The sequence below is a fragment of the Salvelinus fontinalis genome, chromosome 35, assembly GCF_029448725.1.
Source record: "Salvelinus fontinalis isolate EN_2023a chromosome 35, ASM2944872v1, whole genome shotgun sequence".
Classification (NCBI taxonomy): domain Eukaryota; kingdom Metazoa; phylum Chordata; class Actinopteri; order Salmoniformes; family Salmonidae; genus Salvelinus; species Salvelinus fontinalis.
The window spans coordinates 23,313,738-23,451,468 of record NC_074699.1 but is presented as its reverse complement, the minus strand read 5'-3'; the positions used below and the strand labels follow the sequence as shown (position 1 = coordinate 23,451,468).

The 137,731-nt window shown below is 42.8% G+C and overlaps 2 protein-coding genes and 1 non-coding gene across 5 annotated transcripts in view; 2 read left to right on the top strand and 1 right to left on the bottom strand.

Annotated features, from left to right (window-relative positions):
• Nucleotides 1–18,052: 18,052 nt before the first annotated feature.
• On the bottom strand, nt 18,053–90,837 carry LOC129834587 (sodium-dependent noradrenaline transporter-like). 2 transcript variants are annotated; one of them, XM_055899708.1, is made up of 15 exons: nt 90,746–90,837; nt 89,762–90,256; nt 87,476–87,607; nt 82,796–83,033; nt 54,367–54,505; nt 43,053–43,187; nt 42,167–42,270; nt 34,542–34,666; nt 32,955–33,067; nt 31,315–31,443; nt 30,901–31,000; nt 29,173–29,273; nt 23,730–23,897; nt 20,990–21,064; nt 18,053–20,564 (listed from the first exon to the last, which is right to left on the bottom strand). In XM_055899708.1, the coding sequence occupies exons 2-15, from the start codon at nt 90,057–90,059 to the stop codon at nt 20,541–20,543; spliced, it is 1,881 nt and encodes a 626-aa protein (XP_055755683.1). In that variant the 5' UTR covers nt 90,060–90,256; nt 90,746–90,837; the 3' UTR covers nt 18,053–20,540. The 2 variants fall into 2 exon arrangements, with proteins under 2 accessions (XP_055755683.1, XP_055755682.1); XM_055899707.1 differs by having other exon boundaries at nt 89,762–90,180.
• Nucleotides 90,838–98,222: 7,385 nt separating this feature from the next.
• Nucleotides 98,223–98,277, top strand: LOC129834994 (U7 small nuclear RNA). Its single transcript, XR_008756348.1, has one exon. It is a non-coding gene; the product is annotated as a U7 small nuclear RNA (small nuclear RNA).
• Nucleotides 98,278–114,712: 16,435 nt separating this feature from the next.
• LOC129834583 (solute carrier family 12 member 4-like) overlaps nt 114,713–137,731 on the top strand; it is a 60,174-nt gene continuing 37,155 nt past the window's right edge. Inside the window, exons 1-8 of one of the 2 annotated variants that reach the window (XM_055899700.1) lie at nt 114,713–115,139; nt 133,339–133,433; nt 133,950–134,081; nt 134,704–134,850; nt 135,246–135,300; nt 135,501–135,631; nt 136,071–136,312; nt 136,664–136,878. In XM_055899700.1, the coding sequence (XP_055755675.1) occupies nt 115,001–115,139; nt 133,339–133,433; nt 133,950–134,081; nt 134,704–134,850; nt 135,246–135,300; nt 135,501–135,631; nt 136,071–136,312; nt 136,664–136,878 (1,156 nt within the window). In that variant the 5' untranslated portion in view covers nt 114,713–115,000. Of the gene's footprint in view, nt 115,140–131,457; nt 131,591–133,338; nt 133,434–133,949; nt 134,082–134,703; nt 134,851–135,245; nt 135,301–135,500; nt 135,632–136,070; nt 136,313–136,663; nt 136,879–137,731 lie in introns of those variants that run through there. The other variant, XM_055899701.1, reaches the window with a different exon arrangement.

Below are 137,731 nucleotides of genomic sequence, written 5' to 3'. Positions count from 1 at the left end.
TCTTGAAGTTCCAAAATATACAAGAGCCACACCCTAAGACTATGTACTTTTATGTGCAAAATGAGCATTACTATGCCGTAACTAACATCACAGCATTTTTAGGCGCCCCATATGTCTGTCCAGCCTGTCATACCGGCTACACCCGCCAGGGGGGGCACTCGTGCCGTTATAACTGTTCAGTATGTCTGGATAAACATTGCCCTATGCAACCGCTAAACTTGACACCCTGTGAGGATTGTCACCGCACATGTCGTTCAGCCTACTGTTACGAAAAACACAAAACTGAAACATGGCACCCCAAGGCCTGTAAATCTGTAAGCATTTGTGACATTAACAAGAAATGTCCAAAATGTCATTGCAATTACAACCTTAAAATAGACAGCCCTAAACCCCATGTTTGTGGTAATCATACATTGCCCAATCTGTAAAGGGCCCTTGAAAAGCAGAGACGCAGAAGTTGTTCAAGAAGTAACACATGAGTGTTACATTCAGCCCTTGGCTGAAGATGAACATACAGAGAAATATGTTTTTTATGATTTTGAGACAAATCAGCAATCAGGGGTTCACTTGCCTATTTTTGTATCTACCATGACTTTCACCGGTGAAAAGTGGTCGGCCGAGGGGCCCGATTGCGCCCGACTCTTTCTAAAACATTTTAGAAAGGCCCAGTACAGAAACTTCACGTTTATAGCTCACAATGCGCGCGCCTATGACTCCTATCTGCTTCTGAACCCTTTGATACAGCAAGGCGTGGCGCCCAGTGTCATTGCTCAAGGGAGTAAAATCTTATGTTTTGTTGACCACGCCTTCAAACAGAGATACATTGACAGTTTAAGCTTCTTACCCATGAGATTGGCTCAAATGCCAGAGGCCTTGGGTTTTGAAAACTCGGTCAAAGGCTATTTCCCCCACTTCTTCACATCTGAGGAGAATCTACATTATATAGGAGCTTATCCAGCCCCCGAAATGTACGGTTGTGATCAAATGTCTACCAAAGAGCGTGAGAAATTCATGACTTGGTACGAGACAGTAAGACATGGAACTTTTGATTTTCATAAAGAGATGGAATCATACTGTGACAATGACGTGGTTATACTACGTGAAGGATGCCTCAGATTCAGAGAAGAGGTAATCAAAGATGCAGGCATTGACCCCTGGAGCTGTACAACTATTGCATCCGCGTGCATGAAAACCTATCGTACACACTATCTAACTCCAGCATCTATAGCGATCCCATCGCCAGACAACTACCGACGACAATTCAAGGCCTACTCTAGTGGCTCCATTCAATGGTTGGAGTACCTAGCCCAGGATAAAAATGTTTTTATCCAACATGCTTTGAATCGGGGGGAGAAGGCTTTTGGGCCTTACCATGTAGATGGATACACACAGATTGACGGTGTTGAGACAGTGTATGAGTACAACGGTTGTTTCTTCCACGGTTGTAAATTATGCTTTGTCCCCCAGGCCATGTGTGTCCTAACCCAAAAGACTTTTGGGGAAATGTACCAAGAGTTTCAAGACAAACTGAATTCTTTAAAGGCTACATACGGGTTAAAAGTTGTGGTTTTGTGGGAACACGAATGGACAGCCCTGAAAAAGGCGGATCCTCATGTTCAGGCCTTCCTTACCCAATATGACCCTCCAGAGCCCCTGGAACCGAGACAGGCCTTGTTTGGAGGCAGGACCAATGCTTTGACATTGCGTTATGTAGCTCAACCCGACGAGACAATAGGCTATGTAGATTTTACATCCCTATATCCTCATGTAATGAGTTCCTCATGCTATCCTATAGGGCATCCTGAAATTATTCACAGCGACTTTGACGAACCCCAAAATTATTTTGGTTTAATCAAAGCGACTGTCTACCCTCCTAGGGGTCTGTTTATACCTGTGCTGCCTTACAAGGGGTCTAAAGGAAAACTTTTCTTTCCCCTTTGTCGCACATGCTGTGAAAACAACAACCAGGAAAACCCATGTGATCACTCAGATCAAGAAAGAGCCCTGACAGGTGTCTGGGTCACCGTTGAATTCTCTAAGGCTTTGGAGAAGGGGTATCGTGTGGCCAAAATCTTTGAAGTGTGGAACTTTTCCAGGAAATCAGACACACTTTTTAAAGAGTACATCAAGACCTTCTTGAGATGCAAGCAGATGGCTTCAGGCTATCCAGCATCGGTCACAGATCAAGAAAGTAAAGAGAAGTACATTCAAGACTACCATGACAGAGAAGGCATACTTCTTGACCCTGACAGAATACAGGTCAACAAAACCAAAAGAAATGTTTCGAAATTGTACTTGAACTCCCTTTGGGGGAAGTTAGCGCAGAGAAGCAATATGCTAACAACTTCGATCATTAAAGACCCGGAAGAATTTTTGGAATTTGTTTTTTCGGACCAATACGAAATTTCACATTTTTCATTCTTGAGTCAAGACATTGCCTTGGTGCAATGGCGGCGCAACCCAAAGTGGGTTCTACCCCCAGGTAATGTAAATGTGTTTCTTGCAGCATTTACCACAGCCTATGCCCGACTTGAACTGTACACCCTCATGGAACAGCTTCAGCGGCGGGTTCTTTACCACGACACAGACTCTGTGGTCTATGTAAGCAAGCCGGGGGATTGGAACCCCCCACTTAGCAACTATCTTGGGGGTTTAACTAGTGAACTCGCCGAGGGTGACCATATCACAGAATGGTCCTCATGTGGGCCCAAAAGCTATGCTTTTAGGACTAAAGACAATCACGTGGTGTTGAAAGCCAAAGGCGTGACTCAAAACTACGAAAATGCCCCGCGTGTAAACTTGGAATCAATCACGCGCTTGGTCGACGGGTTCGTAAATGACAAGAATAGTGACTTGGAGATTTTGACCTCCTACAACAAAATAGTGAGGGATAAAAAGGGGTTCCATCTAAGAAACGCCCCACTCACTAAAAGATTCAGGGTAGTCTATGACAAGAGACGGCTATTGCCTGACGGTACCACATTGCCCTTTGGCTACTGACTTAGGCTACAAGCCCCAGTGTGTCTTAAAGCTTAAGATATAATGACGGCTGTCGAGGATTTTGACCCCCGTTTAAAACTGCCCTTTTCGGCCTTAATTGCAGGCCCATCAAACAGTGGTAAAACTTTTTTTGTAAAAAGTATTTTAGAGAATTCTGAACATGTGTTATCTCAAAAGCCTGACAATATTGTATGGTGTTATTCCTGTTACCAACCTCTGTATGATGAATTATTGAAGACAATAAAAATCAAGTTTGTTGAAGGAATACCCGATTCTCTGTCTGATGATCAACTTCTCCCCCCACATATACACAATCTGCTTGTTTTGGACGATATGCTATTTGCTGGTAGCGAACATCCAGAAATTGCAAGAGCTTTTACCCAATATACTCATCATAGAAACCTGTCCGTGCTTTACTTGGTCCAGAATGTGTTTCACCAAGGTAAAAATAGCCGTACCATTAGCTTGAATGCCAACTACATGGTATTGTTTAAAAATCCTAGAGACAAACTGCAAATTAGCACTCTAGCTCAGCAGATGTACCCTGGAAGGAAATCATACTTTATGGAGAGCTATGAGGACGCTACCAAAGAGCCATTTTCGTATTTAATCGTGGATTTAAAAGCAAATACTCCAGAACACCTTAGGCTACGTACAGGTCTGTTTCCGTGGGAGCGGCCTGCTGCATACCTTCCTAAAAAGTAAACGCTATGTCTCTGCGTTTAAAAAGAAACCTGCCCCTCTTGACAAGGCTAGTTGGGTCTACAGCTAAAGGACGGAAGGCCATCTTGGGTAGTTGTTCTTCAGATCTCATATTAGCCTTATGTGAGATTGCTTTGAATCTTCTCAAAGGACGCATTCCACTCACCCTGAACCAATTGAAAAAATTAAAGAGACAAAAGACCGCGATCAAACTCTTTGCCAATAAAAGGGCCAGTCTTCAAAAGAAAAGACATAGTATACAACAGTCTGGAGGTTTTCTTATACCTTTACTCAGCATAGCTGTGCCCTTCATCACCAGCCTTATTGCGGCCAGACGTGGGGGTTGAACACGCGGTGTGATGGCCACTAAAATGTACTTGGTGCCACAACAAGAGTTGGATAGACTTAAAAATCAAATGCAGGGTCCTGAAAATATCAGACAAACAGCTGAAAATGATTTGGATACGGCCATGAAGGATGTTTTGAACCGAAAAGGATTGAACCCTTATGATAAGATCCAAAAATACACAAACCTAATGCAAAGATATTTGACTCTGGTAAAGCAAGGGGAGAGAGAGACCAACCATTTAACACTTTCCCTACCGGACCCTTTAACAGATGTCGAACCTAACGATAGCCAGGCCCCGGTAAGGCCTGTACCGGCGATCTTACCTAGTGAAGATCCTATGTCTGGTGAAGCTCAAATGCCTTTTGAAGATAAAGTTATGCATGACCTACTGACACATGTGCCTTTACGTAACCGGAAGAATGTTAAATACATTATGAACAAGATAAAAGACTCAAAGGGATTAGCTGCTTGGAACGATTCTGGAGAGTTTATACTTCAGGGCGCTGTTGTTAGGGGTTCCCATATGGTGGACTTACTTAAAAGTACCACGGCTGCCCACAAGGTTGCTGATGACCGAAGGCCTCCCGGCTGGCGTCAGTTTCTTAAGGCCCTGGCAATCCTGAACATTCCCCTCTCGGGTGTACCCAACCATAAGCTTCGTCAACAGATTCAAGCTTTAAAACAAAAGCCTTCAACGAGATACAGCACCCCTAAAGATGCCCCAACGACACCGCCCCCCTATGAAAGCGATGATGCTAACTCATTTACTCCCATGAACGTCTCAGGACCTTTTCCTAATCCCGATCTCTCGGCGTGGTTAGACTTTTGAAAATGACTTTTGAATGACTATGATTAAATTCAATAAAATGTTTTATTTGAAAAATAAGCAATTTAACATTTGTGGCATTCTTGAAACATATGACGTGAGCATACGCCTTGATTACGCGTTCTTAAACGACACACATTTGAACACTTTTGATATTTTCTAACAAAACAAGATACAAAGTTATCATTACTTCTTAAATCATCCTTATAAAGAAACATAACATCTTCAAAAGAAACTCCCCGGGCTCTTTGGCACAGGTAAAATACACAGTGGTGACCGCATGTAGTGGAAAGGTTATCTTGCACTTGTTTGATGCTGTAGTAGATCTTTGAACCGTTTAGGGTCAAAAAATCTTTAATAGATTTAGGGAAATGTGAAAAACCGGGGGGAAAGCCATAGGAATCAAAAAAAGTTGAGATTTTTCTTCCACCTTCCTGTTCTAATGTCATAGCTAGCCAATGTTCACCAGGCATGTGTTTAGGATGGGTATTGACAATAAACATTGCAGGCCTCTCAGGCCATATCTCAATAGGTAATTCATCACAAGCCATCACTCCACAAAATTGTTTTCCAATCAAGCGGCTCATGAGCCCTTCCAACTCTTGGGTATTCATGTCTTTGCTCAAAGGTCCTTAATAATAATCCACTAAGACCTGTCTTCGGGCATTCACTTCCAAGATTGAATCAGAGCATGCGTAAACAATCATGCTAACTGTACAGGTTAAAGGTGTACGGAAACGCATTTCCAGCCTGAGGTTACCTTGGGACATCACAGACAGATTTCCTGAGGTGTCATCATCAGGTGATAAATTGAAAGCATACAAAGTGTAACCCTCTGCAAAATCATTTCTGTCAATAGGCAAAGAGAGATCTTTTAGATGCCTCCCTGTGGCCAGGAATAGATTGTAAAATTCTCGCACAGATATGTTGTTGTTAAATTGGGGTTGGAAAGCCTTAGCAGGAACCTGACGTCCGTCCTGACAGAGAGCTACATACTCTGCATTGAAGTGTTGAAAATTAAAGGGTTTTTTATCTAAACTCCCCGTATTAGAGGCGTGATCAACCAGACCTATAACCACATATCTAGGTAAAGGGCCTAGAAATAGGTTTTCTTGACTGCAGATTCTACTGCCCACAGGTATGCTAAAGGTTTTCATGGTAATTCTTTGGAGAGGGTAAAGGGCATTTCCTTTCATCAAAGCATGTGAGTGACCCAGGCGTACTGCCGGAGATACAGACACTTTTTTAATAAAAAGGGTGGCCCCCAACACTTTCAAACTAAAATCCCCGTCTTGGGGAGACATCAGGCAAAACTCATCCTTGGCCCTGGTTAATTTTAATCTTAAATCAACAGAATTTAAGAGCAACCGTTCTTGAAAGAAAATGTCAGAGTGTATAGGGCCTAGCAAATGAAACTCTCGAGATTCGGCGCAGTAGCGAGCGCGTGCCGCCAGGCCTTTGTTCGCCCCGGTGGAAGGGTCTGTCGATTCCATAGAGACTCCTGCAGTATCCTTGCTAAACAACCCGGCGCTAAATTGTGTTTTGAGAGTGTCTTCGGAGTAGTTTAGCAAACACTCCATGATGGCTCTATATGGGTATGTGGCGCTGCTTTGACTGATTAGGCGTTCACCCAAAGTCACATCCACTTGGGAGAAGATGGTGGCCAAGGGGTAATTAATGAGACTCACTTTGGCATCGCCTGCAATATTAGACCCATCTCTTTTGGTCACTTTTAGACGTAAATGCACCAAGGTGTTGTTGAGGTCCAGATAGTTGTCACCGTGGCCTGGTATGAAAAATTCGATAGGCCCGTTATCTGTAATAGCCGAGAGGGGGGCTATCTCCACATAACTGGACCTGTCTATTGAATGCTGCGTTAACGGTGCCGTGAAAAGATCGAGTTCTGTCTTTATAGCTTCAGAGGACATTCGGTGTAAAAGAGCCATGTCACTTATTCTTTTAGAAAATACTTCCTAGTATTCTTTTTGGTCCAGACCTCCTCACTTTACCACGTCTTTGACTTACTGAGGTTCTTTTAACAGTTAACCTCCGCTTTTTAGGTGCAGGCCTGCGTCTTAAACCTGGGGGTCTCTTTTTTGGCCTTCGAGACAATATCATAAGACCAGAGCCTTCTTGATGCTCCACCTCTGGTGACGCTCTGCGGGTCATAGCATTTGCTACAACCTCACTTACTATATTTTTAGCCGCGGATTTTAAGTGTGGTTTGGCTATGCTGAAGCCTCTCTTCATAAACGGTAAAACCATCCTAAAGAGGTTACGAAATATACCCCCTATCCCCGCACCATACATTGTCGGTGCTCCATGATATCCTGGTAGTCCATTACCAACTTGATCCACATAGTATGAAACATAACGGTTGGGGTCGAGCTGAGGGTGCTCCATAACCCTTTTATTTGGTATTATGTTTATAAATATAATACCAAATATTATATATGTAGAGAGGTTTTGGTGGGTCTAAAGTGTAGTTTTACAATCGTTTTACCATAAGTAAATTCAATGTTTTCGTTCTGATCCGTTTTAAGCTCAACCAGAATGTTTTCAATATATTTCTTGCTGACGGGTACGTAGTGCGGCTTGTCATAATTGACAGTGACGATGTCCCCATCCTTTCCGTCTATATGAACTGTTCTCAGGAGGGGCACACATGTGTCTCCGACCCTTTGATAGGTTATGATGTCGGTATACACAAATATGTTGTAAAAGCCTGCATGGATATCCGCAGGGAATGGGAATAATTTATCTTTCACATACGTCCATTTATTGGGACCCATCCCCAACATGTAGGATAAATTACCGCTGGTCTTTATACCCCCGTTAGCAGGCCCTGAGATTTGTATCCTTTTATGGATTGGATTGTAGAATAGGAATATTTCCATCTTGTTTAGGGTTAGGTGTTCATTCAACTCTGAGACGATCCTGTCGACGGTTCTATAGAAACCTTTTTTAAGCTTAATAAGTTTCGCAGGTTCCGATAACTTTTTGCAATAAAAATCACGGTCCTTATCTTTGATATTATACCAACTATGGGGGTATGTAATCTCGCTGAGACCTACTTCCCAAGCCTCTGATAACTCTATAGGCTTTGGAAAATTGGTTGTATAATTCGAACTCTGATTATTACGATATATATGTGCAGACGCATTACTGGGGAGAGTCAGGTAGAAGCCGGTGTGTTCCATGATGCACTCGTGTGTACACGAGAATGAGGAGCTAGTTATCAGGACTGTGGGTTTAAGTTAATCCCCGTTGCCTCCACCACATCATGCTCCAATACCCAACTGTTGAACTTTTGGGGCCAGTTTTTCCAGCGGACCAGCAACCATTTTTTACCCTTTTCTCTCTTCTGATCTAGAATCTCCTCCACGTGAAAGACTTTGTCTTTACCCAACTGGACCTTCTGTAATTCCTTTTCATAAAAAGATCCCTCTATAAACTCCCCGTCATAATCTTGTAATTTGTAGACAGAGGGTATGCGTGGCAGACATTCTGTAACGGTGAACAACTCAGAGCTAAAGCCTTGTTCGTATTTTTTGTCGAAAACACCCCTCAATTTAGATATACGCACCAAGTCACCCACGTTGAATTTAAAGTTAATTTTTTTCTTACGGCGAACGGGGAACAAACCATACAGATTTTTAAAGACTTGAAAAGAGTTTTCAGAAGACACCTCCGACGGCTTCATCCTTATACTCTTATGATAATTGTTATTGTAACCCGTTACTAAATCCTGAACTATATCGAGATATCGGTGTGTGTTGTGAGCTGTAAAATATCTCCACATCCGCTCCTTCAAAGTCCTATTAAAGCGTTCCACAACCGAAGCTTTCAAATCCGAGCCTGTAGCAAAATGTATTATTTTATACTTATTCATCAGCTTCTAAAATGTTTTATTGAAGAATTCTTTTCCGCCATCAGTCTGCACTTTATTGGGTGCTCCTCCTGCCTTCAAGATCGAGTCAAAGGCCCTGGTTACCTCGGCCCCGCTCTTATTTTTTAAAACCCTTACAAAGGCTACTTTAGAGAAAATATCTATAACCGTTAGCATGTAGCGATTTCCATCATTTTTATCGGCAAGGGCCTGCATGTCGCATAGATCCGCCTGAAATTGGGATAAGGGATGCGTAGAAAAAACTCTATTTCTTGGAAAATGTTTTCTTACAGATTTATGGAGAGTATAGGCATCCTGCTCTGATAACCACTCACTCACTTTAGCATCGCTTAACAGGCTACCTGTTTCTTCGGCTATTGCTCTCTGTAAACGCTCTTTACCACCATAAGACCCGGGGTTAGCGGGATTATAATAAATGTTTTTCAACAGCTGTTCAGCCATCCTTCTTGCCTCTCTGAGGGACAATAACGTTAATGAGCCACTTTCAAATAACGACAACATTTCAGTTTGAGAATTTTTATTTTTTTTAACACCAAGTATTACGTATACAACCAATTCAGGATTTGTTGCAAGATACAAGTCCCAGTTTTCTCAACAATCACATCATGCAACACCTTGTATATATGGTTTAGATTTACAGGTTTGTGTCGCTGAATTTTTAAAACACACACGTCGGATATATAAGTATATAAACAACAAATATGATACACGTTCACATTAAATGGGGGTTCAAACAAATAATGCAAAATCTTAGCCAAAGTTACTTCTAGCTCTTCAGACTCATCAACAATTCTTGATACCATTTGTGTCCATTGCAAACTCCCACCCGTATGTCGTACATGATTCATGATTTGTTCCATTTTCAACAAACGCTCGACATTAGCCCAGGTATTGTGTGTCGTGTAGAACGATACATTATTCACTTTATTTTCAATAATCTGATGCATAACATTTGTAAGGTCTCTCAAAAGAAAAAATGTATTTATTCGCTCCAACATCGTAGACACATAGTTACCCATAGCTCTAAATAACAAAATGTCACTCGGTCTCTTGGGATTTATTGAGCCAGAAAAGCACCACATCAGCCACCACAGCTTCCCGGTATTTGTTGTCGGTCACCAGGGTGTGTCGGATTTCTTTGAGTTTCTCGTGGATGAAAATTGCCTCCTTCAGTTCATGTAGGAAGGCCTCGGTTACCCCGTAAACTCTAGGGATAGACGGCACAAGACCCATAGACTCCAGGGCGCTGACCAGCGATGGTATAAACCTGCGGGACCACAGTCTTTTCACCAGCTCCTCAAAATGATTGAAAAAGTAGTATCTCGGAGGGTCGTATAGGCAAGGATGACGACGCTGGCTGGGATGATTGATCTCACAGCCGATGCATTTTTCTCTTATATAGTCGCCAATCACCAAGTCTAAAAGTGTAGCTACAGAGGCCTTGATGGTATCCACAAAAATAGTACTGACCACCCCATCAAACACATCCTCAGGCTGGGTACATGTAGGGGGTGTCGAGGGTCTTGCCAGGGGTGAGTAGAGTGTAGGGCTGCGAGGCATTGAGTCCTTAGTTTCGGGGCCCCATGACGTAGCGGAGTCCTCGTAGAAGGTAGGGATATCCATGGTCTATGATGAAATGAAGAACCGGCTGCTTTTGCTTTTATTGTAGAACCCCGCCTTTGGGTATCTGGGCGTGGTTAAAGACTCCCCGTACTTAGTTTTCTTCTGAAGTTGTATCTTCTTGAGGCTCTTTTGAAACATAATCTTCAAGATTCGTATATATTATGCACTTCTTTAAATGCACAAGGCTCTGCCTCTGTTGGCTCTGTACAAAGAGATCATCCAACGCCTTCAACATGTTCAATTCCAGTACATCCCAACTTTTAAAAGGAATAAGCAGACGCAGTCGGGTATCCCCAGTATGGCCCCCCTCGCGAAGGTTTTGGTTTCGGATTTCCTGGGTGCCGATATAGAACTCCAAGCCGCAGGGACGTCCATTCTGTCTTTGTATTTTCACCCTGTGAAATATTCGTCCTGAGGAGTCAGGGGTACCTTCCCAACGGGTCTCGTGGCCCGTGAACACACTATACCCCTTGGTGATAAGGCGCAGTTCAGGACACACAACCTTGCGAAAAACCGACCAGTCTTCAACACCATAGTCCAAGCCTACAGTCTGGTCTGTATATTCTTCTCCTTCAGCGACCGTATAGAGGGTCACTCTACAGGCCACGTAATCAAACCGATACCCCCACAGCTGTCCATTAGACATCAACACTTGATCTTTCAGCGTATTTGATGGAGGTATTTGGCTTCTATACACATTTAAAAAACGTTTTTTTGGAGCATCATATATTGCGGGTTGATACTTGGCCCGTGCTCTATGTACCAACCGAGGACCCGCTTCAGTTGTTACAGTCATCACCGCTTTGCCACCGATCCCAAATTCCATGGTTATTCTTAAGATCTTGTACAGTCTTAAACAGGAATTGTTCTGGGGCTTTATAAGGCTTCTGCAAAGCCAGCCTCTTTGAAATGTTCATTAACAACCCCCAACACTAGACATCCAGGAACAGTTTGACATGACACCTGGTCACTTACTTACCCCAAAAAGCCCCCCCCCCCTAACCATCAGGATGTCCTGACCGGAAGCCCAAATATGGGCATGCCCCCTTTCTACAAACCATTGGGGCATCAATCACTACATAGGATCATAAATCATGATCTTTTTCTGATTTACGACATTGACAGCTTGACACTTACCCCAAAGACCCCCACCCCGGCCAGGATGTCCTGACCGGAAGCCCAAATATGGGCATGCCTGCTACAACAGGACATAGGGTCATAAATCATTACATAGGGTCATAAATCAGGCTTGGGTCATAAATCATTACAGGTTGACCTGACAACTGGACCCTTACCCAAAGACCCCCACCTAACCATCAGGGGGGTCATAAATCATTACATAGGGTCATAAATCAGGCTGGGGTCATAAACCATTACCGGTTGACCTGACAACTGGACCCTTACCCAACCAGCCCCCACCCCTGCCAGGATGTCCTGACAGGCAGCCCCTTAGGTTCACATAGCGGTCACATAGGCTCACATAGGGTCATCCATCAAATCTTGACGTGTGACATCTACTTTAATCTCTCTAACTACTTAACTGTGTTAGATATAACTACTGTACTGTGTTAGATATAACTACTGTACTGTGTTAGACATAACTACTGTACTGTGTTAGACATAACTACTGTACTGTGTTAGATATAACTACTGTACTGTGTTAGATATAACTACTGTACTGTGTTAGACATAACTACTGTACTGTGTTAGATATAACTACTGTACTGTGCCAGATATAACTACTGTACTGTGTTAGATATAACTACTGTACTGTGTCAGATATAACTACTGTACTGTGTTAGATATAACTACTGTACTGTGTCAGATATAACTACTGTACTGTGTTAGATATAACTACTGTACTGTGTTAGATATAACTACTGTACTGTGTTAGATATAACTACTGTACTGTGTTAGACATAACTACTGTACTGTGTCAGATGTAACTACTGTACTGTGTCAGTCATAACTACTGTACTGTGTCAGATATAACTACTGTACTGTGTTAGATATAACTACTGTACTGTGTTAGATATAACTACTGTACTGTGTCAGATATAACTACTGTACTGTGTTAGATATAACTACTGTACTGTGTTAGATATAACTACTGTACTGTGTCAGATATAACTACTGTACTGTGTTAGATATAACTACAGTATTTTTTTAGATATAACTACTGTACTGTGTTAGATATTACTACTGTACTGTGTCAGATTTAACTACTGTACTGTGTTAGATATTACTCGATACTGTGTTGGATATTACTACTGTACTGTGTTAGATATAACTACTGTACTGTGTTAGATATAACTACTGTACTGTGTTAGATATAACTACTGTACTGTGTCAGATATAACTACTGTACTGTGTTAGATATAACTACTGTACTGTGCCAGATATAACTACTGTACTGTGTTAGATATAACTACTGTACTGTGTCAGATATAACTACTGTACTGTGTTAGATATAACTTCTGTACTGTGTTAGATATAACTACTGTACTGTGTTGGACATAACTACTGTACTGTGTTAGATATAACTACTGTACTGTGCCAGTCATAACTAGTGTACTGTGTTAGATATAACTACTGTACTGTGCCAGTCATTACTACTGTACTGTGTCCGATATAACTACTGTACTGTGTTAGATATAACTACTGTACTGTGTCAGATATAACTACTGTACTGTGCCAGTCATAACTACTGTACTGTGTTAGATATAACTACTGTACTGTGTCAGTCATAACTACTGTACTGTGTTAGATATAACTACTTTACTGTGTTAGATATAACTACTGTACTGTGTTAGATATAACTACTGTACTGTGTTAGATATAACTACTGTACTGTGTCAGATATAACTACTGTACTGTGTTAGATATAACTACTGTACTATGTCAGTCATAACTACTGTACTGTGTTAGATATAACTACTGTACTGTGTCAGATATAACTACTGTACTGTGTTGGATATAACTACTGTACTGTGTTAGATATAACTACTGTACTGTGTAGGATATAACTACTGTACTGTGTTAGATATAACTACTGTACTGTGTCAGATATAACTACTGTACTGTGTTAGATATAACTACTGTACTGTGTCAGATATAACTACTGTACTGTGTTAGATATAACTACTGTACTGTGCCAGATATAACTACTGTACTGTGTTAGATATAACTACTGTACTGTGTTAGATATAACTACTGTACTGTGTTAGATATAACTACTGTACTGTGCCAGATATAACTACTGTACTGTGTTAGATATAACTACTGTACTGTGTTAGATATAACTACTGTACTGTGTTAGATATAACTACTGTACTGTGTTGGAAATAACTACTGTACTGTGTCAGATATAACTACTGTACTGTGTTAGATATAACTACTGTACTGTGTTAGATATAACTACTGTACTGTGTCAGATATAACTACTGTACTATGTCAGTCATAATTACTGTACTGTGTCAGATATAACTACTGTACTGTGTTAGACATAACTACTGTACTGTGTTAGATATAACTACTGTACTGTGTCAGATATAACTACTGTACTGTGTCGGAAATAACTACTGTACTGTGTCAGATATAACTACTGTACTGTGTTAGATATAACTACTGTACTGTGTTAGATATAACTACTGTACTATGTCAGTCATAATTACTGTACTGTGTCAGATATAACTACTGTACTGTGTTAGACACAACTACTGTACTGTGTTAGACATAACTACTGTACTGTGTCAGTCATAACTACTGTACTGTGTTAGATATAACTACTGTACTGTGTCAGATATAACTACTGTACTGTGTCAGATATAACTACTGTACTGTGTTAGACATAACTACTGTACTGTGTTAGATATAACTACTGTACTGTGTCAGTCATAACTACTGTACTGTGTTAGATATAACTACTGTACTGTGCCAGATATAACTACTTAACTGTGTTAGATATAACTACTGTACTGTGTTAGATATAACTACTGTACTGTGTTAGACATAACTACTGTACTGTGTTAGACATAACTACTGTACTGTGTTAGATATAACTACTGTACTGTGTTAGATATAACTACTGTACTGTGTTAGACATAACTACTGTACTGTGTTAGATATAACTACTGTACTGTGCCAGATATAACTACTGTACTGTGTTAGATATAACTACTGTACTGTGTCAGATATAACTACTGTACTGTGTTAGATATAACTACTGTACTGTGTCAGATATAACTACTGTACTGTGTTAGATATAACTACTGTACTGTGTTAGATATAACTACTGTACTGTGTTAGATATAACTACTGTACTGTGTTAGACATAACTACTGTACTGTGTCAGATGTAACTACTGTACTGTGTCAGTCATAACTACTGTACTGTGTCAGATATAACTACTGTACTGTGTTAGATATAACTACTGTACTGTGTTAGATATAACTACTGTACTGTGTCAGATATAACTACTGTACTGTGTTAGATATAACTACTGTACTGTGTTAGATATAACTACTGTACTGTGTCAGATATAACTACTGTACTGTGTTAGATATAACTACAGTATTTTTTTAGATATAACTACTGTACTGTGTTAGATATTACTACTGTACTGTGTCAGATTTAACTACTGTACTGTGTTAGATATTACTCGATACTGTGTTGGATATTACTACTGTACTGTGTTAGATATAACTACTGTACTGTGTTAGATATAACTACTGTACTGTGTTAGATATAACTACTGTACTGTGTCAGATATAACTACTGTACTGTGTTAGATATAACTACTGTACTGTGCCAGATATAACTACTGTACTGTGTTAGATATAACTACTGTACTGTGTCAGATGTAACTACTGTACTGTGTTAGATATAACTACTGTACTGTGTTAGATATAACTACTGTACTGTGTTGGACATAACTACTGTACTGTGTTAGATATAACTACTGTACTGTGCCAGTCATAACTACTGTACTGTGTTAGATATAACTACTGTACTGTGCCAGTCATTACTACTGTACTGTGTCCGATATAACTACTGTACTGTGTTAGATATAACTACTGTACTGTGTCAGATATAACTACTGTACTGTGCCAGTCATAACTACTGTACTGTGTTAGATATAACTACTGTACTGTGTCAGTCATAACTACTGTACTGTGTTAGATATAACTACTTTACTGTGTTAGATATAACTACTGTACTGTGTCAGATATAACTACTGTACTGTGTTGGATATAACTACTGTACTGTGTTAGATATAACTACTGTACTGTGTTGGATATAACTACTGTACTGTGTTAGATATAACTACTGTACTGTGTCAGATATAACTACTGTACTGTGTTAGATATAACTACTGTACTGTGTCAGATATAACTACTGTACTGTGTTAGATATAACTACTGTACTGTGTCAGATATAACTACTGTACTGTGTTAGATATAACTACTGTACTGTGCCAGATATAACTACTATACTGTGTTAGATATAACTACTGTACTGTGTCAGATATAACTACTCTACTGTGTTAGATATAACTACTGTACTGTGTCAGATATAACTACTGTACTGTGTTAGATATAACTGCTGTACTGTGTTAGATATAACTACTGTACTGTGTCAGATATAACTACTGTACTGTGTTAGATATAACTACTGTACTGTGTCAGATATAACTACTGTACTGTGTTAGATATAACTACTGTACTGTGTCAGATATAACTACTGTACTGTGTTAGATATTACTACTGTACTGTGTCAGATTTAACTACTGTACTGTGTTAGATATTACTCGATACTGTGTTGGATATTACTACTGTACTGTGTTAGATATAACTACTGTACTGTGTTAGATATAACTGCTGTACAGTGTTAGATATTACTCGATACTGTGTTGGATATTACTACTGTACTGTGTTAGATATAACTACTGTACTGTGTTAGATATTACTACTGTACTGTGTCAGATATAACTACTCTGCTGGCAGGCAGATATACATTGAGCTTTGACGCAGAGGGAGACCCCCTAGTCTAAGACTCTAGATGGGGATCTCTATGTAGCTACATATGGAATGATTTTTACTTGGTCATAAGATTGACCATTTAGCTATTTAATTCGTAATTGTTGGACCCCTTTAGGTATACAAAAAAATATTACAAAATGATTTGATGAAATATGGCTTTACTGCTATTAGCACATGGAAACGCATTTATTCATGAAAAAATACATTTCAAAACGAATCAGGGACAGGAAAAAAATACATGATATTAGTAACCCTGGTTCCATGTGCAAAAATAACTATTCACTTCCATACATTTTTATGGCAGAGTCAGAAAATGACCTTCTAATGAGTACTGTGAAGCTTATAGGCACCGTAGAGCAAAACAGACAACATGTCCCAACTGGCTCCAAATAGAGAAGACCTGTTTTCGGCATGGTTCTTGGTCTCACAAACATCGCTGTAGCTCAGCCGCCTTCCACCGCAGAGGTTGAAAGCCTCTGCTTTGAACTACTTATTTTGGTTAAGTTGTGCAAGTCATAACTACTGTCCTGGCAGGCTGTCCTGGCAGGCAGTACATCAGTGTGTTATGGGTGTTACCAGGTGGAGAGGGGTTACATATACTGGCTAGAAAACCAAAAATACATGAACAAAGACCTGTGGCTCTCTAAGTCACGGCTCTATGAGGTGTCTGGAGGGGAGACTACTTCAAGGGTCTCCTGTCATGAAGAAAGGCTGTAGTTCTGTAGAGCAATTTAAAACCCTGCTCTGTCAGATATAACAACTGTCTATTTATTTCTCTGTTTTATCTCTCTCTCTTGCTCTCTCTCCATATACTGAGCCCCTCTATCTTACTCTTGCTCTAGCTCCACCTCCCTCTCTATCTAAACTGACCACGTCTCCATCTCTTTGACTTCCTCATTCCTAAGAGTCACAGCTAAAAAACGCCAGTAACCCTTGGCCCACAGATTGACAAGCCCCTAAATATCACAGGGTTTCAACTCTCCCTACCTCGGTAGGATGCGTGTAAATGTGTATGAGGAAGAGGAGAAACAGCAGAATGGACAGCATGGAACATTCTCCATACCATGAGTCCCTATGACCAGTTTTCAAACACATTAACACAGTTCCAATAATGACCTCTTTACATGATGGAAGATGTGGTCGTACAGTATCATAAGTAGAATATCTTTGTGTAACTCTACATGTGGGTATTCCATTATTCTAGTAATTGTTCAGTTTGGTTCTCAGGCTAAACTAGAACCTTGGATGTTGTTAATTGAATAGGATCTTAGGATAGGATAGGATTAGTCACTCTGTAGGTGTAAGCTCTTCACAGAGAGTGCGAGAGAGAGTGCGAGAGAGAGAGAGAGAGAGAGAGAGAGAGAGAGAGAGAGAGATGTGTAGATGCTCCCTTCCAGACGAAGAATCCTCTTTCCCTCATCAGAGAACTCCAAACATCCCCCTTTCTGGTTCCTCTATTATCTAAGCTCCATGCTTTCATCCTTTGGCTACTGTACAGTCTACCCTCTCTAACACAACACAATGGACTGGGAATTCAATTCCATTCACAGAAGCTTATAATCCCATTCTTCCAACAATAAATCAATGCTTATACCCCCATCTGTGTGTGTAGAAGAACTCTTTATTATAATAGTGTGCATATTTTGACTTCTTCATAGATAGTTGTCACTCACGTTCAACAGGACTTTGTATTGTACACAGTGTTCTGTAAACTTAGCTCAGGTAATGCCAGGGCTCTACATTCGCGTTGCAAAGTTACCCCGGTTACACTGGAGAATACATCTGTAAATAGATTCATCTGACCTACATCAAACACAATGATATAACAGTAACAGTGGACAGTTACGTTTAAAAGACTTTACATTCACGTTTAGTTTATAAACAATTTGATAAATACAAGATTAGATATATAACAAAAGAATATATTTATATATTTTTCCATATCTTATACTCCACATACAATATAATTGTTGTGTGTGGCTTTGCTTCCTGCCATTAATGTTATTTCACAATTTAAAAAAATGCAATTACATTTCAACTCCATTTCAATAAATAAAGAAACAGAAAAGAGAAACAGAACAAAACAAAAACGAAAGACAAAAACAGCAGATATCTCAAAAAAAAAGGGGTGAACATTTTGGCACTTCCTTGGTGGTGAATTTTCTTTAAGTCAAGTTTGACAAAAAATAGGCTTCAACAGATGACAATGTAACATATAAAGACACCATAAACAATTTAACATAACAATCCTTGTACAATGAATGAGGCATTTCAAACTTAAAATACACTAGCTATCCTTCCACACACACACACAAACACACACACACACACACACACACACACACACACACACACACACACACACACACACACACACACACACACACACACACACACACACACACACACACACACACACACACACACACACACACACACACACACACCACTCTTTGAAGAAGAAGCTCCTGATTTCCCTCACCCATATGGACCACAAAACAATGCATTGGAAAGATGCAACATAAAAAAGAGAACATTGTATAAAAAGTAAAGAAACGTCACTTGTTTTGTTGAGTCTACCTGTGTTAGTGCTGTAATTCAGTTAAGCTTTTGATAAAACAGGGCATTTCTTGCATGCCTGAAAACGTTCCCTAAAACACTAAGAGTGCTTACCTATCCATAGAAAACTGAAACAAGTATTTCTGTTAAAGACTTCTTTCAAGTGCTGGATTCAACTTCATTTAATCAAAGCCTCCCTTAGTGTCTTCACCACTCTTCAATTACTACTGTTTATCCACAAGCACGGTGAAGGCAAAATCATTGGATCAAGGGCACAAGCCTCTCTGAAGAGGAAAATATGTTAAATATGCAACACATTAAAGTTGGTACACACAGTACCATTAGTAACCATAGCAGGACAATGTAGACCTCTACTCTGTGTAAAGGCCACGTGTAAAGCATAAGGACGACCACTTGCAAGACAAAACACTTCTGAATCTCAACATAAATTGTTCCCTTTTCTGTGAGACAGGTGACAAAAGCTTCAGATCTGTTTCAGGTAGGTTTCAAAAGATGGAGAAGGCAACTGGGAAAAACCTCTACTGCTGTAAGATGAATATCTAAAGGACATTGTCATTCAAACTGAATTAATAACGTATGTTGGTAACCATAAAGTGTATCTATCATCCACGAGCTCTGATCTGCAGGAGGATTCCTGAGTCGTCGGGCAAAACCTTTCTTTATGGACCAATGAAAACATTTACCTTTCTGTATGGACCAATGAAAACATTTACCTTTCTGTATGGACCAATGAAAACATTGACAGGTTCTGAAGTGTCTAGCTCGATAAGGCACTGCCACAGTTGAGCTGCTGTTATCTAGAGTAGTGACTGGGGACCTACTCAGTCAGACATACAAAGAGGGCAATGAAACTAGATTTCTTCCCTTTCTCGTTCACCTAAAAGCTTGAGGGTCCTCTTTGAAAAGAATCAAGAAGATAAAAAGCAATGTGAGTCATGTTTGTCTCCCCCTGCCTAGAGTATACATGATGACAGAACTGGTCATTTGGTACATTTTGACTTGGTTTAAGTGTCTAACTCATGTATAACTAATGAACACAGAACAACAGTCATCGTAAAAAAAACATGTAAAAAAACAAATGATATGAAAAACAATAACTGTGTCCATGAACCCAGAAAACACCTGTAGATGCTCTGCATGGAATGTCTCCATCTTATGAGTTGTATACGTTTAAAAAATGACGATGATGATGATGTCACATGGTAAAAAATTTTAAATAAAAAGATACTTCAAAAGCAAAAACATGGAGGATACTGAATTGACTCTGTAGGCAGAGGTTGATGAGAGAATCTGTAGTCACTCGACAGAGAGAGAGGGAAAGAGGGGATGGCAGGTCGCAGGTTGGCTCAGAACCAACAGAACACAGAGAGGCAGAAAGGAGCATGGCGTTTTCCCTGTCCATCCTCCAGTAGCAGGAGGCTCAGCAGCAGGAACATCTGCTGTCGAAACACAATGACTGCAACACCCCGGAATTGTGAGTAGTGGGGAAGGTTGGGTGACATCAGGTTGTCAGATAGCCAACCAGTGCTTGAGCTGAAATAGAAAAGGATGAATTTGATAAAGCCTCATTGTCAATGCAGTATGGAGCATCATTAGAGGTCACATTCATTCATAGTTTTCCATTCTGGTCATCACTCTGTCTACCTCACTATGCCTCTCTGTTTTCCAGCCCTTACAGATGTAGAACCTTAAACACACTACAAGTTTGCATTTCCTGCTGTGAAAGAAAATTCTCAGCAACAAAAGAGTGATCAAATTGAGTTTAAAAAAGGCTTCTAAGATTTGTCATTTTCACTTTAAAATGTCAGACTTAATTTGCCATAATGAAAAATATATCAACCCCTACAAAAATGTCCATTCATTATAATACACATAATAATTCAAATGTCCTGTTGCTGCAGGATTATTTTCCTGCTCTAGCACAGTGGCTCAAATTAAGATCCAACATCTGTACTCACCGTGAACTGTCTGATGGTAGCTCCCTCCGCCACCAGATGATGTTCGTGTTCTGGTGTGATGCAGTAGGCTATCCTCTGAAAAATAAACCATTACAGTACATAACTCATACCTTACAATAAACATATAGTTTTACACTGAAAAAATCTGAATCCAAAGAGATTAGATGCACATTGTCCAAGCACAAGAGATATGATCTTGAAGCTTGTAATAAACTAGCGCTTCAATCTATGGTCACAGTTTATTCTATAGAGCCACCATTTCTTCTATAGATAAGGAACTTCGAGATAGCTCAAATATGTCGTACAGCGTTGTGATTCTGATGTGATCAGGCTGGACTGGATGTACACTGTACTGTAGAGTGTACTGCATGACCTCTGATGTCACTTCCAGATTGCCCCCATCCTCATATCTGACTGAGTGCACTTGGTGTGATAACAGTGTGATAGACTGTGATCTCAGCTGGAGGAAAAGCATGGGAGATAGTCATGGAAGGAGTCTAAACACTGCCAGGATATCAGAAGGAAATGCCACGAGGAGTGAGTAGGAAAACACAAGGTAACACTATTTACTGCTCAGGAAGATCATCAAAGCTGTGGAATGTTGTTTTTATGATTGTACTGTACACTGTTCAGGCTTTGAACCCTCAAGATCTCTAACCAGCGTCCCAAAAGTACTGACATCATCAACCATCAACCATTGAAAAGGAAAAAGTCAGTTTATGAGTCAGTTCAATGTCAAGCCGTGAAGACTCCAAGCTAAATGCTTGCCATTGATCTAAGATTATCTTTGCATAAAATAAACACATACTAACCCAGGGGGCCAACCCTGGTTGAAATGACATCATAATCTGGTTATAAGGATGGCATTTCAACCAGTTTTGACCGCTGGGATACAGATAAGAGGTTGCTATTTACCACCTCTATTTACCAGCTTTAAAGCTACATGACTTCAAGCTACAGTACATACTGTACCTGCCAACATTAACACTACATGTTAAAAAAGGATTGGACCCTTTTTCACCTAAAATGACATACCCAAATCTAACTGCCTGTAGCTCAGAACCTGAAGCAAGGATATGCATATTCTTGATACCATTTAAAAAATATATATATTTTACCTTTATTTAACTGGGCAAGTCAGTTAAGAACAAATTCTTATTTACAATGATGGCCTACCCCGGACAATGCTGGGCCAATTGTGCACCGCCCTATGGGACTCCCAATCACGGCTGGTTGTGATATAGCCTGGAATCAAACCAGCGTCTGTAGTGACGCTTCTAGCACTGAGATGCAGTGCTTTATACCGCTGCGCCACTCGGGAGCCATTTGAAATGAAACACTTTGAAGTTTGTGGAAATGTGAAATTAATGTAGGAGAATATAACACATTAGATCTGGTAAAAGATAATACAAACATAAAACATGCGTTTTCTATTTATTTTTTTGTTCCCTAATCTTTGAAATGCAAGAGAAAGGCCATACATTAAGATAGCAGCCTATGTGTAATTTAGATTGTTTCCACAAGATGGCAGCAGTGTGTGTGTAAAGTTTCACAGATCAACCCTTAAAGAGATTGGTGGGGCTAAGGCTTAAGAGGGTGTGAACAATGTTGATTGCGTGTAGACAACGAAGGGCTCTCCAATAGTAGTACCAAAACATTGAAAGACGGTTTTCTCAAAAGTGAGTTTACAAGTTGATCAACTTTTAAAGCACAATTACTTTCCCGTTGTTTCCTCAAATGCAGTGTATGATATACCATTTTGTAGCTCTAAGTCTCTACTTTTATCCCATGTAAAAAAACAGAAATGCAAATGTTGCTACATAAGACCGAATCTAGATGGTGAGTCACGTTTTATCTCTGGGACATGACAAATCAGAGCAAGATTACTAAATGTAAGTACATTATTTACCTTCAGAGGTGAATGTCTCACACCAGTGTTGTTGTTGTTGTGCACTATCCAAATCAAATCAAATTGTATTTGTCACATACACATGGTTAGCAGATGTTAATGCGAGTGTAGCAAAATGCTTGTGCTTCTAGTTCCGACAATGCAGTAATAACCAACGAGTAATCTAACCTAACAATTCCACGACTACTACCTTATACACACAAGTGTAAAGGGATAAAGAATATGTACATAAAGATGGTACAGAATGGCATAGGCAAGATGCAGTAGATGGTATCGAGTACAGTATATACATATGAGATGAGTAATGTAGGGTATGTAAACATAAAAGTGCATAGTTTAAAGTGGCTAGTGATACATGTATTACATAAAGATGGCAAGATGCAGTAGATGATAGAGTACAGTATATACATATGCAATATATTAAGTGGCATTGTTTAAAGTGGCTAGTGATACATTTTTGATCAATTTCCATCAATAGAATGGTATTTGTTTCTGTAATAGCTACTGTAAATTGGACACTGCAGTTCGATTAACAAGAATTTAAGCTTTCTCCTCATATAAGATATGTCTATGGACTGGAAAGTTGTCTGTTGCATACAACGTTTTCTAGTCAAATTATCGCATATGAGAAACAAAGTTTTTAAATGTAGGTAAATTGTACAGTCGTTTGTCTGTCATGCCTTTTACGTTATATGTCGGACCCCAGTAAGACTAGCTGTCGCCATTGGCATTGGCTAATGGGCATCCTAATAAATCAAATCGATCTAAGGTTATCTTTACATTATATAAACAACAACTATGCAGATGAGAGGGATTTGTTTTTCCACTGACCTGTTTGAATGTCCCTGGCATACTGAGGAACTTGTAGATGGCGTAGATGGGCACAAACATCATGGAGGACAGAGCTACGCCCCAGCCAATCACATTGGACCATGAAGGAAAGACATAGTCATCATAACTCAGGCCCGTGGACGTCACGATGCTGGCTATCACCACGACCTGGGGAGAGGAGAGAAACAACAGAACAGATAGCTAGGTCATCATACAAACTGAGGACAGGAGAAACAACAGAACAGATAGCTAGGTCATCATACAAACTGAGGACAGGAGAAACAACAGAACAGTTAACTAGGTCATCATACAAACTGAGGACAGGAGAAACAACAGAACGGTTAGCTAGGTCACCGTATAAACTGAGGACATGAGAATCAACAGAACTGTTAGCTAGGTCACCGTATAAACTGGGGACAGGAGAATCAACAGAACTGTTAGCTAGGTCATCATACAAACTGAGGACAGGAGAAACAACAGAACTGTTAGCTAGGTCACCGTATAAACTGGGGACAGGAGAATCAACAGAACTGTTAGCTAGGTCACCGTATAAACTGGGGACAGGAGAATCAACAGAACTGTTAGCTAGGTCACCGTATAAACTGGGGACAGGAGAATCAACAGAACTGTTAGCTAGGTCACCATATAAACTGGGGACAGGAGAATCAACAGAACTGTTAGCTAGGTCACCGTATAAACTGGGGAAAGGAGAAACAACAGAACGGATAGCTAGGTCATCATACAAACTGAGGACAGGAGAAACAACAGAACAGATAGCTAGGTCATCATACAAACTGAGGACAGGAGAAACAACAGAACAGTTAGCTAGGTCATCATACAAACTGAGGACAGGAGAAACAACAGAACGGTTAGCTAGGTCACCGTATAAACTGAGGACATGAGAATCAACAGAACTGTTAGCTAGGTCACAGTATAAACTGGGGACAGGAGAATCAACAGAACTGTTAGCTAGGTCATCATACAAACTGAGGACAGGAGAAACAACAGAACTGTTAGCTAGGTCACCGTATAAACTGGGGACAGGAGAATCAACAGAACTGTTAGCTAGGTCACCGTATAAACTGGGGACAGGAGAATCAACAGAACTGTTAGCTAGGTCACCGTCTAAACTGGGGACAGGAGAATCAACAGAACTGTTAGCTAGGTCACCATATAAACTGGGGACAGGAGAATCAACAGAACTGTTAGCTAGGTCACCGTATAAACTGGGGAAAGGAGAAACAACAGAACGGATAGCTAGGTCACCGTATAAACTGGGGAAAGGAGAAACAACAGAACGGTTAGCTAGGTCACCATATAAACTGGGGACAGGAGAAACAACAGAACTGTTAGCTAGGTCACCATATAAACTGGGGACAGGAGAAACAACAGAATGGTTAGCTAGGTCACCATATAAACTGAGGACAGGAGAAACAACAGAACTGTTAGCTAGGTCACCATATAAACTGGGGACAGGAGAAACAACAGAATGGTTAGCTAGGTCACCATATAAACTGGGGACAGGAGAAACAACAGAACTGTTAGCTAGGTCACCATATAAACTGGGGACAGGAGAAACAACAGAATGGTTAGCTAGGTCACCATATAAACTGAGGACAGGAGAAACAACAGAACGGTTAGCTAGGTCACCATATAAACTGGGGACAGAAGAAACAACAGAACTGTTAGCTAGGTCACCATATAAACTGGGGACAGGAGAAACAACAGAATGGTTAGCTAGGTCACCATATAAACTGAGGACAGGAGAAACAACAGAACTGTTAGCTAGGTCACCATATAAACTGGGGACAGGAGAAACAACAGAATGGTTAGCTAGGTCACCATATAAACTGAGGACAGGAGAAACAACAGAACGGTTAGCTAGGTCACCATATAAACTGGGGACAGGAGAAACAACAGAACTGTTAGCTAGGTCACCATATAAACTGGGGACAGGAGAAACAACAGAACTGTTAGCTAGGTCACCATATAAACTGGGGACAGGAGAATCAACAGAACTGTTAGCTAGGTCACCATATAAACTGGGGACAGGAGAAACAACAGAATGGTTAGCTAGGTCACCATATAAACTGGGGACAGGAGAAACAACAGAACCATTAGCTAGGTCACCATATAAACTGGGGACAGGAGAAACAACAGAATGGTTAGCTAGGTCACCATATAAACTGAGGACAGGAGAAACAACAGAACCGTTAGCTAGGTCACCATATAAAGTGAGGACAGGAGAAACAACAGAATGGTTAGCTAGGTCACCATATAAACTGAGGACAGGAGAAACAACATAACTGTTAGCTAGGTCACCATATAAACTGAGGACAGGAGAAACAACAGATCTGCTAAGTCTTGATGCTGGATATCACCACAAAGTAAGGAGAGGAGAAAAAACAACAGAGTTATAATATTCCCAACGAGACATTATACAGAGCTTCTGTAGAAATAACGAATACTCCTCCTCCACTCCGCCACTGTTCATTTTGACAAAAAAATGTAAGCATTGCAGAGATGAAATTGAGTTGAATAGAACAGACTAGGGCATGGTCGCTCCCTCTAGGGTTTGAACATACTGTAGTAGACTTTCACTGTAAGTACTCTGGTTCACCAGACTGCTGTAGACTAGAGACTGGAGGCCCATCACCACTGAACTGTAGCTCTGTAGCTTTGTAGCTGTTGCCCCAGAGAGCAGCAAACATCACTACTAGTTATAATACAACACTGGAAGGTCAGGGAAGTGTCTCTTCCTCGTCTCCAACTGAATATCAAAGGCCAACAACATTCTTCTATTTCCTTCTTCTACAAATGCAATCTATGCAACAGCCGAAGTTGCATGCTATCTTCCTGATATTAGCTGTTTCTGCCTTGCTTCTGGAGGTAAGGCTAGCAGAACTATGGTAGCATACACTACACATTAAAACTAAACAATGATAGCTCTCCTCAGACATAAGGTTTAAAGATCATGGTGATATATTGGCTTACAATCTAATCTACCTCTTTCCTGGCTTTCAATCTTCCTCTGCTCTTTTTATTTCCTGTTTGCCATATAAAACATATAAACTTCCCATATGGAAGGAAGAATATTGATTTATGACTGATCATAATCAATGTAAAAGCATTAAGGGAATAACAACATTTCCCACCAAGACAGATAATGTGCTTTTGGTATTCCTTATCTATTCAAACCCATACAGTATCTGTGCTTCATTGACATAGCATATTTCTAATATTATAAAATATAGAGACCTACACATTGTCATGACGTGGCCCTCTTTGGATATAGCAAGCACCAACTCTCTCTCTCACCACCTCTCTCTTCCCCCTACACCCAGGCTCTGTTATCTCAGGTCGTAAATTGCTGGAGGAGACTCTTTCCCTCATGCAGTATAGAGAGAGAGAGTTTCACAGTAGAACAAAGGAACTTCTTCTACATCACAGAACTTGAGAACTGAACAATATCCATGTTTTGGAGAATGTGTAAATGGTCGGTGGAGAAGCCAGCTACGACCTGGTCCGTTTTGTTTAAAGTTTGTGACCTCATTGAGAGACAATACAGCCACATTACCATAACTCTGTTTATACAAGAGTCTCTGTTATGAGATTTGCATCTAATTATTGTATAAAATGAATGAGTAAATATTAAACTATTTGTGAAATTATGTAATGCGATTTTAAACCGTTTAATGAAAGAGAATCCAATTCCCTTTAAAGTTAACTAAGTCATTGGCCCGCCCCATGAGCACAGACATTGATCTGGCATCATTGGACAGCCTTTTCTGCTGTTCCGAATAAAACCTCCACCTAGAGAAGCCCACTTTCGACCAAGCGTACCTCGATTACCGAGAGGGCTAAGGTTTGAGTAGAGACCATACATTCCTCGGTTGCTGAATTCTTAACCATACCACGTGGTTACACTCTGAGACTATCGATACCGACAGAATAAGAGCAAATCTTCGATACTAATTACTAGTCTGCAGCTAGGAATTATGTACCATTATATGCGAAGACTGACAACCACTGAAACATCTATCTATAAGAACATTTCTGAATGTTACTCTGAAGTATCCATTCTAACCAGACTCCAGCGACGCAGAGAGAATCTCGGATGAACTTTCCAACAGAAAAGGACGATTCCAACAGAGATCACGATGACACACTGAGCGTAAATATATATATTGATTGCAATTATTCCCGAATGAGTGAGCGTTCATGTGCAAAGGATTAGCATTTCAATTATTATAATTATCAACTGTGTAGTGTCTTTTGTCTTTCGTGCCCTTCTCAGTCCCTTTGTCTACCAAGCCGCCATACCGGTTAAGCCCACTAGGGCACATCCCCTGTCATTTCCTTGTAACTATATCTACTGTTTGTTTGTTTGTTATGCATTTCTGTGATTATTTAGTTAGTTAGTAAATAAATTATTAAGACAATTGATGTATGGATGATTCATAGCAAAAACTGGGTTCGTTTGGAATGAGACTAACGTGAGGTAAAGAATAATTCATAGAAGACTAATTGATCAGATATTAAAATATCTGAAAAGTTATATTAGGAAAATTATAACTTTGTAATCTGAAGATTTTCCTTGGTGCCCTGACTTCCTAGGTAATTACATTTACATGATTAGTTTAATCATGTAATTATAATTACAGAGAATTGATTTGATAAAATAAGTCTTCACTTTAATGATGCCAAAGACACGACAACATCCTTAACTAATTCCTAGTGCACTGAACATTCTGTAAATCAATATGTTCAGTAAATTGTAGTTCAAACAATCAATCAAATGTATTTATAAAGCCCTTTTTACATCATCCGATATCTCAAAGTGCTGTACAGAAACCCAGCCTAAAACCCCAAACAGCAAGCAAAGCAGATGTAGAAGCACGGTGGCTAGGAAAAACTCCCTAGAAAGGCAGGAACCTAGGAAGAAACCTACAGAGGAACCAGGCTCTGGGGGGGGGGGGGGGGGGCAGTCCTCTTCTGGCTGTGCTGGGTTGAGATTATAACAGTATGACCAAGATGTTCAAACACAGTTATATTGTAGTTTATTCAGTTTTCATGGTGAGTTCATGTGATGCTAATCTATTCTTGGAGATACAGTACTTCTAACATGGAGGGGAACAAATATAACAGGAAAACATATTTCCTGTGGCAAATTATGAATTGCTGGCACATAATAGGAGTTTAAAAAGACTATAGTACAGTATATGGCAGCCAGTAACAATTAAGAAACCTCTGTTGTGAATTTCCTAATTTCCTCCTTCAAGCACAATGACATACCATAGATCATGATTCCTACAGTATGTTTAATACCTTAGGCTTGTGTCAGGTACTTTGTCCTCCCATCCCCACCCCCAGCACCATGCCAAAGGCTTCCACCCCACCCCTGTCCCCCAACCAGCCCTGTCTTGCCCCCCGGGGGTCTTACCAGTAGGAAGGTGGGGCTGACAAACTTCCAGCACAGCCTCCAGTAGAGACCTGGCTTGAAGCCCATCATGCTCTCGATATCCTCACTGAAGCGGTCCACGCCTGGAGAGGAAACACAGGGCAGAAGACCAGGGCATGAACTCACGCACACAGAACCAGACCCATGAACCCACTGCAGACCTGGGTTCAAATAGTACTTGTTTCCTTACAAACACTGAAGCTGAGATTGATTGAGCTTGCCCGGTGCAATACAACCAATAGTCCCGAAAGTAGAAACCCTGCCCATCTGGCACTACGGGAAGGTTGAATCAAATGCTCAACGTACTTTAAAGAAAACAAATACTATTTGCACCCAGGTCAGACCTACACTCCGCTTTGCTTCTGATGTCTCAAGTTCACAGGGGAACTAACGCTCCTCTCATCAATTTCCATACATAACAGGTGGAGCATTGGCTGAGAAAGAGCTTCATGGCACACAACTCCAATTTCTTGTATAATTATGAGTTCACACAGCAGTAAAAATGCAGCTCAATGATATCTGTTTCATAAAAGTCTCTGAGCCTTCCAATTATGTTATATTATAATTTCACACAGGGTTAAGTCTGCCTATCAGGAGATGGACTGTGTCCCAAACGGCACTATATAGTACACTACTTTTGACCAAAAGTAGTACACTATATAGGGAATATGGTGCCATTCGGTACACATCCATGGTGTTTCTATAGCTTGGGCATAATGTTTCTTTATCAGGGCAGCCCAGGCCTGTTAACATCTACAAGAAGACCCTCTCCGTTTATCTCCTCCCTAGAACAGCTCAGCATCTGAGGTGCTCTGTCTGTCTCACCTCCTCATGAGGTTCAGTTTCAACAGTTAATGCTGATTATAAATCATTGTGTAAATTGATGGGCTGTAGTTTAAAGATAAAGCACAAGTCATCTTGTCGACGTACAGTATTATCTCTGTCAGTAGTTAGCCTCCCCTCCCTCTCACTCCTCTGACCTCCACCATGCGAGACAGTCAGTAGTTACCCTCCCCTCCCTCTCACTCCTCTGACCCCCACCAAGGGAGACAGTCAGTAGTTAGCCTCCCATCAGTGGTCTGTGTGTGGTTCTGGCTGTGGCCTACTTTATGACGGCTGCAATCTACTGTCTGACAATGGGAGTGTATGGAGGGATGGAGAGGAGTGGAATGGAGCAGGGAGGAAGGGAGAAGGCAGGAGGTGTAGGGAAGGAGGGGAGTGTATGGAAAGCTGAAGACATGGAGAGGGAGCAGAGGAGAGGAGTATTGGGAGAGATGGAGATCTATTAGTGAAGAGAGGCAGTCTAGAAGATAAGAGGAGGGAGGGAGTGTATGGAGAAATGGAAAGAGGAGTATTGGGAGAGATGGAGAAAGGGGGTTAACAGTGGAGGTCTAAGGAAGGGAAGCACGGTGTCTCTACACTGCCAGTAAAGGTCAGGTGTAGCTGCAGGGCCTGGGTAGTGAAGATGCCATGGAGTTAGGGAGGTTGAGAGAGCCCAGCGGAGGAGAGGGCAGGCCAGGAGAGGGCAACTGTGGGCAGGGGGTGATGGAGGGTGGGGTGATGGAGGGATGGACAGAACAAAGGGCTGGGCTCTAATGAACAACAGAAGAGGATGAGGAAAGGTACAGTAGATAAGCAGGTTCACCACAGTAAGAAGTCAGCATTAGTATGTGCCTCTGTACTAGGCTAAGGGGGACCGATTATACATACCGTAGAACCAGGACACCCCAATGGCCTCAATCAGCACCCCAAACAAGATGGAGGTCCCCGCCGCGTAGTTATCCAACAAAGTCAGCACATATATACCTCCCTGACAGACAGAGAGAGAGAGACAGATACAGAGACACAATGACAAAAGGTTGTTGCAGATGTTACTGAGGGCAACCTGGCTGCAGTTAACTACTGTGAGCTGACAAGGATAAGCATGAAACAAAGCTTATTCAGTCAGTCAATAACAATACTTCACATGGTTGGACAGGGCTTTCCCTTTTCTGTCTTTGCTGTGACTGATCCACCTAAATCACAGAGGCACACTCTATCTTCTGTCTCTTTGGTTTGATTTATGCAATCATATGACAACTATGGAAATCATATGTGACTCAGAGGAACAGGAAGTGACCTCACATTAGTGACGCAGAAGAGCGCGACAAGGAAGGTTCCGAATGCCGTGGCGAAGGTGAACAGCTTCCTGTTCCTCTTCAGGATCTTGAAGTCGTCTGACAGTCCTGTGATGACTGCCTCCATACCGCCCATCTAGAAAACAGACAGACAGACAGACAGACAGACAGACAGACAGACAGACAGACAGACAGACAGACAGACAGACAGACAGACAGACAGACATTAGGATGATTCAGTGGCACAAACACATTAACCATAGTGCCTACAGCAGCAATGTAACAGAATCACACAAAGTCTTCGCACCCAAACAGAATACCTTTGGCCTAGAATATAAATGATCAGACCTAGCTTTCTTAGTGCAGTGCTACATTGGGCATGACTACTACTGCAAAATAAAATGTTCCCCTGCTGTGGAATTTCCTTTCTCTCTTCATTTACAGTAAATTATCACCTTGTGTAACTGAGATATTGAATGAGGTAAAATGTAAATCTCTGTGAACAAAGTTTTCCTGTGTTTCAGGTTGCGGTACATGTGATTTTCCACCTCATGCTTCATGGTTATTGGGTAACAGTCAAAACAACTGCCTTCCCACACTGCTGCTAGTCTAGACAATACCTAGAGCACTCACTGCAATCATGGGAAAGTAGAATAATGCAGAGAGAGAGACAGAGCGAGGGAGAGCGAGAGGGACAGAGAGAGAGACAGAGAAAGAGAGACAGAGACAGAGACAGAGAGAGAGAGAGAGAGAGAGAGAGAGAGAGAGAGAGAGAGAGAGAGAGAGAGATAGAGAGAGAAAGGGAGAGAGAGAGAGACAGAGAGAGAGAGAGAGAGAGAGAGAGAGAGAGAGAGAGATAGATAGAGAGAGAAAGAGAGAGAGCCTGACTGCCATTAGGTACCGAGATGAGATCCTCAGACCACTTGTGAGACCATATGCTGACACATGCACATTTGTGGCCTGCTGGAGGTCATTTTGCAGGGCTCTGGCAGTGCACCTCCTGGCACAAAGGTGGAGGTAGCGGTCCTGCTGCTGGGTTGTTGCCCTCCTACGGCCTCCTCCACGTCTCCTGATGTACTGTCCTGTCTCCTGGTAGCGCCTCCATGCTCTGGACACTACGCTGACAGACACAGCAAACCTTTTTGCCACAGCTCGCATTGATGTGCCATCCTGGATGAACTGCACTACCTGAGCCACTTGTGTGGGTTGTAGACTCCGTCTCATGCTACCACTAGAGTGAGAGCACCGCCAGCATTCAAAAGTGACCAAAACATCAGCCAGGAAGCATAGGAACTGAGAAGTGGTCTGTGGTCACCACCTGCAGAATCACTCCTTTTTTGGGGGTGTCTTGCTAATTGCCTATAATTTCCACCTTTTGTCTATTCCATTTGCACAACAGCATGTGAAATGTATTGTCAATCAGTGTTGCTTCCTAATTGGACAGTTTGATTTCACAGAAGTGTGATTGACTTGGAGTTACATTGTGTTGTTTAAGTGTTCCCTTTATTTTTTTGAGCAGTGTATAAATCCACTAGATAGATCAGATAAACCCACCATAAGATAGAAACAAATGGTCAGTAGCCATATGTGCCCTGTGGTGGGACATAGCATGTAGTCATTCAACCCTGAGGAGGGCCAGTAACTCACAGAGCTGTCGATGCCCAGAGTCAGCAGCATGATGAAGAATACTATGGCCCAGAAGGTAGATCCAGGCAGGGTGGAGATGGCCTCAGGATAGATGATGAACACCAGTCCTGCACCTGCACTCACACAAAGATACACAGATAGAGACACTTGTGATAGGACATACCAGAGCCAACTGACTACCATCAGTCCATAAAACGGTGCCTTGTTTGGTGGGATGATGAAATAAAACAGTAAATTGTTGGGTGGGATGTTGATGTATAACTTCTTTGTCCTGAGCTTGACCCTGTCCACAAGGTCGTTTTAGAGGAAATAAGAGATGATTTAACAATGGAAAGGAAAGTGAAAGAAGGAGGAGCGGATGGAGGAAGACAGAAGTGAGGACATAAGATGACAACGAAATGACAGACACCTAGAGACAGTGGCAAGTAGAAGACAGAAGAACTAGAAAGCAAAGCAGATTTTTAACAGATCCCATTATTTTTGTATGTCTTCCAACCCCTCTCCACAGCAGGCCAGTATTTATGTGACTTCTTGGAAACGGTTTGCCTTAAAAAAACAGTTTGAAATGTTCTCTGGTATTTCAATTCCATCTGAACCCTAGAGCCTCTCAGCTACTGTTGCAATCAATTATATTAAAAGCGTTTCACGTTGCTGCTCATTCTTAAAGGGATGATTCACCCATTTTGAATGTTATATCATTTTTGTGCATCACTGAGCAATGTTCAATCGATTCCTGGGATCATTTCATGTTTTCATGTGTATCTGAGCTATTGCCGTACAAGCAGGCAGAAATACAGCCGGTATGACGAGTTTTGCATCACTTGTCATGCTGGACATATTTCTGCCTGCTTGAATGGCAGTAGCTCAGATATACATGAAAACATGAAATTGCTTATAGATGAACAAAAACGGTATAACATTCAAAATGGGTGAATCTTTCCTTTAAGTTGTTTGATTCAGTGAGCAGTAACAGTAAGCTTGAGGAATGTTTAGTTCCATGATGAATTTATAGATGTTTTGACTGGGTTTGAAACTCTCTAAATGGTCTGTAGATGACTGACTGCTGGGTGTTGTCAGAATCCTGTCCTCCCTTAGAGCAGGTGACTCCCCTTGCTCTTCTCAGGGTCAGACAGGGACTGTTCATGTGTTGAGTCTGTCCTAGCTGAGTCATAGCCTGGGTGGATCCACCATACAAACACAGCACTCTGGGGGCTAACCAGGGAAAAGAGAATACTGTGGGTAGCCTGCGATATAGCCTTATACTGTATGTTTCCTAATAAGGCATGTCTATCTTCCTATCTTTTTCTTTGTGTTTTATGAGGTATCTATGCTGTGGACAGTTTGGTCATAAATCTGGGTCTAAATGAAGTTGGGTGTGTTGTTGGAGTGTGTGGGGTCTGGGTGTGTTATGCATGTCATCCTCCACACCACTTACTGTATGTGTGTGTGTGTGTGTGTGTGTGTGTGTGTGTGTGTGTGTGTGTGTGTGTGTGTGTGTGTGTGTGTGTGTGTGTGTGTGTGTGTGTGTGTGTGTGTGTGTGTGTGTGTGTGTGTGTGTGCATGCATATCTAGTAGGGTTCCTTTCACCTTCGGTGGCCACGTCCTCTATCCTGACTCCGTGTTTGTAGGCCATGTAGCCGAGCACAGAGAAGATGGCAAACCCTGAAAAGAAGCTGGTGACACAGTTCACTGTGCTGGTCAGGATAGCATCCCTGTTGGGAAGAGAACACACACATAAAACATGTTTAGAAAAATAAAGCTACCATGATAGTACCAGGACAGGTTTAAGAACAATAATAAACCCACCATATTAACACTTCGACTTCCTGTTGCTTCCTTGAACCATAGTCAATCTAAACCAACATTTTTATTGGAACCATATCTTGGGTCGTGTCTTGAGGGTCTTGTCTTGAGGGTGTTGTCTTGCCTTAACCCCCCACCCCACCACCAAGCCCTGGGTCCAACCTCACCACATCACAGCAAGCTTCTGCCACAACATGGACCCAGCAGAGATCTCCCAGATCCGGAATGTGGTAGCCCACCAAGGAGCACTGTTACGACGGCAGCAAGAACAGCTCTCCCAAATCTCCGGGAGCCTTCTGGCACTTGCTGAGTCCTCCAACCATGGCACGCCCCCAACCCAGGAGGATCCAATGCACAGGTCTCATCGTCCAGTGCTACAGACGTCGTCGTGGTTCCTCCAGGGAACCTGCACCAGGAACCCAAGATCCCAGCCCCTGAGCGGTATGACGGTCACCAGGGTCTGTCTAACTCCATCAAAGATGATCTGCCCGCTCAGGAACTAGGAGAGGACGTCGAGTCCCTGAAAACGCTGGCAATCAGGTTTGACAACCGGGAACAGGGGAGACAGACCCCTTTTGACACCACTCCAGAATTACGGTTTCCTGAGCACCCCAAGGCCACCGAGCCCAGCATGGAGGATCCCATGCAGCTGGGTCGCACACGCCTGAGCCCACAGGAGTGTGACAGGCGCATGCACGAAGGCTCCCCGGGGTCGTCTGTATTCCCTCTCGACCCTTGAAGCAGCAGTCATGGACAATTACATCCGGGAGTCGCTGGAGGCAGGTTTCAATCGCTCCTCTACATCCCCTGCTGGTGGATGTAAGAAGGATGGAGGCCTGCGTCCCTGCATCGACTACAGAGGGCTGAACCAGATTACAATCAAGAATTGTTACCCCCTATCCCTGATGTCCTCCGGATTGGAGTTGGTCCAAGGGGCCCAATTCTTCACCAAACTGGACCTCCGCAACACTTACAATCTGGTGAGAATAAGGGAGGGAGATGAATGGAAGACTCCTTTTAACACCCCTAGTGGCCACTATGAGTATTTAGTCATGCCCTTCAGATTATCGAACTCACCGGCAGTCTTTCAAGCATTGGTCAATGACACTCTGAGGAATATGTTGAATCGGTTCGTCTTTGTTAACCTCAATGACATCTTGATTTTCTCCAAGACCCTTACAGAACACATACTGCACGTCCGCCAAGTCCTGAGACACCTCCCGCCAAGTCCTGAGTCCACTATATGTCAAGATAGAGAAGTGTGAGTTCCACGTATCCCAGGATTCCTTCCTGGGTCACATTATCTCTACCACAGGGATCCAAATGGAAGATTGAGGCGGTCGCTAACTGGCCCCGTCCCACCTCACTCAAGCAGGTCCAGCGGTTCCTTGGGGTTTCCAATTTTTACAGGCGTTGGAGGATGTGAGATCCTTTGTTGCGGCCTGTTCCATCTGTGCCCAAAGCAAGTCTTCACGTCAGTGACCGGCCGGGTTGCTCCAACCTCTACCCATCCCCAGCCGGCCCTGGTCTCATCTGTCTGTAGATTTTATCACAGGGTTAACTCCATCTCAAGGGCTTACCACTATCCTGGTGGTGGTCAATCGGTTCTCCAAGGCAGCCCACTATGTCACCTTACCCAAGATGCCTTCAGTGAAGGAGACTGCTGATCTCGTGAATATACATGTCTTTCGACTACACGGAGTTCCCCCGAACACTGTCTCAGATCGTGGGCCTCAGTTTGTCGTATGATATTGTAAGGCCTTCTGTTCCCCGTTGGGGGCATCGGCGAGTGTCTCCTCGGGGTTCCACCCTCAGTCAAATGGGCAAACTGAGCGGGCCAACCAGCAACTGGAGCAAGTTCCTCGTCTGGGCAGAGTATGCTCATAACACACTGCTGAACTCGCCATTTGAGTGTCAGTTCGGGTTCGCCGCCCCCTATTTCCTGAACAAGAGGCCGAAGCGGAGGTGCCATCAGCCGAGGCGTTCATTCGGCGATGTCACCACATCTGGATCAGAGCGCGATCCTCCTTGCTCCACTCCTCTGCCTGACACCAACATCAGGAAAACCGGCACTGAAGACCTCTTCGACTCCTCCGACCGGTTCAACGGGTGTGGCTGTCCACCTGTGATCTTCCCTTAAAGTTGGACTCGCGGAAGCTCGCTCTACGCTACATAGGACCATTCAATATCATGAGTCGCATCAACCCGGTCACCTATCATCTCCAACTTCCCAGGTCCATGAGAGTCTGTCCCTCCTTTCATGTCTCCCGTCTCAAGCTGGTTAGGACCAGTCCATTCTCTCCCCCGACACCTGCTCCTCTGCTCCCTCGACTTGTGGATGGTCGCCTGCCTTACACGGTCCGGCGTCTGTTGGAGGCTCGTTGAGTCCGAGGGACCCTGCAGCAGAGGTGTGGACTCGAGTCACATGACTTGGACTCGAGTCAGACTCGAGTCACAAATATGATGACTTCCAACTCAACTTTGACTTGAACACCAATGACTTGTTACTTGACTTGGACTTGAGCCTTTTGACTCGACCTGACTTGATACCCTCCCCAAGCCCAAATATAAAAAATGATGCTATTAAAAAAAAGTGTGCAGCACATCAACTCTTCATTTAACGGATTACAGTTTGAATCAGACAGCAGCCAATCAGGTCGCGGGTGAATTGAGATGGAGCCCTTGGAAAGATGATACCCCAAATTATTATTTTCGGATATAAAGACGACGCAGTATCAACAAAAAAACGGATTGCAACTTGCAAAACATGCAGGAAGAAAATTACAGACGGAGGCACAACAATTTCCAACTTTGTTCGACATTTGAAGCTGCACAAAGAACGGTAAGTCATGGCTAATGTAGCCGACAGGTATATAATTTAAAACTTTACTAGTGTAGCATGTAGGCTAACGTAACGTTAAATTAATGAGCCTCCACACAGTCAGTCAGTGCGGGAACGTGATCATTTTTTATCATTTTTTTTTATTTAACCTTTATTTAACCAGGAAGGGCTCATTTAGATTTAAAATCTCTTTTTCAAGAGCGTCGTGGCCAAGTTAGGCAGCACCAAGTCATTACAAAAATTACAGACAAACAACATGAAAAACTACAAGTAATCTAGTAAAAACCATAGAATAGAGTATAACAAAATCAAAAACAGCAAATTAAAAAGCATTGACAGGTCAGGGAATCAGTCTCAAGATCATTCATCAGTGATTTAAAAATACCAATCGGGACAAGTTCTTCCAGTTTAAAAGTATTTTGTAAGGCGTTCCAAGACGATGGCGCAGTGTACATAAAAGCCCTTTTACCAAATTCAGTTCGGACATTTGGAACAGTTAGCAGGATAAAGTCCAGCGAACGAAGAGAGTACCCACCACATTTCTGAACAATAAAAAAAAAAAGTATACCAGTGACTGAGCCTACGAGTGACTAGAGAAGGCCAGCCAAACCTGGTATACAAAGTGCAGTGGTGCGTAAGGGTTTTGCAGTTTAAAATAAATCTCAAAGTGCCATGGTAAAGGGTGTCAATTGATCTCAAACACTGAGCAGAAGCATTCACATTTAAAATATCCCCATAGTCTAGGAAAGGCATAAATGTAGCTGATACTAGCCTCCTTCTGGAGGAAAAACAGGCCTTATTCCAAAAATAAAATCCCAATTTCAGCTTCAATTTTTTTGTAAGTTGTTGAATATGCAATTTGAAAGAGAGGCCGTCATCAATTAAAATTCCAAGATATTTATATGAGGTTACAGTCTCAATCTCAATGCCCTGACAGGTAATAATAGGTGAAAAGTTCAGAGATCTAATTCTTGCTTTAGAAAAAAACATTAGTTTAGTTTTGTCAGTATTGAGGATAAGCTTCATTGCACCCAAGATTGAGCTACAACTGGCTAGGCAGTTGTTAGCCTAAATCTTGCCTGATGTTACTGCTGTTCCTAAAACAATTGACATACGTTAGCCTACTGTAACCACACAGAGTGTGTGTGTGTGTGTGTGTGTGTGTGTGTGTGTGTGTGTGTGTGTGTGTGTGTGTGTGTGTGTGTGTGTGTGTGTGTGTGTGTGTGTGTGTTTAAGGTTGGGCGATTTTGTACAAGCCTACATCGCCCAATTGCGCCCCATAGCGATCCTCAATAGTCAGTCACTATTGGGGGGGGGGGTCTTTCTCATGGCTACCCATGTATTTCCATGGAAATATAACGTTTATTTGGAAAGTAATAAATATATAGATATTTTTAAAAGCATTCATGATTTGCGTAAATGTAATATACTAACTATTACTCTTGTTAAAAATATAAAATGGTATTACATTTGGTGAAGAGCACATTATGACTTGTTTAGGACTCGAAACTCAAAGTTTAGGACTTGATACTTGCCTGTCTTGACTTGGGACTTGACTTGGGACTTGAGTGCTAAGACTTGAGACTACTTGTGACTTGTAAAACAATGACTTGGTCCCACCTCTGCCCTGCAGTACCTGGTGGACTGGGAGGGCTACGGTATCGAGGAGCGGGCATGGGTGCCTGCTCGGGACATCCTGGATCCGGGTCTTGTTAGAGACTTCAAACAACTACGTGGTGGTCGTCATGGCTCCGCGGCTGGAGCCACTCCTAGAGGGAGGGTACTGTCATGGTTCCTCCTGGCACCAGAGGCCAGCAGAGAACGCCCTAGGGACTTTTATTGGACTCAGGTGTGTCTTATTATTTCATGATTGTGTCCCTGTTAAAAGAGGTGTGTTTTCTGTGGTCCTTTGCAGAAGCTTGAATTGTTTACTGTGTGCGGTTGTTTATGGAGTGAGTTTGAGACTTAGCGGTTGTTGTTTTTCTAGTGTACTGTGATCCTGCGGCTACTGTTTCTCAGTAAAGTATTTATGTTTATCCTTAACCACTGATTCCTCGTCTGGTCTCTTCTCTGCACCTGGGTCCAACCTCACGACATCACAGAAACAATTAAAAAAGAGTCCCTCCCCACCCCTGTTTTGGTAAGAAGCTGAGAAATGTAACCTCTCTCAAATTCATAGACAGAGCTATAGATTCAAGGACTGACCATCCACGATATCAAATGTATAGTGTAAACCATGCTTTGAGGCTATATAGTGTTTGTTTACATTTACTTTGTTTACAAACTTTGGAGTAAAACGAAGCTTATATTTTGGGTTCTGATGGGGTACGACAGTTGAACTAAGCTCATATGGCATTTATAAGTTATATTCTTCAAGAATCAATGAGTACATATCATTAATATGTCCAAAAATGGATACATCAACTGCTGATTGCCCCTTTAAAGAGTTTAATGTTGTATTGGTTTGAATGAACCATTTTGATGCCAGAGGGACTGGATGTTGTTTGAGAGCCTTTGAGGCTCACCTGGAAATCAAACTAGGTGAAAGCCTGAAGACTGTTTGTGGTCAGTAACCCACGTTCAGTCAGCAGACATCAACCCACGTTCAGTCAGCAGACATCAACCCACGATCAGTCAGCAGACATCAACCCACGTTCAGTCAGCAGACATCAACCCACGTTCAGTCAGCAGACATCAACCCACGATCAGTCAGCAGACATCAACCCACGTTCAGTCAGCAGACATCAACCCACGTTCAGTCAGCAGACATCAACCCACGTTCAGTCAGCAGACATCAACCCACGTTCAGTCAGCAGACATCAACCCACGTTCAGTCAGCAGACATCAACCCACGATCAGTCAGCAGACATCAACCCACGTTCAGTCAGCAGACATCAACCCACGTTCAGTCAGCAGACATCAACCCACGATCAGTCAGCAGACATCAACCCACGTTCAGTCAGCAGACATCAACCCACGATCAGTCAGCAGACATCAACCCACGATCAGTCAGCAGACATCAACCCACGTTCAGTCAGCAGACATCAACCCACGTTCAGTCAGCAGACATCAACCCACGTTCAGTCAGAAGACATCAACCCACGTTCAGTCAGCAGACATCAACCCACGTTCAGTCAGCAGACATCAACCCACGTTCAGTCAGCAGACATCAACCCACGTTCAGTCAGCAGACAGACAGAGAGAACATGGACCACAGTCTGACCTCAACCGTCCCATCTGTGTACAATATGGAGAATAATACAACCAGCTGCTAGCCACTCAGATGTCATTTGAGAATATCTACGGATGTAACAGCCAACTTTCACAACTCCTCATTCAGCTCCCAAATATGGCCCAGCTGAGCACACATGAGGCCATCAGCTGTGTTGGGGGGGGGGGGGGGGGGTTAGATCAGGACAAGTCATCTATAAGAGTGGGAAATTCAATTGGCTGTACAGCGTCACACTACAATAACCCTACCCAGCTAACACATAACGTTCTGAGAACCATATGTTTCCGAGAGCTTGGTGAGAGTGTGGTAGTCCTATAGTCATTTTGCATACAACCTTCCCACAATGTTCTGTCAATGATGCAGGACACCCAGTTAGCACATACTGTTCTGAGAACCATATGTTTCTTTGGTGGGAAATTCACAACGTTTCCTACAGATTTGTAGCAGATAGCTATACACCTTGACAAACTTAGCAGTGAGTGAGTGATGACCATAAAAACACACAAGACTGATGGCTATAGCTAATTAGCTGTGTTCAACAAGTATATTATTCTTCTGTCTTTATCTAGCTCTATTTGTGATATTTTACCTTGCCTCGCTGGCTTGATAGTTTGCTAGGTAATCAATCCTCTGATGACATCTGTGATGTTGTAGATGATAACCATCTGAATACATGAGCTCCGTCTGAAGTTGGATGTGGTCACTTCAATGTAAACAAGCCCATTTTCTGATGCGAACCTGCGCATGCAACTTTTCATGATGCGGCCGGTAAATTGGTCTCTAGAATGGGTGGACAATGGTCCATGGACAAACATTACTGTACTGTTACCACTGCAGCCAGCGAGACACCTACTGACCTATACATACACAAACACAGCTGGAATACAAAAGAGACCATATATCTACACACATTTCTTTTTTAAGCAGAATGGGTCTGATAGCAGCACCCACCTCTCCACTTTCACAGGAACCTATTAGTGATGACAAGGATCAGCAAACCGCACAGTCTAATGTCTGTTTCTCTGTGAGGGGTTTAGAGGACGACAGAATGGCAGGAAAGGTAACTCCGCCTATGGCTATAGCCATCATCTGGCCTAGCATGGCCTGCACTTATCCTGTTAGCTCCAAGCCAGAAGGTCCACTGGCCTGATACACATCACCTTTCTGTCCAGTTAAAACAGGAAAGACAAACCTTAAGAGAACTAAACAAAGCACAGGATCTGTTCTATCTCGTTGCCTGGTTATGGGTTATAGAAGGTCGTGTAAGCCTTGTAAGGTCATGATAGAGAAGCACTGAGGACAGCATCGTGATATCAACACATTGATACGTCTTACCTGTAACAGTTGTTGTCAAATTTATTGTAGCTGGCAAATGCAATGAGCACTCCAAAGCCAGCTCCCAATGAGTAGAAGATCTGGGTAGCAGCATCAATCCACACCTACAGCAGGAACATAGAACGATACTTTATGTGTTGCTCTCAAAGATTTGTCCTTGTGGCCTGTGTGATCCAGCGGTGACAGCCTCTGACCCCGGCCCACTGCCCTTTGACTCACCCTTCCCCTATTCCCCCTGTCTTTCCAACACTTTACTATCTCTTCAATCAAGCAAAGAAATTAAGAAACTGCCCCATTCCTTAAAAAATATTAAATATTTCTCCTCAAAGAGCCCATAGCATTACAATACGATACAGAGAACAGCAATACATTTGACAGAATCTCTCCTGAGTACTGACTATCTACTGACTATTGGCTCTAAATAATCTCGTCTCTGATATGATTCCTCAGCCATGTTTTCAAAAAGTGCTCCTTACCGTTCATTTACTGTGTTCTATATTGAATATGGCATATTATGCAAAATCACGACCTCCCAGATTTTTTGTTCCAATCTTTTTATCCCTCAACTTTGTTTACAAAAACAGCTAACACATGTTTTGGTTTCTAAATTAGTTAATTACATTTATTTCCATATTGGACGTGACTATGGGAGCTCTAGCAGTAACACTGTCCTGCACTCTGAGGCTGTGTCTCTCAGTAAAAGGGTTTACAAATTCTTGTATCTTTTCCAAAATTCCCAGGTTTTAAGAAATCTTGTTCGGTGGATCCCGGATTTCTAGTTAATTCTCTCTTGATTCCAGGAACCTGGGAATTTTTTAAGTAATTGGAAATATTGCATCCCTAATTTCAGTAAAACATTGTATTGTACTCTAAAGACCTGTCTGACCTTGGGGTCGTTGAGTTGTTTAAAATCGATGTGGAGGTAGGCCCGTATGCCGTCCATAGCCCCTGGCAGAGTGATGCCTCTGATCAGCAGGACGAACAGCACCACATAGGGCATGGTGGCCGTGATGTACACCACCTGGACACAACACAACACAGAAGATTAGATACATGACAACAGTAGTGTTCAATACACCACCTGGACACAACACAGCACAGAAGATTAGCTACATGACAACAGTAGTGTTCAATACACCACCTGGACACAACACAACACAACACAACACAGAAGATTAGCTACATGACAACAGTAGTGTTCAATACACCACCTGGACACAACACAACACAGAAGATTAGATACATGACAACAGTAGTGTTCAATACAACACCTGGACACAACACAACACAGAAGATTAGATACATGACAACAGTAGTGTTCAATACACCACCTGGACACAACACAACACAGAAGATTAGCTACATGACAACAGTAGTGTTCAATACACCAACTGGACACAACACAACACAGAAGATTAGATACATGACAACAGTAGTGTTCAATACAACACCTGGACACAACACAACACAGAAGATTAGAAACATGACAACAGTAGTGTTCAATACACCACCTGGACACAACACAACACAACACAGAAGATTAGCTACATGACAACAGTAGTGTTCAATACACCACCTGGACACAACACAACACAGAAGATTAGATACATGACAACAGTAGTGTTCAATACACCACCTGGACACAACACAGAAGATTAGATACATGACAACAGTAGTGTTCAATACACCACCTGGACACAACACAACACAGAAGATTAGATACACGACAACAGTAGTGTTCAATACACCACCTGGACACAACACAACACAGAAGATTAGATACACGACAACAGTAGTGTTCAATACACCACCTGGACACAACACACCACAGAAGATTAGATACATGACAACAGTAGTGTTCAATACACCACCTGGACACAACACAACACAGAAGATTAGCTACATGACAACAGTAGTGTTCAATACACCACCTGGACACAACACAACACAGAAGATTAGATACATGACAACAGTAGTGTTCAATACACCACCTGGACACAACACAACACAACACAGAAGATTAGCTACATGACAACAGTAGTGTTCAATACACCACCTGGACACAACACAGCACAACACAGAAGATTAGATACATGACAAAAGTAGTGTTCAATACACCACCTGGACACAACACAACACAGAAGATTAGCTACATGACAACAGTAGTGTTCAATACACCACCCGGACACAACACAACGCAGAACATTAGCTACATGACAAGAGTAGTGTTCAATACACCACCTGGACACAACACAACACAACACAGAAGATTAGATACATGACAACAGTAGTGTTCAATACACCACCTGGACACAACACAACACAGAAGATTAGCTACATGACAACAGTAGTGTTCAATACACCACCTGGACACAACACAACACAGAACATTAGCTACATGACAACAGTAGTGTTCAATACACCACCTGGACACAACACAGAAGATTAGCTACATGACAACAGTAGTGTTCAATACACCACCTGGACACAACACAACACAACACAGAAGATTAGATACATGACAAAACTAGTGTTCAATACACCGCCTGGACACAACACAACACAGAAGATTAGCTACATGACAACAGTAGTGTTCAATACACCACCTGGACACAACACAGCACAACACAACACAAAATAAGATACATGACAACAGTAGTGTTCAATACACCACCTGGACACAACACAGAAGATTAACTACATGACAACAGTAGTGTTCAATACACCACCTGGACACAACACAACACAGAAGATTAGCTACATGACAACAGTAGTGTTCAATACACCACCTGGACACAACACAACACAGAAGATTAGATACATGACAACAGTAGTGTTCAATACACCACCTGGACACAACACAACACAACACAGAAGATTAGATACATGACAACACTAGTGTTCAATACACCACCTGGACACAACACAACACAGAAGATTAGATACATGACAACAGTAGTGTTCAATACACCACCTGGACACAACACAACACAACACAGAAGATTAGATACATGACAAAACTAGTGTTCAATACACCACCTGGACACAACACAACACAGAAGATTAGCTACATGACAAAACTAGTGTGCAATACACCACCTGGACACAACACAGAAGATTAGATACATGACAACAGTAGTGTTCAATACACCACCTGGACACAACACAGAAGATTAGATACATGACAACAGTAGTGTTCAATACACCACCTGGACACAACACAGAAGATTAGATACATGACAACAGTAGTGTTCAATACACCACCTGGACACAACACAGAAGATTAGATACATGACAACAGTAGTGTTCAATACACCACCTGGACACAACACAACACAACACAGAAGATTAGATACATGACAACAGTAGTGTTCAATACACCACCTGGACACAACACAACACAACACAGAAGATTAGATACATGACAACACTAGTGTTCAATACACCACCTGGACACAACACAGAAGGATAGATACATGACAACAGTAGTGTTCAATACACCACCTGGACACAACACAACACAACACAGAAGATTAGATACATGACAACACTAGTGTTCAATACACCACCTGGACACAACACAACACAGAAGATTAGCTACATGACAACAGTAGTGTTCAATACACCACCTGGACACAACACAACACAACACAGAAGATTAGCTACATGACAACAGTAGTGTTCAATACACCACCTGGACACAACACAACACAACACAGAAGATTAGATACATGACAAAACTAGTGTTCAATACACCACCTGGACACAACACAACACAGAAGATTAGCTACATGACAACAGTAGTGTTCAATACACCACCTGGACACAACACAGAAGATTAGATACATGACACCAGTAGTGTTCAATACACCACCTGGACACAACACAGAAGATTAGATACATGACAACAGTAGTGTTCAATACACCACCTGGACACAACACAGAAGATTAGATACATGACAACAGTAGTGTTCAATACACCACCTGGACACAACACAGAAGATTACATACATGACAACACTAGTGTTCAATACACCACCTGGACACAACACAGAAGATTAGATACATGACAACAGTAGTGTTCAATACACCACCTGGACACAACACAACACAACACAGAAGATTAGCTACATGACAACAGTAGTGTTCAATACACCACCTGGACACAACACAACACAGAACATTAGCTACATGACAACAGTAGTGTTCAATACACCACCTGGACACAACACAACACAGAACATTAGCTACATGACAACAGTAGTGTTCAATACACCACCTGGACACAACACAACACAACACAGAACATTAGCTACATGACAACAGTAGTGTTCAATACACCACCTGGACACAACACAACACAGAAGATTAGATACATGACAACAGTAGTGTTCAATACACCACCTGGACACAACACAACACAGAAGATTAGATACATGACAACATTAGTGTTCAATACACCACCTGGACACAACACAGAAGATTAGATACATGACAACAGTAGTGTTCAATACACCAACTGCACACAACACAACAAAACACAGAAGATTAGATACATGACAACACTAGTGTTCAATACACCACCTGGACACAACACAACACAGAACATTAGCTACATGACAACAGTAGTGTTCGTTCAATACACCACCTGGACACAACACAACACAACACAGAAGATTAGATACATGACAACAGTAGTGTTCAATACACCACCTGGACACAACACAACACAGAACATTAGACACATGACAACAGTAGTGTTCAATACACCACCTGGACACAACAAAACACAACACAACACAGAACATTAGCTACATGACAACAGTAGTGTTCAATACACCACCTGGACACAACACAGAAGATTAGATACATGACAACACTAGTGTTCAATACACCACCTGGACACAACACAACACAACACAGAAGATTAGATACATGACAACAGTAGTGTTCAATACACCACCTGGACACAACACAACACAGAAGATTAGATACATGACAACAGTAGTGTTCAATACACCACCTGGACACAACACAACACAGAAGATTAGCTACATGACATCAGTAGTGTTCAATACACCACCTGGACACAACACAGCACAGAAGATTAGCTACATGACAACAGTAGTGTTCAATACACCACCTGGACACAACACAACACAACACAACACAGAACATTAGCTACATGACAACAGTAGTGTTCAATACACCACCTGGACACAACACAACACAGAAGATTAGCTACATGACAACAGTAGTGTTCAATACACCACCTGGACACAACACAACACAGAAGATTAGCTACATGACAACAGTAGTGTTCAATACACCACCTGGACACAACACAACACAGAAGATTAGCTACATGACAACAGTAGTGTTCAATACACCACCTGGACACAACACAGCACAGAAGATTAGCTACATGACAACAGTAGTGTTCAATACACCACCTGGACACAACACAACACAACACAACACAGAACATTAGCTACATGACAACAGTAGTGTTCAATACACCACCTGGACACAACACAACACAGAAGATTAGATACATGACAACAGTAGTGTTCAATACACCACCTGGACACAACACAACACAGAAGATTAGCTACATGACAACAGTAGTGTTCAATACACCACCTGGACACAACACAACACAGAAGATTAGCTACATGACAACAGTAGTGTTCAATACACCACCTGGACACAACACAACACAGAAGATTAGCTACATGACAACACTAGTGTTCAATACACCACCTGGAAACAACACAACACAACACAGAAGATTAGATACATGACAACAGTAGTGTTCAATACACCAACTGGACACAACACAACACAGAACATTAGATACATGACAACAGTAGTGTTCAATAGACCACCTGGACACAACACAACACAACACAGAAGATTAGCTACATGACAACAGTAGTGTTCAATACACCACCTGGACACAACACAACACAACACAGAAGATTAGATACATGACAACAGTAGTGTTCAATACACCACCTGGACACAACACAACACAGAAGATTAGCTACATGACAACAGTAGTGTTCAATACACCACCTGGACACAACACAACACAACACAGAAGATTAGCTACATGACAACAGTAGTGTTCAATACACCACCTGGACACAACACAACACAGAAGATTAGCTACATGACAACAGTAGTGTTCAATACACCACCTGGACACAACACAACACAGAAGATTAGCTACATGACAACAGTAGTGTTCAATACACCACCTGGACACAACACAACACAGAAGATTAGATACATGACAACAGTAGTGTTCAATACACCACCTGGACACAACACAACACAGAAGATTAGCTACATGACAACAGTAGTGTTCAATACACCACCTGGACACAACACAGCACAGAAGATTAGCTACATGACAACAGTAGTGTTCAATACACCACCTGGACACAACACAACACAACACAACACAGAACATTAGCTACATGACAACAGTAGTGTTCAATACACCACCTGGACACAACACAACACAGAAGATTAGATACATGACAACAGTAGTGTTCAATACACCACCTGGACACAACACAACACAGAAGATTAGCTACATGACAACAGTAGTGTTCAATACACCACCTGGACACAACACAACACAGAAGTTTAGCTACATGACAACAGTAGTGTTCAATACACCACCTGGACACAACACAGCACAGAAGATTAGCTACATGACAACAGTAGTGTTCAATACACCACCTGGACACAACACAACACAACACAACACAGAACATTAGCTACATGACAACAGTAGTGTTCAATACACCACCTGGACACAACACAACACAGAAGATTAGATACATGACAACAGTAGTGTTCAATACACCACCTGGACACAACACAACACAGAAGATTAGCTACATGACAACAGTAGTGTTCAATACACCACCTGGACACAACACAACACAGAAGATTAGCTACATGACAACAGTAGTGTTCAATACACCACCTGGACACAACACAACACAGAAGATTAGCTACATGACAACACTAGTGTTCAATACACCACCTGGACACAACACAACACAGAAGATTAGATACATGACAACAGTAGTGTTCAATACACCAACTGGACACAACACAACACAGAACATTAGATACATGACAACAGTAGTGTTCAATAGACCACCTGGACACAACACAACACAACACAGAAGATTAGCTACATGACAACAGTAGTGTTCAATACACCACCTGGACACAACACAACACAACACAGAAGATTAGATACATGACAACAGTAGTGTTCAATACACCACCTGGACACAACACAACACAGAAGATTAGCTACATGACAACAGTAGTGTTCAATACACCACCTGGACACAACACAACACAACACAGAAGATTAGCTACATGACAACAGTAGTGTTCAATACACCACCTGGACACAACACAACACAGAAGATTAGCTACATGACAACAGTAGTGTTCAATACACCACCTGGACACAACACAACACAGAAGATTAGATACATGACAACAGTAGTGTTCAATACACCACCTGGACACAACACAACACAGAAGATTAGCTACATGACAACAGTAGTGTTCAATACACCACCTGGACACAACACAACACAGAAGATTAGCTACATGACAACAGTAGTGTTCAATACACCACCTGGACTCAACACAGAAGATTAGATACATGACAACAGTAGTGTTCAATACACCACCTGGACTCAACACAGAAGATTAGATACATGACAACAGTAGTGTTCAATACACCACCTGGACACAACACAACACAACACAACACAGAAGATTAGATACATGACAACAGTAGTGTTCAATACACCACCTGGACACAACACAACACAACACAGAAGATTAGATACATGACAACAGTAGTGTTCAATACACCACCTGGACACAACACAACACAGAAGATTAGATACATGACAACAGTAGTGTTCAATACACCACCTGGACACAACACAACACAACACAGAAGATTAGATACATGACAACAGTAGTGTTCAATACACCACCTGGACACAACACAACACAACACAGAAGATTAGCTACATGACAACAGTAGTGTTCAATACACCACCTGGACACAACACAACACAACACAGAAGATTAGATACATGACAACAGTAGTGTTCAATACACCACCTGGACACAACACAACACAGAAGATTAGCTACATGACAACAGTAGTGTTCAATACACCACCTGGACACAACACAACACAACACAGAAGATTAGCTACATGACAACAGTAGTGTTCAATACACCACCTGGACACAACACAGAAGATTAGATACATGACAACAGTAGTGTTCAATACACCACCTGGACACAACACAACACAGAAGATTAGATACATGACAACAGTAGTGTTCAATACACCACCTGGACACAACACAACACAACACAGAAGATTAGATACATGACAACAGTAGTGTTCAATACACCACCTGGACACAACACAACACAGAAGATTAGCTACATGACAACAGTAGTGTTCAATACAACACCTGGACACAACACAACACAACACAACACAGAAGATTAGCTACATGACAACAGTAGTGTTCAATACACCACCTGGACACAACACAACACAGAACATTAGCTACATGACAACAGTAGTGTTCAATACACCACCTGGACACAACACAACACAGAAGATTAGATACATGACAACAGTAGTGTTCAATACAACACCTGGACACAACACAACACAACACAGAACATTAGCTACATGACAACAGTAGTGTTCAATACACCACCTGGACACAACACAACACAGAAGATTAGATACATGACTGCCTGCACCTGTCTTTTCCTACCATCACTAATTTTGCTGATAGCTACTTTACTGAGGAAAATGTACAAGCTACGACTGTGGTATGTGGTTGTCTCACCTAGCTATCCTAAAATGAAGGCACTAATTGTAAGCCGCTCTGGATAAGACCGTCTACCTGGAACCAAAAGGGTTCCAGGCCTTCTTCAAAGGCTTATCCTATGGGGACAGCCGAAGAACCCTTTATGGTTCTAGATAGCACCTTTATTATTAAGAGTGTACAGTAGTGTTCAATACACCACCTGGACAACATAACATTACAGATGACTCATTATTGCTGTGAGATCATGTCCTATGACATGCAGACATCATGTGAATTGTTGTATTCTCCCTGGTCTGTCAGCTTTGGTTATCGTATAGATGTTCTTTTTCAGATGTGTGTAGACTCACGCACCAAGCCGTACTAAACAGGGCTTAGATCTGTCAACTCAGAGACTGGTTATTGTCACACTCAGGTTACAGTTTATAGATTTTATTTCTCAAGGTAATATAGCACAACCACAGTTCATTTTGTGTACAGTAGGAGTAAGTACTATACTAGGGAAAGGGAAGGGGGATACCGAAATGTGTCTTCCGCATTTAACCCAACCCCTCTGAATCAGAGAGGTGCAGGGGGCTGCTTTAATCAACGTCATCAGCGCCCGGGGAGCAGTTGTTGTTGGGGGTTAACTGCCTTGCTAAAGGGCAGAATGACAGATTTTTCCACTTTGTCAGCTCGGGATTCAAACCAGTGACCTTTCAGTTACTGGCCCAATGCTTTTAACCGCTCGCCTACCTGCCTACTACAGTAGAAGTGTGTGTTGTATTACAGTAGGAGTGTGTATTGTATTACAGAAGAAGTGTGTATTATATTACAGTAGTAGTGTGGTATTAAAGTAGGAGTGTGTATTGTATTACAGTAGGAGTGTGTGTTGTATTACAGTAGGAGTGTGTGTTGTACTACAGTAGGAGTGTGTGTTGTACTACAGTAGGAGTGTGTGTTGTACTACAGTAGGAGTGTGTGTTGTACTACAGTAGGAGTGTGTGTTGTACTACAGTAGGAGTGTGTGTTGTACTACAGTAGGAGTGTGTGTTGTACTACAGTAGGAGTGTGTGTTGTACTACAGTAGGAGTGTGTGTTGTATTACAGTAGGAGTGTGTGTTGTATTACAGTGGGAGTGTGTGTTGTATTACAGTAGGAGTGTGTGTTGTACTACAGTAGGAGTGTGTGTTGTACTACAGTAGGAGTGTGTGTTGTATTACAGTAGGAGTGTGTGTTGTATTACAGTAGGAGTGTGTGTTGTATTACAGTAGGAGTGTGTGTTGTATTACAGTAGGAGTGTGTGTTGTATTACAGTAGGAGTGTGTGTTGTACTACAGTAGGAGTGTGTGTTGTACTACAGTAGGAATGTGTGTTGTATTACAGTAGGAGTGTGTGTTGTACTACAGTAGGAGTGTGTGTGTTGTACTACAGTAGGAGTGTGTGTGTTGTACTACAGTAGGAGTGTGTGTTGTACTACAGTAGGAGTGTGTGTTGTACTACAGTAGGAGTGTGTGTTGTACTACAGTAGGAGTGTGTGTTGTATTACAGTAGGAGTGTGTGTTGTACTACAGTAGGAGTGTGTGTTGTATTACAGTAGGAGTGTGTGTTGTATTACAGTAGGAGTGTGTGTTGTATTACAGTAGGAGTGTGTGTTGTACTACAGTAGGAGTGTGTGTTGTACTACAGTAGGAGTGTGTGTTGTACTGCAGTAGGAGTGTGTGTTGTACTACAGTAGGAGTGTGTGTTGTATTACAGTAGGAGTGTGTGTTGTATTACAGTAGGAGTGTGTGTTGTATTACAGTAGGAGTGTGTGTTGTACTACAGTAGGAGTGTGTGTTGTACTACAGTAGGAGTGTGTGTTGTACTACAGTAGGAGTGTGTGTTGTATTACAGTAGGAGTGTGTGTTGTATTACAGTAGGAGTGTGTGTTGTATTACAGTAGGAGTGTGTGTTGTACTACAGTAGGAGTGTGTGTTGTACTACAGTAGGAGTGTGTGTTGTATTACAGTAGGAGTGTGTGTGTTGTACTACAGTATGAGTGTGTGTTGTACTACAGTAGGAGTGTGTGTTGTACTACAGTAGGAGTGTGTGTTGTACTACAGTAGGAGTGTGTGTTGTATTACAGTAGGAGTGTGTGTTGTATTACAGTAGGAGTGTGTGTTGTACTACAGTAGGAGTGTGTGTTGTACTACAGTAGGAGTGTGTGTTGTACTACAGTATGAGTGTGTGTTGTACTACAGTATGAGTGTGTGTTGTACTACAGTAGGAGTGTGTGTTGTACTACAGTAGGAGTGTGTGTTGTACTACAGTAGGAGTGTGTGTTGTACTACAGTAGGAGTGTGTGTTGTATTACAGTAGGAGTGTGTGTTGTACTACAGTAGGAGTGTGTGTTGTATTACAGTAGGAGTGTGTGTTGTATTACAGTAGGAGTGTGTGTTGTACTACAGTAGGAGTGTGTGTTGTACTACAGTAGGAATGTGTGTTGTATTACAGTAGGAGTGTGTGTTGTATTACAGTAGGAATGTGTGTTGTATTACAGTAGGAGTGTGTGTTGTACTACAGTAGGAGTGTGTGTTGTATTACAGTAGGAGTGTGTGTTGTACTACAGTAGGAGTGTGTGTTGTACTACAGTAGGAGTGTGTGTTGTACTACAGTAGGAGTGTGTGTTGTACTACAGTAGGAATGTGTGTTGTATTACAGTAGGAGTGTGTGTTGTATTACAGTAGGAGTGTGTGTTGTACTACAGTAGGAGTGTGTGTTGTATTACAGTAGGAGTGTGTGTTGTATTACAGTAGGAGTGTGTGTTGTATTACAGTAGGAGTGTGTGTTGTATTACAGTAGGAGTGTGTGTTGTACTACAGTAGGAGTGTGTGTTGTACTACAGTAGGAGTGTGTGTTGTATTACAGTAGGAGTGTGTGTTGTATTACAGTAGGAGTGTGTGTTGTACTACAGTAGGAGTGTGTGTTGTATTACAGTAGGAGTGTGTGTTGTATTACAGTAGGAGTGTGTGTTGTATTACAGTAGGAGTGTGTGTTGTACTACAGTAGGAGTGTGTGTTGTACTACAGTAGGAGTGTGTGTTGTATTACAGTAGGAGTGTGTGTTGTACTACAGTAGGAGTGTGTGTTGTATTACAGTAGGAGTGTGTGTTGTACTACAGTAGGAGTGTGTGTTGTACTACAGTAGGAGTGTGTGTTGTATTACAGTAGGAGTGTGTGTTGTATTACAGTAGGAGTGTGTGTTGTATTACAGTAGGAGTGTGTGCTGTCCTAAGCGGTAGGGTACAGCACAGTGTGTCAACAGTACCTTGCCGGAGGACTTGACACCCTTCCAGAGACTGAAGTAGAGAAGAAAGACCACAGCCACCAGACAGAGGACCAGCTCCCAGCGAGGCATGCCCAGGTCCTGGATCCCCCTGCTCTCATGGAGGTGGAGTACGCCACGCCTGGAGAACACACACACACTAAGGCTGAGTCCCGATTCTACAAGCTTCTACCGTAGTGTCCTTTGCAGACTTTCACATGGCCAATGCTTTCACCATCCCTATGCTTTTAAATCAACGACGGGGAGTCGGAAAGTGTGTACTTCTGGGAAAGGGTGTAGAATCTGGAAGCATCCACATACTTAACAAGACAGTGGTGTGGAGGATGACATGCGTAACACACACAGACCCCACACACTCCAACAACACACCCAACTTCATTTAGACCCAGATTTATGACCAAACTGTCCACAGCATAGATACCTCATAAAACACAAAGAAAAAGATAGGAAGATAGACATGCCTTATTAGGAAACATACAGTATAAGGCTATATCGCAGGCTACCCACAGTATTCTCTTTTCCCTGGTCATCCCCCAGAGTGCTGTGTTTGTATGGTGGATCCACTCAGGCTATGACTCAGCTAGGACAGACTCAACACATGAACAGTCCCTGTCTGACCCTGAGAAGAGCGAGGGCAGTCACCTGCTCTAAGGGAGGACAGGATTCTGACAACACCCAGCAGTCAGTCATCTACACACCATTTACTCTAGTCTGAACTTAAACCACTTCAATCAAGTAGAAAGTGTGTAGAAATGATAATGAATTTAACTTTTTTAAATAATCGCAACAATCGCTTCAATCACAGTATTTTCAATAAAGAGCTATCAGCAGCAGTATTTTGGTTGATTTTGTGGTCTCAAGCCAGTGAGATTATTAACATGAATATGGGCAAAATGTAATTACTGACAATGAATGAGGTGGGAATGTTGTTCACTTGTCATATAATTGCCACATTTAATATCAATATAGCATTAAAAATAGTTTTCCAGATTGTATTTTGGCGATTATTTTTCGCGATGTGAATATTGAGTCACGACAGAGACAACCTGGTTCAATTTGGTTCCTGAGGTGTCAAAACCCAGTCACAGCATCTATACATTCATCATGGAACTAACCATTCCACAAGCTTACTGTTACTGCTCACTAAATCAAACAACTTAAGAATGAGAAGCAAAGTTCAAAGCTTTTATCTCAACATACTATGATCACCATTTGTTCTGTATCCATTCAATCATCTAGCTAACAGAATCACGAGGGAAGAATGAAGGACTCAGGGTTTGGAGTACCTGAGAAAATATTTTCTACTCTTAACATGCACAAAAGCATGCATGCATGCACACACACACACACACACACACACACACACACACACACACACACACACACACACACACACACACACACACACACACACACACACACACACACACACACACACACACACACACACTCTCACACTCCTTCAAAGACCTTGGCAGCTAGAGGTTTTAATAACAGACTTTGTCAACCCTCTTGGGAGCCATTCCCCTCAAAGCACTCTGACTACTACTCAGTTGAAGGGGCGCTCAAAGGTTCAAGTGCTTTACTGGAACATATATAAAAGAGGGGAGACGGCAGGAAGACAAATGGTGTCTCATCCTTCCCTACATAAATATTGTTTCCTGCTATCTATCTCCTCATTCCCAGATCATCCTCGGATCTTCCCAGGACAGGCATACTGAGCCACACCTGCTCTGAGTCCCACCGGACTGACAGCGGATCTGGATCAACTTCCAGCTCAGCGATATTAGGGAGCATCCCGTTCCTGCTCTGCATCTCAAGTGGCACCCTATTCCCTTTATAGTGCACTACATTTGTCCAGGGACCATAGGGATTTGGTCAAAAGCTGTGCACTATATAAGGGAATAGGGTGCAATTTAAAGACACTGCCTTGCTCAAAGGGAAGCAGGGGTCAGAGGTCATAGTGTTTAAATGATCAACGGTATTGATCAATATTGACCTCTAATGAGAACAGCCATGTGTTTTTTCCCTCTTCTTCTAAAATGAGTAAGGAGGAAGGAGTAAACATGAGTCATCACACGTGGACAGTATTATGGGACATCTGATCTCCTTCTAATATCAGAGGGTGCCCTAAAACGATTTAAGTTTACATCAAGATGACAGATGGTTTGTTTCTGCTTTGAAAACCCGGCGTTTAAAAACCCAGTAATCATAGCTCCCTGAGGAGCGGGTTGATGGCTGCGTGTTTCTTCATCTCCAGTCTTTGAAACAGGCCTGAGGCTCAGTGTTACAGCCCAGCCGAGGGCTCACCGCCATTGGGGAGAGAGATGTGGGACTCCATGGAGCCGACAACAAAGAGCCAGGCCAGAATTATCTCTCCAAGACCTGATGTTTTGTCTGCTGTCTCTTTCTGGAGCCCTCAAAGTTGTTGTCATGTGTTGCGGCCATGCTATGTTGTTGTCTTAGGTCTCTTTATGTAGTGTTGTGGTGTCTGTCTTTATGTAGTGTTGTGTTGCTGCCATGCTATGTTGTTGTCTTAGGTCTCTTTATGTAGTGTTGTGGTGTCTGTCTTTATGTAGTGTTGTGTTGCTGCCATGCTGTGTTGTTGTCTTAGGTCTCTTTATGTAGTGTTGTGGTGTCTGTCTTTATGTAGAGTTGTGTTGCTGCCATGCTATGTTGTTGTCTTAGGTCTCTTTATGTAGTGTTGTGGTGTCTGTCTTTATGTAGTGTTGTGTTGCTGCCATGCTGTGTTGTTGTCTTAGGTCTCTTTATGTAGTGCTGTGTTGCTGCCATGCTATGTTGTTGTCTTAGGTCTCTTTATGTAGTGTTGTGGTGTCTGTCTTTATGTAGTGTTGTGGTGTCTCTCTTTATGTAGTGTTGTGGTGTCTGTCTTTATGTAGTGTTGTGGTGTCTGTCTTTATGTAGTGTTGTGGTGTCTCTCTTTATGTTGTGTTGTGGTGTCTCTCTTTATGTAGTGTTGTGGTGTCTCTCTTTATGTAGTGTTGTGGTGTCTGTCTTTATGTAGTGTTGTGGTGTCTCTCTTTATGTAGTGTTGTGGTGTCTGTCTTTATGTAGTGTTGTGGTGTCTCTCTTTATGTAGTGTTGTGGTGTCTGTCTTTATGTAGTGTTGTGGTGTCTCTCTTTATGTAGTGTTGTGGTGTCTCTCTTTATGTAGTGTTGTGGTGTCTCTCTTTATGTAGTGTTGTGGTGTCTCTCTTTATGTAGTGTTGTGGTGGCTGTCTTTATGTAGTGTTGTGGTGTCTCTCTTTATGTAGTGTTGTGGTGTCTCTCTTTATGTAGTGTTGTGGTGTCTCTCTTTATGTAGTGTTGTGGTGTCTCTCTTTATGTAGTGTTGTGGTGTCTCTCTTTATGTAGTGTTGTGGTGTCTCTCTTTATGTAGTGTTGTGGTGTCTGTCTTTATGTAGTGTTGTGGTGTCTCTCTTTATGTAGTGTTGTGGTGTCTCTCTTTATGTAGTGTTGTGGTGTCTGTCTTTATGTAGTGTTGTGGTGTCTCTCTTTATGTAGTGTTGTGGTGTCTCTCTTTATGTAGTGTTGTGGTGTCTGTCTTTATGTAGTGTTGTGGTGTCTCTCTTTATGTAGTGTTGTGGTGTCTCTCTTTATGTAGTGTTGTGGTGTCTGTCTTTATGTAGTGTTGTGGTGTCTCTCTTTATGTAGTGTTGTGGTGTCTATCTTTATGTAGTGTTGTGGTGTCTCTCTTTATGTAGTGTTGTGGTGTCTCTCTTTATGTAGTGTTGTGGTGTCTCTCTTTATGTAGTGTTGTGGTGTCTCTCTTTATGTAGTGTTGTGGTGTCTCTCTTTATGTAGTGTTGTGGTGTCTCTCTTTATGTAGTGTTGTGGTGTCTCTCTTTATGTAGTGTTGTGGTGTCTCTCTTTATGTAGTGTTGTGGTGTCTCTCTTGTTGTGATGTGTGTTTTATCCTATATTTGTATTTTTAATCCCAGCCCCGTCCCCGCAGGAGGCCTTTTGCCTTTTGGTAGGCCGCCATTGTAAATAAGAATTTGTTCTTAACTGACTAGGTATCCCCCTTTCCCTAATACTATGTTCACTTGCCTAGTTAAATAAAGGTTAAATCAAATCAATCAAAATAACACCCATCCTATTCATCAGAGAAACAGCTGTCTAAGAGCTGCACATCAAAACAATCCATCCTTTAACTTCATTATCTGTTTCTGATTCCTCCTCTCTGTCTGTTTGACCGGTGGGCTAGCGAGGCAATCCGATCCGGCGGGCAGCCTCTCTCTGTGATTATGCTGATAAGTGTAGCTACGAAATAACATGTGGAACTGATGCCCCCGGATGGTTACACAACCCACTGCCTGGCAAGCCAGAAGAGAAGACACAGGAACAACTGTCTGTCCAGACTAGACACCAAGGACAAGGGGACTGTCAGATCAGACAGCCCAGTCCTAAATATGTCTAACCGACGTGATTTATATCCTGATGATAATACATTTAAAGCTGCTAGAACCGAAGAGAAAACGAGAGATAGAGGAGAGGAGAGGAGAGGAGAGGAGAGGAGAGGAGAGGAGAGGAGAGGAGAGGAGGAGAGGAGAGGAGAGAGGCTGTCTAAGAAGGACAGAACGGAACAAGAGACAGACACGTTGATATTTCTGACTAGTCATGTATAGGCAGGGGGTCTAGGGTTGTTGTGGTGCTTCCAGGCTGTACAGTCCATCTGATATCACACTAACTGTAAATGTTATCAAACATCAACGCATGTTCCTTGGACCAGTTCTTCTAAAAACAAACTCTTATCTGCTTTCCCTGAAATGGTCAACACATCAGTGATCTGAAGCTATTTGGTCAAAGTATATCAATCCCTAAGGCCTCTTTTACAAATTCTGGGCTAAAATGTTCTTTAAGAAGCATATATACACAACAGAGACACACATATAAAAAGGAAACAATGTCTTCCAGGATAAATTCAAGCAATACTGTATGCTATATCAAATACTATTGACTAGTATTAATCTCTTTGTCCATTTTCTCAGACATGTACAGCATGTTCCCCAGAATGAGGTAAACGTCTGACTTGACTTTAAGTAGACACACCAAGCAGGATCACTAATTACTACAAATACCCTCAGAACCATGCAAGTGGAACTGATGGAAAGTGAGATTGATCAAATAAAAGCTAATTATCTCCTATGTAATTGTTCAAGCAATTTCCTCCAAAAAATGTTTAATTGAGCACTTCATCAATCGAGTGACATTGAAGTCAATCATCTAAAAATGCAAATAGCCCTTTTTTAAGGAAGGCTACACTCTTAGAAAAAAATAGTTCCAAAAGGGTTCTTCGGCTGTCCCTATAGGAGAACTCTTTTTGGTTCCAGGTAGAACCCATCTTGGTTCCATGTAGAACCCTCTATAGAAAGGGTTCTACATGGAACCGAAAAGGGTTCGACCTGCAATTAAAAAGGGTTCTTCAAAGGTTATCCTATGGAGACAGCCGAAGAAACATTTAAGATTCTAGATAGCACTTTTATTTCTAAGAGTGTATCAGGTTGCTGGATCGAATCCCCGAGGTGACAAGGTAAAAAGCTTTCATTCTGCCCCTGAGTAAGGCAGTTAACCCACTGTTCCCCGGACGCTGAAGACGTGGATGTCGATAAAGGCAGCCCCACACACCTCTCTGATTCAGAGGGGTTGTGTTAAATGCGGAGGACACATTTCAGTTGAAGGCATTGTACAACTGACTAGGTATCCACCTTTTCCTTTCCTTTCCCTTTCCATCAAGTCAAGCTATCCCTGACACTAAATCAAACACAGCTATTTTAGCATGTAAAGGATGTAAAGAATCTATAGAAACCATCTGTTGATGATGAAACGGTGTGAAAATCTAATGTTTCAACGTTCACACAGGATGTGTATAGCATGTCTGCTGATTTAAATACAGATCATTGTTGAACTGACCATGCAAGGACCACTGGGATATTCCTACTAGGACCAAAGTCCAGCCTGAGGATGTATTGGACTGTTGGACTAGATGTACCAAGCTTCTATCACATACCTTTACCCTGGTCATACATCTACAAACATGACTGATTACTTCTCTCAGTGTCTAGGTGATTGGCCAGTAGCTAGGTTGATGTTCTATATGGAGACATATTTGTGCTGGATTTAAGATTGAAGCGTTTGACCTTGAGAACTATGGGCACCTGGGGGGTAGACAGGTCATAACCTAACAAGTGTTCATGTTGACCTGTGCCCTGACCCCTGACTTTTAGGGATTAGCCTCTACCATGCAGAGCGCCGAGTGAGCCACCCTGCCACGTGACTCACCTTTAACACTAATTGAACTGCCATGGTTTACAAACACATGTTAACATAATAAAACTAACTAGGTTATCTAACAAGAATAATACATACATAGCACTGTGTATCAAATACATGCTGTGTCAAAAGGAGTTTTATTCAATGGTCTATAAACAGTCTCCTCTGACCTTCCCAGAGAACATGATAATAAAATGTTCCATTAAGGTTTAGCTAACCTCTGGTGGACTTGCAACGGCTCTTGGATATATCCCACTGATAGAGGGTGGGCTAGAGAGTCAACTAGAGTCAGAGGGGGAGAAACATGTCTAAAGCAGGGACACAACTAGAGTCAGAGGGAGAGAAACATGTCTAAAGCAGGGAGACAACTAGAGTCAGAGGGAGAGAAACATGTCTAAAGCAGGGAGCCAACTAGAGTCAGAGGGGAGAAACATGTCTTAAGCAGGGAGACAACTAGAATCAGAGGGAGAGAAACATTTCTAAAGCAGGGAGACAACTAGAATCAGAGGGAGAGAAACATGTCTAAAGCAGGGAGACAACTAGAGTCAGAGGGGAGAAACATGTCTTAAGCAGGGAGAAACATGTCTAAAGCAGGGAGCCAACTAGAGTCAGAGGGAGAGAAACATGTCTTAAGCAGGGAGCCAACTAGAATCAGAGGGAAAGAAACATGTCTAAAGCAGGGAGAAACATGTCTAAAGCAGGGAGCCAACTAGAATCAGAGGGAGAGAAACATGTCTAAAGCAGGGAGACAACTAGAGTCAGAGGGAGAGAAACATGTCTAAAGCAGGGAGACAACTAGAGTCAGAGGGAGAGAAACATGACTAAAGCAGGGAGACAACTAGAGTCAGAGGGAGAGAAACATGTCTAAAGCAGGGAGACAACTAGAGTCAGAGGGGAGAAACATGTCTTAAGCAGGGAGAAACATGTCTAAAGCAGGGAGCCAACTAGAGTCAGAGGGAGAGAAACATGTCTAAAGCAGGGAGACAACTAGAGTCAGAGGGGAGAAACATGTCTAAAGCAGGGAGACAACTAGAATCAGAGGGAGAGAAACATGTCTAAAGCAGGGAGAAACATGTCTAAAGCAGGGAGCCAACTAGAATCAGAGGGAGAGAAACATGTCTAAAGCAGGGAGAAACATGTCTAAAGCAGGGAGCCAACTAGAATCAGAGGGAGAGAAACATGTCTAAAGCAGGGAGAAACATGTCTAAAGCAGGGAGACAACTAGAATCAGAGGGAGAGAAACATGTCTAAAGCAGGGAGACAATCAGAGTCAGAGGGGGAGAAACATGTCTAAAGCAGGGAGAAACATGTCTAAAGCAGGGAGACAACTAGAATCAGAGGGAGAGAAACATGTCTAAAGCAGGGAGACAACTAGAATCAGAGGGAGAGAAACATGTCTAAAGCAGGGAGAAACATGTCTAAAGCAGGGAGCCAACTAGAATCAGAGGGAGAGAAACATGTCTAAAGCAGGGAGAAACATGTCTAAAGCAGGGAGCCAACTAGAATCAGAGGGAGAGAAACATGTCTAAAGCAGGGAGAAACATGTCTAAAGCAGGGAGACAACTAGAATCAGAGGGAGAGAAACATGTCTAAAGCAGGGAGAAACATGTCTAAAGCAGGGAGACAACTAGAGTCAGAGGGAGAGAAACATGTCTAAAGCAGGGAGACAACTAGAATCAGAGGGAAAGAAACATGGCTAAAGCAGGGAGCCAACTAGAGTCAGAGGGAGAGAAACATGTCTAAAGCAGGGAGACAACTAGAATCAGAGGGAGAGAAACATGTCTAAAGCAGGGAGACAACTAGAGTCAGAGGGAGAGAAACATGTCTAAAGCAGGGAGACAACTAGAGTCAGAGGGAGAGAAACATGTCTAAAGCAGGGAGACAACTAGAATCAGAGGGAGAGAAACATGTCTTAAGCAGGGAGCCAACTAGAATCAGAGGGAGAGAAACATGTCTAAAGCAGGGAGACAACTAGAATCAGAGGGAGAGAAACATGTCTAAAGCAGGGAGAAACATGTCTAAAGCAGGGAGACACATGTCTAAAGCAGGGAGCCAACTAGAGTCAGAGGGAGAGAAACATGTCTAAAGCAGGGAGACAACTAGAATCAGAGGGAGAGAAACATGTCTAAAGCAGGGAGACAACTAGAGTCAGAGGGAGAGAAACATGTCTAAAGCAGGTAGACAACTAAAGTCAGAGGGAGAGAAACATGTCTTAAGCAGGGAGACAACTAGAGTCAGAGGGAGAGAAACATGTCTAAAGAAGGGAGACAACTAGAATCAGAGGGGGAGAAACATGTCTAAAGCAGGGAGACAACAAGAGTCAGAGGGAGAGAAACATGTCTAAAGCAGGGAGACAACTAGAGTCAGAGGGAGAGAAACATGTCTAAAGCAGGGAGCCAACTAGAGTCAGAGGGGGAGAAACATGTCTAAAGCAGGGAGACAACTAGAGTCAGAGGGAGAGAAACATGTCTAAAGCAGGGAGCCAACTAGAGTCAGAGGGAGAGAAACATGTCTAAAGCAGGGAGACAACTAGAGTCAGAGGGAGAGAAACATGTCTAAAGCAGGGAGACAACTAGAGTCAGAGGGAGAGAAACATGTCTAAAGCAGGGAGACAACTAGAGTCAGAGGGAGAGAAACATGTCTAAAGCAGGGAGACAACTAGACTCAGAGGGAGAGAAACATGTCTAAAGCAGGGAGACAACTAGATTCAGAGGGGGAGAAACATGTCTAAAGCAGGGAGACAACTATAGTCAGAGGGAGAGAAACATGTCTAAAGCAGGGAGACAACTAGAGTCAGAGGGAGAGGAACATGTCTAAAGTAGGGAGACAACTAGAGTCAGAGGGAGAGAAACATGTCTAAAGCAGGGAGCCAACTAGAGTCAGAGGGAGAGAAACATGTCTTAAGCAGGGAGCCAACTAGAATCAGAGGGAAAGAAACATGTCTAAAGCAGGGAGAAACATGTCTAAAGCAGGGAGCCAACTAGAATCAGAGGGAGAGAAACATGTCTAAAGCAGGGAGACAACTAGAGTCAGAGGGAGAGAAACATGTCTAAAGCAGGGAGACAACTAGAGTCAGAGGGAGAGAAACATGTCTAAAGCAGGGAGACAACTAGAGTCAGAGGGAGAGAAACATGTCTAAAGCAGGGAGACAACTAGAGTCAGAGGGGAGAAACATGTCTTAAGCAGGGAGAAACATGTCTAAAGCAGGGAGCCAACTAGAGTCAGAGGGAGAGAAACATGTCTAAAGCAGGGAGACAACTAGAGTCAGAGGGGAGAAACATGTCTTAAGCAGGGAGACAACTAGAATCAGAGGGGGAGAAACATGTCTAAAGCAGGGAGACAATCAGAGTCAGAGGGGGAGAAACATGTCTAAAGCAGGGAGAAACATGTCTAAAGCAGGGAGACAACTAGAATCAGAGGGAGAGAAACATGTCTAAAGCAGGGAGACAACTAGAATCAGAGGGAGAGAAACATGTCTAAAGCAGGGAGAAACATGTCTAAAGCAGGGAGCCAACTAGAATCAGAGGGAGAGAAACATGTCTAAAGCAGGGAGAAACATGTCTAAAGCAGGGAGCCAACTAGAATCAGAGGGAGAGAAACATGTCTAAAGCAGGGAGAAACATGTCTAAAGCAGGGAGACAACTAGAATCAGAGGGAGAGAAACATGTCTAAAGCAGGGAGAAACATGTCTAAAGCAGGGAGACAACTAGAGTCAGAGGGAGAGAAACATGTCTAAAGCAGGGAGACAACTAGAATCAGAGGGAAAGAAACATGGCTAAAGCAGGGAGCCAACTAGAGTCAGAGGGAGAGAAACATGTCTAAAGCAGGGAGACAACTAGAATCAGAGGGAGAGAAACATGTCTAAAGCAGGGAGACAACTAGAGTCAGAGGGAGAGAAACATGTCTAAAGCAGGGAGACAACTAGAGTCAGAGGGAGAGAAACATGTCTAAAGCAGGGAGACAACTAGAATCAGAGGGAGAGAAACATGTCTTAAGCAGGGAGCCAACTAGAATCAGAGGGAGAGAAACATGTCTAAAGCAGGGAGACAACTAGAATCAGAGGGAGAGAAACATGTCTAAAGCAGGGAGAAACATGTCTAAAGCAGGGAGACACATGTCTAAAGCAGGGAGCCAACTAGAGTCAGAGGGAGAGAAACATGTCTAAAGCAGGGAGACAACTAGAATCAGAGGGAGAGAAACATGTCTAAAGCAGGGAGACAACTAGAGTCAGAGGGAGAGAAACATGTCTAAAGCAGGTAGACAACTAAAGTCAGAGGGAGAGAAACATGTCTTAAGCAGGGAGACAACTAGAGTCAGAGGGAGAGAAACATGTCTAAAGAAGGGAGACAACTAGAATCAGAGGGGGAGAAACATGTCTAAAGCAGGGAGACAACAAGAGTCAGAGGGAGAGAAACATGTCTAAAGCAGGGAGACAACTAGAGTCAGAGGGAGAGAAACATGTCTAAAGCAGGGAGCCAACTAGAGTCAGAGGGGGAGAAACATGTCTAAAGCAGGGAGACAACTAGAGTCAGAGGGAGAGAAACATGTCTAAAGCAGGGAGCCAACTAGAGTCAGAGGGAGAGAAACATGTCTAAAGCAGGGAGACAACTAGAGTCAGAGGGAGAGAAACATGTCTAAAGCAGGGAGACAACTAGAGTCAGAGGGAGAGAAACATGTCTAAAGCAGGGAGACAACTAGAGTCAGAGGGAGAGAAACATGTCTAAAGCAGGGAGACAACTAGAGTCAGAGGGAGAGAAACATGTCTAAAGCAGGGAGACAACTAGAGTCAGAGGGAGAGAAACATGTCTAAAGCAGGGAGACAACTAGACTCAGAGGGAGAGAAACATGTCTAAAGCAGGGAGACAACTAGATTCAGAGGGGGAGAAACATGTCTAAAGCAGGGAGACAACTATAGTCAGAGGGAGAGAAACATGTCTAAAGCAGGGAGACAACTAGAGTCAGAGGGAGAGGAACATGTCTAAAGTAGGGAGACAACTAGAGTCAGAGGGAGAGAAACATGTCTAAAGCAGGGAGCCAACTAGAGTCAGAGGGAGAGAAACATGTCTTAAGCAGGGAGACAACTAGAATCAGAGGGAGAATCAGAGGGAATCAGAGGGAGAGAAACATGTCTAAAGCAGGGAGAGTCACGGCTCCTCCTCACGGCTCCTCCTCTGCCGTGCAGGGGGTGGTTCCTCCTGCAGGCAGAGGAGGGTCGTTAGTGATTGGAGCCACCTGGGCTCAGGGTATAAAACTGCTTACTAATCACCTCTCTCTCTCTCTCTCTCTGCTCCTCCAGGTATGATCATGATTTGTTTGTTCCTTTTTAGTTTTGCATAGTTTTCACTCAGTCATGTTCACACACACATATTCATGCACCCATGCACTTTACATACACCTTACATTATGATACATCCACACCTCATTCCTTTTTCTTAGTTTAAGTTAATAGTTTGTTTAATAATAAAGAACACTTTTAAATTGGCCTATACCTGTTGTTCGTGTCCCCTCATTTTTGTCACAGGCTATGAGCCGGATTGTGACAAGTGGGGGCTCATCCGGGATAGTAGTTAATTTGGGTTAGTTTAGTTTAGTTTGCCAAATGTTTTTTTGTTTGAGTGGATGTTTTGGTTGGGCCAATTTTGTTTAAGAGAGTTGAGAACCATGTGTTCTTTTGGTTCAGTTAGCTTGGTAGCTAAGCAATTCACTTTGTGTTTTTCTGGGTTTTGTTCAGGTGGGAGTCCTCTCCTGTTCAGGCATATCAGCAAGTGTCCATAGGAGGCTTGTGGTGTTTTTGTTTTAGGTGGCAGTGAACGTGGGTAGAGCATCCCTTTCCCTTTTCCCCTACATCGGCTCGGGAGCACCTCCGTGGTTATGGGAGGGCCGCCAGTTTCTGGTTGTCTTTTCCACTCCACTGGTTTTGTGTGCATAAAACCCCACCACATGTGACTGCACGAAGACCAGGGCCAGTTAGTTAGTAGTTTTTGGAGGATAGTGGGGTGTGGCTCCTGTCCTTGAACCCAGATTGACAGCAGGTGAGTTGTGTTTTTTTGAGCATTTGTAATAGTTGTATTGGTTGAGGAAAATGTCTTCCATTTTGTGTAGTTTTGTTCAAGCTCCTTCAGAGGTAGCCTTAGAGTTGTGTACTAAGGAGCAGTTAATTGAAATTGCTGAACATTATCAGATTGAGATTGTTGATAAAAAAATTAAAGAGACTGTTAAAACTAGCTTAAAGCAGGGTCTTAGGGAAATGGGTGTTTTTGGCGGTCAGTCTGCTAGTAGTGAGGGTGCAAGTTTTCAGTCTAGCCCTTCATTAACTTTTGAGCAGCAGAGGGAACTGTTGCAAATGCAATTAGAGATAGAGCGATTGAGAAATGCTAATAGACCGGAAAGACTACCACAGTTTGATGTTTCACAGAATCTTCGTTTGTTGCCTAAATTTGATGAGTCAGATCCAGACACATACTTTACTTTATTTGAGCGTATTGCGGAAGCTAGAGCTTGGTCAGATTTGGACATGACTATGTTGTTGCAATGTGTACTTACAGGTAAAGCACGTGAGGCTTTTGCAGCACTGAGTGTAGCTTACAGTAAAGTTTATGCTAAAGTTAAATCAGCAGTTCTGAAGGTCTACGAGCTTGTGCCAGAGGCATATCGTCAACGTTTTCGTTACAGGAAAAAGTTAGATTCACAAACCTATTCTGAGTTTGTTTGTGATTTGACTTCTGCATTTAATCGTTGGTGTACAGCTTCTGAAGTTAGTACTTTTGAGGGTCTGTCTAATTTGAATGTATTAGAACAGTTCAAAAATTCTGTGTCTGACCAGGTTGCTACATACATGAATGAACGTAAAGTTAAGTCTCCAAGTGATGCAGCCATCCTTGCAGATGAGTACAGGCTAACACATAAAAGCCATTTTGAGTCAAACAGTGACATGTACCATAAAAATAACTTTACTCCTAGGAATAGGAGGTCATTTTTTTTGGGAGATTTTTTCAAAAGGCCTCGGCAGAAGTTTGGGTCTGGAGGACTTAAAGCACCGGTTAATGCTAATACCTGTCGCTACTGTTTAGTTGAAGGACATTGGAAGAAAAATTGTCCTCTGCTTAAATCAAAACAGTCAGTTCAAGTTAAACCTGCTGTGATGGCAAGTCCTGTTACAGCCTCTGACCACCAGGGTGAGCTGTTTCAGCCACTAGTTGAGTTTGATTCTCAGTTTTCCCGCTGTGATTTTTCAGCCTTCATTTCAGATGGTGTAGTGTCCCTGGTAGATGGCAACCAGAATGTTAAAATCAAGATCTTAAGAGACACTGGAGCTTTAGATTCTTTTATTCTGGAATCTGTTTTGCCGTTCTCTAAAGAGTCTGATACTGGGCGTTGTGTAATAGTATGTGGTATGGGTTTAGTTCCATTCTCTTGTCCTTTACATGGAGTTACCCTATAATGTGGTCTGGTAGAGGGTGATGTAGATGTTGGGGTTAGACCCCAGTTGCCAGTAGAGGGAGTACACATGATTTTGGGGAATGACTTGGCAGGTAGTAAGGTGTGGGCAGATGGCAAACTAAACATCTGTAAGAAGCAACCTTCAGTGCCACCTGCAAGGGAATCTCCGGATCAGAACTGTGTGTCTCCTGAGGTATTTCCAGTTTGTGCGGTTACCCGCGCAGCCTCTCGTAAGGAGATTGAGAGTAAGCCAGAAAGTCTTGAGTTGCCAGTCAAACTCCAGACAGAACAGTTGACTAGTTCTAGAGATTCATTGATGGCTGAGCAAAAAGCCGATACTACTTTGGCTGATCTGTTTGATAAAGTGGTTCCTGATTCAGTGGTGAGGAATAGTGCTCAGTGTTATTTTCTTCTTGATGGGCTGTTGGTCAGGAAATGGGTTCCACACTATGATAAGGGTTTAGGAGAACCAGTCTTTCAAATAGTTGTACCTACTACTTTGCGAAATAAAGTGTTGCAAACTTCACATGGTGATGTGGCAGGTCATATGGGTGTTCGTAAAACTTATGATCGCATACTTCGTTATTTTTTCTGGCCACATTTAAAGCGGGATGTATCTCAGTTTATTAAAACTTGTGATACGTGTCAGCGCACAAGCAAGCCAAATCAGGTTGTAAAGCCTGCACCGTTGTATCCAATACCAGCCGTAGGGCAACCTTTTGAGCATCTTATTATCGATTGTGTTGGGCCATTACCAAGGTCCAAGTCAGGTCATAGCTACTTATTAACTGTTATGTGTCAAGCAACCAGATATCCGGCAGCTTTTTCCTTGCGTACCATAACTTCAAAATCAGTAGTTAAAGCTTTAACTCAATTTATTTCAACATTTGGGATTCCAAAAACCATCCAGTCTGATCAGGGGTCTAACTTTACCTCTCATTTATTTGCTCAGGTTCTCAAACAGCTTAAAGTTAAACACAAGTCTACTGCGTTCCATGCCCAGAGCCAGGGAGCTTTGGAACGTTTTCATCAAACTTTAAAATCCTTGCTTCGTGCATATTGTACGGAACTGTCTGCCGACTGGGAGGAGGGGTTACCTTGGCTGTTACTAGCTGCTCGTGAAGTAGTGCAGGAAAGCACAGGGTTTAGCCCAAATGACTTAGTGTTTGGCCATAAGGTGCGTGGGCCTTTAGCAGTGTTGCAGGATGGTTGTTTCCCTGAGGAACCACCTCGGAACCTTATTGACTATGTAAATGGCTTTAGGTTGAAGTTGTATAGGGCTGGTGAACTAGCGAAAGAAAAACTAAAATGTTCTCAACGGAAAATGAAACTGAAATATGACGGACAGGCTGAGCTGCGTGAGTTTAGTCCCGGTGATCGGGTACTTGCTCTTCTGCCTCTTGTAAGTTCACCTTTTCAGGCAAAATACTGTGGTCCTTTCACTGTGTTGCGTAAAGTGTCAGATTTGAACTATCTTATTGAAACCCCTAGTCATAGGAAGTCCTCTAAATTATGCCATGTGAACCTGTTAAAATGTTATCACTCCCGTGATCTAAGCAAAGTTGAAGGCACTCCAGCAGTGAGGTCAGTGTTGACTGCTGCCCCAGTCCCTGCATCTTGTGGCTTTAATTTGGTGGAGGGGGGAGAAGAGGAAGTTAAAGTTTCAGATGAGGTCTTACAAGGACGGTTGAAAAACTCCCAGACTTTGCAAAACCTTGGGGTTTTGGTAGATCATTTAGACTCTGAGAAACGTGATGAATTGGTAGCTCTTATTAGAAACTACCCTGTTTTGTTTTCTGACACTCCATCACAAACCCACTTAATTGAACATGATATAGACATCGGAGATGCTAAGCCTATCAAACACAGATTTTATTGTGTATCTGAGGAGAAGAGACTAAAACTGGAAACAGAGGTGCAGTATATGTTGGACAATGGTATTGCGGAGCCATGTTGTTCAAATTGGGCTTCACCCTGTCTATTGGTCAAAAAGTCTGATTCTACTTTCAGACCTAGCACTGATTATAGAAAAGTTAACAATGTTACTAAAGTAGACCTTTACCCTCTTCCTAGGATGGAGGACTGTATTGATCAAGTAGGGTCAGCAAAGTATGTTAGCAAATTTGATCTTTTAAAGGGATATTGGCAAGTACCCCTTACCAAAAGAGCTTGTGAGATTGCTGCCTTTATAACTCCATCTGGTTTGTTCTCTTATAAAGTGATCCCTTTCGGCTTGCGGAATGCTCCAGCCACCTTCCAGAGGCTAATGAATCGGGTGGTCTCAGGTCTGGAAGGGTGTGCCGTGTATTTGGACGACGTGGTCGTCTACTCAGACTCCTGGGAGGAGCATGTTCGGAGAGTGCAAGGCCTGTTTGAAAGACTGGTGTGGGCCAGGTTGACTATTAATTTGGCAAAATGTGAGTTTGCCAAAGCTACAGTCACATACCTAGGCAAGGTTGTGGGTCAGGGATTTGTCTGTCCCGTGGAAGCCAAGGTTCAGGCTGTGAGGCAGTTCCCACAGCCCTCTACAAAGAAAGAACTGATGCGCTTCCTGGGAATGGCGGGGTACTACCGTGCTTTTTGTAAACTTTTCGGTAGTAGTGTCCCCACTGACCAATCTGTTGAAGGCCAAGGCTGAATTTATCTGGTCCACCCAGTGTCAAGAGGCATTTGATGCAGTTAAGACTCTTTTGTGTTTGGCACCTGTGTTGGCAGCACCAAATTTTGGGAAACCTTTCAAATTGCAGGTAGACGCCAGTCAAATCGGTGCTGGGGCTGTGCTTCTCCAGGAGAATGACGACAAGGTTGAGTGTCCAGTCAGTTTCTTCTCCCGAAAATTTAATAAGTATCAAAAACTATTCTGTAATTGAAAAGGAGGCTTTAGGTCTCATTTGGGCTTTACAGCACTTCGAGGTCTATGTTGGTTCTGGTTTGACCCATTTAACTGTGTTCACTGACCACAACCCACTTGTTTTTCTGAGGTCCCTGCAAAACCCAAACCAGCGCCTGATGCGTTGGGCTTTGTTCTTGCAACCTTTCAACCTTGATATTAGACACATTAGTGGTAAGGATAATATCATTGCTGATGCTCTGTCCCGTGCTCCTTTAACCTAGCTTGTATCTTTTCTCTGCTGACCCCTACGGGCTGTCTGCGCTTCTTTTCTCTTAAATTGCTCCCCAGGTACCAGGGCTGCTGAGTTTGAGGGGCGGACAGTCAGCTGGGGGACACGGGGCTACTGCTAGGAGCCGGGATTGGTATTTTTGTTTATTTGTTTTTAGGGAAATTTGAATTATTTTGATTATGTTGGAGGAAGTTGGGTTGAGGGTGGGACCCTCATTTTAAGGAGGGGGGTGTCACGGCTCCTCCTCTGCCGTGCAGGGAGTGGTTCCTCCTGCAGGCAGAGGAGGGTCGTTAGTGATTGGAGCCACCTGGGCTCAGGGTATAAAACTGCTTACTAATCACCTCTCTCTCTCTCTCTCTGCTCCTCCAGGTATGCTCATGATTTGTTTGTTCCTTTTTAGTTTTGCATAGTTTTCACTCAGTCATGTTCACACACACATATTCATGCACCCATGCACTTTACATACACCTTACATTATGATACATCCACACCTCATTCCTGTTTCTTAGTTTAAGTTAATAGTTTGTTTAATAATAAAGAACACTTTTAAATTGGCCTATACCTGTTGTTCGTGTCCCCTCATTTTTGTCACAGGCTATGAGCCGGATTGTGACAACATGTCTAAAGCAGGGAGACAACTAGAGTCAGAGGCAGAGAAACATGTCTAAAGCAGGGAGACAACTAGATTCAGAGGGAGAGAAACATGTCAAAAGCAGGGAGACAACTAGAGTCAGAGGGAGAGAAACATGTCTAAAGCAGGGAGACAACTAGAGTCAGAGGGAGAGAAACATGTCTAAAGCAGGGAGACAACTAGTCAGAGGGAGAGAAACATGTCTAAAGCAGGGAGAAACATGTCTAAAGCAGGGAGAAACATGTCTAAAGCAGGGAGAAACATGTCTAAAGCAGGGAGAAACATGTCTAAAGCAGGGAGAAACATGTCTTAAGCAGGGAGACAACTATAGTCAGAGGGGGAGAAACATGTCTAAAGCAGGGAGACAACTATAGTCAGAGGGAGAGAAACATGTCTAAAGCAGGGAGACAACTAGAGTCAGAGGGAGAGAAACATGTCTAAAGCAGGGAGAAACATGTCTAAAGCAGGGAGAAACATGTCTTAAGCAGGGAGACAACTAGAATCAGAGGGAGAGAAACATGTCTAAAGCAGGGAGACAATCAGTCAGAGGGAGAGAAACATGTCTAAAGCAGGGAGAAACATGTCTTAAGCAGGGAGCCAACTAGAGTCAGAGGCAGAGAAACATGTCTAAAGCAGGGAGACGACTAGAGTCAGAGGGAAAGAAACATGTCTAAAGCAGGGAGACAATCAGTCAGAGAGAGAGAAACATGTCTAAAGCAGGCAGACAACTAAAATCAGAGGGAGAGAAACATTTCTAAAGCAGGGAGACAACTAGAATCAGAGGGGGAGAAACATGTCTAAAGCAGGGAGCCAACTAGAGTCAGAGGGAGAGAAACATGTCTAAAGCAGGGAGACAACTAGAGTCAGACGGAGAGAAACATGTCTAAAGCAGGGAGACAACTAGAGTCAGACGGAGAGAAACATGTCTAAAGCAGGGAGACAACTAGAGTCAGAGGGAGAGAAACATGGTTAAAGCAGGGAGAAACATGTCTTAAGCAGGGAGCCAACTAGAGTCAGAGGGAGAGAAACACGTCTAAAGCAGGGAGACAACTAGAGTCAGAGGGGGAGATACATGTCTAAAGCAGGGAGCCAACTAGAGTCAGAGGGAGAGAAACATGTCTAAAGCAGGGAGAAACATGTCTTAAGCAGGGAGACAACTCGAGTCAGAGGGAGAGAAACATGTCTAAAGCAGGGAGACAACTAGAGTCAGAGGGAGAGAAACATGTCTAAAGCAGGGAGCCAACTAGAGTCAGAGGGAGAGAAACATGTCTAAAGCAGCAGTCTCCTGAGGAAGCTAGGCTTTTGGCCATCCTTTTACCTCACCCCTTTTTAGAGCCCCATGTGTTCATAATTACTGACCCGGGTCTGCCCAGGTCCTTCAGCCTCTGCTCTTACTCAATCACTCTTTCCCATCCAGTGGTCTACAGGCTCCCCTCGTCCACATTATATTACATTCTAGAAATCACGCCCAACTTAACTCCATGTGACTGTGTGATTGATAACCTACCACAGATGTAGGAATAGATTTATGAGAGGATTCACACGCACATGCAAAAATTATATCAAACGTTTTACCATTGCAACATTTGATAGGTTACAGTCACATTCAAAGCGGTTGTCTGAAGCTTGCTAGAGTTCACAGATGGTGATCCCTCATCGTGATTGGTCATTTGCAAAAATCTCAATGAGCGGTCCGACACAAAGCCACTAACACTCTCAGTGAACAACAGAGTGTGCTTAAAAAAACAAGGCAGAAAAACTTGGCACAGCACAGCGACGATGGGCTAAAAGCATTTCTAGTTTACACACATTCTCATTACTCAGTGAATGAGAAATCATTTGGAGGTATGGGGAAAGGGCCAAATCAGGTTAGGGCTAATATGGGGGCAATGCTTCCTGGAACTGACAAAAGCAATATGTTAGGGGCAGAGGAGTAGAAAGTGTCTACAGTACGTTTGGAGAGAGTATTTGGTTGGGAGGAGTATTTGGTTGGGAGGAGTATTTGGTTGGGGAGGAGTATTTGGTTGGGATGAGTATTTGGTTGGGAGGAGTATTTGGTTGGGAGGAGTATTTGGTTGGGAGGAGTATTTGGTTGAGAGGAGTATTTGGTTGGGGAGGAATATTTGGTTGAGGAGGAGTATTTGGTTGGGGATGAGTATTTGGTTGAGGAGGAGTATTTGGTTGGGAGGAGTATTTGGTTGGGAGGAGTATTTGGATGAGAGGAGTATTTGATTGGAGAGGAGTATTTGGTTGTGGGGAGTATTTGGTTGGGGGGTGTATTTGGTTGGGGGGTGTATTTGGTTGGGGGGAGTATTGGGATGAGGGAGAATTTGGTTGGGGGAGTATTTGGTTGGGGGAGTATTTGGTTGGGGGGAGTATTTGGATGAGGGAGAATTTGGTTGGGGGAGTATTTGGTTGGGGGAGTATTTGGATGGGGGGAGTATTTGGTTGGGGGGAGTATTTGGTTGGGGGGAGTATTTGGTTGAGAGGAGTATTTGGTTGGGGGAGTATTTGGATGGGGGGAGTATTTGGTTGGGGGGAGTATTTGGTTGGGGGGAGTATTTGGTTGAGAGGAGTATTTGGTTGGGGGAGTATTTGGATGGGGGGAGTATTTGGTTGGGGGAGTATTTGGATGAGGGAGAATTTGGTTGGGGGAGTATTTGGTTGGGGGAGTATTTGGTTGGGGGAGTATTTGGTTGGGGGGAGTATTTGGTTGGGGGGAGTATTTGGTTGAGAGGAGTATTTGGTTGGGGGAGTATTTGGATGGGGGGAGTATTTGGATGGGGGGAGTATTTGGTTGGGGGAGTATTTGGTTGAGGGGAGTATTTGGATGAGGGAGAATTTGGTTGGGGGAGTATTTGGTTGGGGGAGTATTTGGTTGGGGGAGTATTTGGTAGGGGGGAGTATTTGGTTGGGGAGGAGTATTTGGTTGGGGGGAGTATTTGGTTGGGGGAGTATTTGGTTGGGGGGAGTATTTGGATGAGGGAGAATTTGGTTGGGGGAGTATTTGGTTGGGGGAGTATTTGGTTGGGGGAGTATTTGGATGGGGGGAGTATTTGGTTGGGGGGAGTATTTGGTTGAGAGGAGTATTTGGTTGGGGGAGTATTTGAATGGGGGGAGTATTTGGATGGGGGGAGTATTTGGTTGGGGGGAGTATTTGGTTGGGGAGGAGTATTTGGTTGGGGGAGTATTTGGATGAGGGAGAATTTGTTTGGGGGAGTATTTGGATGAGGGAGAATTTGGTTGGGGGTGTCACGTTCCTGACCTGTTTTCTCTTGTTTTGTATGTGTTTATTGGTCAGGGCGTGAGTTTTGGGTGGGCAGTCTATGTTTTCTATTTCTATGTTGGGATTTTGGTGTTCGGCCTGGTATGGTTCTCAATCAGAGACAGGTGTCTATCGTTGTCCCTGATTGAGAATCATACTAAGGCAGCCTGGGTTTCACTTGTGTTTTGTGGGTGTTTGTTCCTGTGGAGGTTTTGTTGCCACACAGGACGGTTTCGGTTTTGTCACGTTGGTTGTTTTTGTATTTTGAATTGTTTTGTTGACTTTCATTAAAAGAATGAACACTAACCACTCTGCGTTTTGGTCCACACCTTCTGTCAGCGAGGACAGCCGTAACAGGGGGAGTATTTGGATGAGGGAGTATTTGGATGAGGGAGTATTTGGATGAGGGAGTATTTGGATGAGGGAGTATTTGGTTGGAGGGAGTATTTGGTTGGAGGGAGTATTTGGTTGGAGGGAGTATTTGGTTGGAGGGAGTATTTGGTTGGAGGGAGTATTTGGTTGGAGGGAGTATTTGGTTGGAGGGAGTATTTGGTTGGAGGGAGTATTTGGTTGGAGGGAGTATTTGGTTGGGGGGGAGTATTTGGTTGGGGGGAGTATTTGGTTGGGGGGAGTATTTGGATGGGGTAGTATTTGGTTGGAGGGAGTATTTGGATGGGGGGAGTATTTGGTTGGATATTTGATTTGAGTGATTGGCAATTCTGGTACTTTGATAAAGAGGACAACAATAAAATAGTTCAAGATTTTCAAGATTTGCTGTTTGATTCAAAATAAATCTGTTTTCTTATTGTCTTGTGTATCATTAAAAAGGCATTTTAACCAAGATATTGGAAAGAGAAGTCTGAGCGGGTCATGGTGTATGTTTCAGATCCCCTGTGAGTGTTCACAATGTCTAGACTTGGAACACATGACCTATTGATCTCCCAGCAGCGGACTTGTTCAATTAAGACCGATAAAGGTTGTGTGAGACTTCCAACGGAGGTGTTCTGAGTTCTAACCTTTTGATAATCTAATAGCTATTTAATGGATAATCTGAGCTGCTAATAGAATAAAATGGCTCTCAATTTGTGTTGATTTCATTTGGACTGGATTTGCACTCGCCATTTAATTAAGCAATGCTTGCAATTATAAACACCTGCTTCAAACATCCAAATCCACAATCACTATTTCACTATTTCAAGGTAGAAAAATACAGATAATTTGTTGAGTAACAGATTAGTTTGTTATATTAATTAGAGAATGTCATCAATAATATTACGCAAAGTCAATGTATTGAAATATCTGAACATTTTGCAGTGTCCTCAAAATATTAGGATATTTCTTTACAGTGACTGTGCATAATAGTACTGATGGAATTCTCTAATTAATATAACAAACTAATCTGTACTCAAACTGTATAAACTTACATGACTGATTGACCTTGATTGATATAAACTGAGACAACCCATCAGCACCATCAACACAGAAGGTATATATTTACCCAGCCTCTTGGTAGCCCAGCTTGGTTTCTGAGAATCCTAGTCTGTCATTAGGTGTTGATAGCTATGTTGAGCCCCTGTGATAGCATTGTAACTGACACCTGCTGTGTGTCCGCCCCTGGATGTTGCCATGACACTAATGACTATACTCCAGGGACCTTTGCACTGCAGCACCACAGATTGCAGGGCAGCCGTGATCAATGAAACCAATAATAGGATAATAAGGCCTAATAGGAGAGGAAATGAGGGCCTAGCACATCCTCAGTCAGCTGAGGAGAGGACAGCAACACATCACACAGCAGCACATCAACGTGGCCTGGTGTGAGAACCAGAGCAATGCAGCAGCAAAGGAAAAGTAAGCTGTGTGTGTGTGTGTGTGTGTGTGTGTGTGTGTGTGTGTGTGTGTGTGTGTGTGTGTGTGTGTGTGTGTGTGTGTGTGTGTGTGTGTGTGTGTGTGTGTGTGTGTGTGTGTGTGTGTGTGTGTGTGTGTGTGTGTGTTGACTGAAATATACAATGAGATTAGAAGTATTGTCAGAGAAAAATCACTGTCTATTCTACAGCTCCTACTGCCTGGGTCTCTTTGTTTGCCTCCCTGGCGCTCTACTCTGTACGGCACATCAGCTGCAGGATAAGGATGCTGCTGTATGTCCCAGTCATTTCAGACGACTTCCTTCGGGCTGCAGAAGTAATCTTCACACAGAGCTCTGGTAAGGAATTCTTTGAAGTGCAAACGGATGGGGCTTTCGTGTCAACTTCAAATGCAGCATCTAAGCTTTTTTTATATGCCTTTCTGTAGAGCAATCGGTATATGGGCGGATGGCTTCAGACATTTTGGGGATACTGCACAAACGTTTTAATGACATTGGCACACTTCACAGTGGAATTGTTTGAGTATGAGTAGGGTTGCAAAATTCCTGAAACGTTCAATAAATTCTCTGGTTTTCCCGAAATTCTGGAAAGGCAGGTTCCTGGAATCAGGAGGGAATAAGCAGGAAATCTGTAATCCTCCAACCAGGAATTCTGGAAAACCGGGGAATTTATTGAAAGCAGGAATTTTGGTATCCTAAAATGAAGTGTCATATACACTGGTACCATGCAAAGATGCAATAATAGTCAATAAAAACACTTTCAATTTAGATTCATTGCTTAGTAAAGGCCTTTGTTGCCTGAACACGTTCTGCTCAGCATGTAAGCAGATTGAGCCACGTCATCAGAATCTACTGAATGGTAAAAGTCACTCTTCAATGAGACAAGACCCCAGAAGCATAAAGACACACTTTAAGACTGTGACTCTGCAGAAGTCCAAGGCTTATCTATTCCTCAAGCCACTCCAGGACTTTAGACTTCATACTAGTCAGTCTTGGTAAGATGTAGAGTGAGTAAGCAGGGGTTTCATGGCAGGTGATGAGAGTGAGTGTGTGCAGTTTGCTGTCCACTCACTGATGTACACTAACTAAATATTGATTTATGAAGACCTGCCATACTGTACACGCCATTAATAATACATTTAAAAACAGTTATTTCTTGTTTATGAAATGCTTAAGTGTACAATTTCAACTTCAAAAAGTGGTCAGACTAAATAACCAAGCTTCTAAAAGGTTAAGCCTACTTCTAACACATTTAGTCTCTAATGAAAATACTTGATTTGACACAGTTCATATTTGTCACAGAAGGTCAGCTCTATCCCAACGAGAAACGTGTTAAAAGGCTGGTTTCTGGAATCTTTTAGATACCGCGACAGAGGAGGGTCAGACTCAAGACACACGTCAGAGGCACAGGTCAAGAACAGGACAGGACCCACTGTATTCACTCATAGAACAGGGACAGAACCCACTGTACTCACTCATAGAACAGGACAAAACCCACTGTACTCACTCATAGAACAGGACAGAACCCACTGTACTCACTCATAGAACAGGACATAATCCACTGTACTCACTCATAGAACAGGGACAAAACCCACTGTACTCACTCATAGAACAGGACAGAACGCACTGTACTCACTCATAGAACAGGAACAGGACAGAACCCAAAGGACTCACTCATTGAACAGGTACATAATCCACTGTACTCAATCATAGAACAGGACAGAACCCACTGTACTCACTCATAGAACAGGACAGAACCCACTGGACTTACTCATTGAACAGGAACATTATCCACTGTACTCAATCATAGAACAGGACAGAACCCACTGTACTCACTCATAGAACAGGACAGAACCCACTGTACTCACTCATAGAACAGGAACAGGACAGAACCCACTGTACTCACTCATAGAACAGGACAGAACCCACTGTACTCACTCAGAGAACAGGACAGAACCCACTGGACTTACTCATTGAACAGGAACATTATCCACTGTACTCAATCATAGAACAGGACAGAACCCACTGTACTCACTCATAGAACAGGACAGAACCCACTGTACTCACTCATAGAACAGGAACAGGACAGAACCCACTGTACTCACTCATAGAACAGGGCAGAACCCACTGTACTCACTCATAGAACAGGAACAGGACAGAACCCACTGTACTCACTCATAGAACTGGAACAGGACAGAACCCACTGTACTCACTCATAGAACAGGACAGAACCCACTGTACTCACTCATAGAACAGGGACAGAACCCACTGTATTCAGTCATAGAACAGGGACAGAACCCATGGTACTCACTCATAGAACAGGGACAGAACCCACTGTATTCAGTCATAGAACAGGGACATAATCCACAGTACTCACTCATAGAACAGGGACAGAACCCATGGTACTCACTCATAGAACAGGGACAGAACCCACTGTATTCAGTCATAGAACAGGGACATAATCCACAGTACTCACTCATAGAGCAGGGACAGAACCCACTGTACTCACTCATAGAACAGGAACAGGACAGAACCCACTGTACTCACTCATAGAACAGGACAGAACCCACTGTACTCACTCATAGAACAGGGACAGAACCCACTGTATTCAGTCATAGAACAGGGACAGAACCCATGGTACTCACTCATAGAACAGGGACAGAACCCACTGTATTCAGTCATAGAACAGGGACATAATCCACAGTACTCACTCATAGAACAGGGACAGAACCCATGGTACTCACTCATAGAACAGGGACAGAACCCACTGTATTCAGTCATAGAACAGGGACATAATCCACAGTACTCACTCATAGAGCAGGGACAGAACCCACTGTATTCAGTCATAGTACAGGACAGAACCCACTGTACTCACTCATAGAACAGGGGCAGAACCCACTGTACTCACTCATAGAACAGGGACAGAACCCACTGTACTCACTCATAGAACAGGGGCAGAACCCACTGTACTCACTCATAGAACAGGGGCAGAATCCACTGTACTCACTCATAGAACAGGGACAGGACAGAACCCACTGTACTCACTCATAGAACAGGGACAGAACCCACTGTACTCACTCATAGAACAGGGACAGAACCCACTGTACTCACTCATAGAACAGGGACAGAACCCACTGTACTCACTCATAGAACAGGGGCAGAACCCACTGTACTCACTCATAGAACAGGGGCAGAACCCACTGTATTCACTCATTGAACAGGGACAGAACCCACTGTACTCACTCATAGAACAGGGACAGAACCCACTGTACTCACTCATAGAACAGGGGCAGAACCCACTGTACTCACTCATAGAACAGGGGCAGAACCCACTGTATTCACTCATTGAACAGGGACAGAACCCACTGTACTCACTCATAGAACAGGGGCAGAACCCACTGTACTCACTCATAGAACAGGGGCAGAACCCACTGTACTCACTCATAGAACAGGGGCAGAACCCACTGTATTCACTCATAGAACAGGGACAGAACCCACTGTACTCACTCATAGAACAGGGGCAGAACCCACTGTACTCACTCATAGAACAGGGGCAGAACCCACTGTATTCACTCATAGAACAGGGACAGAACCCACTGTACTCACTCATAGAACAGGGGCAGAACCCACTGTATTCACTCATAGAACAGGGGCAGAACCCACTGTATTCACTCATAGAACAGGGGCAGAACCCACTGTACTCACTCATAGAACAGGGGCAGAACCCACTGTATTCACTCATAGAACAGGGACAGAACCCACTGTACTCACTCATAGAACAGGGGCAGAACCCACTGTATTCACTCATAGAACAGGGGCAGAACCCACTGTATTCACTCATAGAACAGGGGCAGAACCCACTGTACTCACTCATAGAACAGGGGCAGAACCCACTGTATTCACTCATAGAACAGGGGCAGAACCCACTGTATTCACTCATAGAACAGGGGCAGAACCCACTGTACTCACTCATAGAACAGGGGCAGAACCCACTGTACTCACTCATAGAACAGGGGCAGAACCCACTGTATTCACTCATAGAACAGGGACAGAACCCACTGTACTCACTCAGAACAAGGACAGGACAGAACCCACTGTACTCACTCATAGAACAGGGACAGAACCCACTGTACTCACTCAGAACAAGGACAGGACAGAACCCACTGTACTCACTCATAGAACAGGGACAGGACAGAACCCACTGTACTCACTCATAGAACAGGACAGAACCCACTGTACTCACTCATAGAACAGGACAGAACCCACTGTACTCACTCATAGAACAGGACAGAACCCACTGTACTCACTCATAGAACAGGACATAATCCACTGTACTCACTCATAGAACAGGGACAGAACCCACTGTACTCACTCATAGAACAGGGACAGAACCCACTGTACTCACTCATAGAACAGGACAGAACCCACTGTACTCACTCATAGAACAGGAACAGGACAGAACCCACTGTACTCACTCATAGAACAGGGACAGAACCCACTGTACTCACTCATAGAACAGGACAGAACCCACTGTACTCACTCATTGAACAGGGACAGAACCCACTGTACTCACTCATAGAACAGGGGCAGAACCCACTGTACTCACTCATAGAACAGGGACAGAACCCACTGTACTCACTCATAGAACAGGACAGAACCCACTGTACTCACTCATTGAACAGGGACAGAACCCACTGTACTCACTCATAGAACAGGGACAGAACCCACTGTACTCACTCATAGAACAGGACAGAACCCACTGTACTCACTCATTGAACAGGGACAGAACCCACTGTACTCACTCATAGAACAGGGACAGAACCCACTGTACTCACTCATAGAACAGGGACAGAACCCACTGTACTCACTCATAGAACAGGGGCAGAACCCACTGTATTCATTAATTGAACAGGGACATAATCCACTGTATTCACTGATTGAACAGGGACAGAACCCACTGTACTCACTCATAGAACAGGACAGAACCCACTGTACTCACTCACAGAACAGGACAAAACCCACTGTACTCACTCATAGAACAGGAACATAATCCACTGTACTCACTCATAGAACAGGACAGAACCCACTGTACTCACTCATAGAACAGGACAGAACCCACTGTACTCACTCACAGAACAGGACAAAACCCACTGTACTCACTCATAGAACAGGAACATAATCCACTGTACTCACTCATAGAACAGGGACAGGACAGAACCCACTGTACTCACTCATAGAACAGGACAGAATCCACTGTACTCACTCATAGAACAGGGACAGGACAGAACCCACTGTACTCACTCATAGAACAGGACAGAATCCACTGTACTCACTCATAGAACAGGACAGAATCCACTGTACTCACTCATAGAACAGGACAGAACCCACTGTACTCACTCACAGAACAGGACAAAACCCACTGTACTCACTCATAGAACAGGAACATAATCCACTGTACTCACTCATAGAACAGGGACAGGACAGAACCCACTGTACTCACTCATAGAACAGGACAGAATCCACTGTACTCACTCATAGAACAGGACAGAATCCACTGTACTCACTCATAGAACAGGACAGAACCCACTGTACTCACTCACAGAACAGGACAAAACCCACTGTACTCACTCATAGAACAGGAACATAATCCACTGTACTCACTCATAGAACAGGGACAGGACAGAACCCACTGTACTCACTCATAGAACAGGACAGAATCCACTGTACTCACTCATAGAACAGGACAGAATCCACTGTACTCACTCATAGAACAGGACAGAATCCACTGTACTCACTCATAGAACTCTGCAGCCGGTGTCATCTTGTACTTGGCATAAGACGTCCCGTTGCCCAGGAAGGATCCGTTTAGAAGCTTGGGGTCTGTGCAGTTCGGACTGTTCCAGGCGTTGCCACAATGGAGCCAGGGCAGCTCACTGGTCATAGAGGAGAACAGGTAGTACAGGGACCAGGCTATGATGACGTTGTAGTAGAAACCCACATACAACGCTATGATGATCACAGTGTAGCCCACACCTGAGGGTGGGAGGGAGGGATATGAACGAGAGAAACAGAGAGAGAAACAGAGAGCGAGAGAGAGAGAGGAGAGAGAGAGAGAGATGGTTACATAGTATAGGTTACATAGGGTTACAGAGGGTGGAATGCTGCTACTCCTGTGTAATGCCAATCATAAATGTGTATGTGTCAGGGAACACAAATATCAAACCAAACTATGCAGAATGTATCCACAAGGCCTTGGACAGCAGAGACTACTGAATAACAAGCAGGGCAGTGGAATACCAGCTAGTATTATGTTTAAAAAAGAACTTGAGGAAATTTGAGGATTCAACCACTTATTTCACCTGATTCAATGTATTATTTGAGCAGAATGTGATGTGCTATACCTCTACCATCAGAACAAGCAGCAGATGAACTTAACAATGTCACTTTAACATTGTCTTTTACCCCTTTTTCTCCCCAATTTCGTGGTATCCAATTGGTAGTTACAGTCTTGTCGCTGCAACTCCTGTATGGACACAGAGCCATGCATTCACCGAAACACAACACAACCAAGCCGCACTGCTTTTTACACAATGCCCGCTTAACCCGGAAGCCAGCCACACCAATGTGTCAGAGGAAACACCGTACACCTGGCGACTGTGTCAGCGTGCATGCGCCCGGCCCACCACAGGAGTCGCTAGAGCACAATGTGACAAGGACATCCCTGCCGGCCAAACAACAATATACAATAGACTTAATGTGTAACATACTGTAAATCACAACACTGCCTGTAAACTTCTGGTGAAGCTTTCAGGTTCAACAGTTCAGATGTCATGGTGTGTGTGGTAACAGTATGCCATGGTGATAAGGCTGTCAGTAGTAAAACTAATCAACAAACAGCCTTTATGTGTCCATCTTCATTACAATGCATATCTCTGTTTCTTCACTATATCTACTGTATGTTTATTGTTGTACAGTGTGTTGAGATTTACTGTATACTTCTAAAAGACCACATCTCTCCTTCCTCTCTCCTCTGATCAAGGCTTTTGGAAAAGTGGACAGGGAGAGCTGAAGACGGGAAAATGGAAAAGAGAGGTACTGTATATAGGAGAAAGGAGAGATGAAGACGGGGAAATGAAAAAGAGAGATACTGTATATAGGAGAAAGGAGAGATGAAGACGGGAAAATGAAAAAGATAGATACTGTATATAGGAGAAAGGACAGATGAAGACGGGGAAATGAAAAAGAGAGATACTGTATATAGGAGAAAGGAGAGATGAAGACGGGGAAATGAAAAAGAGAGGTACTGTATATAGGAGAAAGGACAGATGAAGACGGGGAAATGAAAAAGAGAGGTACTGTATATAGGAGAAAGGAGAGATGAAGACGGGGAAATGAAAAAGAGAGGTACTGTATATAGGAGAAAGGAGAGATGAAGACGGGGAAATGAAAAAGAGAGGTACTGTATATAGGAGAAAGGAGAGATGAAGACGGGGAAATGAAAAAGAGAGGTACTGTATATAGGAGAAAGGACAGATGAAGACGGGGAAATGAAAAAGAGAGGTACTGTATATAGGAGAAAGGAGAGATTAACGAAGGAGATTATAGGGGAAACCCAGTGGGTACAAACTGGTTGAATCAACGTTGTTTCAATGTAATTTGTCAACGTATTGTGACGTGGACTCTGTGTGTAAAATACAATGGATTTGCAAAAACTGTTGTTTGAGGAAATTTCAACCAAAGGATTATGTCATCATGGTTACCAATTTTCAGCATAGACAAAGCTTGAATAAAATATGTTGAATTTGTATGTGAGTTATATCCACTAGCATAAAAAAATAATAGGCTGGGCAGCACCTCTTACTGGAGAATGTATCTATCTACGGGTATCCCTTTGGTCTCCCATCCAGGGTTTTAAAAAAGCACAGCAGTGCTTTGCTTTGAAATGTATCACTGACACCATTGTGCTATCTGAGAATGAGAGATCTCCACTTAAAAACGAAATAGATTCACTGTCGCTATTAAAGTTATTTTCAAAGGGTAGGTTTAACAGAGGTTTAACATATAGCACTAATGATACTATTTAGGCCTATATAGCCTTTGCATCAACAGCTATTGTTTCAATTCAACTTGAAAATAGACAATAAATAGGCCTAGGGTTTCAAGTTTAGCTTGATTTCAGATTGAATCTACAAGTTAATAATTAATATGTTGGATTCAATGGCTCCATCTCAACCAAAAATCTATAGAATAGGACAAAATCAAATACAACTTTATTTAAAGTGCATTTAAAGTTAAATTTGATTTGATTTTGTCCTATTCTATAATTTAGATTTTTGGTTGAGATGGAGCCGTTGAATCCAACATATTCATTATTAACTTGTGGATAAAATTTGAAATCAAGCAAAATTGGAATTAAAGCCAGACTCAGTGGCACAGAGGAAACTTTCCAAGCAGAAGATACATCTCCTTCAAATGGTGACACTGTAACTATAAATGTCTTCTTATGTAATCATATAAAGCAGATGTGTTGAAGATCGCAGGTCTGTGGAGATCTTCACAATTTCTATAATAATCTGCCTGGAATCTCCAACAGCATTGATCACGTGCATCATGTATATACTTTTAATGTAATCCTTTACAGTAATCCAGGTCATTTGGTTGTGCTATTACATGAAGCACAGTGATAACACATTAAGTTGTTGTATTAATCAGCAAAATCACTGTCATTGTGTTACCATTTCAACTTTGTTGTGCTTTTAAATGGCTTAAAGTGCATTGATATACATTTAGGTGACAACTAAACCAAAACCAGACATAGTTTTTCCATTGGAATTTGGTTTTGCTTTTAGATGGTTGAAGGCATAATGACCACATTTACATACACATCAATATCCCGTTATTATTCAGGATACTCAAGTATTCTGTGTTTGAGTTGACGCATATAAACATCACATCCAGTTTACAATAACCTGAAAAAGCTTGAATCCCGGTTGTAAGAAACCTGGATAAGATGCCTGGGACAGGCTGATCTAAGACGGGATACTGTGGCATGTAAACATCCTATCCCATTTACTGTTGTTTCTGTGGTCTGTGCTGTCAGGCTCAGTTTCACATATCAGGAGTGTTGTGTGATGATGTTTTCATCTGATTGTCAAACTAATCACTTCAAAAAGTAGGTTACCTGCTCAGTTCGATCCACAAAAGTAATTCCATAATAATTTAGCCTACTATAATTAATTTACTACAATTTAAATGACGTTTCTGCTTATAATTTCCAACATTTGGGAGGCCAAATTATAATTTCCATCATTTGCCATTTGTTTTTCAACTAAAGATTGATACATGCAGCTTCTCTTCTGTCATAACTTCTGCCTAGTTACATCTTCTGTCTAGTTAAATAACTGTTAAAATATATATTTTTAATTACTTGTTGCCCCAGAAGACTAAATAAAGTAGTGCTCACCAGAATAATGTCTTACATGGATAAAATTAATGCATTAGTAATCTAGTTAACACCGGTAAAGTTGTCTGTCCAAATGTCATCAGTTTGACCTGTGTTAAGGAAAATAAAAGCTGAGAAAACGACGAAACACGTTTCGGATAAGACTTTAGTTCGTCTTGGGTACATATTTAATGTGGTTGAAATACTGTCTGCTTGCATAACAGTGTGAAAGATAACACATTACAGAAGAATTTGCATTTTCTCAAGAGATGCTGAAATAAATCAATTATATTTCTTAACTTCTGTTCCCGAGACAAAATTAACATTTGTTGTATAATTTCACTACGAGAAATCCATAATTCTGCAAGAGTTAATATTATATTACACTACATGTGAGAGGTTATAGGCCTACAGTCAGTGTCCATAGTTCAGTTACTATTCCATTTAACCCAAATTAACTTAAATTATAAGTATTCCGTTTATTCATGGATACAGGGATACTCATGAGCGGGATATATCATCTATATGATCATATATATGATCATCTCTATTTTTGCTGGACCACAGGAAGAGTAGCTTTTGCCTTGGCAGTAGCTAATGGGCATCCATAATACTGACAAAATATCAAAGGTGCATGTAAACAGCTTATACCGAATAAAACCTTAAGCGGGATATGAGCTACTATCCGGAATACTGTGCGCCTTTAAACGTGGTCACTGATAACACATTGGTAATTCAACAAACTTTTGGCTGTCTTTTTGAGTGGGTGAATATAGGTTGCAATCTCATTCATCAACGTCTTGTCAACATTGTCCATATTGAAATGATGTGGTGTGCCCACTGGGAAGGAACATTAAAAGAGCGGGGAAAGGAATGAGGGGAAAAGACAAGAGGTGAGAGAAAAAAGAGAGAGATGTTCAAAGATAGAGAAGAAAAGAGAGGCCAGGAGCCTTGAGAAGGTGAGAGGTGGGAGATGAGGCAGAGGTCAGGAAAGAGATGGAATACAGAGATGGGAGAGAGAGAGACAGCTCACCTTTAAAGACAGGGCAGATCTTCCAGACTGTAGCAGCTCCTTCCCTATTGTACTGTCCCAGGGCTAGTTCCATATAGAACAGAGGCATCCCAGCAATCACCAGGAACAGAATGTAGGGGATTAGAAAGGCACCTGAAATCACGACAAAACCCCACAAAACAACGTTTTTGAACGTGATCCTTTTGGCATTTGTGTTGCAGCCAAGACAACATATTTAGCATTTTGTGGGTGTTTTTCACCCTAGCAATTTGTGTTGATGATGATATCTAAAGAAAAATCACATGAAACAGACATCAACGTGGACTCTCCAGGCACAGACAGTGAATTGTCCATGCTTGATAGCTTTTTATGTTCCAGTGAATTCTAGGAAGAATAAAATTCCCTTCATCTAGTATAATTAAAAATATCTTGTATGCAACATTTTAACAAAGAGCTGAGCATTGGGCTACATTACAGCCTTTCAGAGAGCGCCAAATGAACATGACCCACAGCTGAAGAGTTGGCACCACAGGACACAACACTGCAACACTCAGTTCACCAGATAAAGATACACATGTCTATTGTCACCACGTGAAGTGTAATGCTGCCAAAGGGGACAGGAAATGTAGTAAACACTAGTAAACACTGTTATTACAACAAGCTACTGAAGGTCTGTGGTGGCAAACCCAAAATGTCACTTTGTAATTAACAAGGAACTTGGTTTGTTAACATTCACTCGGCTCGATTATAGATATATTCAGGTGCAATTTTTATGTTTTCTCTTTTTTTGAACACTTGTTTTGGTTATTGTTGGCAATCAATAATCTCTGTAGTTAGCCTTTGCTTTGTTGTTCATTCTTCAGATTTGTCATAACCCTGACTGGCACTTCTAACAGATGTTATCTAAAACTCTTCTTAGCAAACAAATGCAGCACACATATTACAAGTGATTTGCTTACTTGTTCCACCACCACTACTGAGCCACTGAAATATGCCTAAACCATTATTATTCGCTCTCAACCTGGTCTCAGAGCATTTTGTATTACGTAAATCCGAGGCATTACATTTAGTATATGTTAAGAATCACAATTCGTATTATATGTTACATATTAGCAAAACTTACAATATGTTACGAATTTGCAGAATTTATGATATTTTACAAATTCTAGCTAGGTGGCTAACGTTAGCTATTTGGCAAACGTTATCTAGGCTAGGGGTTAGGGTTAAGATTAGGAGTTAGGTTAAAGGTAAGCTTAAATGAATCAGGTTTGTGAAAGGTTAGCTAACAAGCTAAGTATTTGCAAAGTAGCAAGTAGTTGAAAAGTTGCAAATTAGCTAAAGTTGTATGTCATGAGATTTGAATTTGCAACCTTTGGATTGCTTGAAGTAAGCATTACACGCCAACCCACCCCAACCATCTGTAACCATACCAAAAGTAACATGTCATACTAATTTGAGTGTCAGGGATACATTTTTACTATGTTAAGTCTAGATTATGAGACCAGGCTGTAACTCTTAATAGTCTAGGCCACATATCGAGGCCTGCAGGCTGGATCTGGCCCTCGAGTCCATTCAAAATTCCAAAACCAATAGTTAAAGGACAATTGCTTAGCAAATTTTGACTGCGAGGAAATCTAATCCATTTTAATTGTTGCCCCCCCAGACCCCGGTGAAGACCGAACGCGGTCCGCAGAAAAAATGGGTTCGACACCGCTGATCTAGACACATTTAAATTAAGTTATTAATTATTAACATATTTGCATAGCTATCTGTATTAAAATATTTCCTAACATGTTCCATCAGCAATAAAGCACTTATGAGCCAGCAACTGGTGTGAATGGGTTATACACCAACTCTTTAGAGTAAGATACAGTAGCACCCAGATACAGTGAATGTATTTGCAGTTGAGTCAACCACACTGACCTGAATGAATTTATGCAATGAGGTATTTCCGTTTTCATCTTAAACTACACTGACCTGAATTAATTTATGCAGTAAGGTATTTCCGTTTCCCTCTTACCAGCAAAGCCTCTTGGCTCAAGAAAGCCTGCGCAAAGCTATTTGGGGATTTCAAATAAATCACTGACTAGTGACTGGTACGTATGGTAGCATACAAACTAACATATTGGCACATTTTATCATAAACTCACGAAGAAAGTTATTTCACAACAGTAAAACAAACTTGATATTAGTTCCAAAGCAGTCTCGCGTTGCCATACCCAGCCTGGTTCTCGACGAGGGTAGTTCCAAAGGAACCTGGGAAAGTCTTAACAGAAGTCTTTACAGAAGTTATAACAGTTCACTCACCACCTCCATTCTTGTAGCAGAGGTAAGGGAATCTCCAGACATTGGCCAAGTCCACTGCGAAGCCTATGACGGATAGGAGAAAGTCTATTTTCTTTCCCCATGTTTCCCTCTCCTCCAGCTCCTCAGCGGTGCAGGGGGTGCCGTGCGTGCTGGGGGTTGGCATGATGGTCGAACTGGTATACTGGACCCCATTTTGGTCCTTCACCAGTATCAGTTCCACCTCCTTCTTCTCCACATTGCAGGGTTTCAGCGGGGCCACTGATGACAGCTTGTGGTCTGGCAGGACCTGGATGTTCATCTTTTCTCCGGTGTCGGTGTGCAGCTCGCCGACGGCCTTGTGCTCTCACCTCACGGAGGAAGTATCCGTGGCGGAGGTGATGCTCTCGCTGCGGTGGACCGTGATGACGATGGGAGTCCCGCTAGCGTGGAAAGGCAAACTCTGCATAAGTGACTATTTTCTCCACGAACTACAGTGGACTCCACCGCATTCATCGGCTAGAGAGGTAAAACAAATACACTCAGAAGTTTGCAGAGGTGGAATAGTTATGAAAAGTTTTATAGCTACACTAGCGCACAGAGAGGAATAGGCAAAATATGAGTGATAGAAAAGTATTTCCTTGTTTCAGAAACCTCAGTCATATTTTACTAATACATTGTCTTATATTATATTAAATCATATAAACTACTAGTCATGCTATTGGAAACATATTTCAAAATGTTCAAATAAACGTAAATAACAGGTGAACGTCGTAGAATAGGTTTAGGCTATTCCATTGCTCCTGCGTATTTCTCATAATCCCCGTGCGCATTTGTTGAATGCAGCTAAGCAACATTGGTTAATCAATCAAATTGATACAAACTGGCAGCAATACACCATAAAATATAAGTTAAACGTGCAATAGTATAGTCAGTGATGTATAGTATCGTTATTAAAGCACATTAAAAACCCGTATAAGTAGAAGAGGAGCCACGGTTGGTCCGTACTTGTGAAGCTACGGACACCTCTCCATGACCCGTTGCTGTTGTCGTCCTGCTGCGTCTGAGGAGAGACTGCCCATTCTGATGGAACTTTAAGACTCGCCTTCTCATGAGAGATAGACGATTTACATTCAGAGCTTTTAAATCAGCTTGCTCGCTCTCTCTCCACGTGATTTTTTATAATTGAATTATTTTTTTCTGCTCCTCCCTTTCTCACTTAATGTTGGATCATTCTTGGCACGCCGTCGCCACTGTTGTGAAGTGCGCGCCAACATGCGCCGGTGGTCTCACCTCGCCAAACCCGCACCAGACCTAAAGGAATATACACTACATGACCAAACGTATGTGGACACCTGTTCATCAAACATCTCACTCCAAAATCATGGGCATTAATATGGAGTTGTTCTCCCCTTTGCTGCTATGACAGCCTCCACTCTTCTGGGAAGGCGTTCCACTAAATGTTGGGACATTGCTGCAGGGACTTGATTCCATTCAGCCACAAGAGCATTAGTAAGGTCAGGCACTGATATTGGCTGATTAGGCCTGGCTCGCGGTCTGCTTTCCAATTCATCCCAAAGGTGTTCGAAGAGATTGAGTTTAGGTCCTCTGTGCTGGCCAGTCAAGTTCTTCCACACCGATCTCGACAAACCATTTCTGTATGAACCTCAACTTGGGGAACAGGGGCATTGTCATGCTGAAACAGGAAAGGGCTTTCCCCAAACTGTTGCCACAAAGTTGGAAGCACAGAACCATCTAGAATGTCATTATATGCTGTAGTGTTAAGACTTCCCTTTAATGCAACTAAGGGGCCTACTACGAACCATGAAAAACATCCCCAGAATATTATTCCTTCCCCACCAAACTTTACAGTTGGCACTACGCATTGGGGTAGGTAGCGTTCTCCTGGCATCTGCCAAACCCAGATTCAACCGTCGGACTGCCAGATGGTGAAGTGTGATTCATCACTCCAGAGAATGCGTTTCCACTGCTCCAGAGTCCAATGGCGGTGAGCTTTACACCACTCCAGGTGATGCTTGGCATTGCACATGGTGATCTTAGGCTTGTGTGCGGCTGCTCGGCCATGGAAACCCATTTCATGAAGCTCCTGACGAACAGTTATTGTGCTAACGTTGCTTCCAAAGGCAGTTTGGAACTCGGTGTGTCCCAACCAAGGACAAACACTTTTTATGTGCTACGCGCTTCAACACTCCGCAGTCCTGTTCTGTGAGCTTGTGTGGCCTACCACTTCACGGATGAGCCGTTGTTGCTCCTAGACATTTCGACTTCACAATAACAGCACTTACAGTTGACTAGGGCAGCTCTAGCAGAGCAGACATTTGACAAACTGACTTGTTGGAAAGGTGGCATCCTATGACGGTGCCACATTGAAAGTCATTGAGCTCTTCATTAAGGCCATTCTACTGCCAATGTTTGTCTATGGAAATTGCAAGGCTGTGTGCTTGATTTTATACACCTGTCAGCAATGGGTGTGGCTAAAATAGCCGAATCCACTAATTTGAAGTGGTGTCAAACATACTTTTGTAAATACAGTGCATTCGGAAAGTATTCACACCCATTGACTTATTGCACATTTTATTATATTACAGCCTTATTCTAAAATTGATTAAATCGTTTTTTTCCCTCGTCAAACTACACACAATACCCCATAATGACAAAACAAAAACAGAATTATTGTTTTTTTTCAAATGTAAAAAATAAAACACAAAAACATCACATTTGCATAAGCATTCAGACCCTTTGCCCTTTTTGTTGAAGCACCTTTGGCAGCTATTACAGCCTTGAGTCTTGGGTATGACGCTACAAGCTTGGCGCACCTGTATTTGAGGAGTTTCTCCCTTTCTTCTCTGCAGATCCTCTCAGGCTCTGTCAGGTTGGATGGGGAGCGTCGCTGCACAGCTATTTTCAGAGATTTTTGATCGGGTTCAAGTTCAAGAATGTCCTTGAGTGTGGGCCACTCAAGGACATTCAGAGACTTGTCCCGAAGCCACTCCTGCGCTGTCTAGGCTGTGTGCTTAGGGTTGTTGTCCTGTTGGAAGGTGAACCATCGCCCCAGTCTGAGGTCCTGAGCGCTGTGGAGAAGGTTTTCATCAAGGATCTATCAGTACTTTGTTCCGTTCATCTTTCCCTTGATCCTGACTAGTCTCTCAGTCCCTGAAAAACATCAACACATCATGATGCTGCCAACCCCACGCTTCACCATTGGGATGGTGCCAGGTTTCCTCCAGACGTGACGCTTGACATTCAGGCCAAAGAGTTCAATCTTGGTTTCATCAGACCAGAGAATCTTGTTTCTCATGGTCTGAGTCTTTAGGTGCCTTTTGGCAACTCCAAGTGAGCTGTCATGTGCCTTTTACTGAGGAGTGGCTTCCATCTGGCCACTCTACCATAAAGGCCTGATTGGTGGAGTGCTGCAGAGATGGTTGTCCTTCTGGAATGTTCTCCCATCTCCACAGAGGAACTCTGGAGATCTGTCAGAGTGACCATCGGGTTCGTGGTCACCTCCCTGACCAAGGCCCTTCTCCCCTGATTGCTCAGTTTGGCTGGGCATCCAGCTCTAGGAAGAGACTTGGTGGTTCCAAACTTCTTACATTGATGGAGGCCACTGTGTTCTTGGGAACCTTCAATTGTTTGCAGAATTGTTTTGGTACCCTTCCCCAGATCTGTGCCTCGACAGAATTCTGTCTCGGAGCTCTACGGACAATTCCTTCGACCTCATGGCTTGGTTTTTGCTCTGACATGCACTGTCAACTGTGGGACCTTATATAGACAGGTGTGTGCCTTTACAAATCATGTCCAAACAATTGAATTTACCACAGGTGGATTCCAATCAAGTTGTAGAAATACCTCAAGGATGATCAATGGAAACAGAATGCACCTGAGCTCAATTTCGAGTATCATAGCAAAGGGTCTGAATACTTATGTAAAAGTATTTTAGTAATTTTTTTTATTGTTTTTTTGCAAACATTTCAAGGAACCTGTTTTCTCTTTTTCATTATGGTGTATTGTGTGTCAATTGATGAAGGGAAAACATAATTGTTTACATTTTATAATAAGGCTGTAAAGTAACAAAATGTGGAAAAAGGGAAGGGGTGTGAATACTTTACGAACACACATGTGTACATACACGTTGAATTTAATCCGTGGTAAATGTAGCATAGGATACAGAGAATGCAATAGGCCTTCTTCTCACGCAAGTAGATTTGGATTACTTATTATAGGCAATTTTCAATAAGATATTTAGAAGTGTTGACAGACTTCATTTTATTCATTTTTTGTAGCATATTGAAGCCATTATATTTTTTGAAAGTATGAACAGTTAAAAATGACAGTTCTATTTTTGTTCTATTTTGATATTTTCTAAAATCTTTTTTTCTTTTACCGAAAGCAAGAAAATAAAAACTTATTTCATAAATGTTTTAATTTGGACTTTATTTATCTGTTTCTTCTCTCAACTAAATATATTGAATTACAGTTTTCTAAGAAGCGGTAAAAGCACTGTGTTCCATACGTAATTAAATAACACACCAACTTTTGCCATGGGCAATGATTTCTATTAGATATGGTTGATCAGTTCATCCCATTAAAGTCAATGAATGTCCCCTTAAAGCTCTCCAGTGCTTTCCAGGCTTCTGTTATAAAACCTTAAAAGGGCTGTTTAGGGGCATTTTGTTTGTAAAGATTAAATAATTGGAGTGATAGAAAAGGAAAGAGCGAGGTGAGGCATATATGGATGGGTTATATGTTATTAGTGGTGTTTTCCTCTGTGGCATCTTGGATTTATTTCCTCCCATTTAACAGAGTTGTGAAGGTAGGCTACATTTGAATAGGTGAACCCAGGACAAACAGATGGAAAAACAATACCTACAAAATCTGTCTAAAGTTCATGTTTTTATTAATTTAAAGGCCTATTCATGTTAAAGAATAAATGGCAATAGAAAAACATGCACTAACCAAGGACTGAATCTTAACATACATAATGTGAATTTCCATACACATCTTCCATTAATATCAATGTATTAAAATAGCCAGGAATACAAACTTGTGAAACATATCAGTTTTGTTTCCAGGCTAGTATTACGCAACAGTTGAAGTGACGTCTCAGGATAGATTTTCGGCATTAGGTGACATATAACATCCTTACACTTCGATGGATAGGCTGTCCAGCGTTGTGCCTGGTTGTCAGACTAGAAGATGACCTGTGACTGGAGATGGATTGCAATGATGGCCTAGATCAGCTCTACGTTGCTCTGGTTGTCTCGACAGGGACATACTTGTCCTCCAAAACCTCTGATAACCTCTGACACCAACCCACATGACATGGAGCACCATCATTCTGTCATAAGGAAGTGTCCCTTCCTTTTAGATGCAGATCCTAGTGACCTAGGTCTAGGATAACTACTAACACCCAGGCCGGCATTTACTGCTGCCTTACCCTTATATCTGAATCACATTCTAACTGCTCACGGCAAAGCAATCTCTTCCCTCCCTTCTGGCCTCTATCAACCATCCCTTCCAGGCCCCTGCAGCCAGTCTGTCTTCCTCCATGCCTGTCTGCCTGCATTTATGTCTGTCTGTCTGTCTGTCTGTCTGTCTGTCTGTCTGTCTGTCTGTCTGTCTGTCTCTGTCTGTCTGTCTGTCTGTCTGCCTGCCTGCCTGCCTGCCTGCCTGTCTGTCTGCCTGCCTGCCTGCCTGCCTGCCTGCCTGCCTGCCTGCCTGCCTGCCTACCTACCTACCTACCTACCTACCTACCTACCTACCTACCTACCTACCTACCTACCTACCTACCTACCTACCTGTGTCTGTCTGTCTGTCTGTCTGTCTGTCTGTCTGTCTGTCTGTCTGTCTGTCTGTCTGTCTGTCTGTCTGTGTCGGTCGGTCGGTCGGTCGGTCTGTCTGCCTGCCTGCCTTTTTGTCTCTGTGTACCAGCATCCGTCCATCCATCTGCCTACCCGCCTGCCTTCTTCCCTTCCTCTCCCTCTCTTCCTTCCCTCTGTCTTCTCTCTGCCCCGGGGCCTCTTCTCTCCATGGGCCAGCTAGATCCTGATCTCAGATCAGATGAGGTTGATGAGACGTGAAATGTCTCACAACAGTCCAGAAAGGCTCCAGCCTCCTCTAGGACCACAGCCAGCCAGGGACCCCTGTGCTCTCTGTCCACACCGCTCTCCATCTTCCAGGCCTGCCCTGCCATTGGAGTACCACCCCATCTCTTAACCCTGGAAAGAGCAGAGGCATTTCCACCTCTGCCTGGCCATTCAGGCTCAGTCCAAGTGACCCAGACAAGAGAGTGGGGAAATGTTGTTTGAGCTAGGATGTGTAGGTCACTTTACTTTAGATTGTTTTCAATATGTTTTTGAGATTAAATGAAATGAGCAGTTTCTTAAGTACCATGTTCTTATGTTTCATATTGTACTGAATGCATTGCCAAAGGTATATGGCATTCAAGTTGATTTCCATGCACTTGTAATATGAACTTAGGCTACAGTACTTTATGTTTCTTTATAGATTTAGCCTACATTAAAAAAATACTAAAGTTTACTATGGAATACTACAGTACTTAATATATAATTCTGTAGTATAATGTAGAATACTATACTAAACACTGTGATATCCCTCGATCACGTGAACAACTTAGTATAGAATTTTGCAGTATACTGTAGATTACTATAGTAAATACTACAGTATTATCCCCCAAAAAACATTGTAGTAAATACTACAGAAATATCCGCAAAAACACATTTTTAATCACTAGAGTAAATACTACAGTATTTCATTTACCCTGCCCATTCCTCTCACCATATCCCAATTTGTGAGTAACCTACAAGCCAAGTACAGTTGAAGTTGGAAGTTTACATACACTTATGTTGGAGTCATTAAAACTCGTTTTTCAGTTTTGGCAAGTCGGTTAGGACATTTACTTTCTGCATGACACAAGTCATTTTTCCAACAGTTGTTTACAGGCAGATTATTTCACTTATAATTCACTGTATCACAATTCCAGTGGGTCAGAAGTTTACATACACTAAGTTGACTGTGCCTTTAAACAGCTTGGAAAATTCCAGAAAATGATGTCATGGCTTTAGAAGCTTCTGATAGGCTAATTGACATAATTCGAGTCAATTGGAGGTGTACATGTGGATATATTTCAAGGCCTACCTTCAAACTCAGTGCCTCTTTGCTTGACATCATGGGAAAATCAAATCAGTCAAGACCTCAAAAAAAAAATTGTGGACCTCCACAAGTCTGGTTCATCCTTGGGAGCAATTTCCAAACGCCTGAAGGTACCACGTTCATCTGTACGAACAATAGCATGCAAGTATAAACACCATAGGACCACGCAGCCATCATACCGCTCAGGAGGAGACGTGTTCTGTATCCTAGAGATGAACGTACTTTGGTGCGAAAAGTGCAAATCAATCCTAGAACAACAGCAAAGGACCTTGTGAAGATGCTGGAGGAAACAGGTACCAAAGTATCTATCACCAAGGAAGAAGCCACTGCTCCAAAACTACCAAAAAACAGACAGACTACGATTTGCAACTGTGGACAAAGATCGTACTTTTTGGAGAAATGTCCTCTGGTCTGATGAAACAAAAATAGAACTGTTTGGCCATAATGACCATCGTTGTGTTTGGAGGAAAAAGGGGAGGCTTGCAAGCCGAAGAACACCACCCCGACCGTGAAGCACAGGGGTGGCAGCATCATGTTGTGGGGTGCTTTGCTGCAGGAGGGACTGGTGCACTTCACAAAATAGATGGCATCATGAGGAAAGGAAAATTATGTGGATATATTGAAGCAACATCTCACGACATCAGTCAGGAAGTTAAAGCTTGGTTGCAAATGGGTCTTCCAAATGGACAATGAACCCAAGCATACTTTCAATGTTGTGGTAAAATGGCTTAAGGACAACAAAGTCAAGGTATTGGAGTGGCCATCACAAAGCCCTGACCTCAATCCTATAGAAAATTTGTGGGCAGAACTGAAAAAGTCTGTGTGAGCAAGGATGCCTACAAACCTGCCTCAGTTACACCAGCTCTGTCAGGAGGAAATGGTCAAAATTCATCCAACTTATTGTGGGAAGCTTGTGGAAGGCTACCCGAAACATTTGACCCAAGCTAAACAATGTAAAGGTAATGCTACCAAATACTAATTGAGTGTATGTAAACCTCTGACCCATTGGGAATGTGATGAAAGAAATAAAAGCTGAAATTAATAATTCTCTACTATTATTCTGACATTTCACATTCTTAAAATAAAGTGGTGATCCTAACTGACCTAAGACAGGGCATTTTTACTATGATTAAATGTCAGGAATTGTGAAAAACTGAGTTTAAATGTATTTGGCTAAGGTGTATGTAAACTTCCGACTTCAACTGTATATACCATACTCCATACAGGTTATAAAAAAGAGCAGAAGCTCTGAACTCTCCGTTCAGAACCCAGTCCTACCTACCTACAGGTTATAGAAAATTTGCTCTTTTACTATTTCTCCAGTAGGTTTCCTCAAGGAGAAAGCCCCCCCCCCCACCCCCACTTCTATGTCCCCAAAAACACTACAGTAAATACTACAGTATACTACAGTCCACAAAAGCACTACAGTAATTACTATAGTATATACTGCAAAAACACCACAGCGAATACTACAGTAAAGTCCGTAAAAACACTATAGGGATTTTTATAGTATTCCTAACATAGTATATAGTACACTATAGTATTTTTTCATGTGGGAGTGGGTGGGAAAGTAATAGTGGATGGTTGGGTTGGGTTTGAACATCTTGTTTATAGAATTCTAATTTCTAAAATGTTCTCATGCATAGATTTCATCATTGTGTGAAATTCACGCCAATATTGTAATTTATTAACAGAACATGACGTGGAAAAGTGCATTTTCTTTTGATTTTGAATTAGATTTACAAATAAAATGTGTTATAATGTATTCATTTACACTACCGGTCAAAAGTTTTAGAACACCTACTCATTCAAGGGTTTTTCTTTATTTTACTATTTTCTACATTGCATAATAATAGTATAGACATCACAACTATGAAATAACACATATGGAATCATGTAGTAACAAAAAAAGTGTTAAACAAATCAAAATATATTTTATATTCTTCAAAGTAGCCATTCTTTGCCTTGATGATAGCTTTGCACACTCTTGGCATTCTCTCAACCAGCTTCATGAGGTAGTCACCTGGAATGCATTTCAATTAACAGGTGTGCCTTCTTAAAAGTTAATTTGTGGAATTTCTTAATGCGTTTGAGCCAATCAGTTGTGTTGTGACAAGGTAGGGGGGTATACAGTAGGTGTGCGGCAGGTAGCCTAGTGGTTCGAGCATTGGACTTGTAACCGAAAGGTTGCAAGATTGAATCCCTGAGCTGACAAGGTAAAAATCTGTCATTCTGAACAAGGCAGTGTTCTTAGGCCGTCATTGAAAATAAGAATTTGTTCTTAACTGACTTGCCTAGTTAAATAATATATATATATATTTTTAAAGACCAAGTCCATATTATGGCAATAAATGACAGTCCAGCATTACTTTAAGACATGAAGGTCAGTCAATACGAAACATTTCAAGAACTTTGAAAGTTTCTTCAAGTGCAATCACAAAAACTATCAAGCGCAATGATGAAACTGGCTCTAATGAGGACCGCAACAGGAATGGAAGACCTAGAGTTACCTCTACTGCAGAGGATAAGTTCATTAGAGTTACCAGTTTCAGAAATCTGCATTTAACTGCACCTCAGATTGCAGCCCAAATAAATGCTTCACAGAGTTCAAGTAACAGACACATCTCAACATCAACTGTTCAGAGGAGACTATGTGAATCAGGCCTTCATGGTCGAATTACTGCAAAGAAATCACTACTAAAAGACACCAATAAGAAGAAGAGAGTTGCTTGGGCCAAGAAACACAAGCAATGAACGTTAGGCCGGTGGAAATCTGTCCTTTGTTTTGATGAATCCAAATCTGAGATTTTTAGTTCCAACCGCCGTGTCTTTGTGAGACGCGGTGTGGGTGAACGGATGATCTCCGCATGTGTATTTCCCATCATAAAGCATGGAGGAGGAGGTGTTATGATGTGGAGGTGCTTTGCCTGTGACACTGTCTGTGATTTATTTAGAATTCAAGGCACACTTAACCAGCATGGCTACCACAGCATTCTGCAGCGATATGCCATCCCATCTGGTTTGCGCTTAGCGGGACTATCATTTGTTTTTCAACAGGACAATGACCCAACACAGCTCCAGGCTGTGTAAGGGCTATTTTACCAAGAAGGAGAGTGATGGAGTACTGCATCAGATGACCTGGCCTACACAATTTCCCGACCTCAACCAAATTGAGATGGTTTGGGATTAGTCAGACCACAGAGTGATTGAAAAGCAGCCAACAAGTGCACAGCATATGTGGGAACTCCTTCAAGACTGTTGGAAAAGCATTCCAGATGAAACTGGTTGAGAGAATGCCAAGAGTGTGCAAAGCTGTCATCAAGGCAAAGGGTGGCTATTTGAAGAATCTCAAATATAAAATATATTTAGATTTGTTTAATGCTTTTTTTTGGTTACTACATGATTCCATATGTGTTATTTCATAGTTTTGATGTCTTCACTATTATTCTGCAATGTAGAAAATAGTAAAAAAGAATGAAAAACCTTTGAATGAGTAGGTGTTCTAAAACTTTTGACCGGTAGTCTATGTGTGATTTATTTTATATAGATGCGTATGCACATGTTCTAAATTGTATGACCTCACTTTGAAGAACTGACTCCACGCTGAGCACATTTTATAATTTAGGCCCTGATCTATGGAAGTACACAATGTGCTGGACGAGACCTAGTGCAAGCTGTCATTACCAGCGTTAAGCCCTGTTAGTGTCCCTGAACATGCCTTATGTAGGGCAGCACTTTACCATGTGCATCTATGTAGCCTGGCTGGGTAATCATCATACCAGGAGAATGGCACTAGCAGTCAGGTCAAATGAGATTTCTGAGGGGCTCCTTAGGATGTGTGTGTTGGCTCTAAACACCCTGTCTCAAACATCATACTCTACTATACACTTCAGCTTCTTTTACAAATCCTCTGGTTCATATTGTGGTTCATTTCCTTTGTGCCTATAAGCCTCTCCGTGTGACCTACAGATGTGAAGAGATTTAAGTACCCCAGCAATGTTAAGTCTTACTGAGTCAGACCTCACCCACACAGTGAGAAAAAAAACTCCCTTCAAGTGTCATTTGATCAATCGACAATTAATAATAGGACTTTTCATCCAGTTTCAGCTGCTTATAACAGACATACAAATTAATCACCAATCAGAGATGCACAAAAGCTCTTTGTAGTGGCAATAGGATCAGCAGTGTAACAAATTTGAAGCAGAGTTAATTGGTTGGTGTGGAATGCTATTTGGCATCAAAGAGAAAAGATGGTTAGAGTGATTGATAAATCGGTGTAAAGCCTAATTCACCACTTCCCAAAAAGAAAAAAAAGAAAAAATCTATACATTAATAATTCCCTATTAAACAAGTAAAATATCCTATAAATCAACTTAAATTTCCTATCAATCAAAAATTTGATTTATTGACAAGGGGACATGGGTTTGTGTTTACAGTGTGTCCAGACGTTGCTGATGCATGCCAGATCTTACAACGCCTGGATAGCTATTTTGCGTATCAGCTAACCACATCATATGTTGTAGCAATCTGGTGCCCAACGTGTAATCAGTAATCAGCCAGAGTTCCTGCTTGGAGAGCCGTGAGGCTGCTGGTTGGTTTGGTGGGCAGGAGGCCTTTTAGTTGGTTTTATAGTCTTTAGTTTGGGCATGCCTGTAGTTTCCCTTTTGTACATATTTATGTTTCCTCACCATTTGAACAAATAATAATCTGCTTTGACTGACCAACCAAGAGGTCAAGATAGACAGAGCTGGCCCTGGACCAAGTTTAGGTTGCCGTCTTCCTGGGCACATGTATCTTCAACAACTAGGCGCATATGCTGATTTCTCACATAAATGCACACATTCATTCACGTTACAGACCATGTAACTAGGCCTAGGACCCCTACACAAAGCGAGTGCAACAATATTCGTAGGCTAGTTATTGGTTTCGTAGCAAACTAATAACTGGCCTACCTAACAAACCTTCCTCTCCCAACTATCTCCCATCTTCTCTGGCCACTTTCACCCCATTAAGGATCCTCTTTTCCAACCTAAGAGCAAGCTGACCCACACTTGTACTAGAGCTCAGGAAAACTCTATCCCGCTCCAAACAGATGTCTGGAAACCAATCACACACACTCTATCCCAGGGTTGTGAAATTATACAATGAGTTGGAAAACAAACGTAAACAACCAAATATCGGTTGGTTGGCCATTGATGTTCAAAACTTTCGCCCAAAATATTTTTATTTTCCCATAACTTTGTTATTATTCTGGAACACCATCAAATAGGATTTTGTTTTTCTTTTTTGAGAAAATAAGAGAATTGAGAAAATCAACAAGATGTCCTCTGCCAGTTTAAGCTAACTGGAGGAACTAGTAAGGGCCAACAATGTGGTGTTGTGGCACTCCCTGAAACTCCCAGAGGGCTGAACGGTAAACTGGGGGACTGTGCTACAGCCAAGGGTGACTGGGTGTCAGCTGGAAGAGCAAGAAGACCCTACAGATACAGTCAACTCCAAAATTATTTGGCAAAAAAAATACTATCAAAAACTGTTGAGGGCCTACCGAGTGGCGCGGTGGTCTAAGGCACTACATCGCAGTGCTAGCTGTGCCGCTAGAGATTCTGGGTGCGAGTCCAGGCTCTGTCGCAGCTGGCCGCGACCGGGAGACCCATGGGGCGGCACACAATTGCCCAGCGTCGTCCGGGTTAGGGGAGGGTTTGGCCAGCAGGGATGTCCTTGTCCCATCGCGCACACTCCTGTTGCGGGCCGGGCGCAGTGCACGCTGACACAGTCGCCAGGTGTACTGTGTTTCCTCCGACACATTTGTGCGGCTAGCTTCTGGGTTAAGTGGGCATTGTGTCAAGAAGCAGTGCGGCTTGGTTGGGTTGTGTTTCAAGGACGCACGGCTCTCGACCTTCGCCTCTACCGAGTCCGTACGGAAGTTGCAGCGATGAGACAAGACTGTAACTACCAATTGGATACCATGAAATTGTGGATAAAAAGGGGTAAAATAACAAACGTAAATGTGGAGCGTGAAAAACCCAGCAGCGTTGCAGTTCTTCATACAAACCAGTGACCCTGGCTCCTACTACCATACCCTGTTCAAAGGTACTTAATGGTTTTGTCTTGTCCATTCACCCTCTGAATGGCACACATACACAATCTATGTCTCAATTGTCTCAAGGCTTTAAAGAAAATCCTACTTTAACCTGTGTCCTCCCCTTCATCTACACTGATTGAAGTGGATTTAACAAGTGACATCAATAAGGGATCATAGCTTTCACCCTGGATTCACCTGGTCAGTCTGTCATGGAAACAGCAGCTGTTCTTAATGTCTTAATATTTTGTACACTCAGTGTATATTTCATGCTTCCCAAAATATTTTTGAGAATTTTTGTATTAATTATTTCGTTAAACAAAATATATTTCCTAAGGAATTGTATTAGTAAAAAAATATATAATTTTAAAATGTTTGTTGAGCATACAATATAGCTCAGTATTTGTATAATTTATTTTATACAGTCTTTTTTGCTCATCTTTATCAAGGGTGTCAATCATTTTTGAGGTGACTCTATGTCACACCTCTATGTGCAATGCCTGACTGGGGGGTGGTGGACTGTAGGGGGGCATAGATGTACAGCACCTCCTAGGCTCCATCTTAAATATCAACACATGAATCAACACGTGTATACACTCAGATAGACACTAGGTCACTGTCCTTTACAGTCAAGGGAGGGTCCTACTACTTACAGTGTTTAGCACCCATCAAGATTGATTGACAGACACTCGGCACACATGTTCTTAGTGGAAACCTCCAGGCATGAAACACACATAAGTTCATCTTTCAGTGTTTGTTGTCTGTATTATTAAGCCGTCAGCGCAAAGGAGAACACGCACCCATCTGACTCCTCCTACCTTCCTGATGAGATAAATAAAAGCCATTCAATTGCAGCGTGTCAATTAGCCTGTTGTTGCTGTCAGGGAGGACCTTTTCTTTATGGCCCTGGTCAGCACTGAGGCCTCTCATCTGTCTGACCGCTCGGTCCAGCCACAGCCCCAATGACCAGCCACATCTCTGCAGGAGAGGAGGCCAAACCCGATTACAAACACTGATCGCCTACAATCTAACCAGACAGGTTTACCCCCGGGTAGGGTTGGAATGGATACGGTAATATTGAGAGAGATGCAGAACAGACTGAGAAAGAGAGAGAGTAGGAGAAAAACAACACCAGACAAGACAACAACAATGTGATTTAATTGATTTGAATTGTGATTAAAATTAAATGGGCTCTGTACATTTGAAAAGGTTAAATTCAATTGAAGGTAGAAATCACAGCTGGCAATCACGGTCTGTCTAACAGCAGGCTTTTAATGAAGCACCCTGGTCCCCATCATTTATCTGGAGGTGTGTGTGTGTGTGTGTGTGTGTGTGTGTGTGTGTGTGTGTGTGTGTGTGTGTGTGTGTGTGTGTGTGTGTGTGTGTGTGTGTGTGTGTGTGTGTGTGTGTGTGTGTGTGTGTGTGTGTGTGTGTGTGTGTGAGAGAAAGAGAAAGAGATAGAGAAATTGCAACTGGGTAGTATACACTCTTCATGCATCGTTCTAGGGCAACAGACATCATGTTGACAGTTATCAACTGACAAGTCACAGCTATGATGTAGACCTGTTACTTTTGTCATGACTTTCTCTTATGTATTGTATGTTGAAGTATAGGTTCCATTTCATTTAAGAAAACAATGAGAACCAATATGATCCAGACATTTAGACCGCTCCTAGATTCCAAATCCTTCATCTTCTGAATAATTATTTCCCCAGGCTGTGTTATGTTATCAATAACTCTTTACTGAATGAAACATATTAATACTGGATAATGTCATGATCTCCATCTATTGTTCATTGTCAGCTCCTGACTGCACTGCTCTGTAATGTCAACGAGGAGCATTAAGTTCATCTTAAAAGTCCCAGATTTACTAGTTCAATGAAATATTACAATCTAACTGCTATACATGTTGAGTTGAGTCAAAGATACTCTGTGGTTGAGTGAGTAAACCCTTTCTTCTCTAACAGATGTGTGGTTTTAACATGATAAAGTATGTAAATACCTCCATCTAGTGGTTAATTTAGAACTGCGCACCTGTTTATTGTTCTGGCAGGAGACTATGGGAATATCGCAATATTGCATACTCCTTGCGCCCTCTTTCCTCTCTCCTCGTCTCCTTCTCAAAACCTATTGGATGAGAGTGCCAGAAGTCCCTCCCCTCTGACCTTCTCCTCCAATGGGTTTTGAGAAGGAGGCAAGGAGAGAGGACTCGAGGAGTATGCAATTGCGATTTTCTCTATGCCCGCAGTGACCATTGACGAATTAGGAGTCAGGGTGGAGAATGGCGAGAACAACAATGAACAACATTTTGATCAATGAGTTAGTGACGCTCACATAACATTAAAGTGATGCCACAGAACTTTTGTATAATTTCAGACAGTAGTTTTGAAAGTGGTGATCATGTTTAGGTACTACAGTACGTCATCCAATTGTGTATTACGTCATCCATTTCGTATGATATGTTGGCGAATTTTTTTTGCAATTCGTATATTATGTTAGGAATCCAATTCGTACCATATGTTACAAATTTGTTGTGCTTAAAATCCCAGACTGCATTTTTAACTCAAAGTTGTGACATGGGATTTACACTAAACACCGATTGACATCTAGGCTTACTGTTAATGATGTAGAAGTCCTATCGTTGACCTCTAGGCTTACCGTTACTGATGTAGAAGTCCTATTGTTGACCTCTAGGCTTACCGTTACTGATGTAGAAGTCCTATTGTTGACCTCTAGGCTTACTGTTAATGATGTAGAAGTCTTATTGGGGGGGGAAATGCTCTTGACCACTTTGAATAGATTTGCCCACTGGCATGTAGACTTGTGTGTTCACAACAGTTTGTTTTTAGTCTCACCTATGGTAAACATTGCTTGAAGTTTACTTCTCAGTTGGTAGTGTCAGTTGTATGACATAATTCCCAGAGTTTGTTTAATCTTGTTAAAGATAAAACAAGCCTTTGTTGTCTAAAAGCAATAGTTTGTTTTAGTATGGGCCTTTCTTTAGACATATCTGTCATGCACAGAATTCATTCAGGATTGTCAAGGTACTGTACTTTGTTATTTATCCAAAAGAGGGCGCTAGAAGATGACACAGACAACTAATCAAGAGCTTTTGGGTCTGCCAAATCAAATGAAGAAAGGTGAGTAAAGGTGAGAGTAAATTGTGTCGAGAGAATGCTTTCGTGTGTGATCAATTATCTCCCACACATGGCTTTGCTGCTTGTTCAAAGCTTCTGTTTGCACTCTAACCATAAGTTTACAGTGGCCTTGCTCTAACCCCCTGATCTGCACCACACAGCACACTTTCACAGCTCTGCTCTACCCTGAGAAAATGCTACACTAGGTCTATACAAGAGATTGTGTAGTGGAGAACTATGTCCAGCAGCTCCTTCAGTCAAGTCCCTTCCTGCTGTGAATGTCTGTACATAAGCTGACCCCTGTTAACAGGAACTCTTTCCCCATGACTGGGTCACTGTGAGTGAGCGAGCTGAATGCGTCTGTCTCTGGCTGCTTGGCTGCCTATTGTTCACTGATGCCGCTCTTACCGTACACCAGGGTTGTCAAACTCATTCCATTGAGGACCTCATCAATCAAGTACAAGGAATGAGTTTGACATGTGCCACACACAGTGAGCTGAAGCTGGGGTTGTGCCTAGGAGCTGGGGCAGTGGCTGGAGCAGGTGGGTTAGGGATTGGCTGGGCAAAAGCCTTATATGGCCGTTCACTGGCATCCCGGTGGCAATTACACTCCAGGACAGGCATGGTAAATGCAACATAGGCGAGTAGTTAGGAAAAACTTCTCTACTACGTCAAAGGCTTCTGTCGAGAGAGAGAGAGAGAGAGAGAGAGAGAGAGAGAGAGAGAGAGAGAGAGAGAGAGAGAGAGAGAGAGAGAGAGAGAGAGAGAGAGAGAGAGAGAGAGAGAGAGAGAGAGAGAGAGAGAGAGAGAGAGAGAGAGAGAGAGAGAGAGAGAGAGAGAGAGAGAGAGAGAGAGAGACTGTGTGAAGAACTGGGAAATGTTTGATGGGGAGCTGGGGAGACACAGAGGTGACAATTAGTTTAGAGGGCTGGGGAAGACTACTGAATGAATGAATTGTGAATAACTAACTTGTTACCATACTGTTCCATGTAATCACTTTATTCCGTGCTGTAAAGTAAAGTGCTACCGAATGTTCTACAAAGGACCACCGCTTTCATTCTAAGGAATATTTTGTCAATGTATATTTAGCAGACCTGGGTTCAAATACATATGTATTTGAGTATCTGGTATTTAAAATATGTTCAAATACACAGCCCAAAACAAGTACTTTTATTGGAGTATTTTAATGGTTACTTGTAAAAACCAAAAAGTCTGCCAAAATGTATATGACAGGATTTTCAAATACTTATTTCAAATACTATTTCCAAATACCTGCATGGGAGTGTATTTGAATCAGTGTATTTGAGTATTTCAAATACATAAACATTTTCAACTACTTATCTTTTCAAATAAAATATATCTGAATACTTACTTTGAATGTATGTGAAAGTAATTGAGATATTTGAATTAGTATTTGGACTCAGGTCTGATATTATTATTATTTTTTTAAGTATTTTATTTTTGCATTTTCCAATTAACAACATTCAAGACAAACATGACGAGATATTAGACAACAATAGGACAAAGTGACAATAACAGATGAGCGTAACAAAGAAAGAAAAAATAAAACAAATTATAATTATATATACAGACGTACAATAAAAAATAAAAATAATAATGAGACATTGGATCATAAGGTCACCTGCCGTAGGCTACATATTATACGTTACGTGTGAAACATTATATAAGGATAATCTAGAGGTTCATTCAATGTGATGTGGGGGGAGATTCTCCATATAGTCAATAAAAGGTTGCCAAATTCTGTAAAATGTATTTAACTTATTCCTCAAGCGGTAAGTAATTTTCTCCAGTGGGATACAACTATTAACTTCTGATAGCCACATTGCAACTGGCAGGGGGGAATCCAATTTCCATTTCAAGGCGATACATTTCTTGGCAATCGCTAACAATATTTCTGTTAGCTTTATAGTATGGCTTTGCCTAAGATTGGTGTTAGTAAAGTTGCCCAGTAGACAGACCTCCGGGTCTAGAGGGAATGCAACCCCATGAATTGAGGATATGGTATCGCATACCCCCTGCCAGAAACTGTGTAGTTTTGAACACTGCCAAGTAGAATGGAGGAATGTTCCTTCATCTGAGCCACATCTAAAACATAGGGAGGAGATATCAGGGTTGAACTTGTGCAGTCTAGATGGGGTGATATAAAGCTGATGGAGGAATTAAACTGAATCAGTCTGTATCTGGAGTTCAATGTGGATGTAACACCATCCCTGCATAGGTCACTCCATAGACCCTCATCGAGATCAATATCAGGTCTGATATTTTGACCCAAAAAGGTCTATTGAAACAGATTCTGTATTACTGAATTGAACTTAAAGACACAATGTTCTGCTTATAATTGTTACTAGGCAGCCCAAAGTACGATATGTGACATTGCCAGCATTGCCTGGATTACGCAAGAAAGTCAGACTCTGTTTCATTTCCAAACACAGTCATTGAACTGTGAACCATAAACTGAAAACTGTCAGATAGAAGGGGGTAAATTTGTAAACCCATGACACCCACTACATAATATAATAATAATAGTAGGTGCCATTTAGCAGATGTTTTTATCCAAAGTAACTTACAGTATTGAGTGAGCGCAAACATTTCCGTACGGGTGAGTCTTGAGTGACCCCAACGAGAATTGAACCCATAACCCTGGTATTGCAACTTGTAAGTGCCATGCTCTACCAACTGTGACACAGTTTTCTACAAAGGCCCCAGAAGTCCAAAGAGAGAAGAAGAGTAGAGCTCAAATGACTTAATATAGGACATTTAATGGGCCTCTGTAATTACAGGCTGCTGTAGGCCCTGTGATCTGTCTTCCTGGGGACTTCTGGTTTTCAGTGAAAGAGGGAAGGAAAGAGATTATGTTATTTAAGGTTAGTTCCCCTGATATCTTAAATAGATGCCATGAAACGCACAACTAAAATGACCTGTTCTGGATTATGAGTAAAAATGTATTAGTAGGCCATTTATATGTACAGTAGGCCTTCATATTCTCACCTTTAATTTACAATGTTACTTTAATGTCACAGTACCCTACATTTCACTTTAAATTTATGTCAAACAAAAAACTATGATAACAAAGTTAAACAAACCATGCAACTCTAGGCACAATGACTACTTTTAACAATTTCCAAAGAAAATTTTACAAAAACACATATATTTGAAGAACAGTGCAGATGCAAAGTTTGGTAATCATCATTGTTTTTTGTTTGACATACATTTTAAAGTGAAAAATTGGATTCTCAGCATCATTACCGTGGAATTACCTGTAGGGTAAAGCTTCCTACATGATTGTAAGGGCTGTCGTTCTCCTCTTCCTCGGACGAGGAGAGGAGAGAAGGATCATCAGACCAAAATGCAGCATTTGGGAAATAAGCCATCTTTTATTTAAATACGACGATGGCAACACGAAAAACAAAACACTTTCAAAATACAAAACAAGAAAACGACGTAGACGAAAAAACCTGAACATGAACTTCCTTAACTAAAACGTAAAACTCACGGACAGGAACAGACTACATCGAAACGAAACGAACAACCGAACAGTCCCGTATGGTGCAAGACATAACACAGATACGGAAGACAATCACCCACAAACAAACAGTGAGAACACCCTACCTAAATATGACTCTTAATTAGAGGAAAACGCAAACCACCTGCCTCTAATTAAGAGCCATACCAGGCAACCCAAAACCAACATAGAAACAGAAAACATAGACTGCCCACCCAAAACACACGCCCTGACCATAAACACATACAAAAACAACATAAAACAGGTCAGGACCGTTACAATGATAGCCTTTAGCCGTACCCGTATCCTACTCCTCTGTTCCTCTTGTGATGTAGAGGTTAACCCAGGCCCTGTGTGTCCCCAGGCGCTCTCATTTGTTGACTTCTGTAACCAGAAAAGCCTTGCGTTCATGCATGTTAACGTCAGAAGCCTCCTCCCTAAGTTTGCTTTATTCACTGATTTAGCACATTCCGCCAACCCTGATGTCCGACCCATGTCTGAATCCTGGCTTAGGAAGGCCACCAAAAACTCAAATTTCCATCCCCAATTACAACATTTTCCGTCAAGTTTGAACTGCTAAAGGGGGCGGAGTTGCAATCTACTGTAGAGATAGCCTGCACAGTTCTGTTCTACTATCCAGGTCTGTGCCCAAACAATTCGAGCTACTACCTTTAAAAATCCATCTCTCCAGAAATAAATCTCACCGCGGTCAAACGACCACCACTCATCACTGTCAAACGCTCCATAAAACACTTCTGCGAGCAGGCCTTTCTAATCGACCTGGCCCGGATATCCTGGAAGGATATTGACCTCATCCCGTCAGTAGAGGATGCCTGTTTGTTCTTCAAATGTGCCTTCCTCGCCATCTAAAATAAGCACGCCCCTTTCAAAAAATTCGGAACTAAGAACGGATATCGCCCTTGGTTCACTCCAGACTTGACTGCCCTTGACCAGCACAAAAACATCCTGTGGCGCACTGCATTAGCTTCAAATAGTCCCCACGACTTTTCAGAGAAGTCAGGAACCAATATACACAGTCATTTAGGAAAGCGAAGGCTAATTCCAATAACTTTTGGGACACTGTAAAGTCCATGGAGAATAAGAGCACCTCCTCTCAGCTGCCCACTGCACTGAGGCTAAGAAACACTGTCACCACCGACAGTGTTTGGGGCGGCGGGTAGCCTAGTGGTTAGAGTGTTGATTAGTAACCGGAAGGTTGCAACATCGAATCCCCGAACTGACATGGTAAAAATATGTCGCTCTGCCCCTGAACAAGGAAGTTAACCCACTGTTCCTAGGCCGTCATTGGAAATAAGAATTTGTTCTTAACTGACTTGCCTAGTTAAATAAAGGTAAAAAAAATAATAATAATAAATCCACGATAATTTCAATAACCATTTCTCTACGATTGGCCACGCTTTCTACCTGGCTAGCCCAGCCAACAGCTCTGCACCTGCTGCAGCAACTGGCCCAAGCCCCCCTTGCTTCTCCTTCACCCAAATCCAGACAGCTGATGTCCTGAAAGAGCTGCAGAATCTGGATCCCTACAAATCAGCTGGGCTTGATAATCTGGACCCTCTCTCTTTAAAATTATCTGCCGCCATTGTCGCAACCCCTATTACTAGTCTGTTCAACCTCTCTTATCGTCCGAGATTCCTAAATATTGGAAAGCGGCTGCGGTCATCCCTCTCTTCAAAGTGGGAGACACTCTAGACCCAAACTGTTACAGACCTATATCCATCCTGCCCTGCCTTTCTAAAGTCGTCGAAGGCCAAGTGAACAAACAGATCACCGACCATCTCGAATCCCACCGTACTTTCTCCGCTATGTAATCCAGTTTCCGAGCTGGTCACGGGTGTACCTCAGCCACGCTCAAGGTCCTAAACGATATCATAACCACCATCGATAAAAAACAGTACTGTGCAGCCGTCTTCATCGACCTGGCCAAGGCTTTCGACTCTGTCAATCATCGTATTCCTATCGGCAGACTCAACAGCTTTGGTTTCTCTAATGACTGCCTCGCCTGGTTCACTAACTACTTCTCAGATAGAGTGCAGTGAGTCAAATCAGAGGGCCTGTTGTCTAGACCTCTGGTAGTCTCTATGGGGGTGGCACAGGGTTCAATTCTCAGGCCGACTCTTTTCTCTGTATATATCAATGATGTCGCTCTTGCTGCTGGTAATTCTTTGATCCACCTCTACGCAGACGACACCATACTGTATACGTCTGGCCTTTCTTTGGACACTGTGTTAACAAACCTCCAAACGAGCTTTGATTTCATACAACACTCCTTCCGTGGCCTCCAACTGCTCTTAAAACACTAGTAAAACTAAATGCATGCTCTTCAACTGATCGCTGCCCGCACCCGCCTAGCATCACTACTTTGGACGGTTCTGAGTTAGAATATGTGGACAACTATAAATACCTAGGTGTCTGGCTAGACTGTAAACTCTCCTTCCAGACTCATTAAGCATCTCCAATCCAAAATTGGAATCTAGAATTGGCTTCCTATTTCGCAACAAAGCCTCCTTCACTCATGCTGCCAAACATACCCTCGTAAAACTGACTATCCTGCCGATCCTTGACTTAGGCGATGTCATTTACAAAATAGCCTCCAACACTCCACTCAACAAATTGGATGCAGTCTATCACAGTGCCATCCGTTTTGTCACCAAAGCCCCATATACTACCCACCATTGCGACCTGTATGCTCTCGTTGGCTGGTCCTCGCTACATATTCGCCGCCAAACCCACTGGCTCCAGGTCATCTAAAATTCTTTGCTAGGTAGAGCGCCGCCTTATCTTAGCTCACTGGTCACCATAGCAACACCCCCCCCCCCCCCCCCCCGTAGCACATGCTCCAGCAGGTATATTTCACTGGTCATCCCCAAGCCAACACCTCCTTTGGCCTCCTTTCCTTCCAGTTCTCTGCTGCCAATGGATGGAACGAATTGCAAAAATCACTGACTTTGGAGACTTATATCTCCCTCACTAACTTCAAGCTTCGGCTGTCAGAGCAACTTACCGATCGCTGCAGCTGTACACAGCCAATCTGTAAATAGCCCATCCAACCTACTACCTCCCTCATCCCGATATTTGTTTGTTTTTTATGCTCTTTTGCACACTAGTATTTCTACTTGCACATCTATCACTCCAGTGTTAATTGCTAAATTGTAATTACTTCGCCATTATGGCCTATTTATTGCCTTACCTCCTTACTTAATTTGCACACACTTTATACAGATTTGAAACTGTTTGATATTCTCTCTCAAACAAACTAAGAAATAAAGGACATCAAATAATCTCTGAGTAACAATCTCACACAGAACATACCAACTGCTCCCAGCAACAACTAACACAGTACATAACAACAACCAACATGCTATAACCCTCAGCCATCAACCTCCTCTCTCAGCAATATGACATTCAATCTCTCCAGCAATGATCTCAGCCTACAATGATCTCAGCCTGCTTATCATCTCTCAGCCTGCCTATCATCTCTCTCAGCCTGCCTATCATCTCTCTCAGCCTGCCTATCATCTCTCTCAGCCTGCCTATCATCTCTCTCAGCCTGCCTATCATCTCTCTCAGCCTGCCTATCATCTCTCTCAGCCTGCCTATCATCTCTCTCAGCCTGCCTATCATCTCTCTCAGCCTGCCTATCATCTCTCTCTTCTGAATAACAGAACACTGGCTTTATTAGCTTCAGATGGCAATGGTAATTAGAGACAGCTGTATCTTGACGAGGGGGCGGGGTCAGCTCTCCAATCATCAATTGGGGCCGACCAATCAGCTGCTTGGGGAGAATTTCAGGAAGCCATCTCCTGAAACACACACACTCAAATACAAACTACAACACAGAAACTGGGGAACGTAACACATGTGTAACTCTGTGTTGTTGTTTCTGTCGCACTGCTTTGCTTTATCTTGGCCAGGTTGCAGTTGTAAATGAGAACTTGTTCTCAACTGGCCTACCTGGTTAAATAAAGGTGAAATATATATATTTTTCTTTTTTAAATAAGGTAGATTTGGAAAATAAAAGAGGACCTTAGCTAGGAGTGCCAAAGACATGAAAGCGCATGAGGTTTTTCTTCCAGCTGCAGTCTGTTACTGATGCTTTGGGTTGGGTCGTTGTGGTAAAGACGCTGTAAAGATTCTGTTGTAAAGATTCCGTTCATCTTCATTTTACTGTATACAGTAATTGTACTGTATAATTTTACTGTATTGTATTACAGCTATAAAGGCTAAAAGGAAAGCAGAATAATTTATATCGTAGGCCTATACAGTTTAGGAATACAGAGGATGTTGCTGTCTGTTCCTCAGGTCAAAGGCTGATATGACATCAGCATTATGTTGTTTGTAGGAATAGGAGGTGGAGAGTTGGGTAGTTCACTGTGTCAAATTTTCCTCTGCTTATGCCAAACGCATGGGGCTGTGTTACACACTTTCTCTCTGGCACACCCTCTCTCATCTCTCTTCTTTTTATTTATTTCTCTCTCTCGTCTCTCTCCGTCTCGCTCTCTCTCACTCCCTCGTCTCTTTTATCTCTCTCTCTCTTTCGTCTCTTTCTCACTCTCTCTCAAACAAACACGTGGTTTATTTGATTATTTTCCAAACTGCCACGTCTCAGAGTTGTGTGTTTTGGTAAAGACCCACATACACAGAGAACTGTCTGTCTGTCTGTGTGTGTGTGTGTGTGTGTGTGTGTGTGTGTGTGTGTGTGTGTGTGTGTGTGTGTGTGTGTGTGTGTGTGTGTGTGTGTGTGTGTGTGAGTGAGTGAGTGAGTGAGTGTGTGTGTGTGAGTGAGTGAGTGAGTGAGTGAGTGAGTGAGTGAGTGAGTGAGTGAGTGAGAGAGAGAGAAAGAGAGTGTTCAGTGTGGAGAGAGTCAATTAACAACATAACCATGGAATGGGTCTCCCTGCTGTCCCCCGCCTCTCTCTCAGTATATGACCACTGAGTATATGATATGAGTCAGTGGTGCTGACGACAGTGGGACACTGACTGTGTCTCAGAGTCCTCTCCTCCCTTACCAGACTGAGTATCCCAGGCTACATGACAGGCAGCACCTCTTTTATTCACACAAGCAGCCCAGGAGGCCGGGCCTGGTTGGGGCCGGGGCTGGTAGAGGGGGCAGGGCCATGGTATGGTAATGTGCTCAGAGGAAGTGAGCGCAGGGTAGTGGAATGCTGCTGAGATTAGTAGGACTGACTGACTGCCTGGGAGTTGAGCTGGCTGATCAAGGCTGGCAGGACAGCGCTAACCGCTAGCTGCTGAAAGCCTATCCGGAGATACTGAGGATTATTAGCGTCAGGGCCTAACCAGCGGATGAAAACATGCCCCATTTCACAGTGGTACCGGTGGAGGACAGCGCTACGTCCAACTATGACAGTCTGGAAGGAATTAACTGGGTGGACTACAGAGACACAGGACAGGGGGGACACCCTGGACATCTAGACACTGTCAGCTCTGATGGTGAGACTCTCTCTCTCTCTCTCTCTCTCTCTCTTTCGCTCTTTCTCAGACAACAGACAACTGTTCCTCCCAACTCTTTACAAAGTAGAACAACATAGTTGTCTTGTTAACTAAGAACTGCTAAGAAGAACAGACAGACAGCTGTTCCTCAACTCTTTATAAGCAGGTTGTCCTATTTACTGAGAGAACTGTCTAGAAGTGTGAAGTTAATGAGATGTTTTCTATAGTGTGTTGTTATGAGTGTGACCTGAGGAGAAGTTGTGGGAATGCTTTACATTGTCCTGGGGGCTGGCTGGGACAGAACAGCTGGTTGTATGTTTACCATGGCAATCCTCCAACCTACCTGGCAGATTTACTTTCCTGGCAGACAGTTCTCCAGCCTATTTTTGACAGCTCAGGGAATTTTCTGGGGGGTGTTATCGTGGGATTTCAGAGATTCAGGACAGACTCAGGAAGATTACCCCATCATGAGCCCCCTCATGCCAAATATGTCTGTGGTGACAAAGGGAAAATAATTGGAGGGGCGAAGGTGGGGGGTGAGGTGGAGGGGGTAGAGGGGGCGGAGATGCAGGGGGACCAGCCCTGCTTAGGCCTCAAGTGTTCCATCTGACAAAAGATGGAGCACTCTTTGTGCAAGTGTTTATTTCTTTTCACACACAGGGGTTGAGCAGGCTGTTAAACCAGTGAGAAACCGCTTTTTCTTTCTCTCAGTCTATCTCGGCTGTATATTTAGCTCTAGTCCCTCTTTCAGTTTCTCAATTTGCTTCTGTATCAAGTATGAGAAAGTGGATAAACCACTCCTAGGTGGAGAGGAGAGGAGTTTGTAGCCAGGGGGCAGGTTTATATGAGACTGCTGATATGCAAGGCTGACATGGGAACCGACCAGGCGTGAGTCTGCTGTATGAGGGAGAGAAAGGAGAGCTTTAATAAAAGGGAGCTGCCTCGTAATGAAGCACCCACACACAACCACAGGCTGGCCGGCCGGACACACAGACCTACGCCTGCCTGGCCTTCCATCCATTACTGCCAGGGTAATGAATACACCACCATCAAAGGCTGGCCAGCCGGGCACACAGACCTACCCCTGCCTGGCCTTCCATCCATTACTGCCAGGGTAATGAATACACCACCATCACAGGCTGGCCGGCCGGACACACAGACCTACGCCTGCCTGGCTTTCCATCCATTACTGCCAGGGTAATGAATACACCACCATCACAGGGCGTGTACACAGTACTGAGTTATAGAGGAAGTGGGTGCTCAATGTTCTGGCCTGGGATAAATTACTATTGTTTCCAAGATAGTTACTATTGGTTGAGCAGTTTTATCTCTCCCGCAGCAAATGCGTGGGCAGGGAGAATGCGTGGACAGGGAGAATGCGTGGGCAGGGAGAATGCGTGGACAGGGAGAATGCGTGGACAGGGAGAATGCATGGGTAGGGAGAATGCGTGGGTAGGGAGAATGCGTGGGTAGGGAGAATGCGTGGACAGGGAGAATGCGTGGGTAGGGAGAATGCGTGGGCAGGGAGAATGCGTGGGTAGGGAGAATGCGTTAGTAGGGAGAATGCGTGGGTAGGGAGAATGCGTGGGCAGGGAGAATGCGTGGGCAGGGAGAATGCGTGGGCAGGGAGAATGCGTGGGTAGGGAGAATGCGTGGGTAGGGAGAATGCGTGGACAGGGAGAATGCGTGGGCAGGGAGAATGCGTGGGCAGGGAGAATGCGTGGGCAGGGAGAATGCGTGGGCAGGGAGAATGCGTGGGCAGGGAGAATGCGTGGACAGGGAGAATGCGTGGGCAGGGAGAATGCGTGGACAGGGAGAATGCGTGGGCAGGGAGAATGCGTGGGTAGGGAGAATGCGTGGACAGGGAGAATGCGTGGACAGGGAGAATGCGTGGGCAGGGAGAATGCGTGGGCAGGGAGAATGCGTGGACAGGGAGAATGCGTGGGTAGGGAGAATGCGTGGGTAGGGAGAATGCGTGGGTAGGGAGAATGCGTGGGTAGGGAGAATGCGTGGGTAGGGAGAATGCGTGGACAGGGAGAATGCGTGGACAGGGAGAATGCGTGGACAGGGAGAATGCGTGGACAGGGAGAATGCGTGGGCAGGGAGAATGCGTGGACAGGGAGAATGCGTGGACAGGGAGAATGCGTGGACAGGGAGAATGCGTGGGCAGGGAGAATGCGTGGGCAGGGAGAATGCGTGGGCAGGGAGAATGCGTGGGCAGGGAGAATGCGTGGGCAGGGAGAATGCGTGGGCAGGGAGAATGCGTGGACAGGGAGAATGCGTGGGTAGGGAGAATGCGTGGGTAGGGAGAATGCGTGGACAGGGAGAATGCGTGGGCAGGGAGAATGCGTAGGCAGGGAGAATGCGTGGACAGGGAGAATGCGTGGGCAGGGAGAATGCGTGGGTAGGGAGAATGCGTGGACAGGGAGAATGCGTGGACAGGGAGAATGCGTGGACAGGGAGAATGCGTGGACAGGGAGAATGCGTGGACAGGGAGAATGCGTGGACAGGGAGAATGCGTGGACAGGGAGAATGCGTGGACAGGGAGAATGCGTGGACAGGGAGAATGCGTGGGCAGGGAGAATGCGTGGGCAGGGAGAATGCGTGGGCAGGGAGAATGCGTGGGCAGGGAGAATGCGTGGGCAGGGAGAATGCGTGGACAGGGAGAATGCGTGGGTAGGGAGAATGCGTGGGTAGGGAGAATGCGTGGACAGGGAGAATGCGTTAGTGGGGAGAATGCGTGGGTAGGGAGAATGCGTGGGCAGGGAGAATGCGTGGACAGGGAGAATGCGTGGGCAGGGAGAATGCGTGGGTAGGGAGAATGCGTGGACAGGGAGAATGCGTGGGCAGGGAGAATGCGTGGACAGGGAGAATGGGTGGACAGGGAGAATGCGTGGACAGGGAGAATGCGTGGACAGGGAGAATGCGTGGGCAGGGAGAATGCGTGGGCAGGGAGAATGCGTGGGCAGGGAGAATGCGTGGACAGGGAGAATGTGTGGACAGCGAGAATGCGTGGACAGGGAGAATGCGTGGGCAGGGAGAATGCGTTAGTAGGGAGAATGCGTGGGTAGGGAGAATGCGTGGACAGGGAGAATGCGTGGACAGGGAGAATGCGGGACATCTTTGCCTAAAGTCTCCTCTATATTCCTGGAATGTATGGAATTCATTCACAGCTTGTTTTGTTGGATTGGATTTTGGCCTGGGAACAAACTGAAATACAAAGTGAAACAACACAAATCTAGTGTTCACAATCTATTTTTCACAATCTAGTGTTCACAGGCAACCTCAATTTAACCCAGTTTGCAAAAACACAGCTGTTATGTGTTATCACTGGCAGTTCATGTTTTGTCCATAAGAGGGGCTGATGGCATGAAATGACCCAGAATGGTTCTCCAAGCCTGTTGAGCTCTCTCTTTCTGCACATGCCTGTTTTGAGATGACTGTGAACTCTCACCTTCTTCTTCCTCTTAATCTCTCTTTCTGTCCTTCTCTCTCAGGCAGTGGGGGTTTCCAGAGAGAGAGAAAGAGAGCGAGAGCTATGTCACCATTTCCTACTGACAGGAAGAATAACATCTAGGAAGTGAGATGGAAACAGATGACTAGGAAGGAGTAAAAATGTATATTATTATCTTGGGTGGAGTGTTGCATATGTGTTTGTGGGAAAAGGAGGAGTGGGAGGTGAGGTGAAGTGAGGCAGGAGATTGTTGAAGTAAAGGAGGCTATAATAGATGGTGTGATGGAGGGAGGAGGTGTGTGGGTCTGGTATGGTTGGGTAGAGAGGGTGGAGGAGAGGAGGGAGACAGCCACAGTCACAGTCACAGTGCTAACTCTGTTCCAGGCTAATCGCCCTGCTCTCTCCAGAGCTGGTCTGGACTGGACTACACACTGTGGCCATTGTACCAGAGAAGCCATCCACTAGAGTGGTAGCTAGCTAGGAGTCAGTCAGTTCTAGTCAGTCAGCCAGTCAGTTTATTCACTGTGCAATATCTGGCAAGGCTGCATTTGCGCATGACCGAATTAGTTGTGAGAATTTGTGTGTGTGAGAGAGTATGTCTGAGTGAATGTCTGCATCAGCATTATCATCATGTCCTACAGTATTGTTGCCTTGCTGTAATCTAATCCACTATTGAAGGAATCTTTAGTTTTGTCTTCTATACAGAAAACAGTTGGCCTCATACTGAACTGTACAGTACAGAACAGAACAGTAGATTACGTAAGGGGAGAATCATTGTTTTCCTTCCTGGGTCTTCCCAGCCTGTCTTCAGGAGAACAGTGTCCATTCCTGTCATTCTGTCCCACATGCTTCATAGATAGGCTTAACCTCATAGAGATAAACACCCACTCTGCAGACAGCTGATTCTGTGTGTGTGGACTGAGGGATGACCGATGGGCTCTGGACAGCTGGACTGCTAATTTGAACCCTGAGACCGGTGACAGATAAAGAGTCAGTCAGAAGAATTGATCATGAAGGGAAGCTGAAGTGTAAAGGATGGCTTGCAGACCGGTGTCAGTTACTGATTTGTAGTATAATAAGGATAGCTAGTTGGCTGTGTTGATGAGGGGGCCTTTCCACTATACATTTCTTCTATACATTCATGTTCATCTGTAGGCAATTTTTTACTTCCTATCACATCAATGCTTCCTTTGATAGAAGTGGTGACTAAGCTCCTATATTTAGAACTGTTAAACATATGATTTTAGACTGAGAAAATTACATACAAATAATGCACTATAGAGTGTTAATGGGTGTACTCTGCTCTGCTGTCCCAAGTGGCTTACACATTACCCTGTGTTCCCCATAGGGCTCTGGTCAAAGTAGTGTACTATTATAGGGATAGGGTACCATTTTAGGACACAACCCCACTAGCTACAGCTACAGTTGTCTCCCTGAGAGGCTATAGCATAGCACTGCTGGTAGGGTTAGCTGTATTATTCTACTGGAGCCCCTGGGGTTAGAGCTATAAGAGACATGTAACAACAACACTGGGCTGTTTTAAAGTGGGAGTTGGCAGTCCTTTATGTAGGGAATGACTATGTTTTCCACAGCCTCTAGCTTGCCCGGTAACAATGAATCCCCTCTCTCCTGTTTGGGCTGCTACAGTGTATTAGCTTCTGTTGAAAGACAAACAGTCCTCAAAGTCTGTGTCCCAAATGGCACCTTATCCCCTATATAATGACCCCTTTGGGCCCTGATCAAAGGTAGTGCACTATACAGGGAATAGGATACAATTTGGGACTAACGCTAAGTCTTCAGGAGAGTGTCACTGTACTGTATAATAGCTTGACTTGAGGAATTAACAGCATGCACAAAAACAACACACCTACCTAACACAACTCTCTGAAGAAAGTCATGACCTGATGTGCAATTATGTTGTATCTATTTGTCACTTTGCCTTGTTATACCTGTATCCAAAGAATGTTCACCTGTTGCTGTTTCTGTCTGCCCTGTTTCTGAATCCGCCATTTGTGCCAATTTTGTGTCAATTTGATTTTCCAATTGGTGGCCCCCCTCCTCTGTACAGATGTAGGATCTTAATTTGATCACTCTTTTGTTGCGGAGAATTTTCCTGCACGGCAGGATATACAAACTTGTAGTGTATTTGAGTTTTAAAAAGGCTTCTAAAGTTTGTAATTTCCACTTTGAAATTTGCCCTAAAGAAAAAGCTATCAACCCCTACAAGAATGTTCATGAATTATAATCCACGTAATAATTCACATTTCCTGTTGCTGCCGGATTCTTTTTCTGCTGTAGCTGGTGAAAATTAAGATCCTACATCTGTACTGTACAGTGCTCCTCTGCCCCTCACTGTTGTTGTCACGTTCTGACCTTTATTTCCTTTGTTTTGTCTTTATTTAGTCTGGTCAGTGCGTGAGTTGGGGTGGGCAGTCTATGTGTGTTTTTCTATGTTGGGGTTTTGTGTTTGGCCTGGTATGATTCTCAATCAGAGGCAGCTGTCAATCGTTGTCCCTGATTGAGAATCATACTTAGGTAGCCTGGGTTTCACTTTTGGTTTGTGGGTGTTTGTTTCCTGTGTCTTTGTGTATGTCACCAGACAGGACTGTTTCGTTTCGGTTTAATCTCGTTTATCGTTATTTTGTTGTTTTGTTCGAGTATTTCGGTTTTCATTAAAAGGAATATGAATACTCACCACGCTGCAGTTTGGTCCTCCTCTCTTTCTCCTAACGATGAGCGTTACAGTTGTGCTGTAATCACCCTTTACTAACCCGAACCATAAGAAAAAAAGGATGAGGGTAGATAATAACAACAAAATGGAGCAGTCCATTTCAATAACTTTCTCCTAGGTAGCTCAAGATGTTCTGAAAAACTTGAAGAAAAATAAACTGTGATGAAAAATACTTCAGTAATTCAGAATTCTGAAGAATATTACTAGTGAATTTGGAAATAGTTGTCTTTATTTTTTAGATGACAGTAATTGAACAATTTATGTATATATCAAAAATATCCACAATCTCACTTCAGTCCTCTCAATCAGTATATCTTCATCTCTATAGCAGATTACAAAGGGAAACTCAGACAGGAGCTGCCCAGTGACACGAGCGTACCAGACAAGCTAAATGCCTTAATACTCGCTTCGAGGCAAGGAACACTGAAGCATGCACGAGAGCACCAGCTGTTCTGGATGACTGTGTGATAACGCTCTCGGTAGCTGATGTGAACAAAACCTTTAAACAGGTCAACATTCACAAAGCCGCTGGGCCAGACGGATTACCAGGACGTGTACTCAAAGCATGCGAGGATCAACTGTCAAGTGTCTTCACTGACATGTTCAACCTCTCCCTGACCGAGTCTGTAATACCTACATATTTCAAGCAGACCACCATAGTCCCTGTGCCCAAGGAAGCGAAGATAACCTGTCTAAATGATTACCGCCCCGTGGCACTCACGTCGGTAGCCATGAAGTGCTTTGAAAGGCTGGTCATGGCTCACATCAACAGCATCCTCCCGGACACCCTAGACCCACTCCAATTCGCATACGGCCCCAGCAGATCCACAGTTGACGCAATCACACTCCACACTGCCCTTTCTCACCTGGACAAAAGGAACACCTATGCGAGAATGCTGTTCATTGACTACAGCTCAGCGTTCAACACCATAGTGCCCTCAAAGCTCATCACTAAGCTAAGGACCCTGGGACTAAACATCTTCCTCTGCAACTGGATCCTGGACTTCCTGACGGGCCGCACCCAGGTGGTAAGAGTAGGCAACAACACGTCTGCCACACTGATCCTCAACACTGGGGCCCCTCAGAGGTGTGTACCTAGTCCCCTCCTGTATTCCCTGTTCACCCACGACTGCGTGGCCAAACACGACTCCAACACCATCATTAAGTTTGCTGACAACACAACAGTGGTAGGCCTGATCACCGACAACAATGAGACAGCCTATAGAGAGGAGGTCAGAAAACTGGCAGTGTGGTGCCAGGACAACAACCTCAACCGCAATGTGAGCAAGACAAAGGAGCTGATCGTGGACTACAGGAAAACATTAACGGGGCTGTAGTGGAGCGGGTCGAGAGTTTCAAGTTCCTTGGTGTCCACATCACCAACAAACTATCATGGTCCAAACATACCAAGACAGTCGTGAAGAGGGCACGACAAAACATTTTCCCCCTCAGGAGACTGAAAAGATTTGGCATGGGTCCCCAGATCCTCAAAAGGTTCTACACTTACACCATCGAGAGCATCCTGACCCTTTGCGTCACCGCCTGGTATGGCAACTGCTCGGCATCTGACCGTAGGGCGCTACAGAGAGTAGTGTGAACGACCCATTACATCACTGGGGCCAAGCTTCCTGTCATCCAGGACCTATACAACAGGCGGTGTCCAAGGAAAGCTCATACAATTATCAGAGACTCCAGTCAAGTTATAGACTGTTTTCTCTGCTACCGCACGGCAAGCGGTACCGGAGCGCCAAGTCTAGGACCAAAAGGCTCCTCAACAGCTTCTACCCCCAAGCCATAAGACTGCTGAACAATTAATAAAATCGTCACGGGACAATTTACATTGACCCCCCCTGCTACTCACTGTTTTGCTGCTACTCACTGTTTATTATCTATGCATAGTCACTTCACCCCCACCTACATGTACAAATTACCTCAACTAACCTGTACCCCCGCACACTGACTCGGTACTGGTGCCCCCTGTATATAACCTCATTATTGTTATTCTTATTGTGTTACTTTTTAGTATTACTTTTTATTTTTGTCTACTTGGTAAATATTTTCTTAACTTTTCTTGAACTGCACTGTTGGTTAAGAGCTTGTAAGTAAGCATTTCACGGTAAAGTCTACACTTGTTGTATTCGGTGCATGTGACAAATAAAGTTTGATTTGATGTGATTTGAGAGAAAGAGTGGCCTATAGCGTACTTGAAAGAGCTACAGAGACTGGATGGCTGTGCTTTGAAATGTATAACCAACCCGCTGATAAGCATGTGCAACTTTTAGTTTTAAAATGAATCTCAACTTCATTTCCCCATTAGTGGTAAGGAAACAGTTCATCTGATTAAGTTCATCTGATAAACAATATATCAAACAGAACTGGATCCACAAATTCTTCTTCCTCTTCTTTTCTCCAGTGTCATTAAACACAATCTAACATCTTATCAGTCAGTCATTGTTGTTTGTATGATTATTAACACGGTCCAGACAGTGACTAAGTAGACACATTTCTAACTATGGAATATGAAGGATATATTCACAATGACTTAGTTGAGCACTTTACCGTCTTTTATAAATGTGTAAGGACAAGTCAAATCAAAGTTTATTGGTCACATGTGCCGAAAGCAGCTGGTGTAGACTACAGTAAAATGCTTACTTACGAGGCCATTCCCAACAATGCAGAGTTCAAAAGTAAGACGAATATTTTGTAAATAGAAAAGGAAGTAGTAACACAATCAAAACAATAACGAGGCTGTATACAAGCAGATCATGGATCAGTTCAAATGAGCTAGACAAACTAACACCAAGTTATTATACAATACACACTATTACAGTATCAAATCAAATGTAAGTTAACTGCCTAAGGCTCTGGTATAGTTGTGTAGCCACCTTAGTGTTGGTTGGTACAGTAGCAGACTAGCAGCATCTCTGTTGTGGACCCTGCTGTCCGTTGAGAGTCTAACCAGTGTTGACAGCTACTGTAGCTAGCTGACTAGTGTTCTTACACACACCCAAATGCTCACTCACATACACACACTCACGTTTAGGCATTCTATCTCGCATGCATTTTAATCTGTGCTTGCATGTACGCGCACACAGTCTTGTTTTCGTGAATTTTCAGGGACTATTTTATTCCCATTCAAAATCTTACTAACTCTTACCCTTAACCTAACCCTAACCTTAACCCCTAAACCTAACCTTAACCCTAACCTTAACCCCAAACCCTAAACCTAACCCTTAAGCCTAAAATAGCATTTGAACAATTTATTTTTTATCTTGTTTTCCTACCTTGTCAGGACATTCTGGTGAGTTGTCAGGACATTCTGGTGAGTTGTCAGGACATTGTGATTCTGATAATGTAGGAAAACATGTACACTTTCTCTCTCTCACACACACACACATTACCTTTGAACAGCACTAATCAGAATAGCATCTCTGCCAGCTAACCACACGAGGTAGAGCCATAGAGAGGTCTAAGCTGCATGACTTCTCCGCTGCTTAATAAATGTTCATTTAAGGAGAAGTTTAGCAAAGAGGCTTTCATACCGAATGAGCTAATAGGGTGACAAAGTGTTTTTCATGGATAAGCAGCTTTGGTGATTGCTGACATGTTGAAGTTTTCTTGCTTTCTTTTGCATTATTGGTTATATAAATGGTTAGCCACTGAAAAGTCACAACTCCAGAGTCTAGAGCCCAGATTCAACCTTATTGAGAAGAAATGTATTCTTAAGTGCAATTTTTTCTTTAAGTTATACTTAATGTGTATTCCTCAATAAAGTTATTGGAAATGTTCTCAAGTTTCTTCCTAAGAAAAAAGTTGAAGAAATTTCATTCTTGAAAATAATTTTCTTGGATTTCTTCTTGGAAACATTTTTAATTCCAAGATACCTAAACCCTTGTCTTAAACTCAGGGCAGTGAGAGATTAAGCTAATGAAAGCAATTGAGCATGTTTAAGTCATTCACAAACTTCATATGAAACTTTCAGTATTGGTTGTTTTCAACCGAAGAACATGTTTTAGAACAGTAATCTCAGTTTGAAATATGCTAGGATGATTGTCATTACTAGCTAGATTGGTTGCCTAGTGGCAATCTTAAGAAGATTGGTAAGAAGTTCGCAAGAAGATATTTGAGAAGTCTGTAAGAAAAAAATGAAATCTTAAGATATTGTTAAGGAATTGCACTTACGAATTGTCTTATGAACATTTTTTTCTTTATTAAGAAGCTTCTTGGCCTCCCGGGTGGCGCAGTGGTCTAGGGCACTGCATCGCAGTGCTAACTGCGCCACCAGAGTCTCTGGGTTCGCGCCCAGGCTCTGTCGCAGCCGGCCGCGACCGGGAGGTCCGTGGGGCGACGCACAATTGGCATAGCGTCGTCCGGGGTAGGGAGGGTTTGGCCGGTAGGGATATCCTTGTCTCATCGTGCTCCAGCGACTCCTGTGGCGGGCCGGGCGCAGTGCGCGCTAACCAAGGGGGCCAGGTACACGGTGTTTCCTCCGACACATTGGTGCGGCTGGCTTCCGGGTTGGAGGCGCGCTGTGTTAAGAAGCAGTACGGCTGGTTGGGTTGTGCTTCGGAGGACGCATGGCTTTTGACCTTCGTCTCTCCCGAGCCCGTACGGGAGTTGTAGCGATGAGACAAGGTAGTAATTACTAGCGATTGGATACCACGAAAATTGGGGAGAAAATGGGATAAAAAAAAATATAAAAAAAATAAATAAAAAATAAAAGAAGCTTCTTAAGTTTTTGTGTTAGAAGTGTTCTGTGAATCTGGGTCCAGAACATCTATCGGGTTCTTTTGATGCTGACGCTCACTGTGCCTTTCTTAGAGATGAGAAGATTCTGACCATTGTCTGGGACCAGCAAGGTTGCATGTCACCAACTGTGTTGGGTGTGGACACTGGTTCTGTGTCAGTCATACTCTAGTCTCGGGTATAGTTCTGTGTCAGTCAGACTAGTCTATGGTATAGTTCTGTGTCAGTCAGACTAGTCTATGGTATAGTTCTGTGTCAGTCAGACTAGTCTAGAGTATAGTTCTGTGTCAGGCAGACTCTAGTCTATGGTATAGTTCTGTGTCAGGCAGACTCTAGTCTAGAGTATAGTTCTGTGTCAGGCAGACTCTAGTCTATGGTATAGTTCTGTGTCAGTCAGACTAGTCTAGGGTATAGTTCTGTGTCAGTCAGACTAGTCTAGGGTATAGTTCTGTGTCAGTCAGACTAGTCTAGGGTAGAGTTCTGTGTCAGTCAGACTCTAGTCTATGGTATAGTTCTGTGTCAGTCAGACTAGTCTAGGGTATAGTTCTGTGTCAGTCAGACTCTAGTCTATGGTATAGTTCTGTGTCAGTCAGACTAGTCTAGGGTAGAGTTCTGTGTCAGTCAGACTCTAGTCTATGGTATAGTTCTGTGTCAGTCAGACTAGTCTAGGGTATAGTTCTGTGTCAGTCAGACTCTAGTCTATGGTATAGTTCTGTGTCAGTCAGACTAGTCTAGGGTATAGTTCTGTGTCAGTCAGACTAGTCTAGGGTATAGTTCTGTGTCAGTCAGACTAGTCTAGGGTATAGTTCTGTGTCAGTCAGACTAGTCTAGGGTATAGTTCTGTGTCAGTCAGACTAGTCTAGGGTATAGTTCTGTGTCAGTCAGACTCTAGTCTATGGTATAGTTCTGTGTCAGTCAGACTAGTCTAGGGTATAGTTCTGTGTCAGTCAGACTAGTCTAGGGTATAGTTATGTGTCAGTCAGACTCTAGTCTATGGTATAGTTCTGTGTCAGTCAGACTAGTCTAGGGTATAGTTCTGTGTCAGTCAGACTAGTCTAGGGTATAGTTCTGTGTCAGTCAGACTAGTCTAGGGTAGAGTTCTGTGTCAGTCAGACTAGTCTAGGGTATAGTTCTGTGTCAGTCAGACTCTAGTCTATGGTATAGTTCTGTGTCAGGCAGACTCTAGTCTAGAGTATAGTTCTGTGTCAGTCAGACTAGTCTAGGGTATAGTTATGTGTCAGTCAGACTAGTCTAGGGTATAGTTCTGTGTCAGTCAGACTAGTCTAGGGTATAGTTCTGTGTCAGTCAGACTAGTCTAGGGTATAGTTCTGTGTCAGTCAGACTAGTCTAGGGTATAGTTCTGTGTCAGTCAGACTAGTCTAGGGTATAGTTCTGTGTCAGTCAGACTCTAGTCTAGGGTATAGTTCTGTGTCAGTCAGACTGGTCTAGGGTATAGTGCTGTGTCAGGCAGACTCTAGTCTAGGTTATAGTTCTGTGTCAGGCAGACTCTAGTCTAGGCTATAGTTCTGTGTGAGGCAGACTAGTCTAGGGTATAGTTCTGTGTCAGTCAGTCTCTAGTCTATGGTATAGTTCTGTGTCAGTCAGACTAGTCTAGGGTATAGTTCTGTGTCAGTCAGACTAGTCTATGGTATAGTTCTGTGTCAGACAGACTCTAGTCTAGGGTATAGTTCTGTGTCAGTCAGACTCTAGTCTAGGGTATAGTTCTGTGTCAGTCAGTCTCTAGTCTATGGTATAGTTCTGTTTGTCAGTCTAGTCTAGGGTATAGTTCTGTGTCAGTCAGACTCTAGTCTATGGTATAGTTCTGTGTCAGTCAGACTCTAGTCTATGGTATAGTTCTGTGTCAGTTAGACTCTAGTCTATGGTATAGTTCTGTGTCAGGCAGACTCTAGTCTAGGGTATAGTCCTGTGTCAGGCAGACTAGTCTAGGGTATAGTTCTGTGTCAGTCAGACTAGTCTAGAGTATAGTTCTGTGTCAGTCAGACTAGTCTATGGTATAGTTCTGTGTCAGTCAGACTAGCCTATGGTATAGTTCTGTGTCAGGCAGACTAGTCTATGGTATAGTTCTGTGTCAGGCAGACTCTAGTCTAGGGTATAGTTCTGTGTCAGCCAGACTAGTCTAGGGTATAGTGCTGTGTCAGGCAGACTAGTCTAGGGTATAGTGCTGTGTCAGGCAGACTAGTCTAGGGTATAGTGCTGTGTCAGGCAGACTAGTCTAGGGTATAGTGCTGTGTCAGGCAGACTCTAGTCTAGGGTATAGTGCTGTGTCAGGCAGAGTCTAGTCTAGGGTATAGTTCTGTGTCAGGCAGACTAGTCTAGGGTATAGTTCTGTGTCAATCAGACTCTAGTCTAGGGTATAGTTCTGTGTCAGTCAGACTGGTCTAGGGTATAGTGCTGTGTCAGGCAGACTCTAGTCTAGGGTATAGTTCTGTGTCAATCAGACTCTTGTCTAGGGTATAGTTCTGTGTCAGTCAGACTAGTCTAGGGTATAGTGCTGTGTCAGGCAGACTCTAGTCTAGGGTATAGTGCTGTGTCAGGCAGAGTCTAGTCTAGGGTATAGTTCTGTGTCAGTCAGACTAGTCTAGGGTATAGTTCTGTGTCAGTCAGACTAGTCTAGGGTATAGTTCTGTGTCAGTCAGACTCTAGTCTAGGGTAGAGTTCTGTGTCAGGCAGACTCTAGTCTAGGGTATAGTTCTGTGTCAGGCAGACTCTAGTCTAGGGTATAGTTCTATGTCAATCAGACTCTAGTCTAGGGTATAGTTCTGTGTCAGTCAGACTCTAGTCTAGGGTAGAGTTCTGTGTCAGGCAGACTCTAGTCTAGCGTATAGTTCTGTGTCAGTCAGACTAGTCTAGGGTATAGTGCTGTGTCAGGCAGACTCTAGTCTAGGGTATTGGTTCATTGTATATATCTATCAGGGAGAAGATTGTCAAGCAGATACAGCCTGTGTTTCCATTAGGTGGACTTCACCGCTCTTCTATTGATTGTTTATTGATTGACAGGTAAGTAACAGGTCAGGAACACTTTGGTCTTAGTGGTTGTTTTAACGGTGGCACACAGCAGCACTGATCACAGGCCTTTACACAACAAGACACAAGCTCAATTGGTGCCCCACCCTAGTGCTTACTAGACCATTTGGACTTGCCTTTTCCTGTTTCCTGTGTTTGAATGGGACCACATTGAAAATATGGCAACCAAATGTGTGGTGGTTTTACTGGTGTGTTTAAAGCTTCAAATAATCTGCAAATATGGTATTCGTTCATATCTTGGCTAATAGTCTGCTTTGTATTAAATGTAAAAAGACAAAGAAAGAAGCGGTTGGAACTAGGAACAGAGTAAAGAAGGATCTTCCACAATTCATTCTGCAGATGGAAGTTGGCCTGTAACTTCACTACACCAGGGATATTTGGACAATTAATTCTGCAGATGGAAGTTGGCCTGTAACTTCACTACACCAGGGATATTTGGACAATTCATTCTGCAGATGGAAGTTGGCCTGTAACTTCACTACACCAGGGATATTTGGACAATTCATTCTGCAGATGGAAGTTGGCCTGTAACTTCACTACACCAGGGATATTTTGACAATTCATTCTGCAGATGGAAGTTGGCCTGTAACTTCACTACACCAGGGATATTTTGACAATTCATTCTGCAGATGGAAGTTGGCCTGTAACTTCACTACACCAGGGATATTTGGACAATTCATTCTGCAGATGGAAGTTGGCCTGTAACTTCACTACACCAGGGATATTTGGACAATTCATTCTGCAGATGGAAGTTGGCCTGTAACTTCACTACACCAGGGATATTTGGACAATTCATTCTGCAGATGGAAGTTGGCCTGTAACTTCACTACACCAGGGATATTTGGACAATTCATTCTGCAGATGGAAGTTGGCCTGTAACTTCACTACACCAGGGATATTTGGACAATTCATTCTGCAGATGGAAGTTGGCCTGTAACTTCACTACACCAGGGATATTTGGACAATTCATTCTGCAGATGGAAGTTGGCCTGTAACTTCACTACACCAGGGATATTTTGACAATTCATTCTGCAGATGGAAGTTGGCCTGTAACTTCACTACACCAGGGATATTTGGACAATTCTAGTAATAGGCCTAGTTCAAAGACCTCTTCAGTTAAGCACATATAAAACAACTTCATTATAGGTCTGGATAGCTTTGGAAACTTGGGTAGTCATACTATTTCTCTGTGTAAAAAGCTCAAGTGAATGCTGCCAGTAATGTGCTGTCTAATAGTAACAAGGCGTTTAGACAGAGGTGCCTGGTCAGCACAGCAGGAGGGGCGGGACGCTCTGCAGGGTTGGTAGTCTGTCTCACTTTGTTGGCAGTCGTTTGATCTTGTGGCTCAGAGGCATTTTTGTTCGTTGACTTGTTGGGACCTGTCGTTGTAAATCCCTGTGTGCTGTTCTTTCAGCGCAGTGGAACTCAGGGGGGGCTCTCTGTGAGTCGTTCATAACAGTTCTGTTAATCTTTCATCTGTTTTAATTAGACATCAAACGTCAGGTCAGGAGAACCCCCTCTGGATCAACTTTACAAACGGCACCCCGTCCCCATACCCTCCATCCTTTTAATAAGACCGACATGAGGAGGGTGTTGTGGTAGAGAGAGAGAGACATTTGGAAACATATAAGCGAACAGTACAGACAGAGATAAAGGATTATATGTTGTTTTCAAGTTCAGCATCCTTCGGTCATTGTTTAGAACTGACGCTATGATGGCATGCACATTGCAATGTAAACACAAACACAGTGACATCCTTCCTGTCATGTTCTCACATGGCACTAACAGCAAACTGACACTAGAGGACAGTATTTGAATTGATTTGATCTTGTCTCTTTCCCTGCCCATTTTCAATTACATCATACTAGTGAGTGAGTGTTAGGTCTTTACACACGTATTCCCATCTAATCTCAGAAATGGTACGAGGAGTTGACTCCCTCATCATTAGTGATTAGGTGGGCCATTTTTTCTAAATGTTTCACAGCATATCATTTTGAGATGCCATTATGCGTTGTACGTAGTTGTGAAATACTTTGAGATCTTCATATGCTTACTGTGTGTTTGCTCTGGCCTCTGCTCTACAACCCACAGTATATATGTATGTGTGCCTGCGTGCTTGTGTGTACTCACTCCTGTGTGTGCACTCCCCCTCCTGTGTGTGTGTGTGTGTGTGTGTGTGTGTGTGTGTGTGTGTGTGTGTGTGTGTGTGTGTGTGTGTGTGTGTGTGTGTGTGTGTGTGTGTGTGTGTGTGTGTGTGTGTGTGTGTGTGTGTGTGTGTGTGTGCAGCCTCACGCTGTGTGTTCTGGCCCAAGCCCCTCAGTGAGTGACAGTTTGCCCTGTGTGACAGTGTGTTCTGAATGGCGCCCGACTATGTCCCGAGCCAGAGATCACAGTACACTGCTCTCTGCACACACTGTGGCAGCATGATCACCCTCAGCAGCACTGAGGTACTGAACACTGTGGTACCGGAGACAGGTGAGTAGAGAACCTTGGCACCACAGAACCAGCATGGGTCTAGTTTTAGAATAGATGCCGGAGAGAAGTTAGCATTGTGTGTTTCGTGTTCAGCCCTACTTATAGGGTACAGCAGTTGGGTAATTGTCTGTGGCTCAGGATGTTAGTAATGTAACCGGTTGGATTTGGGCTGCAAGCAAATATTGTTTGAAGAGACTCGACGACTTGTCATGCTCTCTGATGAGCCAAAGGTCAGGATCCTAATTTCTAGAAATAGATTGGTTTGTGTGTCGTGTATTATCATATCACACAGATGCTGTGTGCACTGCCAGTAGCCCCAGGCTCATATCCTGCCTCAGCTTGATGTATCAAGAGAAACAGAGAACAGAGTTTAAACCAGTGAGAAATTACAAAGCAACTTTTTTGTCGTCTCTGCTCTATTTAACATTGACTGATTTTAGTTTTTGCCTGGATGATGTTTGGATATGAATTTATCTTTGGGTGAATGCTTTGCTTACTGGTGATGCAAGAGAAGTCGCTCAATTGCTCAATCTTGTTTAATGACATCACATTAATCTTGATCAGCAATGCTGGGTTGAAACATTTTGCAATAGAGGGTTTGAGTTAATTCCTTCCTCTTTTCTCTGTGCCTGATATGCTAAAGACATTAAAAGGAGTATAATAGTGTAGGACGCAGGTCTCTGGTTACAGTATACCTCACATAGCAGCTGCCGGGGTTGATGACTTTGAACGTGGGAGTGGGAGACTGAGACAGACAGTGATGTCATACTGTAGGTTGTAGGCAGACTGTGGGAACTAACTTGGAGATTCATCACAGTTAGCACCATAGACCGTATATAAGACCGTATATACTGTGGTTGACAGGGTTGCATCGTTGCATGGTTTTGATGGCTATAGTACTGTAGTTATTATTAGTCGTCCCTTTTCCTGTAACCTCTACAGATATCGCTAAAGTTTATTTGTCTCAAATGTCATTTTTCGGTGTTTTTATGTTTCAACGTGTTGGTTGAGATGAAAACAAACAGACTGCTGGTTTACAATAGAGCACCAGCATGCATGATGGGAACTGATCACAAACAGACTGCTGGTTTACAATAGAGCACCAGCATGCATGATGGGAACTGATCACAAACAGACTGCTGGTTTACAATAGAGCACCAGCATGCATGATGGGAACTGATCACAAACAGACTGCTGGTTTACAATAGAGCACCAGCATGCATGATGGGAACTGATCACAAACAGACTGCTGGTTTACAATAGAGCACCAGCATGCATGATGGGAACTGATCACAAACAGACTGCTAGTTTACAATAGAGCACCAGCATGCATGAATGGGAACTGATCACAAACAGACTGCTGGTTTACAATAGAGCACCAGCATGCATGATGGGAACTGATCACAAACAGACTGCTGGTTTACAATAGAGCACCAGCATGCATGATGGGAACTGATCACAAACAGACTGCTGGTTTACAATAGAGCACCAGCATGCATGATGGGAACTGATCACAAACTCTCTCATTATCACATTTCATACTTTATAATAACCCCTGTTTATCTTACCAAGGTACTGGTTGAAAATGTTATCCTTGCCTACTTTATACATGTTATCCTTGCCTACTTTATACATGTTATCCTTGCCTACTTTATTTATACATGTTATTCTTGCCTACTTTATTTATACATGTTATTCTTGCCTACTTTATAAATGTTATATTTCTCTTCTTCTATCTCTTTTTTCAGGCCATGGAAATCACAAGGAGGATAGCCCTTTCCTCAGCAGTGCAGATGCTGACAGGAAGACTGATTTCTATGACAGGAACCTGGCCTTGTTTGAGGTCTGTCTTTAAAGAACAATCCAGTGTTTCCAGATTTCGAGGAAATATGACCTATAATTAATTACAATTTGAGTGAAATAGTTTTCCTTCCAAAAAAAGTGTAATTAAATATGTTAACTGCTTTTTTGTGTTGGAATGTTGGTGGGTGTTTGTTCTCCAAATTATGATTTGGCCACAGATAGGAGCATAGGATGAGTCAACAACATTATTTGGGTGTGAGTTAACAGAATAAAAGTGATATTTTCACTGGACAGTTATTTTAAGAGTGGCTCTGTGACACTAATACATGACCTGATTATACACAACATATCACCTTTTAACATCAGTATTTGCTAATCTCAACTGCCTAGATTGATCGATCACTAGATAGACCACCACTCCTCCTTCAACCTATACAAATTTAGTTCCTTACACTGCACTATAATACCCTTTTACTGTAGGCTATTACACCCCACAGACACATCAGGTACCAATCCAGCTCAAACTGTTCCCTGTTCTGCTGTCCCTGTCCTGCAGGAGGAGTTGGACATCCGTCCCAAGGTGTCGTCCCTCCTCAGCCGGCTGGTTAACTACACCAACATTACCCAGGGGGCCAGGGAGCACGAGGAGGCCGAGAACACAGAGACGTCACGCAGGAAGGCCCCAAAGGTCAGAAGTCACAAAAACTACCTCTCTCTTCTTTTGAGATTCAAACAGGCTTTAGTCTCTCTCTCTCTACCCCTCTGTCTCTGCGCATGTTTGGATCTGAGCTTGCATGCGTGTGCTTTGGGTTGTGTTGGTGCCTGTTTGTTACAGGCTGTGCCCTGTGGGCCCCCTGGTGAGAGTTGATCAATATTTTACCTGATCAATAATTCTGATCAATTAGTCATTTCCTGTGGGTCTATCTGTGCTACATACCATATTCAGAAACACACACAAAAACATAGACACTGAAACACACTACTCACACAAATATGGGAAACTACAGCAGTACTATCATAGTTATCTTAACAACCAAATCACTCACATCTGTCTTCTTTCTGTCACTATATATGTTTGGTTCCTTTTCCCTTCCTGATTGAGATTAGATTAAGACTGTAATGATGAAATTAACATTCTTATGAATTTTTCCTCTCTCCCTCGCTCTCTCTCTCTGTTCTCTTTCTTAATTTCTCTGTCTCTCTTTCTCTGTCTCTCTTTCATTATTGTAATCCCTCTCTCTCTCTGTCTGTTTGTTCTCTCGCCCTGTCTCACTCACTCTCTTTCTCACTTCATCTCTCTCTCTCTGCAGTCCCCCAACATGGGTACCCTGATGGGAGTCTACCTGCCCTGTCTACAGAACATCTTTGGTGTCATCCTGTTCCTTCGCCTAACGTGGATCGTGGGCACAGCCGGCATCGTCCAGTCATTCCTCATCGTCCTCATGTGCTGCTCATGTGTTAGTACACACACACACACACACATTGTGGATGCACACACACACAGTCTGGCAATGTTAGAAGACCATTGACACGCTATTCTTGTCCACTTGCCAAACCCCCTGTTAAAACTGGGTCACCAGCCAGTCAGCCAGTTAACATTACCAGGCTGAATAGAACCCACAGCAGTTTCCACACCCTGCTGTTTACTCCAAAGGACATGTAATATATTTGTGGTTTATGTCTCAACCTTTCCAATATGATTGATGAATTCTGTTCAGTTGTCCAATGACAAGTGATGCCTCTATTGCTAAGTGTGTTTATTATGTGGATAAAGAGCAGAGTGTATTGGTCTCATAAAGACTGACTGGCCTGGCCTTATTTGATGGTGTTCACATTCTCTCCTGTTTGACAGACAATGCTCACTGCCATATCCATGAGTGCCATAGCTACAAATGGTGTTGTCCCAGGTGAGGGTAGAGTACAAGCTTTGAAGACTGAGAATCCAAACTTACATTTTACACTTAAAACACTTTAGTTGTAACAGTTACATAAACATGACATTAACAGGATAATATCATTTTTTATGACATGACTAACAAATGATCCCACCGTCAGTCTATTCTGACCAGTTTCATCCATGTTAACTCTGTTCTGCTCTCTGTTGTAGCCGGAGGGGCGTACTTCATGATCTCTCGTTCCCTGGGTGCTGAGTTTGGGGGGGCTGTAGGAATCTGTTTCTACCTGGGAACAACCTTCGCTGCTGCCATGTACATACTGGGAGCTATAGAGATCTTCCTGGTGAGTTATCATCTGCTCCCAAATGGCACCCTATTCCCTATTTAGTGCACTACTTTTGATCAGGACCTATAGTAGTGTAATATGTAGGGATAGGGTGCAATTTGGGATGCAGCCAATATACCACAGTAAAATAGGTCAATGTACTCAATCATATTGAGATGGAGTAACTTACATGTAAAAATGGGATCCAATAACATTAGCTGAACAAACATTTGGTCCACATAATGTTGCTGTTGTAGACTGTAGTATATGACTGATATTCATATATTCAGAGTACTAAAAATACATTTAAAGTGAAAGGCTTCTGTTCTGCTCTTACTGTATAGTGAGTTGTAGAAGCCATTATAAGTGCATTATGAATGTACATATAAGGTATTAAATGTGTGTGTCTCACAGAAAGTGTACCTAAATTACTTCTGTTGTCATTGTCCTCTCCCAGAAATACCTGGTTCCCCAGGCGGCCATCTTCCACGCCAGCGACCACCACGGGGGCGACAGTGCCATCCTCAACAACATGAGGGTGTACGGCACCATCTGTCTCAGCCTCATGGCCGTGGTGGTCTTTGTGGGGGTGAAATACGTCAACAAGCTGGCCTCTCTCTTCCTGGCCTGTGTCATCATCTCTATCGTCTCCATCTACGCCGGGGCCATTAAGTCCGTTTTCCAACCGCCCGACTTCTCGTAAGGCAATGGGGATTTTTTTACTTCTTTGTCTAAACAGGAAATGGGAATAATGGTATAATTGATGTGCATTTAATTTGGTGTTAATGATCAGTTTGTCCCCGACGGAAGCAAAAACACTTGCTGTTCCGCTGGCTGGAATGGTCAATGGAGATAAAATTCAATTTCCATTGTTGAACTTTGTCCTAAAGTTCTAGCTACTGTATGCATACTGTAGATGTTTTTCAGTGTAGCTATTATATAGCTAATATCTGATCTAAAGTAGAGTGAAAACACATATCATCACATTATCATGACATGTTATCATCACTCTGTTGATAATCAGAACCAATAATATTCCTCTTTCTCCAGGATCTGTATGTTGGGTAACAGGACATTGGTGAGAGATCAGTTTGACGTGTGTAGTAAGACGGTTCTAGAGGGCAATGTGACTGTACCTAGTCAGCTGTGGAGGAACTTCTGTAGCTCTGGCAACATGAGTAGTCCTCAATGTGACGACTACTTCAACCAGAACAACGTTACAGAGATACAGGGAATACCAGGACTGGCCAGCGGCATCATCAGAGGTAAAGACCAAAGTCAGAGGATGGACCATATTTGTAATGATATGGCTATTACCACGCTCCTGGGTCTAGGATACAGATCTAAGATCAGCTTCCCCCTCCCACAGTCCTTACCTTAACCATTAGTGGGGGGAAATGTATAACTGACCCAAGATTAGCATCTGGGGGCAACTTCACCCTATTACTATAGCCAATGGGGGCCAGCCAGCTAGGGGGCAGCAGAGCCACATCCACTTTTATTTATTTTTATTTGCTTTACCTTTATTTAACCAGGTAGGCTAGTTGAGAACCAGTTCTCATTTACAACTGCGACCTGACCAAGATAAAGCAAAGCAGTGCGACACAAACAACAACACAGAGTTACACATGGAATTTACAAACATGCAGTCAATAATACAATAGAAAAGGTGTGTGCAAATGAGGTAGGATAAGCGAGGTAAAGGCAATAAATAGGTCATAGTGGCAAAATAATTACAATATAGCAATTAAACACTGGAGTGATAGATGTGCAGAAGATGAATGTGCAAGTAGAGATACTGGGGTGCAACAGATGAAAATAAATAAAATAAATAACAGTATGGGGAATGAGGTAGTTGGATCGGCCATTTACAGATGAGCTATGTACAGGTGCAGTGATCTGTGAGCTGCTCTGACAGCTGGTGCTTAAAGTTAGCGAGGGATACGTGAGTCTCCAGCTTCAGTGATTTTTGCAGTTCGTTCCAGTCATTGGCAGCAGAGAACTTGAAGGAAAGGCGGCCAAGGGAGGAATTGGCTTAGGGGGTGACTAGTGAGATATACCTGCTGGAGCATGTGCTACATATGGGTGCTGCTATGGTGACCAGTGAGCTGAGGTAAG

Bases quoted from the DNA above. Each gene is read 5' to 3' on its own strand.
- LOC129834587 (XM_055899708.1), bottom strand. From the start codon at position 90,059: ATGAACATCCAGGTCCTGCCAGACCACAAGCTGTCATCAGTGGCCCCG. The intron at 42,271-43,052 runs GTCAGACAGGTC...TTCCTGCTGTAG, and splicing joins AACAACTCAACGACCCCAAG to GTGTGGATTGATGCTGCTAC. The intron at 34,667-42,166 runs GTAAGACGTATC...TCTTCCCAACAG, and splicing joins TTTGACAACAACTGTTACAG to GGATGCTATCCTGACCAGCA.